Below are 144,179 nucleotides of genomic sequence, written 5' to 3'. Positions count from 1 at the left end.
AACGTTTTACTGAAGTCATGACCCCTGCTCTGCACTCCTCAATATTCTTCGCTGCTTCTTCCAAAATAGTCAATTAATGAAATATAATTTCTTACGCACACAACCAGGTTGATCAACCCTCATCAGACCTTGTACATCCAAATACATGTAAATCCTATCCTCAGGATTCCCTCCAACAGCTTGCCCACCACAAATGTTAAGCTCAGTAGTCTATATTTCCCTGTTTTTTCCTTCCCAGGTTGTTTGATAATGGCATGACGTTAGACTCCCTCATGTCTTCCTTACCTCAACTGTACCTACTGATGATAAAGGTATCTCGGCAGGGGCCTAGCAATCAGTTCCCGAGCTTCCCACAGAGTTGTCGGGTAACCTGATCAGGACCCATGAGGTGCATTTCTTAAAGAGCATGCGGTTCGTGGATGGAACGAACATCCTATGGAAGTGATGAATGTGGGTGAAGTTACAACGTTTAATAGACATTTGATTAAATGCAAGAATTAAGAGAAGGTTTGAAATAAAAGGGGCCAAGTGCAGGCAAGTGGGAATGGTTAAGTTTGGGATTATCGTGAGAATGGACTGTATGGGCCGATAGATGTCTTTTCAAAGACTCTGTATAACTCGATACCACCATGTGTGTTTCTATGCCCAAGTATGTGTCTCCCTATTTGTGTCCGTGTTTATCTGTTTTCGTGTCTATATGTGTCTCTCAGTACCCCTCTGTTCATATCTTACTTTCATTACATGCTATGTGTGTTCCTGCGTTTGTGTGTATATGTATATTTGTATCTCTGCCTCTGCATCTCTGTACAACAGGGACTCTTTCGTGTTGGGGATGAATAATTGAAACGGGTGTCAAAACCTCACTCCAACTCCCTTCCTCTGTCTGTTCCCCTTTTTAGGTTCGATTACTTACAGTGTGGAAACAGGCCCTTCGGCCCAACAAGTCCACACCGCCCCGCCGAAGCGCAACCCACCTATTCCCCTACATTTACCCCGTTACCTAACACTATGGGCAATTTATCATGTCCAATTCACCTGACCTGCACATCACCTGCACATCTTTGGACTGTGGGAGGAAACCGGAGCACCCGGAGGAAACCCACGCAGACACGGGGGGAACGTGCAAACTCCACACTGTCAGTCGCCTGAGGCTGGAACTGAACCCAGGTCTCTGGTGCTGTGAGGCAGCAGTGCTAACCACTGCGCCACTGTGCCGCTTTTGTTTAAAGTGATACAATGCCACACTCTTCTGGTCTGTTTTAGGATTTTTTCAGTCCTTTCTAAAATGTAAGATTATTTGCAAGTGACAGAAAGTGAATTAAAATCATCTCATCTCCTGACAAAACAGTTCACTCAGAGTTGCTGGGATATAATTGCGATGGAAATGTGTACACTGTGTGTCATGAAAACTGCACAAAGACAAATCATTTCTACTTTGCAGAGGGAGCACGTGTTCCACTCTGAGCGCCTCAGTTCACCAACAATCCTCTTGATGCCAACGTAGTCAGCATGTGTGTGCCTATGTCAATATTTGTGTGCATGTCTGTGCATGTGCGCGTGTCTGTGTGGATTTATGTATCTGCGTGTGTGTCTGTGTGTGCGTGTGTGTCTGGGTTTATGGTTGTAGGTGTCTGTGTTGGTCTGTGTGCGTGTGTGTGCGTGTTTGTGGCGTGTGGGTGTCTATGTGCGTTAGTCCGTGTGTATGTGCTTATGTATTTGTGTGTGTCGTGGTCTGTTTGCTTTTGTGTATGTGTCTGTGTATATGTTGGTCTGTTTTGCGTGTAGGTGCCTGTGTGTGCCTCTGTGTGTTTCGGTGGCTCTATGTGTGCAAGTTCGTGTGTGTCGTTGTGTGCGTGCCTGTGCATGTGTGTATGTATCTATGTGTTGGCAGAGCATGAGTGTCTGTGTGTTTGTGTGCGCGGTTTGTGAGTGAATGTGTGTGTATGATTGTGTACGTGTGTTGGTTTGTCAGTGTGTGCGTGCGTGTGTGTGAATGTAAAGAGTGTAGCGGTGGAAAAGCACAGCAGATCAGACAGCATCCGAAATGCAATAAAGTCGACATTTCACACGTAAGCCCTTCGTCAGGAATGAAACCAAGAGGGTAGAGGGATAAATGGGAGGGCGTAGGGTTGGGTGAAAGGCTGCTGGGAAAGCGATAAGTAGATGAAGATGAGGTGATAGTTTTTGCGGAGGTTGGATTAGAAAGTTGGGAAGGATAATGGAAAGACAGGGCGGTGCCAAATGGAGGGTTGAATCTTGGATAAGGTGGGGGTGTGGACGGGAAATGAGGAAACTAGTGAAATCTGTGTCTCTCTGTGTGTGGTGTGTAGGTGTCTCTGTGTGTTTGTCGTTCCGCATCAGTGTGTCATTGGACGTGTATATTACTCTGCGTGTCTCTCTGCGTCTTTGTGTGTGTGTCTGAGCGTGTGCTGTGCTGCGTGTGTGTGCATGTGTGTATATGTGAGTATGTCTGTGTCTGTGTGTGTTAGTGATTTTTTGTGTGTGTCTGTGGTATATCAAAATTGTGTTGATCCCTTTGGCCATAAGCTGATTCCTGACACATATACTGATTATTCCTAATTGTATCTACTAACCCCTCCAGAACATACCTCACTTGTTCATCTCATCTGCTATTACAACCTTGAGCTATGAAATACAGTCTTAATGATGGCAATAATCTGCTGTTGGCACTCCCAGCTTTACACCTGCAGAACCAAATCTGAGACGATACTCCATAACTCGCATCTGAACTCACACCAAAGTCCCGTCATTCCTGCACAGATTCATTTATATTGTAGTTGGGTCGAGCAATGCCTTTGTTTTAATATCTTCAAGGACGTCGTCACCTCTGTCCATGACTCGGTCCTCAGTCTCTCTCTGTTGATTTCCCAAACCCTTGTCAGTTGTTCACATTTAAACTGATTCAACCATGTGTGTTCTCTCTACTGCCACAAACAACAAACACACACACACACATACACACACACAAACACACACACACACACACACACACACACACACACACACACACACACACACACACACACACACACACACACACACACACACACACACACACACACACACACACACACACACACACACACACACACATTGCCTTATCCTGCTGCAATGAAGATGCAGGCATACATTTTTGGGAGCACATCTCCTGTCACTCACTGCATGTATTGCAAATCTTCCCAAGCAAGGCATTTCTCTACTTCGAGTATAGTAGCAATACACTGCCAAGGGTTTGCATTTCTCCCTATGTTTAGCAGGAGGCCCCGGTTAGGGAGTAGCCCGTTATCATGGTCTTCACTGCTGTCCATTCTGGATGTTCCCTTGTCTCCGTTTATCGTGTCTTGGATAGTTCTGCGAGGCATATTCATAATTTGATGTAACAATCCATTTCAACTGATTTGGCAATATCTTTATACAATACTCTCATCCTTGTGATTGGACCCACCATTGTCTCACTTCTTCAGTTACTCCCAGTCCCCTGTCTCCTTATTCATATTTGGATTTTGATTCCCTAGACTATCGAGTGCTGGCATTGTGAAGATCAGAAACATTGGAATGGTGTGTGTGGGGCTATTGCTCGCTTCGCGGTGTGTTCCATGTGGAGCTTCATGTTGGACAAAGGGGTTCCAGCTGCTAGTAACTTGGTCTGTGCCTGTCCATTGAACATCTGTGTCTGGCCCTCTCAGCTGATCATGTGGTCAGTAATACGAGGAATTCCCTGAAGTATGAGTGAAAAGACCCAAGTATCTAACTTGTAGCTGAAGGACATCTGACGAATTTCCATGATGGAAAATGTATTGGAGGTGATGGGGATGGTTTTTCACGCGATTGTGTTGTGAGCTGCCTCAGACACTCAAGGAGATCTGAGGATTTGGTGACCCAAATCTGTATGCAGCATGGGGATGTAGTTCAGCATCTGGATCTGCAACATGTACAACAAATGGAACAGAGGCTGTTGAGAAACTCTGAAACTACGGAGAGAATGTGAGTGGTGAAAGTTATCTGCCGCACTTGTTTATATATAAACTGGATACACACACAATGCCACCGCCCCACTTGCATAAACCTGTACACGCTCGCCCTCTCTGTCCCACACGTACACTCTTCCCTTCTCTCACACGTACTCACACAGGCACCGTCTCTCTTTCTCTACCTCCGAGACACACACGCCCCCTCAGTCTGTCACACGGACATAAAAACTCTCACTACCCCTCACATAGACACTTCCCCTCTCTTACACAGACGCACATACACACACATGCTCCCCAATATTCTCTCTCGCAAACACACACACTCTCTCTCTTACCCTCCCTACAGATGCAGAGATGGAGAGCGGGAAGAAATCGATCCTGTTGCTTTTTTTTATCTCAGGAAACGTTATCCTGTTGTGGTCATTCTTTATGGTCTATTTTGTATGGTACCACCTGTGGTATTTAGGTTATCGGTCTGTGTTTTTACCTCGTCCTGTTGTAGAAGTGGGATTCATGTTGGAGCTTCTGAGCTTTTCGTCCAACACTTGTATCTATATCGTGACTCAGACTAAGTTCAGGGAGCAGGTGAAGGAGGTTAGGGCAATTGAATGTTCTTCCTGCAGTACGTGGGAGGTAAGGGTCACTTCTATTGCCCCTGCTGACTTCATTTGTTGATGCCCAACCAACTCCAGCACATTGTGGGAACTGGAGGGGGTTGCAATTGGATTTTCTTTGGATGACTGAGAAGGCGGAGGCGGTTACTGAGAGGAGTTACAGGAAGATAGTTCCTCCACAGCCACGTGAAGAAGGTAGAGTGTCGACCGACAGGAGTAGGAGAGGGAAATGGCAGCAAGTGCAGGGAAGTCGTGTGGTGGTTCCCGTTAAAAGCAACAATACCGTGTTGGATACTGTTGGGGGTTGAGCTACTTACCAGGGAAAAACAATAGGGTGCAGGTCTCTGGCGCAGAGACTGCTCCTGTTGCTCAGAGGGGAAGAGGAACAGAGTTTTTGTCATTGGGGATTTCATTGTTAGGGGTACAGGTAGGAGGTTTTGTGGGAACAACGGAGACTGACGTTCGGTGTGTTTCCTCCCAGGTGTCAGGGTTTGTGATATCTCTGATCGTGATTTTGTGACACTTGCGGTGGAGGGGGAACAGGCCCAAATCGTGATGCATATTGGCACCGACAAAGAAGGTAGGAAGATAGATGGGTATCTCAGGCAGAAATGCAGGGAGCTAGGGTGGACAATTCGAGCGAGAACAACCGAGATGTTCTCTCTGTTTTGTTGGTCGTCCCATCTGCGGGTGAAGCGAGGAACAGGGAAAGAGCGGAGCTGAACATGTGACTGCAGCAATACTGCAGATTTGTGCACTTTCTGGGGAAGGTGGCTCCTTTAAAACAGGATGGTCTTCAAATGAGCCAGAGAGGTTAGAATACCTTTGTGATGGGGGCGGAATTATAAATGGTCATCGGGGGAGGTATTTTAAACTAATGCAGCAGGAAGGTAGGACTATGAATTTAGTTCCACTGTACAGGAGTTTGAGGGTATAGAAGTCAGGGATAGGATTACGAAGTCGCGATAGCGCACCTGAAATCAGGATTTTGAATTGAGGTAGTTTGGGCTGAGGTTACAAAGAGGGATAATTGAGGGAAAGACAATTATGATGCGATTAGGCAAAACTTAACATGCATAGGATTGGGAAGGAAACTGCAGGGAATGGACACACATGAACTGTGGAGCTTGTTCAAGGAGTTGCTACAGCGGGTCCTTGATAACTAAATACCTATCACCCATGGTTTACTAAAGAAGTTGAAGCTCTTGTCAGGAGGAAGAAGAAGGCTTATGTGAGGACAAGGTGTGAAGCATCAAACAGGTGGCTTGAGAGTTATAGGTTAGCCAGAAATGATCCACAGAGAGTGCTACGAATAGCCAGGAGCGGATATGAGCAGTTGCTACTGGATATGATCAAGGAAAGTTCTGAGGCGTTTGATAGGAATAAAAGGGAAAAAAAGAATGGCGAGAGGAAGATTCGGCGAATCAAATATAGCAGTGGGAGGTGGTGCGTGGAAATTAAGCACTTGGGGGAAGAGCTTAGTGAAGACTTTTTATCAGCATTCACATTGGAAAAGGGCAATGTTAGTGAGAATACGTACATGTAAGGTCCTAGATTAGATGATATTGCGTTTGACAAAGAGGAGGTTTTAGCAATTTTGCAAAATCTGAAAATAGATAAGCCCCCTGGGCAGGATGGGATTTTCGCTCGGATTCTCTGGGGAGCCAGGGAGAAGATTGCAGAGACTTTAGCTTTGATCTTTATGGTTCATTGTCAGCAGGAGGAGTGTCAGAAGTCTGGAGGACAGCAAATGCTGTACCCTTGTTTGAGAAGGGGACTCGGCTTAAACCTGATAATTATAGGTCAGAGAGACTTACTTCAGGTCTGGTATGGTGTTGGAAAATGTTATAAGAGGTAAGATCTGTATCGTCTGGAAAGAAGTAATTTGATTATGGATAGACGACACGGTTTTGAGAAGGTTTGGTCATGCCTCAATAACCTTACTGAGTTCTTCGAGAAGGTGACAGAAAAGGTGAATGATGGCACAGCGGTTGATGTATGCATATTAACTTCTGCCAGGCGATAGTAAGCTTCCACACGGAAGGCTATTGCACAAAATACAGCGTTTCGAGATTGAAGGTGATTTAGCGGTTTTGATCAGAAATTGGCTCGCTGAAGGAAGACAGCGGGGGTGATTGATTGAAAATGCTCATCCTGAAGGTCAGTTTTCAGTGGTGTGCCACAAGGACCTGTTTTTGGCTGTCTTCTATTTGTCAATTTTGTAAAATATGTGGATGTGGGCGTACACGGATGGGTTAGTAAATTTACTGATGACACACAGGTAGGCAGAGTTGTGGAGAATGCCAATGGATGTTACGGGTTATGGAGTCACAGAGTCAAAGAGATGTACAGCATGGAAACAGACCCTTTGGTCCAAACCATCCATGCTGAGCAGATATCCCAATCCAATCTAGTCCCACCTGCCAGCAGCCGGCCCAAATCTCTCCAAACCCTTCATATTCATATACCAATCCAAATGGCTCTTAAATGTTGCGGATGTACCAGCCTCCAACACTTCTTCTGGCAGCTCATTCCATACCCGTACCACCCTCTGTGTGAAAAAATGTTGCCTCTTAGGTCTCTTTTATATCTTTCCCCTCTCACCATAAACCTGCAATTTGCTACTGAATAACGAGTTGTTCTCATAATTCCAATGTGCGTCCTGCCGTTTCACTAAATTAATATATACTCCCCCTTGACGCCTTTGAGTGGAATATCAATTAGCAAGTTACGTGAATGGATTGAATTTTAATAGCCTGGCCATCACTTGCCTTCTTGCCGCACAAACAGATGATGCCTTTACAGCAATTATTTCCAGTATTCCAATCACTTAAATCCAAATGGAGGCAGTTCAAGTATGAGTCATGCACATCATTTCAGCGATGTTCCAACCCAAAGAAACGCAAACATATAAATAGAAAGCAGGAATCATATACACTGCTTCGCCTGAGGCTCGCTGAGGATGCCACGTAGTTGGGTGACGAAAGGTCTGGAAATGAATCTCCCAGCTCAGCAAGTAAACCTACATCCATAGGTTGGGTTCGTGTTGTGTGAAGGTAGTGTCACTGTTCTCGTGATGTGGAATTCCGTGATCATTTTCTGGGCTCATGGTTTCAAATCCCGCCACAAACAACAGGGAAGTACGAGACTTAATCTTTTTCGTGACACATTATTTATCATTGCTGACTGATAGCTCCGTGGATCCGGGATTGCATCTAACCTCAGGCGACGATTTAGAGATTGACTGTTCACCGCCTATCTACGCGGGTTTCAGCCATGTCCTGTGGTTTCCTCATAGAGTCCATGAGTGTACAGCTTAGGTGGGTTGGCCATGTTAAACTGACCTATACAGTCCATGGATGAACAGGCTGAATGGTTAACCAGGGCAAAACGACAATGGATCAGACTGATTCTAATCTAAACAGGTTTACAGAATCTTACTAGATTCAGGCAGTGTTTGAGCAAAATAAAATGTAATCCTGCAATTTCAAATTCACCCCACAAGCTTATGTGTTTACGTGTGAATGTGAGTGTGTGTATATGCGTGAGGGAGGGTTTTACGATTTTCTGTCAGATAGTATGTGTGTATTGTGTGAGTGTGAGTGTAAAGGGGTATAAGTCTGTGAGATTGTGTGTGTGAGTGTGGGAATAATGTGTGATTGCATGAGAGAGGGTCTGCGTGAGTGAATGGGTCTGAACGTGAGTGTGTGTGTCGAAAGCAGTGTGTATGCGTGTGTGTGCGATTGTCTGTATGTGCATCTGCCTGTGTGTGTGCGTATGTGTGTGTATGTATAGTGCAATGGAGTCACCTGTAATGTGAGATGAATCTCTGATCCCGGTTGAGGCCATCCCATGGGGGACTGAACTTGGTTCTCACCCACTGTTCGGCCACTTTTCGTGATTGTCTGTCCCGACGTTTGCCTTGGAGGATGGTCACCCGAAGTTCCGAGTCGAATGTCCCTGACTGCTGAAGTGTTCTCTGAATGAGAGGGAACACTCCTGTCTGATTGTTGTGCAGTGTCCATTCATCCTTTGCCATTGCCTCTGCTTGGTCTCTCCAATGTACCATGCCTCAGGGCATCCTTACATGCAGCGTATGAGATAGACAGCGTTGGCTGAGTCGTATGAGTACCTTTCACGTACATGGTGAGAGGTGCTCCCACTTGTAAAGGTGGTATCCATGTCCACTCTCTGACACGTCTTGCAGCATCTACCACGACAAGGTTGTGTGGTAGTTTCCTGAAAGCCAGGCAGTTTGTTGCGAGCAATGATTTGTTTGAGGTTTGGTGATTGTTTAAAGGCGTGAAGTGAAGGTGTGGGGAAGGTCTTGGCGAGGTAATCATCTTCATTGATAATATGTTTCAGGCTACGAAGAACATGGAGTAGTCTTTCGGCCCCTGGGAAGTACTGGACAATGAAAGATGCCATGTCAGATGCAGCTTGTGACTGCCTCCTGAGGAAGTAATTACGGTTCCTTGCTCATCAGAACTGGCGGTCGATGAGTTGAGCATCGTGCCCTGTTCTTATGAGGGCATCCTTGAGTACTTCCAGGTGCCCATCATGTTCTTTCTCATCTGAACAGATCCTGTGTATGCATAGGACTTGTCCATAGGGGATGCTGTTTTAATATGTTTTGGGTGGAAGCTGGAGAAGTGTAGCATCATAAGGTTGTCCTTGGGTTTGCGGCAGAGTGAGGTTACACCTTCAATGCATTATTGGGACCGACATGACACCAATTGTTAAAGTTGACATGAGAATGTCGCTTCTAAATAGGTTTTGCGATTTACATATGAAATAACTGACCATGTAAAATTCTGTAAAGCCCATTTTTACATTAGAATCAGTCTGACCATTGCGGCACAGACAGTCTCAGAAAGTACATCTCACACCTTCAATGCATTATCTGGGCCGACATGACACCAATTGTTAAAGTTCATTGAGAATGTAATTTTTAGATATTTTACGATTTACATTTGAAAGAACTAAACACAACATGGTCATTTTAAGAGATGAGAGATTTAACAAACAGTTTAAGTTTTCTCAATGTTAACTTTCATTTACATCACACTGTAGACATTTACTATAAACTCTGGGTCTTACAATCTTACATGCCACAACCACCTGACGAAGGAGCAGTGTTCCAAATGCCAGTGATTCCTGTTGGGCTTTAAACCTGGTGTTGTGTGAGATTTAACTTTGCACAGATTAGTCCAACACCGACATCTTCAAATCATGGTAAAAATGGGGTATGTGCGTTAGATGCAATGGTCATCAGTGGCTTGTTGCAGACCAGTTAAGCCAAAAGCCATCTTTCTGTATTGCCTGGATTCTATTATTCTTTCAACATCAGCACTTTTTAGTTCTCCGAGGGGCCATTCTTTCCCCTGACTTGGAAACATCTTGAAGTTCCTTCAATGACGCTCTGTCAAAATCATGGATCTCCCGCCCTAATGGCATTATGGATCATGTTGCAGGACATGGACAGCAGGGTACAATAAAGCAGCTTACCTTCAACTTAACAATTGGGAGCTCGGGAGTGGCAATAAATTCTGTTCTACCGGGCGATGTCTACCTCTCACTAATCTACCCACAAATCGTAATTGCCTTTGTATCTCACCCCTACAGATCCTCTTAGAAAACCAACGATGTCACTTGATGATCCAATTGGAGTGTGCGTTGAGTCAGAGATAGTCACTCTAATCTGCATCGTGTCTGAAGATTTTCATGATATACCATTCGACTTTTACAAAGGAAGCCAAAAAATGACCCATGAGGAAATCGACATAAAGGGCCATGTGGGAAGATTTCAGGTGAATGGCAAAGTTCAAAACGGCCAATTCCAATGTAAGTAGACAGTCAACATCAAAGGAAGACGGTTAGAGTCTAACCTCAGCCGGTCTGTGAGGCTCACTATTACATGTGAGTGAAAGGAAAGAGAGACATTTTGTCCAATTGTCGACTGCAATTCCGCGTGGTGTAACAGATTGGTTGTTTTGTAGTGAGAGTAATCCAAAGGCATGGAATTCTATCTCAGAGATCAACCCCAAACAAGCGCCCATCATTTTTTCAACAGCGCACCTTTTAATCAAGCGTTTGTTTATTTAATGAAAATGAGAAAGAATTTGAACACTGACTGGAAGGCAAGTCACCATTGAACTCCGTTCAGTGTGAATGCACTGAATTACACGCTGAAGGGAAGCGTGATCTCAAGGCTTATCTGGTGAATTACACAACATGTCGTGCCTGGAATGTGATAAATCATAGATTGCCTTCTGTTGGCCTTAATATTGAGTTTATTGTTTGTTTATTAAAACAGTGCATGCCAGTATTTCTGTTACAATTGGGTTTTCACCTCAGCGCTTGAGGGTGTTTTTGGATTTCGAAAATAGGGAGGCGCATTAGATGATGACATCACCATGCAATCATCTGTTTCTCGGTGCATCCCTGCCTGTTTGCAGAATGTGACGCTTTGCCGTCACCTGACTGTTGCTCCCTGCCCTGATATGCAAATACAGTAACGTAAAACCCGCGCATGACCTGAAATAAAGAGCCACATCTAAGCCATTCTGCTGGGAGGTGAATAGTTCTGCTATGGCCAATTTAACCATTTAGTGACTCTTGAAAGATGAGCATACAGAACGCTTTTGGACAAAGCATCACGGATTCCCCTTAAACGTTTTAATTTTATCTAATTAGATTATATTTCTAACAGTGTGGAAACAGGACCAACGAGTCCACACCGACCTGCCAAGCGCAACTCACCCAAACCCATTCCCTACACCTGACACTGCGGGAAATTTAGAATGGCCAATTCACCTAATCTGCACATTTTTGGACTGTGGAAGGAAACCGGAGCAGTCACGGCGAGAATGCGTAAACTCCACACAATCAGTCGCCTGAGGCAGGAATAGAACCGGGGTCTCTGGCACTGTGCTAACCACTGTGTCACCGGGCCGCCCATTTGGGCACAGATTGGCCATGAGCGCCAGACATCTCCCTGGATCAAGCACATGGAGTGTATGTCGTTCAAGAGAAGGCTACTGTTACTTGTTCTGTGGTCAAAGAACTTTTCTCCAGAATATTCGACAGTTACAGAGGAAGCCAAGAGCAGTATTACAGTGAAGAAGTCTAAAGAGCAGCATTTCATTCCCCACTGTGATCAATGCAATGCAGGAAGTGCAGTACAAATGTCAATATAAAGTTCACATCAATGAAAGATGGCTGCAATCACCACACAGCAACTCTCTGACCGTCACAGTTGTAGGTGATTTTACAGGAACAGAGATTGCTGATATACCTTTGCGACACATCTGAATGTTCCCAATACCTATCCATTTCAAATAAACTGTTTATTTTAGAGAAAGTGTCCAAAGTCCTGCTCGTGTCTCTGTGACCATGCGGCACATGGTTCTTTGCGAGTTGGAAAGAGAATAGTGGAAAAGACGAGAGGGATTGAATTTTAGAAATCTCTTCCACCTAGAATTATTTAACAATTGAATGCAAAGGAAACGGAATTCAATCAAGTGAATAGAAAGTGCCGTTGTTCCTGCCCATCGCAGAACAACACATCACCAAGTTTCATTATTCTGCTGTTTTGCCAATTACACTCCATGGGAAAAATGAACACACATTCCAGGGCTGAAGCAGGACAGTCACTGATTACACTTTTCAAAATATCATTTAGACTCAGTACCCAAGTATGTGAAAATATGTGCCCTTTGACAGAGCTTTCCTGTTTCTCTTGCATGGCGATGTTACCACCGTTGTATGGAAATGCCTTCTTCAGACCAGCAATTAGTAAACAGCTTTTGAGTTCCGAATGAGTGTTTATTTTTAATGAGGAAAATGGATCATGAGTGGCTGTGTTCAGAGTTCACACAAAACAAGGAAGGCTTTTACATTTGTTTTTCAGTTTATGATCAGGTTTCAGGCAACTAGCTGTGGACACGAGCAATTAAAGCCCTCTTTCTGCAGTGAGAGTGCGAAGACAGCAAATGACAATAAAATCTGTTTTGCCGAACTGCAACTTAGCCAAGGGTTCATTTATGGGATGCTGCCTATATCAGAACAGTGAACGATTGGTGGTCAAATTGAGCACTGTCTCGATACGCCTTTCAATAGAGTTAAAGCTATGCAATTTTTGAAATTTGACTGTGTTCGAAGACTAAAGTGTGTTTCGGTTAAAGCCTAGTTGTGAACCCGATTGATTCATAACAGAATACAATGCCTTCTACTTGCCTTTATATAAATATAAACGGTCGAATCAGGTTTCACTCTTTGCAATGTTGTGTCGTGTTGGATGCAGGCCTTTTAGGGGTGGAGCCTCTGGTCTTGTCCAGAACAGGAACCCAAGCTGAGAAAGCCAACAGTCAGTGATATAATTTGACCAAGTAAAAATCTGCCACTTGGCACTGAACGAACGTTTTCATCAATCATTTAATGTAGCAGCGATTAACTCACTTCCTCTCACTTAATAACACGTTCCAAACCCTTGCCATTTAAATGAGTCAGTTTGGAGATACATGAGAATATCACCAGCATCAAATTTCCCTGAAAGCCAATCCCTGGTCTGACTTGGTGGTATATCATCTCTTCGATCACAGCCTCTTGGCCAAAGTTTCAACATTCTCAATTGAATGATGTTCTGGCTCTAACTACTGCACATGGGGTCTTGTGGTTCAGGATGACTCAGAGAAAGTGAGGACTGCAGATGATGGTGGTCAGAGTTAAAGTGTGTGGTGCCAGAAAAGCACAGGCGGTCAGGTAGCATCCGAGTGGCAGGAGAATCGACGTTTCAGACAGAATCCCTTCGTCAATAATGAAACAAGAATACTGCTCACCACCAACTTATCAAGCAATGAGGGGATCGTTAACATTGTTCCAGTTAGTGCCACTTACAGTACACTGCAGGGGAAACAAGGAATATAAATGATTGTTTTTTCTTATCATTTATCCCACATTTACAGATGCTCCAACAACACCAGTAACATCACTTGATCAGCCGAGTGGGGTGTATGTGAAAGCAGAGAAGGTCACCATGACTTGCACAGTGACTGCAGATGATCATCAGAAATCATTCGAACACTACAATCACAGCCAGGTAATGAAACATGGTGAAATTGTCGAGAAGGACAATGTAGGAAAATTCTGGACATACGATGAACGATAAAACGGCGAGTACCAATGTAAATATGGAATCAACATCAAAGGAAGATGGTTAGAATCGAAGCCCAGCCAGTCTGTGCGCGTCACTATCGCAGGTGGGTGACAGGGAACAGAGGTTACCTCTTTGTTACGTACACTTTTGGTACTTTCAAAAATTGATGTTGCATTCAGTGTCACGAAATGGTTTGTTTACTTTGAAGTGACCAAACAACAGAGTGGATCGACATCTCAGAACTGACCACCAGACAGAGCCCAGAATTGCTTGGCTGGTCTCCTCCTCACCGAATGTTTGTGTTTTGAATAAAAATAAGTGAGAATCGTACCCAGATGTAAGGCATGCTGAGATTGAACCATTGCTTGTTTCGTAGAGCATGACCCAAACCATCCTGCAAAGTCCATTCAGTGCGAATTCACTATGTTGCACAATGAAGTGGAACATGGTTTGAAGATTCGGATTGTGAGATCATATTTTCCTGACAGGAAAGTGATTAATCCCACATTACCTCCGGTTTCACCCTGATTCTGATTTCAATTGTGTTGTCGTCTGTGACGCATGGTATCACATCATACCAGTTGCAATGAAATTGTAACTTGTTGCTTCCAGGAATGCTTGATTCAGAAGCTGGGAAACCAATTCGTTGGAACTATGCGTAGATAATATGTGATTGTTCTGGTCCAGCATTTAGACCATCAGGCACAGTAGATGAAGCAATGCCATTCAGCCCATCGTGGCGGTGCTGCTATTCAATGAGAATTGGATGATTTGATAAACCTCAAACACGACTATCAAACTTTATCAACATCGCACAGGATTACTTTACTGATGCCAAATCTGACTGTCACAGTCCCTAACATACAACCGATTCAAAATCAACTACCCTCTGGGAGTCAGAATTCTACAGATTCGCAATTATCTTCGACAATAATTTCCTACAAATATCTGCTTTAAACGAGCATCCTTAAGTCTGAGATTTCAATATCAGGAATGATTCTGACACAGAAAAAATAAATCCCTTTCAATTTGATTTTTAAACCTTTAAATGCAAAGAAGACCGAATTCAACCAGGGGAAAATGTTTATTTTCCCACACGTTCCAGAACCATAAAGCGTCATTTTTGGCACTCCATGGAGAAATATAAGCTCACTTCACATAGACAGAAAGTAGTAAAGTTACTGATTACGCAATGTTTAATATGCTTTTAACCCCGTCCTGGAGACTGTGATAAGACTGTACTTGATAAGAGAAAGATGTACCATCCTGTTTCTCAGAGATTGCCCGCAATGAGTTCCCGCTCGCCTTTCAGTGACAATGGAGCACATGGTCTGTTGCTAGGAGGAAACAGAATAGTGGAATTGTGGAAAGGTATAGAAAGTTCCCTTCCACCTGCACTATTTGACCATTGAATACAAAACAGGCCGAAATAAGCCAGGGAGAAAAAAAACAATCAGGGTGTATTTTATCACCTGTTCCATACAGCAAAGTACTTTCAAGTTCCACTTTGCTACAGTTTTGAGAATCAGACTACATGGACAAAGATAAACGTTGATGGCAGTTTGAGGTTAGAGTAGATCAGATTCCCTGCAGTATGGAAACAGGCCCGTCGGCCCAACAGGTCCACACCAACTCTCTGAAGATTAACCCATCCAGACCCATTCCCCTACCCTATCCTTACCCATGACTAATGCATCTAACATTATGGGAAGTGCATGTTCAATTTACCTGACCTGCACATCTTTCGAATGTGGGATGAAACCAGAGCTACCGTGGGAAACCCATACAGACGCGGGGAGAATGTGCAACTCCACACAGATCGGTGCCTGAGGCGGGAAAAGAACACCGGTCCCTGGCGCAGTGAGGCAGCAGTGCTAACCACAGAGTCACTGTGCTGCCAAGTGGGTGGGCTCAGACAGGCTCGTACTGGGAGGAAATAGTGAAATTACTTATTCTGAAAGATGTAGTATCTGTTTGACTCCGTCCTCTAGAACGTGTCAACACTGTGTCCCTTTCCGAGAGAGATGTTCCATTGTGTTTCTCTTGAAATGTCGCGATAGTGATGAAGAAATGTCTCCTTCTGGCATCAAATGGACATTTCTCCCGGGGATGTTCATTTTGAATCACACCAAAGAATGACGAGTGGCCATTTCTGGACGGACACCATCCCATGAAGGCTTTTATTTTCACTTTGTAAGAAGGTTTGAGCCAAGTGGCTTGCTTACGCTAGTAGCTCGACATCCCTGTCTCTCTGCTGTGCAAGTGAAAGGACAGCAGACGAACATGAAACCTGATTTGCTGAGTTGCATTTTACACAAGGGGTGAGTTTATGGGATGCCGCATATATAGGCACAGTTGATGATTAGTTTTTAAATGACATGTTATCTGACCGGGATTTCAATAAAATTAAACAGTGCTAATTCCACATTTGTTTTGTGCTTTGGGTGTGTTGTAAGTATAAAGTATATCTTGATGAAAGCCTGGAGATGAATCTTTCGGATCAAATTTGGAAAACAGCATCTGAGACCTGTCTTCAAATAAATAGAACTGCTGAAGCCAAGGCTACCCCTTTACAATAATTCAATGAGGGTAATAGGGGAGGGTTGGTGAGTTCTGGCCTGGTCCTACATTGGAACTAAATCTAACGAATCTGATGGAAAGGGATCTGTCATGTCTCTTCCAGGTGACTTGAAACGGTCTTTCTTAAAACACGATGAATGCTATAGCCCTTAGATCAAAGCATTTGGGTCACAGACTTATCATTCCCAATGCTGATGTGGGCGTGACTATAGGACATGCGCTCATTAGGTTCAAGAAGAACACTTGTCACCTCCATATCAAGCATCAATTATGGACCATAAACATCTTCCCAGCGAATGATACCTATGGCGACCTGCAGTACAAACAAATAATATGAATAATTGTTCTTTACCATTTATCTCATCACTACAGATCCTCTGAAATCACCAATGACATCACTTAATCAGTCAAGTGGGGTGTATGTGAAAGCAGAGAGGGTCACCATAACCTGTACAGTGACAGCAGATGATCACCCGAAAATCTTCAAATTCTATAAGGACAGCCAAATAATGAAACATAGTGAAATTGACATGAAGGACAATCAACATCAAAGGAAGATCTTTGGAGTCAAAACACAGCCAACCTGTTCGGGTCACAATTGCAGGTGGACGCAAAGGAGTGGAGATTACCTGTTTGTCGACACGGTTGGCATTTACGCACGACCATGCTATATTCAGTTTCACAGAATGGGTTGGTTACTTGGAAATGACAGCAAACTAACAGAGTGGATTTGCCTTTCAGAATGAATCCCAGACTGAGCCAGGAATTGCTTGGCTGGTCATTACCATCCCGAGGGTGTGTGTATTGAATGGAAGTCGTGAGAATTGAATGCAAGTGTCACGTGGACTGAGCTTATCCTATTACTTGTTACGTGAAGCACGGAAGACTGACCCTGCATGGCCCATTTAGTGTGAATTCATGGACTTGCATACTGCAAGAATCAGAAATCAATGACATGAGATGATAGTTGAACAGGTTTGTCTGAAATCGCAAGATTTTGAAGTATTTCCCTTCCTCAGGTGAAATGAAGAAAATCATGCAGGTATGGATTTTATAGGAAGAAATACCAATAGGCAGAGAGATCAAAAGATCATGCCAATGGTGTGACTAGATAGGCTAAATAATAAGTCTCTGCAGTTGATCAAATGTTTCAGACGGTGTGAGTAAAGTGTCAACACGTGAGTACTAAGTGAAGGAACTTAACTGCAATACAATTAATTAAGGCAGAGGTGGTGCGGGAGACCGCTCAAATGGCTGGAATAACATGATAGTTATCAGAGTCACATGCCGACGGTCTAACCAAAGCAGCAAGTAAACCAAAACAGTGCAAACCATTGAAGGTTTAGACATCACAACATGTTACCAAGGTGATGAAGTTAACATGGGACAATAAGGAAGATTTTGCAAAGACAGAACAGTATGATGAAGTTTTCAGGAGCGTGACGTGTACCCAATACCACCGCTGAGGCTGTTTTCCTGCGTATGGAACTTGGTTTCCTTCCTTCTCAGTGATTCTACGTTGTTGTGCATGTCGAAGGCCGCCTTGGAGGACGCTTTCCAGAAGATTGGATGCTGAATGCCCTTGAACATTGAAGTGTTCACCGACTGGGAGAGAACATTCTTACGTGGTCATTGTTGCATGGTATCCAGTTGTCCGTGGTCGTGCCGTTTGTATCGTCTCAACAATATACCATGCCCTATTGTCAGGGTGGGAGAATTTGAGCGGTAAAAGGATGCTGACCTGGCGGGTGCTAATGTTTTTTGGAGATTCTGAGGCAGACTGGTGAGCTCAAAGAAGTTTCTAAATTCATGAGGAGCATGGATTGGTTGAAGAGCCCTGATTCTTTCCTTGGGTTCGTGTTTCCAAATGTAGAGGACATAGGTTTAAGGTCATTTTTTTTTATCATGCAGAGGCTGGTGTACATATAGAAGCAACTGCCAGAGGAACATATTGTATTATTACAACATTCAAAAAAACATCTCTATGGATGTCTGAATAGGAAGGGTTTAGAGGGATATGCTCCAATTGCTGGCACATGGGACTAGGTTAATTTAAGATCCCTTGCCGACATAGACAAGTTGGACTGAAGGGTGCGTTTCCATGCTGTACAGCACTTTGACTCTAACAGCGCCTGAGAGTTCCCTTGATCAATCGACAGGTGTGTGTGCAATTGGAGAGAAAGCCGCTATTACGTGCTTTGCAGTGATACTGTGCTCGTGTTATCGCTCGGTTTAGAGGTGTATGAGAAACTTGTAAGTTGAGTGCAAATGAACCCAAATCTACCAGCTGGAAAGCAGGCTATGTTTATACAATTCCACCCCATGATCGTGACACCTCCATGTTCCATTGTCATAAGCTTTCTGTGGTCAACATATACTTGATGCAATTTTAACATGAACTATTCTTAAAATGTAAAGATGCCGTTATAAATAGCTCTCTTTTAATGACAACCTCAAATATTTAAGTGAAATTCAAAATCTTGTGTCCTCTCACAAATATATGGATAAGAAAGGATGTGAAGGACATGAGCCAAGCGCAGGTAAAATTGGGTTAGCGTGGACAGACATTTAGGTCAGCATGGATCGGTTTGGCAAAACGTCCTATCTCCGTGTTGTTGGATTCTATGACTCTACATATTGAGCATAGAAAGAAACGCGGCATTTTTCCTTCAATTGGAGATTTAAAGAAACCGAATATATCAGTGGATTCTCGTGAAGCAGTTGAAGGCAGCACAATCATCATTAACAGCACTAGCCCTCCGAAGATTTCGGCCACCATATTGTATTTAGAGACAGAAGCGTCGAATTACTCTGATACCCAATCATTTAACGCCAGCAGCAATGCTGGCATTTTAACGGTCACAGGTATTGATCTGGGTGAAGGACGTTACTTGAGTCAGTATATGAAACCGATGTGAAGGGACAAAAGCTAAATGCTTCTATGAGTGATTCTGTACACATAAATGTAAGAGGTGAGTGCGATAAAACTGATCGTGAGTTCATTACATTTCATTGATACATATGTTTCAACTTCAGATTTTACTGATAATTGTAAGTCCCAGTTTAAAATTCGATGCAATGGCTTTCATTCTCCTTTCATCTGAATCGATCTTCCAAGTTGCTGCGACCTCTAGGTAACACAGATCGGACTTTGTAATGTTTCAGGACTAGATTTGTCCCAGAAAAATCGCATGTTTCTATATTAACCTCGAGAAACGTAGAAAATGGGAGCGAGAGTCTTTCATTCCGACCGTTGAACTTGCTCTGCTTTTCAATAAAATCAGGTCTCCTCAGTCCTCTGTTCCCCTTTTGTACCATAACCTTTGATCCTTTCAACCAAAACAATTGTTTGGACTGCTAATGGAAGAATATTCAGTGTAATGACCTCAGCAACTTTGTGTGACAGAGAGTTCTACAGATTCATCGCTCTCTGGGTAAAGACTCGTTCATTCCTAACCCGTATCCTTAGACTGTGATGTCTGGCCTTGAGACTCCCTAGTTATTGCAGGCATCCTAAAAGCGTGTATCCTGTCCAATCGCTTTAGAAAACTAAATTCTGTACGAGCTCCCCATTAATTAGAAACGCCAGTGAACATAACCCAAAGTGTTCCATTGTGTCTTTATATGTCACTCATCGAGTCATCGAGTCTAAGAGCACGGAAACAGATCCTGTGGTACAAATTGTTCATGCTGACTAAGCGTTCCCACAATCCTGCCACCGTTAGAATTATTCTGGTAAACCATCAGTGCCACCATGGATTCAATCACTGTATGCACTGAAATTTCTTTCTCTGATGAAGGGACCAAAATTTCACATAATTCCATAGGCTGGGTCTCAACAAGGTCCTGCATAATTTCCACAAGACATGCTTGCTCCTGTCGTCGAATTGTCTCAATGCGAACCACAGTATACAATTTACACTCTTCACCACTTGCTTCAGAAGTGCGCATTTCTGCTTGAGACACTAGGCATTGATTCGTTCGAGCATGTCCTCTTCATCTACTTTCGTTAAATCCTTTGCAAATTTCTTAATAAGATTTGCACTGGAGTTTCGTGTTTGTTCTACTGTGTGTCTGATTCTTATCCTTGTTCTGATGGGTGTGAGTCTCTGGATGCAAGGTGGGTTAATTCGAGTGTTCTCGCTGTCAGTAGAAATTTCATAGACATAGGAGATTGCAACACAGAAGAAATCCCTACAGCATATAAAATTTGTATCAGTCAAAATCAATCACTTGACACTACAAAACCCACGTTTCTGTACTTATTCTATAGATGCGTATGTCTTGGAATCACAAATGGGCATCTGAATGCTTCTTCACAGTCATGATGTTTTCTGTTTGCCACTGATCATCCTATCTGTCAATCTCTACACCCAGATAGCGGAGATATCATCCGGCTTTTTCTCACAAATAGTTTATTTTAATGTCAATACATATTTACTCGAACAAAGACCAATTTGCCTGTTTTTTCAGTCCGGCCAAAATCGAGATATTAAATCTGTGCAATGTAACATAATCATTCTGGTGTTGGTCAAAGTGGCTTGGTTTCCAAAGCATCACCTTATCGATTCACAATAAAGTTTTACCATTGATTGCAACTGAACAGAACTGATATTTTCGGTCTCGCTGTTGTGCAGAATATGGTCATAATCAGATTGTTGTCATCCAAGAGGGAAGTCTGACATTTGGGCATGAAGTTCTGTGTTCACTTCCCACGGGTTAGAGGTGCGAACCTTACCATGTTTTATCAGGTTGATGCTACAAACAGTTAAATACATGTTCATCGCTGCAGATGGCTTAACGAATTAGCCTTGAATGATGAAAAGAGATAACATCCAAGCATTTATTGATAAAGATACGGTGGACAAGTGAAACTAGGCTGAGTGAGCTTAATGTAGAATGTATTTAAGCATCATCTAGAATATTGAATCCATATCTAGGCATTGCCATTTAAGTAAGATGTAAAAGCTATTGAGCGAATGTAAATGAGGTTCACAAGTATTTTTCCAGTAATGAGCAAGTTGGATCATGTGTGCAGTTTAGAAGTAAATTGAGCTTAAAAACGATTTTGCATATTAATCATTCGACACAATAACGCTTTTTGGCAGTGTAGATAACAGGAAACTCCTTGGTGGGGGGGGGTGGGGGGGGGGGGGATGGGAGAGAAGAGATGCCAAGTCATTCGCAGAAGCCATAATTACAGAAGATAAAATAGTTCAAACCGTGAGTGGTTCGAAGTTGGAATGTGGTTCCCAAGATTAAGGTGGCCTATTTTAGTGGTAAGAAATTTGAATTATCTGATAGAGAAAAGTGTGTTGGGTTGAAGGGAGAACACATCGGCAGTGCCATTTAATAAATGGCTATATCAACGGGGATGCAGAGAGAAATGGGTAGAATGTCTTCTTCTTTATTATAATCATTCCTTGTTGCTGTCTGTAGCTGATGAAAATTATTTGTTGGCCGCTGAATGTTGCAATGGTAGCTGTCAAATATGCGGGCAGCCTGATTTCCTTTGCCATTGAATTCTTGGTCCGTAAACACCTTTATTTAGCTTGAAGACTCCACGATATTCTTTGTATTTTCTGCTGCTATTGAAAGCCTGCTTTCTGTTTCATTTCTGTCCAATCAACACTGAAGGGAGTTATATGAGTCCATCTGGAAGTGTGACTATCAGATCCTATTAAATTGTTAGCAATTCCTCCGAAGGATAACGTCGTGGCTGTCCAACTGATAACAACAACCACATGCTGATAAAATACATCTGTGAAACGAAACTGGTCTGTAAGACTTCCCCTTGTTTTCTATTGTGTATGACTTATTTTCCTCCAGCATCAGCGAGACATCACCAAAAGCAAAAGTGAAGATTTCGTTCTCTATGCGACAGTGAAGGTGTAGAGCACTTGTAAGTCTCTGGGTCTCCTCTGCTGCTCTCGAAAACTGAGCAAGTCCTGAACAAAGTTCATCGATGATAATTCCGACATTGCAGGATTGACCAGTCATTTGGAATTGTATATAACGTGTTAATAATACAATTTGGTAAGCGTTCTGCCATCCACATCCCGAATCCATTGATATGTCAGTTCTCCCAAGGACCATATTCAAAATTATATGGGAGAAGGAACGCACATATTCTCCTTTAAATTTCTGTTCTTCCATTTCATTCTGCCATTCTAGTTCAAATACCGGCCTTTCGTTATCCACATTCCTGGATGAGCTTGCCTCTTTGCGAAAAATAAACACCAGTCATCCTCAAGAACTTCATGCCACCATCCTTGGTTTTTTGAGTGCACGAGTTCCAATTGCTAAAAAGGCTATTCAAAACTTCCCACGACGTGCTATGCTGCAGTACTATTGTTACAGAATCACAGTAAGGATTAAGAGTGACATTTCTGTCATCAAGACTGCTCACACCATCCATTGAGAACATCTCCTGACTTGTACCGTCCTCTATGGTATTCCAGCTCTCCCTTGCTGTCTCCACATAGCCCAGAGACTCTCCATCTGAAACTCGATGCTACTGAACAATCAAGCCAACACTTCAATCAGCGGTAGAGATTTCAAAAGACTCACAATGAACTGAACGATGTAATTTCTCACCATTTCCATCTTCAACGAATGGCTTCTTATGCCAATACAATCTCCGAATCGAGACGCCCAGCCGCTACATCTATGAGAAGCGTTCTCTCAGCAATCACTCAAATAAACACCAACCACCAGTCAAGACTGGAATGTATTTCAACGCTTTTAGAATTGCACTGCCATTACTGTAAGTACCAAAGAGTCAGGGGCTAATTCAGTGTCCCTAATCTCATGAAAGCCCGTTTATCTCCATCCTCCACTTACCGAATTTTGTTCCACTTCCTCTGGTAATGCTGACAATAAATGTGCATCAGTTTAATGGTGATAACTTCCAGAAAATGGATGCATTGATGGCGTTTCCAATCAAATTGGCCTCATAATGTATCATTCTGCAATAGGTGGCTTTCTAGTCATACATCAGAGTACAGCCTCAAAGAGTGATAGATGCTTCCAGAGATGTGGCATGCAAAACAGAACAATGCGAATTGTGGATAAGAACATGCAGTTGTCTGTAGAAGCACCAATCCACATAATTAATGGTGACATCACCGCCACTTCTGGGTTGCTCCAGGGCAAACGTTGACCAATTTGAGAATGTGGCCATTCGTTTCATTATGAGAATGTTCGAAGTTTGTGTTGGTGCTATAAAGTGGGATGGTTTACAACATATTTTTTTCAGGAATGTGAGCTGCATCAATTGATCTAAAATCAGCTGATAATAGCACAAAATATTTAATACAAAATCTCCTCGAGTCCGTTATGAAAATAATACTCAGAAACTGGACATAGAAAATTGCCTTTTTTGTAACTGATGCATCCCCACTAACCCCTTATTTGAATGAAATTCATTCTTTTGTTCATTGCCTTAATTTAACCGGATGCAGGCTAAATATTCGCAGTTGGGTGCTCTTTAACGCCTTGCGTGATGATGCAGTCCCTTTAGCCATGTTATGTACTCCTTTTTTTTTCCAAGATGTGTTCAGGATTTTTTTTTCCTTGTCTGGTTTAGTTTGTGACATGGAGTCAAAAGAAAATGCTGGCGACCTGGAGAAGCAGCTACAGTGAAACGGGGTTCCATGCTTCAACACTTATTACTTGTCTGGACTTTCTCACTGACAACGTTTCTGCCTGTAAACACTTCTGTTCGAAGTTATCTTTTTGCTGAAGGGCGTGTTTATCGGATGTTGCACGAAGGGGAACAACTTCATGATGGTGCGCTAGAGGCGGTTGAGTTACCAGTTTAGATAAATTGTTCTATATTTTGTTCGCTTGTGTTCATGTTTCAACCTTAGTCTGCAAATGAATTTTGTTTTGCTTGAACTTAAATGGTTTGACAAGCTGCGTTACTCCGACTATATCTGGTATACATCTACTTTTGAAAAGAAAAAGTTCGAGGCTACCTTCTTAAAAGGCTTGAGGGTCTCTTGCCTGATCCATAACACTTGGATGTTCTTGTGGTGTAAGGTATATAACAATAAATCGAAACCATGCGACACACATTCCTGTTCCGCTTACTCTCAATGTGTGCCGTGACATCCTTGAACATGTCAGTTCGAAAAGATTTTGACAAGGTCCCAGCAGAGGTGCAGATGGAGAGCGTCAGCTCAGGATCATGTCACAATTAAGGTTAATTATAAGATTGAAAATTAATTGAATTTCTGTTCATTTCTTCGTCTCCTTCGCCAGATCTTCTCCTCTGTGTTTTCAAGTTTTAGGGTACAGTTCTTTAATCTATTTGCAGCTTCGGAGGGAAGTTTAGTTTTACTTTCTGTCACGGAAGCATTTAAGTTTAAAAGTTAAACAAATATATTAAAACATTGCTTTTATACTGTGAGACAACAATTCAATCTCAGATTCCAATAATTTCTTAACAGTTTCCTTAACAAGATAATTATATAAGGGTTGCACACATAGCTGAATGAATGAATACATTGGGAGTGGGCCAAAATCATCACTATCGATTCAACCTAGTGATATTATTCATCTTGCACTTGCCTCTTGCTTGTATAATTTATCAGATAGCAATATACGTATTAAAGATAGGCATGCAATGGAATTAATGGCTGACGTATCTCCAGAAACTGGTACTCAACATTCTAGATTTCTAACAGAAGTGTCATTGGAAATATTGGAGCTCGGCACAGTCTTCGTGAAAATGTATCCAAAGTTCGCAGCAGTTGGAGGGTGGAAATATAACATGAGTATTTGAATATAGCAGAAGAGCAAACCCAAGAAATGGTAACTCGCCACTTTGTCCAGCATGAGTATCTGGGGAAAATAATGTAATAAGACGTGATAACACAACATTAGAAAGTATTAACCGTGTTTAAATAAGCCAGCTTGGACTTTTCATGGGCAAATCCTGATAATTAAACTTAATGGGAATTTTTGTTTTGTTTCAGCATGCAGTAGAGTCGAGTAAATCGGGGAGAACCTATGAATGTGATTTTTTTGAATTTCAGAAGGGATTAACTAGAAGCCTTTTAACAAACGAGTTTGCAAATAAGTCCTTTGTCGGGGTGTAGATTGAATTGTAAATCACCAACAGGAATTTTTTGCGTTGGAATATGGGAGCAATGTGAATATTGTGTCTGTTTAAACTCATGAGTTTGAAACAATGGGAGATGACGGTCATCAATGTCGGACGCAGTTCAGTGGGAGAAGTTCAATTGCAGCACAAACCTACACATTGAATTATGAAATCTAGCGGCCTGAGTTGCGATCTATGGAATCCTAAACGGCACAGTTCAGTTTTCAGAATAATCCTGGAACTGAACAGTTTCGTAAATTTGGAAGAATGGATCAGTCCAACAGAGGCTGTCCATACGCCCTTACAATAACGGAGTCATGATATGGAGTCGATTGCATTGAAACACACTTAAAAGAAACTGAACTTCCATTTCTCAAGGACATGTGCTCTACAATAGATTGACATCCCCTAGCAAACATAGCTCTTCATGAACATAGAACATCAGTTTTTATGGATTTTATATTTTGCATTGCATTTCTGTATAACCAACTGAAATGTAATAATCCATAACTTTGAAGTTCAGATTCAGTTTACAGAAGACTCTCTTCCACTTGAAGTCTGGGCAGAAGCCAACGATGGCCAATAGAATTGCTCAAATGGAGCAACTAGGCAAGAATTCTCCCATAGATCGAGATTAATCAAAGGATCTTTGTGTCTGTGAAAGCTGACAGTGAAAACTAAACGAAATGATCAATAGAGGGAATGAGTCATAGAGCAGAGGTTTATCAAGCCCGTTGTGTCAACGCTGACCGACCAACAATAATCCCATTAGGTCAACAGGCTTCGTTGTGACAGTATTTCAATTATTTCTGTATTGTGACATTTCCTGTATCTACTATCCTCCCACACAGTGAATTCCAGATATTTAACACTGACTGGCTGAAAAATATATTCTGAAAATCCACACCAATTATCCTGCCATTCGCATTGAAATCATGATGAATTTTTATTCACCTTTCAAATAAGAGGTGCAACTGCAACTTACCTAATCTATCCACAGCCTTCATAATGTTACTGGTTACTCCTCCGGGGTCGCAACTGTAAAGAAATCAACCCTACCCGAACCAATCATTCTTCATAGAGCAAATGCTGCAGCCAGACGAGACAACATCGTTCCAATCTCGTTTGCACCCAATCCACTGCAATCCCATCCCTTACACAGGGCAGAGACAAGACTGCACACAAGCTCTGTCTGTAGCCCAGACAATTATCAGCCGCATGACGCTCCTGATCTTAAAGTCTACACTACCACTGAAAATGTCAAGTAGACCATCTTCCATCTGAAACACTCAATTAAATGTGGATCTGTGGACGAGCGCCCCAAACATCTCTGCTCAAGCGACTGTCAAACACAATATTCTTTTGGTCCATCACAATCTCCTCGTTCTTTAGAACACAAGTCATAGAACAATACAGCGCAGAACAGGCCCTTCGGCCTTCAATGTTGCGCTGATCTGTGAACTATTCTCAGCTCGTCCCTCTCCACTATTCCAAAGTCATCCATGTGCTTATCTAAGGATCGTTTAAATCTTCCGAATGTGGCTAAGTTGACAGCATTAGCACGTGGTGCATTCCACGCCCTTACCATTCTCTGCGTAAAGAGTTGTCTCTGACGTCTAAATTAAATCTGTCACCTCTCAATTTGCAGTTATGCCCCCTCGTACACGCTGATGTCATTATCCTAGGAAAAAGACTTTCACTGTCTACCCTATCTAAACCTCTGATCATCTTGTATGTCTTCATCAAATCCCCTCTTAGCCTTCTTCATGCCAATGAGAACTGGTTCAAGTCTCTCCGCCTTTCCTCAGAAGACCTTCTCTGCAGACCAGGCAACATCCCGGTAAATCTCCTCTGCACCTTTTCCAATGCTTCCACATCCTTCCCGACTTATGGGGACCAGAACTGTGCACAATATTTAGAGTTTGGCCGCACCAGCGTTTTGTGTAGTTGCAGCACGATATTGCGGCTCCAGAACTCAATCCCTCTCCGAATGAATCCCAACACACCATATTCCTTCTTAACAGCACTATCCACTTGGACGGTAATTTTAAATGATACAGCCATTCCTAATACACTGATAGTCAATCTAGGCATTTCCGTGCATTCCTCCATTCTCTTACTTTCAACGCTATGTGATATTAATTGTAGCATTACATTGCAAATTCAGATACACAGCAAATGTGTTCCCATTTGTGTGGACTGCTGATGCAATTTCTTTATTAACCACAGGATGGACGTCATGCACCACACCTTTCAGTTTCAGACAAACATTGATATTTATAATCCAGATTCCCTTCTCTCTTCTGTAATGAAAGCACAATCTCCAAGTCAGGAATCCAACTCAGTTGTCAGAAGTGAGTTTTAATTGCTTTCATTGTTTGAGAGTCAATTCTGCTTAGTTTTAAAGACGTTTCTAAATTTCAGTCGGGTTCATTGTTCCTTTTTTGTTTAGGTCCCCATTATACACGTTCCGTTTCTCAATTAGTGTCGTAGGTTTTAATTATTGACCAGGCACTTGTCATTTCATCGTCATGAGAGAGATTGGGTGTGCATAATTGAAATCAGTCAAGGTAGTCAGATTAGATTCCCTCTGAGTGAAACATGCTGACTTTTCCTGATTAATACCTGCCTGTCTAGTTGCCGACTCATTCTGCCTTGCACGTTCGTGGTCATCAATATAATTCACAATGAAAGGATAATTTTCAATGCAACAGGCATCATAGTGTCTTAACTCTGAGAGATCCTTTCCAACTAATGGCAGTTTGTAAGTTGGATTCGCTTTTTGGTCCTCTCACTCTATGTACCATCACACTTCAGATAGATATCTATATTCCTTTCCAGGTCCCTTAATTACTTAATTAACAAAGACTGTGGCAATGAAGCATAATAATCTCCATTTCTGTACCAAACTTGTATTTTTTCCTTCTCTTCCATGGTTCAATGTTTTAACTTCTTTCCGCATTTATAAAACATCTCGTCATGTACCAGGATTCCTGGGACTCACAATCTTCAGTAATGTTTTCATGTGCTATTGCTTAATTACAGAAATGGAATAAACAATGACAAAAAAGATGGAAGATACATGACTATAAACTGATTGAAAATAGGATAAACAGAGATACATAACGTCTTTCAAGAGTTGTTATTAAGCATAGAGATTTTGCGTCATGGAGTCATATGGCACGGAAACAAATCCTTTGGCCAATCTTTCAGGTCGAAGATGATTTCCATGCTAGAGTACTCTCATTTAGCTGTGTTTGGCCCATATCTCTCCAAACATTTCCTATTTATGTAGCTTTCCAGACGTATTTTAAAATGGTTTAAATGCACTTGGTAGTTAATTTCAAATGAAAACTACGCTGTGTGTGAAAAAAAAGAGAAGACACTCATGTTCCTTTTAAGTATCTCTCCTCTCATCTTCAAATTATTACTCCGAGTTTTGAACTGTCCTACCCCTAAGGAAAAATGCCCTTTCTGTTCAAATTACCTATGATCCTCTTGGTTTTATACAGTTCTGTAAGATTTCTAACCTCAACCCTCTGCGTTCCAGAAAAACAAAAGACCCAGCCTATCGACATTCTCCTTATAATTCAAAAACTCTACTCTCGGCAATATGCTTATAAACCTTTCCTGCTTTAAAGCAAAATGAGTCGTTGGTCTTAGGCCTTGTTTAGGATTCTGAAAATCTTCCCTTAAAACACTGAATTTCTAATGAGGAAACAGTAAGTAATTGATGCAGAAACAGAGGTACACTGAAAATAAACGATTTCTACACTGTCAAGGAAATTGCACTGAGCTGAATACGTTCAAAATATGAATAATCAGCCAACAGTCAGTGAGGAGTTGTTGTATGGGCTGCAATAGACTGCATCGTTAGAACACCAAAATAATTTGTTTCTTTTAAGATTAACTTGCAACGTTTATTGACGATTTTTGATTGTTGTTGATTTGCTTACTGTAGGCAGACAGTGAGACAATTTATCAATGAGTCCAACACGTAGTTACACTCATACTCATGAGGAATCTCCTAATGTCTAAATCTCGCATGTTTCTGAGAAATTTATTGAGCCTGAAATGTTAAACACAGTTTCTCATTCTACTGGCGATTTGTAGTTTATAAGGATTTCCAGCTTACAAAATTTTATTATTCAATAAATAAGTACCAACGCCAGACCATGAATAACCTCAGCACACGTTTTTTTTTCAAAACTGTACAATAAAATGACGTTCACAATCTTCACTTAACAGGTTGATGTTTAACATAATGTTAAATGTGACATGAGGTTCATCAGTTACTCTTTGATGGGCAATCATTACGCTGTTCTCAAGTAGCATTAATTGTGGAAATCATTTGAATTTTGGCATTTTGTAGTCATCATGAGCATAGCAAAGATTTGTTTTGTGGTAACATGTGTGAGAATTGATGATTTCGTGAGACAGAAATGTAATGCCTTCTAACGCGCATAACTGATTCAAGTTATACAGTTAAATAGTGGCCGTGGTGAATCATACAGCACAGAGACATTGAAGTTTTCGTCAACTGGTGGGAGATTCCAGAATTACATGGAGTTTAACGTTTGCTATCCGCTTGGAAGTTAGTCGTTATGATTTGTAACTCACCAATTTGTATTGAAAATCATTCAATTCGAAAACATTCTGAAAAAATTAGCGCTTTACAGATCCAGAAGAAAACGGAGTCCTGTTCTGTGTTTTACATAACTCTGACTGCATGAGGGCAAGTGATCCATGACACATTGGAAACTGCGTTTGATGCCTGCAGCTGTCTGTATAATAAAAAGTCAATATTCCTTCACTTCCAACCTCTGTAGTAAGAAAAGAAAATAGTTACTATGGAGACCATTGAAGGAAGTGGTCGGTTGCCACAGGTGTCTTTATGGGATTTATGTCAATACAGCTGCAAATGATTATCTGTCACTAAGATGTGGCAAAACTTTCATTAGCTGACACTTACCATCATTTTCGTTTTTCGCTCAGGATTAACCACGCATTCTGACTACTTGGTCGCACGATGGCACAAAAATGTCTAATTCTCCCAGTCTCAGCAGCCTTGAAGATTGATCTCTAACAACATTTCCTTACAGTTTCTGCTAAGCATGTTCTGTTTTCATTCAGTGCAACACCCCGCTTTGATATCATATTGCTGAATTTATAATAGGATGCCACCACAGGTAGCCACATGTTCAATGATGAGGAAATTCACTCCAGTTTAGTAATCACCATATGTTGTTTGCAGTAAAAACAATGATCGAGTGAAACATCTGTTGAAGGCATGCTGTGGCATCAAATGTGTAAACAAACGAAATAATTTCACAGTTCTGAATCCTGGCAACTCGTATTTATATGGGACAACATGCTCAATTATGTTCTCAGTTATCTTTAACATTCCTACTTCCAGATACTCTTCCCGAGATTCAATAAAAACGTAAGGTCATTCTGCACTGTTCAAGAACTCAAAGATGGCAAAAAACATGGTACTTCGTCTGGAACTGTGTTCAGGTTCAAGTTTCAGTACTATGTGAAAATTCTGTTTGTAATCAATTTGCCAATGGATTTGCATTTATCTTTGCAAAGTATCCCGGAATAGCTGCATCACGTAATACAATCTCTTTTGATCATTATTAGAATCGCTACAATGTGGAAACAAGCTATTCAGCCCAACCAATCTACACTGACACGCCAAAGAGAATCACACCCCGGCCCATTTCCTGTCCATCCACGTTTCCCCTGACTAACACAGATAACCTACAAATCACTAATTGCTGTGGGTAATTTGATATGCCCAGTCAACATAACTTTCACATCTTTGAACTGTGGGAGGAAATAAGAACATCTGGCAGCACTCCAAAGAGTCATAGGCAAACATGCAAACACCATTCAGACAGACGCCTGAGGTTATTATCGATTCCCGTTGCTGTGAGGCAGCAGTGCTAACCACTGAGCGACCGTGCCATCCCACATTGGTTTAGTGTAATCCAAGCGAAGGAAAAAGAGGCACAATGTTACGATGTTGTTGCGTGTGTGGGCAGTCAATGGGATGAGGAAAATAAAACAAAGATCAATGATACACGTGAGATCTCGCAAAAGTTTATGGAGACTAAAACTATGCCCAGAGCTCCAAGTGTGGTGTGTCCAAAGGGTAGCAAGTACAAAATAGGCTGACACGAGGCTCAGTGGTTAGCACTGCTGGCCTCACAGTGCCAGGGACTCTGGTTCGATTCGAATCTTCTCGTTACTGTCTGTGTGGAGTTTGCATATTCTCCCTAAGTCTGTGTGGGATTCTCCCACAATCCAAAAATATTCAGGCGAGGTGAATTGGTTGTACTAAATTGCCCATAGTGTTAAGTGCATGAGTCAGGGGTAAGTATATGGAAGGGGAATTGGGCTGGGTGGGTTCGTATTCGGAGGATCGGTGTGGACCTGTTGGGCCAAGTGGCCTGATTCCTCCCACAGAAAATCTAACCTAATCGGATAATTGTGGGCGTCTTGCTGAATATGGTTTAGCTGAGAAATATTGGTATCATAACTGAGTGCAGTTCTCACCGAACTTCAAGAGATATGACGACTATAAAACGGTGCATAGTGTTCGAAGTGAAGTCTGTCCAGGGATAACGATGTAATGTCTGTATGATTATCTCAGAGTATGTCCGAAGCGAAAAATGTTAACATCAAAACTAAGCGCTGTGCTCCAAGTAACATTACTGCTGAGAGACACAGAGTCCATAAGTGCGGAGAATGTTCTAAGAGGTAGTCTCACCAAGAGACACTGAGACAATAACATTACACAGTGTCTCAGGTGATGCCAAACCAATGATCAAAGTATATGTTAAATAACTTCACCACTTTTTAACTCTGCTGACCTGACATAAAATGCCCAACTGCAGAAATATTATGCATACCTTGAGAATTAGATGCGGAATTAACTTTTATTCTTTCATCTCCTCAAATGAGAAAAGTCAAAACTTTACCTACGCCTCTTCAGGTAGAAAAACACTGCGGTTGAGCACTTTTAGTGACTGTTCTTGGAAAAATGGAGAAGTAGAAAAATTCCAGCAATGAAGATATAAGAATAAATTCTGAAATAAAGTGCAGACAACCTGCCTTCAAACGCAGTCCATGCAGAATTCTAATTTTCATTCCGCTCTTAGTCTTGATCCAAACCATGTCTGACTTCATCTCTGGATTCACAAGATCGGAGAATTGTATAATCCCTTATTGACCAGTCGATCAAAAATCAAGCTAAGGAGCCTTGATGTAACATAAATATTAAGCCAACACAAACTCCAGGGAAAGCGAATTCCCACTTGAATGAATTCCCAACTTGTGAATTTCTTCTCATCCCATTTATCCTCTGGTCACAGCAGATTTTTAAATTGGTGATATGGCTAACGGTGAAGTTTCAGACTGGGTCAGGTTCAGCGGTAGGAATCAGTCAGGCAGATTTCTTTCGTCAACAACAAATAGCAGGCTAATTCCTGAAGTGCGCTTCAATGACAAATGTACAAAGCTTGATGGCAACAAATTTGGACAGTAAAAACACCCAACGAGTATCCAACTGATCCACTGTCCTCAAATTGCTGTATAACATTATAAGACATTTAAAACCCATAATATAAGCCTTTCACCCTGGGAGTAACTGAAGTGAAACATTTCCGAGCAGCTTCGAATGTAACGATATCCTTCATCAGATAAGGAAACCAAACACACTTCACACAAAGTTCTCCGTATGTGTTCTCAGTCAGACTGGTACAGCTGCAGCAACACGTCCTTCACTCAGGGTTGTTTAAAAGTACAGCCAGCAGGCACGTTTTACACCTTTTTCCTTTTATATATTGACTTCATTTTATTACCGTGATGAGAAGATGTATTTTCTTTATTCAGAGTATTGTGAGATTTTGTTTGAAACTCTCTTCTCAGGGAGCATTGGAGGCAGAGTTATTGAATATTTCGGAGACCCAGACAGGAAGACTCAGGAATAACAACGAGTCAAGGATTATGAGGGAGTGGGCAAGAATGTGCAGAGTGGGTTACAAATGTTGACAGTGATACAAAATGAGACTGCATTTCACCAGAACATCAAGGAATACAATGTAAGATGAAATGATAATGTTAAAATGCTGAAAGTGACGGGATGATGTTACTCTTGTCCCAGTGAACCATAGAGCTGCTTTGTCATGAGAGAACCATCAATTACAGTGGTTGAACCTGAGGGTCACCACTCCTCCGGTGAGGAGGTGAGGTTGAGAAACCGGGCCCTTCATAGTAACCTCTGTCAGTGTGGGGTTTTGAACGTGCCCTATTGGCCTTCCTCTGCATCAGAAATCAACCGTCCTGCCAACTGAATGGGCGACTATGCCACTGCTATGGACAGAAATACTCAAAGACAAATGGGAATATAAAGTTGGAAAAGAAGGAAGAAGCTACGAGTCAGACAATGTTCATGATACCGGCTGACGACAAAAGAATAAAGTTCTATCCAAGAAATCACATCTTATAATGAGACAAATGTTTCGATGCAGTCTTTGGCTGAACACAGTATGGGAAGGCAAGTAATACAACCAGAATTACGGACAGTAATGAGATATTGATAACCATGAGATAAGCAGATAAGTTTGATTGGTCTGTGTAAAGTGTGGTTATGCTTATGTAACATATAAATGTGATGCAATCAATTGGTTGGAGATTATGGTCTCGTGGGAAATATCTAGTCTGTTCAAACTTTGAGTTTAACACGGATCTCTCTGGCCACAAGGCTCCATTCAGTCTGGCAGAATTCAACAAACAGTGTGCTGTTCCAAGATAAATCTAAATAGGATTCAACGCCTCCTTGTGCTCTCGTGTGTTCAATACCCAGAATGCACACAGTTGAATGTCCAAATTTCAGTTATCCCTCGCTGTCATCATTGTCTGACTGCACACAGCAGAGTGGGAAAATATCTACCTGAAACATAGTAGGCATTTTAGTCCTGCAGATATTGTGTTTCTGTGCAAATTACACGGTATTTGTACTGCTCAGTGTCGAAGTATCCGTCATCAGATAGCGTAGACATTGCAGTATTGTTAACAATACATAACTTGCACACTGCTGTGCGTCCAAACATTAATTGTCCTTCATTGTAGGTATTGCAGTCCTTACATATTTCACAGGCAGAACAATGCTGATGTTCCAAGTATCAGTCATCCCTCACTGAGATATTGCAAGATTTTCAATATTGAATTGCTGTCGACAATACATATCCTGTACACTAATGACTGCGATGACTCCACAACAACGCATTGTTGTCCAAACGACGCAGGTTATACACTGCTGCCTGTCCAAAAAGCAGTGATCATACATCTTAGATATTGTGTAACCATGTGCAGAAGACTGAGTGCACAATGATAAGTTTCTCAATGTCCTTCGGGGAAGGAAACCAGGCACATGGGATTGTAAACTCACTGCAATGTGCTTGTCATTTTAAAGTCCCACTGAATAATTTGTGATGTACAATACATTTTGATCAGCCACATCGACTGAATGAACAAGAAGAACATTTAAGTTACACTTTAAGATTATCAGTTCTGGAACGATGGCCGGATGTTAGCCCTCTTTATTTGATTATACTTTGCCGAGTAACTGCAGAGAGCTCCCGCTCATTTTCACCAGGTTAATCATGATTCATTTCTGTCTCCCCACTAACAAATCTCCTTAATCTGAGTAGATGATTCACTAATGAGCGAAATGATACTTTCTCATACACATCACAGAATCGTTCCTTGCTTTAGCAATTATTAACAGCAATGTAGTTTATGTTATCCTATAAAGAGTTCCCATTCTCCAGGTAGTTCACAGTGCCGAAAGAAGAAATCAGGAGCTGAAATTGGCCTGTCGCAAAGATATTACTATAGTTGTTATGGGGGATTTCAACATGCAGCTGGACTGGGAGAATCAAGATGGTATTGGACCTTAAGAAAGACACTTTGTGGATTGCCTCAGAGGTGGATCCTTAGAACAGCTGGTGCTGGAGCCGACCAGGGAGAAGGCAATTCTGGGTCTGGTATTGTGCAACGAACCAGAATTGATCAGGGACCTCGAAGTGAAGGAGCCCTTGGGAAGGAGTGACCATAATACAATAAGCTTCAATCTGCAATTCGATAGATTCGGGGTCAGTTCCTGCGGATTGGAGGGTGGCTAATGTTGCACCACTTTTTTTGAAATGTGGGCGAGAGAATGCAGGAAATTATAGACCAGTTAGTCTGACCTCAGTGGTGGGAAAGATGCTGGAGTCTATTATAAAGCAGGAAATTACGACGCATCTGGATAGTAGTAACAGGATAGGTCAGAGTCAGCATGGATTTATGAAGGGGAAATCATGCTTGACTAATCTTCTGCAATTTTTTGAGAATGTAACTCTGAAGATGGACGAGGGAGATCCAGTAGATGTAGTGTTCCTGGACTTTCAGAAAGCTTTTGAGAAAGTCCCACATATGAGCTTAGTGAGCAACGTTAGGGCGCATGGTATTGGGGGCAAAGTACTAACTTGGATTGAAATTTGTTTGGTTGATAGGAAACAAAGAGTAGTGATAAACGGCTCCATTTCAGAATGGCAGGCAGTGACCAGTGGGGTACCACAGGGATCAGTGCTGGAACCACAGCTTTTTACAATATATGTTAATGATATAGAAGATGGTATTAGTAATAACATTAGCAAATTTGCTGGTTAGCAGGGTGAAATGTGAGGAGGATGTTAGGAGATTTCAGGGTGACCTGGACAGGTTAGGTGAGTGGTCAGATGCATATCAGTTGCAATTTAATGTGCATAAATGTATGGTTATCCACTTTGGTGGCAAGAACAGGAAGGCAGATTACTACCTAAATGGAATCAATTTAGGTAAAGGGGCAGTACAGAACACCAGTCAATGAAGGTAAGCATGCAGGTACAGCAGGTAGTGAAGAAGGCTAAGAGCATGCTGGTCTTCCTAACAAGAGGGATTAAGTATAGAAGCGAAGAGGTTCTTCTGCAGCTGTACAGGGCCCTGGTGAGACCACACCTGCAGTACTTTGTGCAGTTCTGGTCTACAAATTTGAGGAAAAACATTCTGGCTATTGAGGCAGCGTAAGTTCACGAGGTCAATTCCGGGAATGGTGGGACTAGCTTACGCTGAAAGACTGGAGCAACTGGGCTTGTATACCCTTGAGTTTAGAAGACAGAGAGGGGATCTGATTGAGACATATAAAATTATTAAAGGATTGGACACTCTGGAGGCAGGAAACATGTTTCCGCTGATGAGTGAGAGCCGAACCAGAGGACACCGTTTAAAAATACGTGATAGACCATTTAGGACAGAGATGAGGTGAAACCTCTTCACCCAGAGAGTCGTGGCTGCGTGGAATGCTCTTCCCCAGAGGGCAGTGGAGGACCAGTCTCTGGCTTCATTTAAGAAAGAGTTGGATAGATCTCTCAAGGATAGTGGAATCCAGGGTTATGGAAATAAGGCAGGAACAGGATACTGATTAAGGATGATCAGCCATTTTCATATTGAACGGTGGTGCAGGCTCGAAGGGCAGAATGGCCTACTCCTGCACTTATTGTCTATTGTCTAATTAATCTCTGGGATGTCTTTCCTTCTCACACCCCGCTTCCACCTGACAACATCTCTGTCCTGTTGGCTACTACTGAGTTGTTTTCCAGCCTTCTGCTCACTTTGACTCTCAAGACTCGACCGTAAAACTTTTCAATCGTTACAAATGTTCATAAATGAATGCAAAAACTAGAATCCTCACGAACGTCCAGCACTGTAAATCCTCGAACTGACGTTTACCGACTGAAAGCAATAAAGAGTGAAAGAAAGAAAGAGAAGGAAAGATAGAAAGGAAGAAAACAAGAAAGAAAGAAAAAAAGAAGGAAAGGATGGAAGAAAGAAAGGAAGGAATGAAAGAGAGGAATCAAAACGGAAAGAAGGAAAGAGAGAAACAAGGGAAGAGTGAGACAGAGAAAGATAAAAACAAACAAAGTAAGAGAAAGAAACAAACAAAGGGAGAGAAAGAAAGAAAGAAAGAAAGAAAGCAAGAAAGAAAGAAAGAAAGAAAGAAAGAAAGAAAGAAAGAAAGAAAGAAAGAAAGAAAGAAAGTAAGAAAGAAGGAAGGAAGGAAAGAAATAAAGAAAGAAAAACAGACAGAAGGAAATAAAGAAAGGAAAAAACGAAAGAAAGAATGAAAAAAACAGACAAACAATGAAACGAAAAATGAAATTTTCCTGTTGAGTTCTGTCAACAGCTCTCACATTGTGGCGGAGAAATGTGCGGGTATCTGCACACGTCACTGTATTGTACAGTATAAATGGATGAAGATTACCGCAATACCTTAAGTATCCTCACTACCCGAATAGAACGTGAACAAACATGGAAGAAGTGTACCGACTTCCCTCTAACTTTAGATCAGTTTGTCAATGCTATTAAAGAACAGTCTACTACTGTAGCACACCTGCAGTGTGGAGACAAGCCAATCAGCCGAGCGAGGTCTCTCCATAGCTTCTAAGAACTACCTTGAGGACACAGAGATGATGTGCAAACTCCACACAGATATGCACCAAGGGTGGAACTGAATGCAGCAACGCCATCCCTGGAGGACAGCAGGACCAATGTGACTGCGGTTGTTTCATGCTCCAGGTGGACTGGGTTATCGGAGTGAGCCACTTGAGGTGATTGCCTGAATTGATGTTGCATTCAAAAACCAAACATTGGATGTTTGTACGGTGATGTAGGGAGTCCAGCAGAGCATGGGATTCCACCTTTCTGGACTCAGGACGGACAGAGAGAAAGGAACTCTTAGATTTTGAGTCATCATGTTGTATGTCACTCGTTTAAAGTTTTTGGCATTGCAGGTTCAGGTGGTCACAGAGGGAGACACACACGCACAAAAACACACCCACACGCACAAACGCTCACACACACACAAAACCAGTCACAGGCACGCATGTACACACACCGAAAACACACGCATACTCTCCTCCTTCTCAATCTACATTGCAATCGGGATATGAGAAAGGGTATGGGCACTGTTGGAATATCAATGCCAGCTTTGATCATTTGGCTCACACTCTGCCTGACGCATTGAGGGGAAGCAAAGGTAAAAGCACACTATGGTCAGTCGCTCACGGGAGAGAAGAAGTATGAAATATTATCGAGAGAAAGAGTTAGCTTCCAATGCAATCATGATTGTCATTTTGTCATTCTCTCCCATGTCTTTCCTTAACTCCTGTTTGTCTTCGTTTGACGTTCCCTTTTTCCAACTTCATGTCGTTATCTGTTCGTCTCTGCATTTCTCTTTTTCTCTCGGACTCTGTCTCTCTTTCTTGTTCAATATCGGTGTCGTTCTGACGCTGCCTTGCTCTGCGACCCTTTCTATCTTTCTCTCTCTGTAACGTTCTCACATACATCCCCGCTCCACTCCTACTCCCCATCCTGCTTTATTTCAATCTCTCGCTTCCATTTCTTTCTCTCCAGATACCACAATCAGGGCAGGCAAGAACAAGGTAGGACTAAAAAATTAAACTGCACTTATTTCAATGCAAGGGGCCTAACAGTGAAGGCAGATAAACTCAGGGCATGATTAACAACATGGGACTGGGATATCATAGCAATTACAGAAACTTGGATCAGGGATGGGCAGGACTGGCAGCTTAATGTTCCAGGATACAAATGCTACAGGAATGATAGAAAGAGAGGCAAGAGAGGAGGAGGGGAGTGGTATTTTTGATAAGGGTTAGCATTGCAGCTGTGCTGAGGGAGGATGTTCCCGGAAATACATCGGGGGAAGTTATTTGGGTAGAACTGAGAAATAAGAAAGGGATGATCACCTTATTGGGATTTTATTGCAGACCCCGTAATCGTCAGAGGGAAATTGAGAAACAATCTTGTGAGGAGATCTCAGCTATCTGAAAGAAAAATAGGGTAGTTATGGTAGGGGATTTTAATTTCCAAACTTCGACTGGGACTGCAGGAGAGGTAAAGGTTTAGATGGAGAGGAATTTCTTAAGTGTGTACATGACAATTTTCTTTACAGTATGTCGATGGACCTACTAGAGAAGTTGCAAAACCTGACCTACCCTTGGAAAATAAGGCAGGGCAGATGACTGAGGTGTCAGTGGGGGAGCACTTTGGGGTGAAACTTTATCAGTTAACTCCACGATAATGCCTCTGTTTTTATTACAACTACAACATGTCCGATATTTAAGTTCAAGGTCTGTAACATTGGCCTAGAATGAAACGGTCTCATATTCTTGCGTTTTAGACCATTCTAAGAATGTAAAGGGATTGTGATCGTTGTACACAATCGGCTCCGACCATGATTCGTGACATAAACATTAAAATGTTGTCAACCTAGTAGGAAACTCAATAGTTCATTTTCGGTCATACAGCGTTTCCTCTGGTGGACTTTGAGTTTATTCAAAAAGCAACTCATCAACATCTTCCTACAACAGTACAGTCCCCACTCGTATGTGACAAGCATCAATGGCAACCTTCAAGATTTTCGTAATGTTTGGGGTAGCTTAAGTATTTGCGGTAGTTAATATGTTTTTTAAATGGTCAAATGACTTCTGGCCTGGTTCTGTCCACCGAAATGTTGTGCTTGTCTTCCGCAAATGGGTTAACGCTGTCACTCTACTGCTGAAGATTGGAACAAATCTCCAATATTATCCTTTTAGTTCTCAGAATCAAAGCACCTCTTTCTTCGAGGTTCGTCTGAGAAATTCCTCGATGGCCTTCACCGTTGCATTTCATGAGGTCAATCTTCAGTGAAAGACATTTTTGTCCCAGGAACGTCTCCTCTGCTTTCGAGATTTCAAATTGTTTAAGGTTATTACAAGTTTTGCATCTCGGAGTTGTTCAAAGAGCTTTACTAACCATACCATGTGATCTTTCCAGGACTTACTAATGATCAATACATCGTCCAAATAGACTTCACAGTTTGTTAACCAAGCCACAAATCTGATCCCGAGTCTTTGGAATGTGGCAGGTGCATTTTCTTTCATTTCATTGACGGAGCCCAATTGGGGTTGCAAACACAAAAATCTCTTTCGCCATGTCTGATAAAGGTATCTGCCAGTAAACACGCACTAATTCCAACTTGGTGTTGTAACTAGCTCATCAAACTTTCTCGATACAGTCCTCCAATGTCGGTATTTGATATAAGCCTGATTTTGTAACTGTGCTTATGTTCCGATAATCCACACAAAACTGTTGAGTCACGTCAGGTTTGGGAACGAAGACGATCGGCGAACTCCACTCGCTCTGGCTTGATTTGCTGATGTCCTCGTTGAGAATGGCTTTCACCTCCTTCTGGACGTGTTTGGATTTGAATGGATTAAGACGATGGGAGGTTGATTTATCAGAATTGCATTCCCTAGGTTCACTTCATGTACAGTAGCATTATTCCTCCCTATCTGATTCCTGCACATGTCGTCATAATGCAGGAATAAATCTTACAACTGTGTTGTTTGCTCCTGAGTCAGATAGTTCATTAACCTATCCCAATCCTCAAAGACTTCTTCATTTTTAATACATTCTGACCCACATTAAAAGCCACAACATCTGAATTTGATTCCTTTCTCTGCCAGGCAGTAACTAATATCTGTTTCTCCAGTTCTTTCTGTCGACTGTTATGCGGTTTCAACATGTTCCCACGACCTACTGAGACAGGTTTTTTTTTCTAACTTGCATCTTTACTGGCTAGTTCGCTTGACACAACGTTTTCTCAATTTGAAAGGAACCACTACATCTGGCTTTGAACGGGTCTGCTATCAGTGTAACAATACTAACACGTCATCTGCATTAGAAAACATCCGACTCGCAGAGTTTTTTTTACATGCCGCCCGCTTCTTTGTATAATATGCCCTTTTAAGGCGCTGTTTAGCGAAGTCACTTACTAGATTTAATCTTTCCCTCAGCTCCAATACACAATCTATGTGTGAGATCTCCGACTTTGATCCTGTCAGTTTCTCTTTAATTGATTACAAAGCGCCTCTCAGTTCATGCCCGAATATGAATTCTAATGGAGTGAATTGTGTAGATTCGTTTGGTGTACCTCTAATGCAAAAAATGCGAGTGGGATGCCTTTATCTCAATAAATCAGGTAATTGTGGCAGTGGTCTTCAAGGTCTGATGCCAATTTTCTACAGGTCCCTGGGATTCAGGATGATACACGCTGGATTGAAAGTGCTGTATACCTAAGCTATCCATAACCTCCTTAAACAGCCTAGCAGTAAACTGTGACCCTTGACTGACTGAATATTTCTGGATAGCCCATACTGAATGATGTAAGCTGACAACTCCTCCACCACCATTTTGGCCTTGACACTCCATAATGGAATTTTCTCTGGAAATCTCCTATGACACATTCATTACGATTATAGAGACAGGGAGGTGCTGTAGTCGCTGGAGGGTTTCTCTGGGATAGGGAGGAATGTAACAGCTGGCAGGAATAACAGGCATAGCGAGGGGTGTAATAGCAGGAGGATGTCACAGTCATAGAGAGGGGTTGCAGCTGCTGAAGCGGGTCACCGAGATATGAATGGGCGTAACAGTTGGAGGTGGCCACAGACATCAGGAGGGCGTGTAAATGCTGGAGAGTGTCACACATACAGGGAAGGGTTCAGAGGTTGGAGGGGCTAACAGAGGGAGGGAATGGTATAATGCTAGCGGGGGCACCAGAGATAGGGGAGTATTCAGGCAAAAGGGGCTCACAGAGAATGTGAAGTTTGTTGGATCTGGAGGAGGTTACACAGAAAAGGAGGGGTATAGTGCAGGAGGAGTTCACAGAGATAGCAAGGGGTCTAGGGGCAGGAGGTGGTTACAGCCCTGTTTAGGAGCTGAAGGAGATTACAGATGTGGGGGTGTGGTAGCTGGAGCATGTTACAGATGTAGGGAGGCATGTGGTAACTGTTGGATGTTGCAGAGATCGGGCGAGGTGTAGGAGCTGGTGGAGTTTACAGAGATAGGAAGTTTTAGTAGCTGGAGGCGATTATGGAGATAGGGAGAGGGTTGCCTAGGCTGGAGGTAGTCACAGATGTAGGGAGGGGCACAGTTGCTTGAGGGTTGAAAGAGATTGGGAGGTGTTAAAAGTTTGGCGGTCTCAGAGCAATGGAGGCGTGTAGGAGCTGCAGGAGGTTAGAGTGTTAGGGAGGAGATGCAGCAACTGGTGATATTTACTGAGATATGGAAGGATGTAGTAGCTGTAGAGGTCACATTAATAGAGAACGGAGTATGGGCTGGAGGAGATTACATAGATAGGCAGGGGTGTAATGCAGGAGGAAGTCACAGAGATAGGAATGGATGTAGGGGTTGGAGGAGGTTACAGTGACCGGGAGGGTTTCATGGAACGGTGGACATCACAAAGATAGGGCCAGATATCGGGGCTGGATGAGGTTACAGAAATAGGGATTAATGTAGTAGGTGGAGGCGGTTAGCGAAATCGGGAGGGAGTCGGGGCAGCATGAGGTTACGGAGATAGGGAGGCCGTTTTGGTTGTAGGGGGCCACAGAGATAGGATGTGTGTAACATCTTGAGGAGGTCACAGAGGTGAGGAAGGGTATAACAGCTGGAACGTGTCACAGACACCGGGAGGCGGTGCAGACGCTAAAGAAAGATGGCGAGACAGGGAGAGGTGTAACAGCTGAAGTGGGTAACAGAGATAGGGAGCGTTGTACCAACAGAAGGGTTCGCAGACATTGGGAGTGGTTTCAGATGCTGGAGGGGTCACAGGGATAGGGAGGGGTGTAATAGCTAAAGGGGGTCAGGGGAAGAGAGGGAGAGTTGAAGGGGTTTACAGAGATAGTGGGGGGTGTACCAGCAGGAGGGTTCATGGACATTTGGAGGGGTTGCAGAGGTTGGAGTGGTCACAGAGACAGGGTGGGGTTTAACAGGTAAAGGGGGTCAAAGGGAGAGAGGGAGAGTTGTAGGAGCTGGAGGAGGTCACATGGATAAGGAGGGAGTGTAATGCGAGAGGATGCCACATAGATACGGAGGGGTGTAGGGACTGGAGGGTTCACCGAGATAGGGAGGAGGTCTAATACCTAGAGGGGCCACGAGAGAGGGATTGGTGTTGTACAGAAGGACGTCACAGAGGTAACGAATGTTGTAACGTCCATATGAGTTCAGAGAGATAGAATGAACTGTATTGCTGGAGAATATTTCAGAGATAAGGAGGGGTGTAGGAACTGGAGAAAGTTACAGTGATGGAGAAAGGTGTAAGTGCTGCAGGAGGTTGCATTGAAAGGGAGGTGTGTAGGATTTGAAGATGTCACATAGATAGGAGAGTTCTATAAGCCCGAGGACGTTACAGTGATCAGGAGGGGTTTCAAGGCTGGAGAATATTACAGGGAAAGGAAACGTGCAGTGCCTGGGGGAGGTCACAGAGTTAGCAAGGTTCGTCGTGCCTGGAGGGGGTTCCAGAGTTAATGAGGGATGTTGTAGCAAGAGGAGTTTACAAAGAGAGAGAGAGGGATGTCGGGCTGGAGGATGTTACGGCGATAGAAAAGGGTGTAGGGTCTGGAGGAAGTTAGAATGATAGGCAATGGTATGACGTCTTGAAGAGATCACAGAGAATGGGAGTAGTAGCCATTCTGCCTGAATTTACAGCCGCAAATATGATGAAGATTGTGGAGATACGATGGGTCACTGAGAAAAAGGCTGGATGTAGCAGCCGGAGGATGTGAAAGGGATACATACAGAAATTATATGGAGAGTTTAACGGTATTACATCATAAAGTATTGAGGTAAAATGTAGAAATCTGTGGAATCGACAAGGTAGTTGGACTAACTGAAGGAATAAGAGGTCGTAGGGTCAAATCAGAAGAGACACGGTGTCAGTATCGTATAGGACAGGAGAGGCACATCTATTGACAACGACAACAATAAAAAAGCCCTGTGGAACCTGCAAACTGCTCCTTTGTAACGTTTGGGGGCTCGGGCCAGAATTGGCGAAGCTGCCCGACAAACTATTTAAGCAACAAATGACACAATGAAACCTCATGGTGTCAGATCAAAACGGATATGCAAATCTTTTTGTGACTGCCCTCTCTCAGCCTCAAGGTGTCAAATCAAACACTGACAAGGAAACCTCCTGCTGACTCTCCTCCCTCAGCCTCATGGTGTCCAAAAAAATTCACACGGAAAAATCCTGCTGACTACCGTCCCTCGGCTGATGGATCAGTATCCCTCTACATTGTACAATAATTTCAGAAGCACTGAGAGAGTAGCAAAGGAGGATAATGTTTACTGTGAGGGCCATTTCAAAACTGGCACCAAGAGGGTTTCAGCATTGTCAATCGAGCAGTTCCAGTCAAAAATGACACAACTGCTGGACTTGGTCTGCATTGGTTGGGGAGGGAACGACGAAGAGGGAGAAACATACTTGACCTCATACTCACCAATCTACAGACACATTGATCGATGTCCAAATTGGTAACAGTGACTACTGCATATAGCATATGTGGAGTCAATGTCTCACTTTTACGTTGCGAGCACCCTCTGTGTGTATGTGAAATCATCATCGTGCGACTCGACGTGACAGATTTTGAGTTGATCTAGTAACTCCCCACGCGGCTGTGTGATGTGATCTGGGTCATTACCAACAGAGGTAGAATTGTACTCCAGCACAATTTTCACTAACACAGTCTGGCATCTGCTCCACATTACCCTGACCATCAAGCCAGTTGATAAACTATTGTTCAATGAAGAAATAGGTGTCCATGTTCATAGATGCCTGAAAGATGCCACTGCACGTAACGACTGGTAGTGTTGTTAAGAAGGCATACGGTTCGTTAGCTTTTCCTGGTCGACGGATTGAGATTCGGAGCCATGACACCATGCTGCAGTTGCGCAAAACTCTGGTGCGGCCGCACATGGAGTATTGTGTGCAGTTCTGCTCACCGCCTTATAGAAATGATGTGGAAGCTTTAGAAAAGGTTCAGCGGAGATTTACTAGGATGTTGCCAGGTATGGACAGGACGTCTAACAAGGAAAAGTTGAGGGTCTTAAAGGCTTTTTTTCATTAGAGCGAAGAAATGTGTGAGGTGGCTTAATTGAGTTTGAAGAAAAATCAGCATGAAACATGGTGGACAGCGGCAGCATTTTTCCTTGGATGGTGATGACTAGCACGAAGGGACATAACTGCATTGAGGAGTGCTAGATATCGGACAGATGTCAGAGGTAGTTTATTTATTCAGGGAGTGGTAGAGACATGGAACACACTGCTTGCAACAGAAGGAGACTCGACAAAGTTTAAGACACTTAAATGTTCATCAGATAAATATTTGAATGAAAATGGAGTCCTGTCGGATAGATGGGCTTCAGATTGTTTCCACAAGTCAGCGCGACATCGAGGGTGGAAGGGTCTGTAATGTTCTATGTTCTAATATTGAGGCGCTACCAAGAGTAGCACTAGGCACACCTACAAGTGGGATGAAGTTACCAAAACAGCGCCACTTCTTCAACAAAAAGCATAAGCTGCAAGTGACGGGCCACAACCAACACATCCGACCCCATCTCTGCCATCCTATCACATGAGGTCTGGTTGAACGGTGTCTGGAAAAACAAACAATTCAGTGTAGGAAACGGCTGCACAAACATAGTTATTCTCGATGATGGAACAGCCCAACACGACAATAGAAATGATAAGGTTGAAACATTCACAACAATGTTCAGACAGAAGTGTCGATGGGATGATCTTTTTTTGAGTATAATCCAGATAGCAGTCTTCAACTATTTCGAATCACTGTGTGCTTTCGACAATTGACTGGAACGATTGGATCATGGAAAGGCCGTGTGCTGTGATAACATTCCATTCAATCTGTTCCTGCTGGGCTACAGCACTGGCCTCTATCAAAAAATGTGGGAAGGTATCCATGTGTGTCCTGTACACACACTGACAAAACATCAGACAATCAATCACTGCTCCATTGCTCTAATTCCTAACATTAATAAAGTGAGGAAAAGCGCCATCTACAGTGGGATCAAGCAGCACTTCCTCAGCACCAACATGCTCACTGAAGCTCAATTTGGGTTCTATCAGGGTCACTCATCCCCTGACCTCATTGAAGCCTTCGTTTAAAGTTGGGCAACATTTTTTTTAAAGCTGAAATCGGGAGGTGAGACGAGAGTGACGACACTTAACATTATCATACCCGTATTTGACCAAGGATTAACAGTAAAACTGAAGCAAATGGGAGTTAGGGAAATCTCTGCATTGGTTGAAGTTATACCTGGTGCAACGTAAGATGGTTGCGCTTGCGGGAGAGCAGCCATGTCAGATCCAGGTCAGCTCTGCAGCGGTTCCCCAGGGGAGGTGTTTCTGGGTAGGTCTGAAGATGTGAAATGGAAAGGTAAAGCACTATGCTCCTGCGGGATTATAGGATTGCTCGCCAGTCAGACAGAGACGCCTGGTTGTAGTTTAACTGGACAGTCATCCTGTCTCAAGCAAGGAAGAGGTTGAGTAGAACAGTCTTTTCCAGTCACCTCAGTCAGTGCAGGAATGCAAAACTGTTGGCATTAGTCTCCATTATAAAATAGCCGTCCCATTGATTGAGATAAGCATGTCGTCACTCATCTCCTGAGGGGAGATATGTTAATATTAATCTGTTCAGACAAGCAGTTACAAACCTCGGAAGCTCCTAGCTCAGACGGAGGGACAATATTAATGTGTCATAAGACTGTTCTCTCCCCTTGGCTCAACAATCTTCAGCTGCTTCATAAATTACCATCCTTCCACCGTACAATCACAACTGCGGGTGTTCGCCAATGATATGACCATGTTCATCGCCATTCGTGGTGGCTCAGGTATGCAAAATATGCAGCCCTGTGGGTAAAATTGACAAGTAACATTTGCATTACATCTCTTCAAGATAACGATCACTTGTAACAATACAGAATTGGACATATATCCTGCAACATTCAATTCCATCACCATCATCGACTACTCATATCACAGGGATTGCCGTTAACCAGAACTGGACTGACAATATCAATTAATTACCCATTCTTGTGAAGGGCTTATGCTAAAACGTCGACTCTCCTGTATCTCGGATACTCCCTGAACTGCTGAGTCACACATTTACAGCTATTGGCTGGAAGAATATGTCAAGAGGTATGATTCCTGCAAAAATAATATTTCTCATGTTTCCCTAAAGCTTGTCCGATATCTGTAAGACGCAATTTGAATGTGTGTACGATGAAATAACCCCCTTTAATTGTGTGAGTGCATTTTACCCATCATCCACTGACAATCACTCGTATCAATGTCTGCCATCGACATGGTTCTCTGCAAAAAATTTACAAGGCTCAGAACAATGTCCCTCTGAATTCTTGACCTTCAAGAAGGACAATGAAAGCAGATGTATGTTCACGTTCCATTCAAAGCAACACGCTATCTTAGTTTAGAAATATATTGCTTTTCCTTCAGTGTCACTGTTTCAAATTCCCTCGCTAATGGCATTGTAAGCCTGTTGACAGTGCTTGAACTGCGCTGTTCAATGCAGCAGCTCACCCCCACCTTCACAAGGGTTATTAGGGATAGGTGGCACGGTGGCACAATGGGTAGAACGCCGACCACACAGCTTCAAGGACCTAGGCTTCGATCCCCAACCTGGGCGACTGCCTGAGTGGAGTTTGTAGATTCGCTACGTGTCTGTGTCAGTTTTAATCAGCTTCCTCTCACAATCCAAAGGTGTGCAGGTCAGATAAATTGGCTATGCGAAATTCCCCATCGTGTTAGATGCATTATTCTCGGGTAAGTGTCGGTAAATGGATCTGGCTGATTTGCTCTGTGGAGGATCAGTGTGGACTTGATGGGCGAAATAGCCTGTTTCCAAATTGTGGGGCATCTGATCATATTCCATGAATAGATTCGAATGAAAAATATTGTCCAATCATGCCCATTCCTGGACAAGGAGTGTTGGGATTTGTGAGCGCTAGCTGGTTGCATCCATTCTATACCTTGCTTTATGCAAACAACGTAAGGGATCTGCAGTTTGAAACAATATGGCCTATATTCATGGTATCACACAGACACGGACATTCACTCCCTCCCTTCACCACCGACACTCAGCAGCAGATGTGAGCACCATGACACTCCTCAGACAACACTGCCCACACTCATTACCACTGCCATCTGGTAGAGCAAAGGGCAGTATTTCGGGACTCGTGATCGTAATTCATTTGATTTCTACATAAGTACTGAGGAGAAAGTGAGGTCTGCAGATGCTGGAGATCAAAGTTGAAACTTTATTGCTGGAACAGCACAGCAGGTCAGGCAGCATCCAGGGAACAGGAGATTCGACGTTTCGGGCACAGAAGAAGGGCCTGTGCCCGAAACGTCGAATCTCCTGTTCCCTGGATGCTGCCTGACCTGCTGTGCTGTTCCAGCAATAAAGTTTCAACTTCTACATAAGTACTGTAAAGCATAAAGCTAGACTAAGAGTTGGTGGTTTAATATCACACAGTCGAACTTTGATAATCTGAGAAGAGATATCATTGAAGTGAACAGAAACAATAACTAGAAGATAAATTAGAATCAGTGGATTGGCAGGCATTCAGAGGAGAGATTAAAGTGGTTCCAAGAAAATGCATACTCACAAAGTAAAAATCATCAGGCTGCTAAATCTAGAGCTCTTTTGAAATCTAAAAAACGCACAGACAGAACAGTAAAGCTTACACCAGACAGTAGGAAAGCAACTTACACAAAGCCGAGAGGAGTATGCAATGTAAAGGCATGAAATCTAAATCGAAATTACAAAGCAAGCAGTCAGCATGAAATGATTCTGGCAAGGAATGACAAGCGACCTTTATCAGATTTATTTCCGAAACAGCGAACGAAAGGTAAAATAAAGAGTATAAATGGCAAGAAATAGAAACCACATGCAGCTGAAGAAGGTTTGTATATGGTTCTGAGTTTCAGCTAAAGCTAAAACGGACCTCAACAATAAGCGCTATTCTGATGAATCTGAAGAATTTTCTGAGATGCCCATCAGACTAATTTAAATGTTACTGCATTTAGGAATATGAGATCTAGGCATAGAGATAGCGGCTAAGAATGGCAAGATTTGGGAATCTTTGCTGATAAGAGACATTGCGAGCACAGGCAAAAAGAAAAATGAGGCATATGTAGGAATGTGAATTCAAGACAGTCAGAGACCTCTAAAAATATAACACACAGGAAAAATGGAAAGAAAAAGTTGGGAGGGCTAAAAAGGAAATGACTTTGCTCAACAGGATGAAGGGAAATCCCAAACCAGTTTATTGGGATTAAGATATTAGCCAGTGGAAAGAGTAGGCCCACTCAAGGACAATGGGGAGAATTTATTGAGGAGCTGGCGAAAGTGGTGTGAAGTCCTTCAGGAATACTTTGTATTGGTACTCACAAAGGAGAAGGACGTCGTGGCTGGTGAGTCGAGAGAAGGATCTGTTGATAATCCATGTCATTTCTTTATTAAAAAATGGAGGATGTGCTGTGCGCTTGAAAAGCGTTAATATCGACAAGTCTCAAGGATATAATGGGATCAGTCCCAGAATACTGAGAGAAGCGAGGGTGTAAATTGATGGGGAGTTACAAGTGGAGTTCCGAAGGGAACAGTTCTGGATCCTCTGCTGTTTTTTTAATGTTTATTAATGACTTGGAAGAGGGAGTTGAAGAGTGGGTCAGTAAATTTGCAGATGATAGGAAGATTGGTGGAGTTGTGCATAGTGAGGAGGGCTATTGTCGATTGCAAAGGGAATTAGATATGATGCAGAGCTGGGCTGAGGAGTGGCAGATGAAGTTCAACCCTGTCAAGTGTGCGGTTGTCCATTTTGGAAGGACAAATAAGAATGCAGAATACAGGGTTAACGGTGGGGTTCTTAGCAAGGAGGAGGAGCAGAGGGATGTTGGGGTCTATGTTCATAGCTCTTTGAAAGCTATCCTTCAGGTGGACAGAGCTTGTAAGAAGGCCTATGGTGTGTCAGCGTTCATTAACAGAGGGATTGAATTCAAGAGTCGTGAAGTGATGTTGCAGCTGTACAGGACCTTGTTAAGGACACATTTGGAGTACTGTGTGCAGATCTGTCACCTCATTTTAGCAAAGATGTGGAAGCTTTGGAGAGGGTGCAGAGGAGATTTACCAGGATGTTACCTGGAATGGAGAATAAGTTGTAAGAGGATAGGTTGAGAGTGCTAGGCCTTTTCTCAATGGAACGGCGAAGGATTGGGTGACTTGATAGAGGTTTATAAGATGATCAGGGGAATAGAAAGAGTAGATAGTCAGAGACATTTTCCCCCGGGTACAACAGAATGTTACAAGGGGACATAAATTTAAGGTGAAGGGTTGAAGGTATGGGGGGATGTCAGGGGTAGGTTCTTTACCCAGATAGTGCTGGGGGCATGGAAGGCGCTGCCTGTGGGAGTGGCAAAGTCAGAATCATCGGTGGCCTTTAAGTGACAATTGGATAGATACATGGATAGGTGCTTAACCTAGGACAAATATTCGGCACAGCATCGTGGGCCGAAGGGCCTGTTCTGTGCTGTATTGTTCTATGTTGTATGATCATTGATCTTTTCTTGCAATTAAGGCTGTACTTCCTCTTTAAAAATATATAAATAATGTGTAATTTTCGAATGTAATTTCGCCATTTCTTCACGGAACACAGAAGATTTTAACCTCTTTCTTTCTGGACAAATCAGCGCCAGGCTGTCTTAAGTTATTAAACTGTTATCCGTGCTTTAAACAGACCCTACTCCGAGTGATCCTTTTGACCTATCCCGAGACCGAGGAGACTCGGCAAGGCGGTCTAGATCTTCGCATGTACTTGAGTAAAGTCCATTCTGAATGTTTTTCTATTATTCAAATGTATTTCAAATGTTGTAACTGGGCTCACATCCATCATTTACTCAGGAATTTCATTTCACACACGAACTACTCACAGTGTAAAACACTTATCCCAGTGTCATTTTAAATCTTCCTCCTCTCACCTTAAACATAATTTTGCAATCCCTCCTCCAACGTAAAAGGCATCTGTAGTTTTCATGATTTTAGAAACCTCCTTAGGTTTCCCCTCAACCTCCTTCACTCCAATGTAGAAAGTCCCAGCCTTGTTAGCCTCTTCTTTTAACTCTAAACTTCTATTTCTAACACCATTCTATGAAATTTTTGCTTTACTGTCTCTTGCTTAATAATACCTTGAACATTACAGGACAGGGCACTACTATAGATGATGCCTCAGTGGAACACACGAGATCTGATCCAGAAGAAATATCCAAGTTTATATTTCCAAAGACCTCCAGCACTTCCATTTTTGTAAAATTAACTCTATTCACACAATACCAATATTTTCGCAAGTTCTCCACTCTCTATTTTGTTCTCACAGTAATATCTTAATTGTGACAGTCATTTACTATCTCTCCCACCTCCTGCATTTCAAAATAAAAGGTGACTTCTTCCACTTGAAACCGGCCCTACTTGTTGTCTTGCTCTTAATATGCGTTTAGATATGTTTGGATGGTCCTAACAACTATTTGCCAAGGCTACCTCATATATCGTCGTTGGCTGTATGACCGCATTGTTCAGAATGCTACTGCACACTTTGTCCTGTTCACTAGATTCATTCGAATGCAGTTTTTTTAATATCTAATGATTCTAGTTTATTCTTACATGAGAAGCCTGTCACTCCTGTGATCAATCTTATTCTCATAGAAACCCTAAAACGTCGGATCAGGCCATTCGTTCAACAAGTCCACACTGAACCTCGGAAGGGCATTGCAAAAATTCATCACTCTACCCTGTAACTCTGTGTTTTATATGGTTCAACCACCTAACGTAGCCATTCATAGACGCTATGGATCCTTTAGCATGTTAAATCCACATAGCACGCACACCTTTGGGCTGTGGGGGGAAACCCAAGCAGAACTAGGCAAAATGTGCAATAATCCCACAGAGAGTCATCAGAGGCTGTAATTGAACCTAAGTGCTTGAGGGTGTGAGATAGCAGTGTTAACCACTGAGCAGCCGATTGTAACCCTCCGATGGATTACTCCAACCCATTTTTCGTTAGACACGTTGCTCAAATAACTCAAATATTCCAATTGTAGTTAAACTCTTATAGTGTCAGCAGGACATCTCAACTGTTGTTTCCTGGATCTCTTGAAATAATGGCCAACGTTGTGTTTGCCTTCCTAACCACCAACTGTACCAGTTTGTTTGCCCGAATAGAATCCTAAACACGATCTCCGAAGACCATTTGCACTCACATTTCTAAAGCCTTTCCTTCTTCAAAAATAGTCTGTGTCTCTATTCTTCCGACCAAACTGTATGAGCTCACACTTTCCTCATAGTATTCCTCAGGTCACTTCTTTTTCCAGCATATTCGAGTCATTGTTCAGTCTTCCCGCTTTCTCAGAACGACCAGTCCCTCCATCTGTCAATGTATGATCTGCAAACGTAACAATAACACCGTCTAATTCCTTTGAACAATCTTTCATGCATAACGTGAATAGTCGTGGTACCAACACTGACGCCTGCTGAACTCTACTTGTCTTGGCCTACCATTCTAGAAAACACCCCTTTATCCAGCTCTCTCTCCTCAGCCAGTCATCCAAACCTCAATCCATGCCAGTACCTTACTCATAACATGATGGCTCTCATTTAACAGCTTTCCATGCTGCACCTTTCCAAATTCCGTCTGTTAATCCAAAAAGATGATATCCACCGGCTCTCCTTTGTCTAACTTGCTCATAATCACCTCAAAGAATTCAAACATATTTGACTAATATTATGTCCCCTTATCGAAGCTGTGCTGACACTTCAAATACTCGGTAATCACATCCTCGCAATGATCTGCCACATTCCGTTTCAGAAAAGCTCATTTATTTAACTTTTTTAAGTTATGAAAGCTTTGATTTCAGTCCTCAATGTGAGGAACAGCAAATTTCAAACCCTGCTGAGATATATGAACTCTTTGCTTTCTGAGCAGGTCAATCAGTGAATGGATTCCTTCCTTCCACGGAGCAAATTTAAGGCCTGTACCCCAGTCGGAGATCTCTGCTGTCTCAGCAGTTCGAAAACTGTTTTTTCTCACATGGAGCAGGTGAATGCTTTCTCTGCAGTGTCAACTTGCTGGTATACTGAGAGTTGCGATGACCACCCGAATCGAGTCCCACAATGAAATCATCTGAGACTTCTCTCAGCATGCGAATATGTTGATGATGAAACAGTTCCCACGATCTTTTGCATTGATTCCCCCTGTCTGAGCATTTACAAGACCTCTCCTCAGTGTGAATACGTTGATGACAATTCACTATCCAGGAACTTATGCAGCACATCATGCAGTCTGCGCAATATAAAATATATCTCTACAGTGTGAACTTGCTGCGTTCTCAACAGGTTGGATGAGCAAGCGAATGACGTCCCCCGAGTAGAAACACTATCACTCTCACTGCCCAGCACACTATCCTAACACCACTCTGCCTCCTTCATACACTCCCATGCGCACACCTTTCTTCCACAAACCGTTACACTTACCTGTATGCACATTTCCACACCATCATGCGGAGTCCCCTACACAGTCCTCCAATGGCATTCTCACCATCGCGCACATTCCCCTAACATCATACTCACTCACACATAGACATCCTCCTATGGCAGACACTTCCCAGCACACTGCCTAACCGTGACACAAAAGTTCATTGCTATGCTTGATCTGCCACACACTGCTTCACCGTTAAGCTTCCTTCCTGTTAACTTTCCCACAGTCGTGCACACAGCCACACGCAGCCACCCTCTCAACACACCATGCACACTCTCCTGCTCACTCTCTGTCACGCTCACTCCGTCGCACTCACAGTCACTCTCACACTCACTACCTTCACACACACGCAAGATCCTGTTGTAATCTTATGTAACACTCCTCACTGTCCACCGCACCTCCAAAATTCACATTGCCCCATGCGCACCACAAGAATCATGCTGACTCCCTACTTACATCCCGACTGTCACACTCACTGCCCTGTTCACTTCCCCACAATCACACCAGCTCCCCCATTCACTGTCCACAAAATTCACACTCGCCTGCTTACCCAGACAGATTACACACACACACACTCTCACACAGACTCACACAATCCAGTTGACTCCACCGTGCAGGAGACAGCGATCAGGCTCAGTCCCCTGCACATTCCCTCAGACTTCGGCGCAGAAGCCTGCACCCTCTCCAACTCTCAAGCTCACCCTGCCGCACAACACTGCACGGGCATGCGCAGTACCCGCACACTCAACGCCATCATGGCCAAGGGCCGTATCACATACCCAGTGTTCCACTCACTCTCCGGAGTCTCCCACAGAATTGCACTCAATTTACAACAGACTACCATACTGTCGGGCTCACACACCTGCACACAATTGCACACACTTCGCCACCAAGCCGCTTACTCGCCCGCTCACTCCCGCAATGTGGCACTCACTCACCCAAAAAAACCCACATGGTTACGCTCACTCTTCCTCACAGTCCACCATTGTCCAACTCAGTGTGCTGTGCATTCCCCCACTGTCACGTTCGCCTCCTTACACACTGCTATGCACATTCCCCCAGGCTCACTATCCCCCACACCCCTCTCAGACTCTCCCACTGTCCGGCACGCACCCCGAACACATCCTAACATCTAACCTCACTCAATTGCACACTTCTTCGCCAAAATGCTCACTTATTGCACACTCCAACACAGTCACACTCACTCCTCGGCGCATGTCCCCACCAATACGTTCTCATCCTCCCACACATCTGCCTACCGTTATTCTCACTACACACATTCTGTCCCAGAGCACGCTCTGTGCCCCGCACACTTGCCTCACCATCACTCTCAAACTACAATCACAACACAGCAAACATCCCCCAAACTCACGCTCATCGCCCGCACACGACCTTGTTCACTCTCCCACATAATGCTTAACGCACCACATACTCTACTGCTATCCCACGCCATCTCCTGCGCACTCCTTAATTTTCAAACACTCTCCCTCATACACAACGCATCACCATGCTCACTCTCACACACAATCCAACACCACAGTGATCGTTGTCCTGCGCTATCCCCACCATCATGCTCACACACTCGCACACACCACCACCGTCACATTTACCATCGTGGGTACTAACTCCATTGTATTGCTCAATCCCCCTCACAACTCACTACTATTTCACGGACTCTGTCACACATTTCACCAGCTTCACTCTCATTCCCTCCCACGCTAATCTGCACATTCCTTCCATCTCCCTCTCTCCCACACAAGCTCTTCAGTGCACTCTATGACTCTATGACTATGACAGTCCCTCACATACTCCCCCACCATCATGTTTTCCAACCACACACTCTCACATCAACACATTCTATTTCCACACGTAATCCGTCCTCATGCTCACTTCCTCATACATTCGGAAGCCATTAATATTAATCGAGTCACTCTCATTCAACATCACGTTCAAACCTCAGCACACTCCACCACCGCCACAATAATGCCATCTGCACATGCCTGCACCTTCATTGCCATCACATGCATACACCCACACTGTTTTACTCAATACCCCGCACACTCCTACATCATCGCTTTCACTCGCCCGCACATTACTTCACCGTCATAGTCACTCCCCCGCACATTCCCACACCGCCCATTTCACTTGCCCGCATACTCACACTATCACACTCACTCATCCGCACTCAATCCCACGGTCACGTTCACTTGCCGAGACACTCCCCGTGATTGCACTCAGTCCGCAACTTTCTACATTACCCATGCACAGTGTGCTTATCTCTCATCAACCATCGCAGACACTCTGCTGCCTACTTTACCACCATTATGCACACTCCACAAAGAGACTTAGACACCAGGTTCATATCCCCGCTCATTCATCCATAATCGTGCACGCTCATAACTCATTCCACGACGAGCTCACTGACTTCACGCCCACACCCCTATGTCATGCTCACTCCACCGCACAGTTGCCCACCGTCACATTCTCTCCTCTGCCCTCACCGCCAGCATCCCGCTCACTGTACCGCACACTCTCCCACCACCGTTATGCTCTCGCTCCTACACAAACGTTTACCAACAACCTCAATGCCCCGCACACCCTTCCGCTTTAATGCACAGTCCGCACACACTCCCACAAATTTTTGCTCATTGACCCTCATAATCAGCCACCATGGTGTACCCTACTGTGCATACAACGGCACACAATCACCCATCGTCACTGGCACTCTCCCAGACACTCTCAAAGTGACACACTCAATCCCACCATCACACTTACTCCTCATTTACTTCACCACAGTCACGCTCACCCCGCCGCACATTCCCTCACCGTCATGACCCCCACAACTTGCACACTGTCACACTAACTCCACTACACACTCCCCCACCACGAGTCACTACGCTGCACATTACCCAATTGTCAAAGGCGCTCCCACGCCATTGTGCCCACGCCCTCACACACACACACCGCATCCATTTGTATTTGTTGTCATTATTATCACCTGGAAAAAGACAATGATTTGTCGTATCGCATTCTGGGATACCAGATACGAGAACAAATGAGGTTAAGGTACATAAGGAGGTGGTCTTAGCGATTCATGAAAGTGTGAAAGTTGATAAGTCCCCTGGGCCAGATGGGATTTACCTAGAATTCTCTGGGAACCGAGGTCGGGTTGTGCGGGGAGGGGCGGTGATTGTGGAGCGGTTGGGTTTGTTCTTTTAGTCGTCCTTGTCTTCAGGAATAGTGCCAGAAGACTGGAGGTTCGCAAATGGTGATCATTTGTTCAAGAAGGAGAGTAGAGACAATGCTGGTAATTGTAGACCAGTGGGCATTTTTTTCGGTTCTGGGTAATGCGTCGGAAAAGGTTAAAAAATATAGGATTAAAATCCTCGGGAAGGAATAAGAATGATTAATGACAGGGAACACTGTTTTGTCAAAGTTAGTTTCTGCTTCAAAAACCTTATTCAGATCTTTGAGAAGGTGAGCAAACAGTTGGATGAGGGTAAAGCGGTTGTCGTGATGCATATGGATTTCAGGAAAGTGTTTGATAAGGTTCCCCACTGTATGCTATTGCGCAGAATTCGGAGTTATCAGATTCAGGGCGACTCGGCCGTGAAAATCAGATATTGGTTCGCTGACAGAAGATAGAGAACGGCGGTTGATCGGAAATGTTCATCCTGGGGTTAGTTACGAGTGGATCTGTGTTGGGTTCACTGCTGTTTGTCTTTTTTATACTTTGCCTGGAAGAGGGCGGAGAAAGATGAGTGAGTAAAATTGTGGATGACAATGAGGTTGCAAAGTTATGGATAGTGCTGAAGGCTGTTTTAAGTCAGAGGGGGACATAGATAAAGTGCAGAGGTGGGCTGAGAGGTGGTAATTACGAAAAGTGTGAAATAGTTCACTTTGTCAGGAGTTACAAGAATGCAGAACACAAAGCTAAAAGTAAGATTCCTGGTAGTGTAGACGAGCAGAGATCTCGGTATCCATGTACATAGATTCCTGCAACTTTCAACCACGGTTGATAACTTTATTGAGAAGCCACAAGGTGTGTTAGCTTTTATTAGGAGAGGGATTGAGTTTCAGAGAATGAAGTCATGCAGAGTTATGGATAACAGCTGTACAAAACTCTGGTGCAGCTGCAGTTGTAGCATTGTGGAAAGTTCTTGTCAACGCATTATGGAAATGATGTGGAAGCTTTGGAAAGTATTCAGAGTACATTTACTGGGATATTGCCTGCTAAGGAGGGAAGGTCAGATGTGGAAGGCATGAGGGACTTGAGGCTGTTTTCGGTCGGGTAAAGAAAGTTGAGAGGTGACTTAAGTGAGACATGGAAGATAATGCAAATGTTAAGTATGATGGGCAGTGAGAGCCTTTTTGCTCCGATGGTGATAGCTTGCACGAGGGTACATTGCTTTAAACTGAGGGGTGATTGATAAAGCACAGATCTCAGAGGTCGTTCCTTAATTTGGAGAATATTCGGGGCGAGAAACAGCCTGCCTGCAACAGTAGTAGAGTCGCCAAATTTAAGGACACTTAAATGCCCATTGGATAAACATATGGATTAACATGGAGTAGTGTCGTTTTATAGATTTCAGATTAGTTTCCCATTTCGAGCAACCAAATAATCTGTCCTCTCCTGTGTTGTTCTATGGTCTCTCACACTCACTGCCACACAGTAACATCCCATCAAACGTAATCCCCTGTACACTCTCAAACCTAAAGTCTCAAACCCCTGCATACTCCCTCACTGTCACACGTATTCGCCCAAACATTATGACACCACCACACTCACTACCCTGCACTCTTTACCAGCATCACGTTCATTCCCCTGCACACTCTCATCCGGTTTTTTCACTTCCTTGCGCACACTCCACTGTCACATTCTCTCCCACATTCAATCCCCTGCAGATTCCACTGCCATCACATTGACTCCGCAGTACACTCACGTCACATCAGGCTCACCCTCCTGCGTAACTTTAACACCATCATGCACAGTCGCCATACATTCCCCCACAGTCACTGCCACTCAAACGCACACTCTGCCACCATCACACTCACTTTCTCTGCATTCTCCCCCACTTTCGTACTACACACTACACCACAATCATGCTCACTCTTCCACACATGCCTCCACCTGCACCCTCAAATCACCCATTGTGATGGTTCTCAGCCATTGTGAAGCTCATGATCCTGCACATTTCCTCGCTGTCACTGTCGCTCTCACTCCAGTGAATACTGCCCAAGTATCACGTTCATTCACCCAGAGAAATCCACACCCTCATGCTCAGTCCCTCACATACTCCCTCTCTGTCACACACAGTCTCACACACAGTACACCACCATCGCAATCACTCTACCTGCATATCCCCCACTATCACTTTCACTCACCCCCGTTCATCCGAATGTCGCGCTTCCTCCACTGCACACTCTGCTAATGTCAGAGTCTCTCCTGCGCACAATTCTACATGGTCATGCACACTTGTTATACACTCCACCACCCTCATCCTCATTCCCCCGCACATTCCCCGATTGTAATGTCACTCTCGCTGCACACGAAGCTACCGACACACTTTTGCCGTGCACAGGACGACACGGTTTCGCTCACTCCCCAGCACGGACGCCCTACTTCATGCTAACTAACCTGTACACTCTCCCACCATCACACTCACTTCCCCACACACTTGCATACCAACAATCCCACTCACCAACAAACACCCTTAACGTCATGCTGACTCCCCTAAATATTACCACATCATCATTCTTACTCCCCACACTTTCATTCACCGTCAAGTTCACTCACGCACACACTCTCCCACTGTTTTGATCATTTTACTGAACACTTACCCATAGTCACACTCACTCCCCCGCAAACTACCCCACAGTCTCACTCACTTCTGTGCATGCTGTCTCTCCATCACTTTCAATCCCCCACCCACGCTTGAGCTTCACACTCACTGTCTCAGCACACTACCCACCATCAATCTCACTCCATCACTGACTCCCTTACCACCATGCTTACTGCTTAGCGTATTCTGCCACCGTCATGCTCACTCCCTCGCTCACTACCCCATGAACATGCACACTCCCTCGGTTTCTCCATGACCATCACACACATTCCCCTGCTCCCTCTCCCAAAGTCATTGTTACGGCTCTGCTCACTTCCACTTGATCATGCATACCCCCACTAACTTCCCCACCATCATGCACAATCCCCGGCAAACTCACCGACCTTCAGGCATGCTACTGTGCTCAATCTCCCCAGTACACTCGTTCTCTCATTCACATCCATACCGTCAATATAAATATTCCTCATACTCTTCCACGATTACACTCATTCACTCATTATCACGCACACTCCCCTTCCCTGCACATCTGTTCCATCACACTCAGTCTCTGGCTCACGGCCCTAACATCATCCTGACTCCCTCACATAATTTTGCGCAATCAGGTTCACTCCTCTGCACACTTTCACACTGTTTTGCATAGATCCCATTTTTTTCACGCGCCACTACCGCCACTACCAATTGCCCACACATTTCACCATCGATATGCTGACTCACCATAACACTATCCCTCCATCACGCTCACTGTTCTCACATTCCCGCACCGTCACACTCACTCTCCGTGGATACTCCACTCCCAGATATTCAGAACCGCACTCACACCCACCATCAAACTCATTGTCCTCCACTTACCCCACTGTCAAGCTCATGCTGCTGCACCCGTCGCTCCCATCTCGTTCACCCTCCGTGCACACAACCACCCATCAGGCTTAATCCCCTGCTTACTTGCACACCGTCATGTCCACTCGTTGTTCACTCCACCAGTGTCACTCTCATTACATGCAGACTCCACGATCATCGCACTCACTCTCCCTGCAAACTAACCCACTGTCACACTCAGTCCCCTCACACTACTCCACTGTCACACTCACTTCTTCACACAGCTCCCCACTGTCGAACACACTCCCCGGCACAAGACCCCACCATCGCTCACACTCCACAGAACACACCTGAACCACATGTGCACTCCCTCACACACTTCCATACCATCAAACGCACTCCTTTGTACAATCTCACATCGTCATTCGCACTCGCCCATACTCTACTCCAGCGTCAGGTACACTCCTCTGCACACTCCTGCACCGTCATGTTCACATCTCAGCACACTCGGTCATCATCACGCTCACTGGCCCAAACAATCCAACACCATCTCAGTCACTCACACGCAGACACTTCTACCATCTTAATGTCAGAACTGTACTTTGCACTCCTCTGTGCATTCCCAGATCGTCATAATCATTTCCCGCACAGACACCTACCTTTATGCTCACTCCCCTGCACATTCGCTCAATGTCACGGTCCCACACCCCCACTGTCACACTAACTAACCAGCACCCGACATCCACTGCCACGCCCACACTCCTACACATTCACCTACCCTCACACCAACACTCACTGTACACTACATCATCAACACTCTCATTCAGCTGCAGACTACCCTCTGTTCCGTAACTCCAGTGCACACTCCCTCAGCATCATGCGAGCTGCTCTGCACTCTCCCCCACTGTCGTACTCAGTTCTACCCTCAAAGTTCCCACATTCAGACATACTTCGCCAGTCAATACTCCACCATCATGCTCATTGCTCTGCACACTCTCACAGGGTCACGCTCACTCCCTCGCTCACCACCCCTTAATCAAGCGTATACCACCGCTCACTTACCCACCGTTATGCTCACTGATCTGCATACTCACGTTCAGCACACTTTTGGACTTTCTCCCACACCGTCACACTCATTCCCTGGCACATCCACACCATTATGCAAATACACCCATTCAATCTCCCATCATCATGCTGACTCCACTCAACTCTCCAACAATGTTACACTGACTTCCCTGCTCATTTCCCTTCGATCACATCCACTCCACTCTCACTTCCCACCACCACGCTGACTCTCCCACAGACTACTGCACCGTCAGTCTCTCTCCCGGGGCACTACTCCACCCTCAGGCTCACTTCTCCACAAACTCTGTCACTTTGTGCACACTCCCCTTCCGCCATACACACTCAGCCTCACACTTCTCCAGCGTCACTCTCACCTCCACATCTACTACTCCACCGTCACACACACCATCCCACTCACTGCCCCTCTGTCAAGATCACTTTCGCCCACACTCACTAACCTGAGCACTGGCCTGTAAATCCCTCCTCAGCGAAACCTCTAGAAATGGCCTCCGTCCCCATCCGCACACAATCCCCTGTTGTTCCAATCCCACTGTTACATCCTGGCCACAGCGTGGTGCCATTCGTACATTTGCATCTGAGGAACGTTCAATGTTCTCACACCCTCTGTGTCCTCTGTGAACGCATTGGACCCAATCCGCAGCTTTTTACCGAAGCAACGGACTGATACTCCACAACACTCTCTCTGTTACTCTGTCAACGACCAATAATGCACAGCACCACCAAACCCTGTCTCTGTTTCCTTACAACGGAAGATGAGAGAGGATTCGAAGAAGGTAGGTTTAGAAAGAGGGATATTAAGAGATAGAGAGTGCAAGACCGAGAGAGACTGTGAACGAGAATGGCGAATGGGCAGAAAAACAGAGTGTGTTAATGGAAATAGCAGAGAGAAATATATATATAGAGGGACAGTGTGAGCGCTGGAAGGAGATATGGATAGAAACCGACAAAGCGAATGAGTTGAATTCTGCCGAAGGCAAGATCGAACTGAGTGACCCAGAGGTGAATGTACAGATGGAGTGACTTAAATTAATCACCTGAGATCAGCTCCGTTACTCTTACATTCCCTGAGGTCCAGGACTTGGTGCTGAGTTAGTCTCTCTCCAGCTCAGTTTCTTCAACACAAACAGAAATAACAATATAGCTCACTCTGCTGCTTGGAATTTCTTAATAAACACGTTTATTGTTTACAATTTGAAATGAACCATGCAGATATTGGGATGCTTCTTTGCTTACTGGCCCCTGAATTGTGAGAAGCTTTGAAATGTGTCCCTATAATTCCCTGTGGGATAAGATTTGACAAAACAGCACGATCCTCAATCGGTTATCACAGTGACAGGTTTTTTTTTGTTGTTGAAACAATGAACGGAATCGAGAAAGACCTTAAGGTATTGATTTTTGAGGGAATGCAATTGATTTTTGAATTTGGGCAAAGGGATATTTCAACACATTCTTCAGCTGATTTCTGAACTTTTTCTGGGTTACAGCATAAATCACGATGTTTGTGCAGCAACCGAGGAGCTGCAGTATGAAGCCCAATTCCGTCATTAAGCGATGTAGAAAAATAGCATTAAACCCAATAAGATGCATCCGGTACCATATAGAATACACCATTAACGTTGACCATAACAGGATGAAATTTGCCGAGATCACAAACAGTAAAATGACAGATTTTTGTCGATTTCTCATTTCTGTGTCACACTGAGCTTTCACATTGTTGTGAGCCCGGAGTCTCATGCGGGCTCTGCTGGTCACCAAAATGTGTCTGACGGTGAAAACATTGAGCATCAATATCAGGAGAAATGGGAGAGCCGGTGTTAGAATGTGGTGTAGGAACTCGATTGCAATCCAGACTCTGGAGTAACAAACATTTTTTTTTTACATCACAAAACCAGGGGAAGTTCTCCAGCCAATACTTAGCTGTGAACATGAAGTACCAGAAAATGTTCTTTTAACTGCTCAACACTGTCACTGTTCCAAGGACCGCAGCCGCCGTTTCCTTACTGCAATATTTAGTTTTCAGCTTCTGGCAACAAATCGCGAAAAATCGATCAAAACTGAAACTGACAGTGAACCAAACAGAACAGTCAATGGCTGCATAAAGCAGGACAGCGTGGATATTACACACGGGGATGTAATCCATGAAATAAAACTGTTCGTAATAAACAACAGGAATGTGTCTTAATATCAAGTCGAGGATAATGACAAGTAGATCTGCCACTGCCATGGCACCCAGGTACTGTCTGACATATGGAGACAATCCACAATCTTTAGAAAGAAGGACGTAGATCGTCACTATGTTAACTGTGAGAATGGAAAACACACAAATTATATATCAGCCTGGAGCCAAATTATCCGTTTTTTTTGAGGACCCAGTGACACTTTCGAATGTGTCATTGCTTTTATAGACTTGGTCAACTAATTGGAGCTGAAATTACAAATTGAAAGGTCTGACTTAATGACAAAAGTATGTCATAAAACGCAAGAAAACCTCCCTCACCAAGCAGACGGAGACACAATAACAAATGCTTTCTCGAACATTCCCACACACTCATTCACCCGAGAGTTCAAGTACAGAGGGTGAAAACTTTGCAGTCCTGAAGGTTTCTCAGCCAGTTTTTAAAGGACAAGCGCAGTTTGGAAATTTCTGTCTTTCGGTCTAAATTGTGATGGATGCTCTGTCATGCAGAAATGTCAACCTTGGGAAAATGTATTCACTTCATTAAATGCCCGAACTGGACCTGCTTCTCCTTGCAAAAGGATATCGCCCCTCGGGATTGTATCTTTGGTTGAAATCACTGACGTTCAGCCGTTCATAAATACGGTCAGTGAAATAATATTCCTGGCAATGTCAGTCATAGGATGATTTATACAATGTTAGTGATAGAATTTTCCAGACAATGTCAATTATAGAATGCTCCGGGAAAATTATTTTTGGATTGTTTCAGAAAGTGTCGGTTGTAGAATGTTCTGAAGAATGTCGGTACCACAATTTTCTGGTGTATGTCAGTTGTAGAATACTCCGGCGAAGAGAGACTAGATTAGAGTGGTGCTGGAAAAACACAGTGGGCAGGCAGCATCCGAGGAGCAGTAAAATCGACATTTCTGGCAAAAATCCCTTCATCAGTAATAGAGGCAGGGTGCATGCAGAGTGGAGAAATAAATGGGGGGTATGGGAGTGGGGAGAAAGTTGCATGGAGTACAGTAGGTGAGTGGGGGTCGAGATGGAGGCGTTAGGTCAGAGAGGAGGGAGGGGGAAAGGTAGCAAAACTTACAATGGAAAAATGGGGATGGGGATGAATGTGATACTTCGGAGAGAATGGTGGAGTGGATAGGTGGGAAGGAAGATAGGCAAGTAGGACAGGTCATGAGGGCGGTGCTGAGTTGGATGGTTGAAGGGGGGTGAGGTGGGAGAAGGGGAAATGAGGAAACTGGTGAAATCAACATCGATGCCCTGGGGTTGAAGTGTCCCAAGGTGGAAGATGAGGCGTTCTTCCTCCAGGCTTTGGGTAGTGAGGGAGCGTCGGTGGAGCAGGCCCAGGAACTGCATGTCCTCAGCAGAGTGGATGGGGCAAGTGAAATGTTGGGCCAGAGGGAGGTGGGGTTGATTGGTGCGGGTGTCCCGGAGATGTTCCCTACAGCTCTCTGCTAGGAGGCGTCCAGTCTCTCTAATGTAGAGGAGACCACTTTGGGAGCAACGGGTGCAAAAATTGATATTGGTGGATGTGTTTTTAAAACTTGATAGATGTGGAAGGTTGTTTTGCGACCTTGGATGGAGGGGAGGGAGGATAGTGGGCGCAGGTTATGCAATTCCTGCGGCGGCAGGAGAGGGTGCCAGGAAGGGGAGGGTGGGTTGTTTTGCGGGCGCGGACCTGACCAGTTAGTGACGGAGGGAATGCTCTTTGTGGAAAGTGGAAATAAATATATCCCGGGTGTTGGGCTCCATTTGGAAGTGACAAAATGTCTTTGGATGATGTTGTTTATGCGAATGTTGTTAGGCTGGAAGGTGAGCACCGGGTGGCGGAAGGTGCGTTCTGTCCTTGATACGGTTGGAGGGATGGGGTTTGAGGGGGGTCGTGCGGGATGTTGACTCAATTGGTACATTGTTGCAATACTAATACAGCGTAGACAATAACTGGATCATTTCATGAAAGATCCTTTTTTTAACCATCCAACAGATGCCCTCTCTTATTCCGACATCTCCCCCACCTCCTTTGACTTTTTGTATAACACTCAAAAATATGAAATGCTTCAGATGTTCAATTTCCAATGTCAGTCATCCTTTAGTCAGTTCTCTCTAATGCCATTAAATCATATGAATTTCCCCTCAAAATATGCAGTGAACTCCTTGATCTATTTTAAGGATATCATACACATTTTGATTGAAGACCATTCGTTCAACTGTTTAACCAAATATTCCTTGCTTCATTGTTGCCTTTATTCCTCATAATGACCAGTCACGAAAAAAGTTGAAGCTCTCATACTCAAAGAATTAAAACTGATGGGAAATGTTTCATGAAGTACCATCACCTTCCCTGAGTATATCCTGTCCAACCGATAGGACAGACCACCTCTGGCTACATGGTGGTATGCATTCAGGTTCTGAATTACTTTGGAATTGCCGAACATTGATTCCAAAACTAGAGAAATCTCATGGTAACAGTTCTAGGGAATCTCCTGATGGTGGACATCCACTGTCCTCCACACCAGTTGTTTTGCAACAAGTAAGTCCCTGTCAATGCTGAAAATAAATGAAGAAGGGCTAGGATGGCAATGACACCGAGCGTACTCTGGGTGTAGGACTTTAATGTTGATCACCAAGAGTGTCTATAAAAGCAAACCACTGACAGAGCAGGGAGAGGACTGATACACACAGCAGTCAGACTGTGGGAATTGATGGATGAACAAACATTCTCGCCAAACTACCTGTCACAGATGGATCTGCCCCAAACAATATCTGTAGTAGGAGCCAGCACATAGTCCTCGTGTTGTGAATTTCTCAGTTTAAAATTGAAGATACCGCCCAATCTGTTGTCTGGCATTAACTCCTGTGAAGTTGGATATACTTCCAAAGGAGCGAGCAAATGGAAACTGGGCATCCAGCAACTGCAAAATCAATGTCCTTGCCTCCATCGTAAAGTCAGTGCTGGGCTGTTCTCTGATGGTTCAAAAACGTTCAGCACCATTCACACCTCCACCGACACTGAAGCAGACCATTCAGCCCATCAAGAGTTCCAAACAGCAAAAGAATGACGACATTCAGCCATTCGAAGCTGTTACTCAGCTATTGGAGCAGAGCGTTTAATCTCTCATGCCTGTCACATAGGAAGTGTTAAGAAATGTTTAGACTTTCAAATCTGAACATAGGTGGACTGGTTACAGAATCGGAAGACTCAATAAAATTGATAAATTAGTCTCTGAGTTTAACAGACATTAACAACTGCAGTGACACAGTAATCAGTGATGAGTTCACAACTATTTGCAAACATTCCCAATGGTTTAATAAATGGAAGAAATTAATTCTCATTAAATTAATCAGTGATGCTCATATAGTCAGGAAACGAAGTTGTCACAGGACGCGGAGAGTCTGTAATACGATAAGCAATAGGGATTTGGCAGGTGGCACATAACATAGTTCATTGAGAACCTGTGAATGTTTCAGGAAAAAATAAAAAATTGAATATGATAATCAACGGAAAAATTACAGAACGTCACAATACAGAGTCCACTGGAAGGTTCACTCTGACCCGTTGAGACATCGGAACTGTTGCTCCATCTGCCTGATGATCACTTACGTGATGTTCCCACTGGCATAATTGCACTCAGTGCACACGGGATATTTCATTTGATTGGTTGGTGTTGGCGAAATGTGAGGGGCAGTGTGTACTGGACCGTTTGTCAAAGCCTTTACCCGAGATGCCATTCTTCATTTCGTCGAGGAGACCCGGAGACGATGGGACATGGGTATTCACCAACATGATGTACTGTGCATGGTCACACTGTAACGTCAATGGAGTGAGACGAAGTTCCAATCATAAGAATGAGAAAATTATGTGAAGACATTTCCGTCGTGAACAGTTTTATTGTGTCACATTATCCATTCACCGCACGAAACCAACTCAAATACCATAACTCCAAAGGAGATATCCATTCGGTTCTGCTCTGTCCAATCAAGCAACCGGCCCAGAGGGGAACACTGTGTAGACTACACCATTGCAATGATCTATAAACCCGGACGAGATATTTGTCCAGAACAAGATCTGGGCAGACCGCAGTTGTAGAATATGTTTCTATAGCTTTCTGAGTGAAGCACTCACCATCAGAATCTTTAGAGATAGCTAACATTCAGTTGAACATGCCGCACCCTGTGTTTGAGGGAAAGGACATGGAATTACGTTAAAAAGCAGAGAGAAAATAATAAAAAAGAGAGAGATAGGGAACAGAGAGAAGGAAAATTGTAGGGAAAGAGAGAGAAGAAAGGGCGGACGAGGCGGGTTGTACTTCAGAAAGTGGCGTGAAGAAAGAAGACCAAAAATTCACTTTCTAAATCAGTGAGAACTCACGTGGAAGTGCAGAGAATTGAAAAGGCAAGCTTAGCAGCTGGAATGGCTGACATTTATGAATGGGTTCATAAAGAAAGGTTGGATTTCAAACTAAAGTTCTTTCCATCAGCGATAGAAATTCGGGAAAAGGAAAGCGAAAGATAATTCTTGGTGAAGATCAAAAGGATAATCGACCACAGGGTAATAGGGAATCACTTGAAGTGGAAAGTAAAGTTTAAAAGAAAACCTCCAGCGTTTTCACTGCAGAAAAGTAGGCCAAGTGAAGTCACAAAGTTGGTGGGTTAGGAAAATACCGGGAAGACAGATGTAGGAATAAAAATTAAGAATAAGCGAATGAATTTGTTTGGAGTGGCAGCGCAAAATTACAATGAAGATTAAAAAGGTACACCAGAATGCACAAGCTGGTCAAAGGTTTTTAAAGAGGAGGTACCACATCTTCTTAAATCATTTACTGTGAATGAAAAGTTTATTCGCATATGCCAGGAGCAGCAGTTTAAGAGGTTACAATATTAAGATTTGCAGTTTGCTCTCAATCTGTAATGTTGAAAGAAATCGAGATATGTACTTCTGAAGGACTATTTCCAGAAAAGTTCTGAGTAACGAGAATTCAAGGTGAGACAAAAAAAAATTAATTAAGTAAAGTTCGGTTAAAATGTCGCGCAAAGAGTGGTAAATTCGCAGAAGCGCAGAGACCACTAGAAACAACGAAACACAGTGATCAGCGAAACAACACATGAATCAACGTAATTCAGTCCATTTTAATTTGTTTTTTGGCATCAAGTGAGAAGATCGCAAAAAAATGATTGAGGAGAAATTGGTAAGTCAGAATTCACAGAACACCTATTTGGACCATGCATAAAATGTTTGGTCACAACCAAATAAAGTAGGGAGATCGCTAGACAGCATTTGAATGTATCGCAGCATACAATGGAACAGGAAGCAGACAGGAAAGCAAAAACTGGAGTTTCTGCTACCGTGAAAAAAGTGTTTATGGTATTCCCAATGTTAGGTGAAACTTTACAATTAAGGTTTAGTGGAGATTAGCGAGTCGAAAGCAAAAATGTAGTGAAATGAACTCCAGACAGAAAGGAATTTCACAAAGTGTGTCATGCGAATATGTTCAAGAGGTGTTTTGAAGGGGAAGGAAAGCAAAAGGAGACTATGCTCTTGGTTTCAACACAGAGGGGAAAACCAAGTCCAGAAGATTCTAAATCAGACGTACCTCAATTTAAATTGGACAATGAGGAAGTTTTAAAAACAGGGTTAAATTATTCAGTTACCTTCCAGAGGTAAATGGAAATGACCCGAAAGTGTTATTACTATCACATGGGGAGATATGGGGAAATAACATGGGAAGTACTAGCCGAATTATGTTTGATTCTGGAAGTAAGGACGGCGGATGTTGGAGACAAGAGTCGAAGAGTGTGATGCGGTAAACGCACAGTCAATTAGGCATCATCCGAGGAGCATAAGAATCAATGTTTCGCAAAGATAAAATCTCCATCAGGATTGGTTAAACGAGAATAGGAAGATAGTTTACAAATATATTAATGGCAAACAAAAACTTGTTTTTGAATTCAGCCTCGTAAAAACGGGTGTCACGGTGACTCAGTGGTCAGCATTGCATTCTAACAGCACCAGAAACCCGGTTTCAATTCCAGCCTCGAGAGACTGTTTGTGTTGAGTTTGCACATTCTCTCCATGTCCATGTAGGTGTGCTGCGGTTTCCTCCCAAAGTGCAAAGATTTGCAGGTCAGGCGAACTGACCATGCGAAATTATCCTAGAGTGTAAGGTGCGTGAGTCAGAGGGAAATGGGTCTGGGTGGATAATTCTTAGGAGGGTCAGTGTGAACTTGTTGGGCCGAAAGCCCTTTTTCCACATTGTAGGCAATCATTAAAACAAAAATCAAACAGTCATATATGTAAGGAAACACTGCAGAATAACCTTCACTTTCAGACTAATTGTCACATGTACTCACTCAAAGGTTACATTTTGCAACACATCACACAACAAAAGGTATGAAGGTACCTGCCCTCCCCATAGAACAGTATCGTTTCACAAAATAGAAGAAATGTCTAAGTCTAAAACACGGCTGTCCTTCCATTAAAAGTGTAAAAATAAAGAAACACGATTTAACTACGAGTTCTCAAGTGCCTGGTCATGCTGGGTTCACAATACTCCCAATGACTCGGAATCCCTGGGTCCGCTGTCTTACAGGTTGCTCACTTTCCATAGTGAAATCCTACACGAGTACTTACTGTGAATAAAAACATGGAAGCTCTGGAACTCGGGGAAATAAGTACACGTCGTGATGTTATGCAATGAGACCACATGATGGAAGAGGAATTCTGGAGGTCTTTAATATGTTAACCAGAGATAAATATCCAGGGATTGTACAAGTTTGTCCCGGGTCATTGTGGGAAGCTAGGGAAACATGTTGGACTCCATAGTTGAGATATTTGCATCGTTCATCGGAGTTCTGGAGAAGAGTCACGGGATCCAAAACGTTAACTATCATTTCTCTGCACAGATGCTGTCAGACCTGCTGAAATTTACCAGCAATCTCTGTTTTTGTTTTTGCAATGTCTGCAGTTATTTCAGTTTTACATTTGTATCATCGACAGCCACGGTTGAGGTGCTGGAAGTATGGCCGACAGCTCATGTGGTGACATTATTTTTAAACATGCAGAAAGGAAAATCGAGGGAACTAGTGAACAGTGAGTCTGTTGACAGGGTGAGTAACTGTTGGGCGTAAATTCTGAGAGAGAGGTCTTACATGCATTCAAAAAGTCAAGAACTGATTAATGATAGTCAGCATAACTTGGTGTGTGAGGGAAACGTCTCTCATAAACTTGACATAACTTTTCCAAGTCGTGGCAAAGCAGATAGATGAAGGTACAGCAGCATACGTTGTCGACATGCACATCAGCGAGACCAAATATGGTTCTGCACGGGAGACATTTTAAAGGGAATCAGCGAAAGCTAGCCAATTAGATACACAATTCGCTTAACAGCATGGCAGTGGTTCTTTGTTTCAACTGGAGGCCTGTGAGCAGCTGCGTGCCACAAGGATCGCTGAAAGATCCACAGTTGTTTGTCATTTTCTGAATAGGCTGGATGAGAAGATAGGAAGCAGGGGTACTACGTTTTTCGACGACTCATAATTGGCGATATATTGGAGTGTGAAGAATGTTATCTCAGCCGACAATGTCATCTCATTCAACTGGGCCGGTGCGCCGAACAATGGAGGATGGTGTATCGTACAGTTAAATGTCATTTGCTGCATTTTTGTTTTGAAAAAGTAGGGCAGGATTTACACAATTAACAATCGAGCCCTGGGAGTGCTGCTAATCAGACAGAACAAGGGTGCAGTTGCAGAGTTCCTTGAAATGTAATCGCAAATTGACAAGGATGGTATGAAATTATTAGGCATGCTACACTCATTGGTCAGAGCACTGAGAATAGGAGTTGCGATGCCAAGTTATGAATGTACAACGGTTAGTACAATTCTTGTCGCCCTGCGATACAAAAGAACATTATAAACGGGAAATGGTAAGACATATTTAAATTGATGTGACGGAGACAGGATGATTTGAGACACAGTGATAGGATGTGCAGCGTCGGACTTTTTCTCGTTTGCATTGGAAAATATGGGGTAATCTTCTAGAGGTTTATAAGATCATGCCAGACATAGATAGGAAGAACAGCAAAGGTTTTTACCCCAGGGGCAAGATCTCCAAAAGACGATGGCAGAAGATTATTTTGTCAGCGAAGAGATTTAAACGAGATCTAAGTGGAAGCTTTTTCTCACAGAGAATAGTATGTCCATGCAACGAGCTAAGAGACAATGTGGTAGAGGCAAGTAAAATTACAACATTTTAAAGACAGTGAGATGTAAATAAATAAATGGGAAAGTTTCAGAGGGATAAGTGCCAAATGAAGCTAAATCGGACTAGTTACGTTGAGGAAAACTGGTGAGCATGGACGATTTAGGTTGAAGGGTCTGTTCATATATTGCACTACGTTAAGAGTCTATGACCTTGCAACTCATCTCTCACCACTAATTCTTCATTACACTCAAGTCAGTGACGAGTGTGGGTGAACATGCTCGGGTGAGAATCATGTGTACCTAAAACAGACGATTATCAGCCAGAAAACGGTCGGACTTGACTCCTTGCATTCCAAACAGCAGAACTAGAATGAGGTAGAGAGTAAGAAATGATCCCCACAATAACAGATCAGATCTAAGCTTTGCAGTCATACCACATTGTGGGTGGCACGGTGGTACAGAGGTTAGCACTGGTTAGCAGTGGTTAGCACTGCTGCCTCACAGCGCCAGTGACCTGGGTTCAATTCCCGCCTCAGGCGACTGTCTGTGTGGAGTTTGAGCATTCTCCCCATGTCTGCGTGGGTTTCCTCCAGGTACTCTGGTTTCTTCCCACAATCCAAAAATGTGCAGGTTAGGTGAATGGGCTATGCTAAATTGCCCATAGTGTTAGGTGAAGGGGTAACTGTAAGAGACTGGACCTGGGTAGGTTGTGCTTCAGCGGATCGGTGTGGACTTGTTGGGCTGAAGGGCCTATTTCCACACTGTATGTTATCTAATCTAATTTTTAAAAATCAGTCACAAATGGTGATAGAAAATTAAATAGCTCACTGGAGGAGAACGTTCCACGAATATCCCCATCCCAAGTAAAGGAACAGCTGTGCATTCCTAATATATGACAAGGTTGTCGTATCTGTGTCAACTTCAGCCCGACATGTTGAGTCTATGATCTACCTCAACGTCATCAAGATGACCAGAGATTCAAATGTGCGAGTCGTTAATCAATGCGATCCGCTGCACATAACGTGGAAAAGCAGCTGAACACAGAAGATATAATCAAGGTCTTGACACTATTCCAGCCAAAAGGAATGAAGACTTGTGTTACATCATAAATGAAGTCACTGTGGAAGCTGTTTCATTCCAGCTCGAACTCTGACGTCTACCCAGCAATTCGGAAAATTACTTAACTTTGCCCAGAGCCCAAGAAGAGGATAATTACATTCTGCCCAACTGCCATCCCCATCTGCCCCATCATGATCATCAAATATGTTGGATTTCTTTTTGACACGGCTCAAATAGTCCAACCCTGGCAAATTCCTTTTAAGTTTTTTCTGAATCATTTCAGGTTTCGGAACATCCGTCTGATAGGAAGCAGAATGGAGTTACACTCATAGTTCGAAAAGTGGCCTAACCAATGGTCTGCACAGCCACAATATGAACTTCAACTCCTGTACTCAACAGTCTGACAAATAGAAGAATGCATACCAAATGCCTTCTTCACGACCATATATTTGTGCGACTCCACTTTCGAGAAACTATGATCCTGCATTGCAACGTCTCTTTGATCAGCAACAATCGTCAGGAGGCCTTACATTTAATTGTATAAACCCTGGTCTGATTTTCCTTCCAAATGAAGCACATCACATTCAAGTGAATTAAACTCCAGTCTTCACAACATTGGCTCATCTGATCAATATCCCGTTGTACTCTGAAGTAATCTTCTTCGCTGCCCACGACGCCTCCAATTTTGTTGTCATCTTACTAAGTATACCTCCTTTGTTCACATGCAAATCATATTTATAAATTACAAATAACTTATTGGGCAGAGCATCGAACTGTGTGGGACACCACTTTTCACAGACCTCCAGTCTGAAAAGCAATCTTGTACCAACACGCTCTGTTTTCCACGTTCGATAAAGTTTTGTCGTCAAATGGCCAGATCTCCCTGCTCTGGATGTAGGTTTGCTCACTGAGCTGGAAGGGTCGTTTTCAGGCGCTTCATCACCATACTACGTAATTTTTCAGCGATCCTCAGGATTGAAGCACTGCTGCTATAGATTGCTTTCTAATTATGTGTCTGGGAATCCTTTTTTGGTTATGTCATTTGATGTGGTGTCATTAATTAATACGGTGATGTTATTGCTTGTTCTTTGCCTCAGGAATGCTAAATGAAATCCAAGTGAACCTGTATGTTGATAGAGTTCCAGATGGAATGCTTCGAGGAATACTCGTGCGTATCTCTGGCTTACCCTAGGATGGGTGTGTTGTCACAGTCGAAGTATTGTCCTTCCTCATCTGTATCTAAGTACACCAGTGAAAGTGACTCATGCATTTTTGTGCCTAGTTGTTTTTTATATGACCTGGTGGCCATTTTTCTTCATATTTGTCCAATGTAATGTTTGTACACCTCGTGCAACATATTTGTAAAGTGATGTAAGTTTTCCTTGATGCTTGTATAGGGGCTTTCATGTTCATTAGCTGCTCTGTTATTGTGTTGGTATGTGTTCGGGCTTTTATGATGCGAAGGGTCGGAGTACACTGGCAGTAATTTCCGTGATATCTTAGATGTAGTGGAAAGTGGCTCGGCTGTCTGGAAGTGTTTGGTCTGATGATTTGGGCTTGTTGCTGAGAAACCAGCGGTCCATTAGCATTGGGTACCCATTATTTTTAATACACTGTATAGTTGATTAATTCTGCTCTTTGAAGTTTTTCTGCGCTGCAGTGTGTGATGGCTCGTTGAAGTAATGTTGTAATCCAGATTCGATTGTGAACATTGGGATGATTGCTTCAGGAGTTCAATATTTGTTTCGTATGTTTTGCTTTCCTGTAGATGCTGGGTTGAAGTTCCACATTGGCTGTTCGCTCTACTGCAACACCTGGAAAAGTCAATTTATTTTTGTTTTCCTCCCCTTTCGTGAATTTTACGCCAGTTAGCATAATATTGATGGTCTTGAAAGTTTCCTCTAATTTGATTCGTTTAGTGATGACAAAGTAGTAATCCACGAAGTGGACACAAATTTTGGGTTGGTTGGACGGCAGAACCGTCTGTTCGAGTCTCTGCATTACTTCCTCTGAGAGAATACCTAACATTGGAGATCCCATGGGTATTATGTTGGTTTGTCTGTAGGTTTTTCTTTGTTTGAAGATGAAGTGGGTGTTAAGGGATGGATTAAATAGCTTGAAGATATTGTCCTTGCTGAGGAAGTTGTGGAGTTTGGTGTATATGTCATTAGTTCTTCTATTGGTGTAGTCACTGTTTCAATGTCCACATTGATGTTGATAGATGTGAACAGAGCTGTTACGTCAAAGGACTTTGTCAAAGAGAAATCAATGCCCTCCAACAGAGGTCCGCCCATGAGCAGCTGTACTTCATGTACGAATGACGAACGAAACAGTTGCTACCTAAATGTCTTAAGTAGCATCTTATTATCCATCTTAGTAAGAGGGTAAAATACAGATATCCTTGTACACCCTCGTACCAAACGAATGGCAGAGTAAAATTGCCACAGAATGCTTCAGTAAATGATTAATGAGGCCCACAGCAGACTCTATGAATACAACAGGGAAGTTTTCCACCAAAAACCTTCACATACTAATGTAAAGGACCATGAATGGAGAGACAGAATAGAACATGCTATCGACATTAGAAAACGACAAACACAAAAAAAAACCCAGAAAACTAGATCTGCAGAAAAACAAACTTACACTATAGAAAATGAAAATGTTGGCGAGCAAGATACAGAGATACTTGCATCTTGAATAGAAGAGATTGAGATTCACAGGGAAGAGTTATTAGAAATACTGCAGAATATGAAAATAGATAAGTCACCTGGGCCGAATGGGATCTATCCGAGGATCCTCTGGGAAGCAAGGGAAGAGTTTGCAGATCCTTTGCATTGATCTTCAAATCATCATTGTGTACAGGAATAGTGCCTGAGGACTGGAGGACAGCAAATGTGGTTCCCTTGTTCAAAAAGGGTAGTAGAGACAACCCTGGTAATTACAGACCAGTGGGTCTCACTTCAGTTGTTGGTAAAGTGTTGGAAAAGGTTAAAAGAAATAGGATTTATAACCATATAGAAAATAACAATCTGATCAGGGACAGTCACCACGGCTTTGTGAAGGGTAGGTCGTACCTAACGATCCTTGTTGACTTTTTTGCAAAGTGACCAAACAGATAGATGAGAGTAAACTGGTAAATGTGGTGTATATGGATTTCAGCAAGGCGTTCGATAAAGTTCCCCACAGTAGGATATTATACAAAATGCAGAGGAATGGGATTGTGGGAGACATAGCAGTTTGGATCAGTAATTGGCTTGCTGAAAGAAAACAGAGGGTTGTAGATGATGGCACATGTTCATCTTGGTGTCCAGTTACTAGGGGCGTACCGCAAGGGTCAGTGATGAGTCCACTGCTGTTCGTCACTTTTATAAATGACCTGGTTGAGGGCTTAGAAGAGTGGGTTAGCAAATTTGCGGACGACACTAAGGTCGGTGGAGTTGTGGATAGTGACAAAGGATGTAGTAGGTTGCAGAGAGACATAGATAGGATGCAGAGCTGGGCTGAGAGGTGGCAAATTTTGTTTCATGTGGACAAGTGCGAGGTAATACACTTTGGACGGAGTAATCTGGATGCAATGTACTGGGCTAATGCTAAGATTCTTGGGAGTGCAGATGAGCAGAGAGATCTCGGTGTCCATGTACACAGATCGCTGAAAGTTGCCATCACATTGACAGGGTTGTTAAGAAGGCATACAGTGTTTTGTCCTTTATTAATTGTGGGATTGAGTTCCGGAACCAGGAGGTTATTCTGCAGCTGTACAAAGCTCTGGAAAGGCCACACGTGCAGTATTGTGCACAGTTCTGGTCACTGCATTATAAGAAGGATGTGGAAGCTTTGGAAAGGGTGCAGAGGAGGTTTATCAGGAGGTTGCCTGGTATGGAAGGAATGTCTTACGAGGAACGTCTGAGGGTCTTGAGGCTGTTCTCGTTCGAGGGAAGAAGGTTGAGAGGTGATTTAATAGAGACATGCAAGATAATCAGAGGGTTAGATAGGGTAGACAGCAAAAGCCTTTTTCCAAGTATGGGTAAAGGCAAACACAAAGGGACACAACTTTAAAGTGAGGGGAAATAGGTAGAAGACAGATGTCAGAGGTCGTTTCTTTACTCAGAGAGTAGTAAGGGTATGGAATGCTTTGCCTGCAACGGCAGGAGATTCTCTAAGTGTAAGGGCATTTAAGTCGTCATTGGACAGGCATATGGACGGACGTGGAATAGCGTAGGTGGGATGGGTTTCAGATTAGTATGACAGGGCGGCGAAACATTGAAGGCCAAATGGCCCTGCACTGCAGTGTATTGATCTATGTTCTATGTTCTAAAGTAACATCACAGACAACACAGATGCATGGATTTTAAGAATAAACTTATCTTACCAATCCTGAATAGACACTGAAAAGCCGTCTTCGTGAGAGGATTAAGATGTGGACAAGAACGATTACTCAACAGCTTGAGAAACCACATTGAAAAACAGCCAAATCACAGAATATACCCAGCAAACCATCGGAGAGACAGTCACTCCAACATTAAGCAGGAAAAGAAAGGAAACACACTCAATACACAAGAAAAGAGCGCACGGGAAAAATGACAATAAAGATCAACTCATTATTAATCTATCTGCAGAAAAAAGACGCTTGACGGTCATTTTAAATCAATGGTCCTACATTGACAAAGCGAGCACACTACTTGACGATCACAAAACTTAACAACACGCGCTGATAGACTCGACCACATGACTAGAGAACTGATTCACAGCCCTATTTAAAAACTTGCAAAAAAATGAAACCAGACCGATCCAACACACCACGCATCTACGGATTACACAAAATACACAAACCAGGAGACTTCTGAGACCCATAGTCTCGCTACATGGAACACCAACTTGCAGGTTGGCCAAAGAGCTGCACCAACGTCTAGAAGACTCTCGCCATTCCATCCATTCCACCCAAAACTTCCTGAAGACTGTCAAAGATAACAAGATAGAAAAGGATGAAAAATTGTCTACTTTGAATTAACCGCCCTGTTCACATCTGTCAACGTCAACCTGGACAAGGAAAGACCAACGGAGTGCAAATGAACACAGTACACCATTTTCTCAGCAACACTGTTTTCTATTTCATACACAGAAACACCCCAATCTCTTTGTGCTGCAATTTTCTTTGATTTCCTCCACATTAAAGAATAGCTTGACTTATGGCTGTCAGTGCCAGAGTACATAACCTCATGCTTAGTTTTTAGAATAAACTCCATCGGTGTATTATTTGCCCAGTCGCAGAGCTGATCTACATCCAATTTGAGTTTCCTCACATCCTTATTGCAGCAGCACTTCCCCTATATATTTGAGTCATCAGCAAACTTAGATATTTATCGCACAGAGACCCCAGCATCATCACATGTTGATAACTGATGCCATGTCAATGATATTTGTGGTAACACAGGAAATACATAATTTTATCCTGATAAGGACCTTTTACTCCGGACTCTCAGACGTATTTGTGTTAAGTAATCCTCATTCCATGCTCATATATAATCCGTCATACTGGGGGCTCCTGTCTTGTGTGGGGACCTTTATTTTGTGGTACTTGTGGATAGTCTCTTGAAACCCCAATGAACTGTCTGCAAGGATTTCGGGTAAAATGTTGCATGATTCTACCGGGCTATCATCATCTCCCTTTCTCAAAACCATGTTGATGTAGCTTAACGCTTGTCGAAATGCCCTGGAATTCCTTAATTAAAAAAAAACAGTTTCTCCCATAATTACCTCTTTTCTGTCTCACTCTCTTGGAGAAGGCATTTGCGATGTTGAAGATTCTTCAGTTTCGTTGGAATACTCATGCAATCTGGCCTATTATGGAACATTTCACGCAATGCTCAGTTTGTCTGTAAACACTTCTTTTAAAAACTGTTAACTTGTCTACACTTAGTTTCACCGTTTTATCAAAATCCTAGTTCCTGTGTGAGGGACCGTTTGAGCATTTGCCTCCCATTACCGTCTTGCTTATATCATTGAAACACACATAATTTCCCCCGTGAATAACAATGTTACGTACTGGTATAAATTCTCCACTTTTTTTCCCCTTTAACGAATTACCGAGTCACATACTCCAGGTGTCCCTTATATATGTTCCTGAATTTCTCGCATCCAAGGGACACATGTTAATCTTGAACGACAATAAACATCGCAAATCTGTCCTACACTGGTTCTCACCAATTTGTGATCGAGGAGAATACTTGAAAGCCTTTGTGAAGTATGGGTAGTTCATCATCTTATCGAGCCCTTCTTTTCATTTATTGTTGAGTGCTATGACATGTTTGCTTAAGAGTCTGCCGCTCTGCACCCACTGACATTCACCTGGATATATTTTCGCATCCCACACAAGATACAAAGCTGTAATTTCGAGGTCTGATTATTTTAAATCATTTGCATGCGGCTGAACAACAAATCATCTGAGATGTAGTTCAAGATTAATGTGTGACACTTGGACGCGGAAAAATCAGCAAAGTATACAAGGGACACCGGGAGTATGTGATTAACGAATTCGTTAAAGAAAAAAAAGTGGAGAATATAAACCGATGCTTATCATCTGACAAAATTCTTCCAGTTCCTGTCTCTCTGTCATTTCCGTTTGATGATTCCATATTTCAGTAGGAAGCCTCCCGCATGACTTCCTTTTCTGTCAATGACAAATTCCCCCAACTCTCATGGACAGGGCCATCAGCTGTTCCTGTCCGATATTCTGTGCTTGAGCCCTCACTCCTTCAACTCCAGCCCACAACCATGAGAGAGATCCCCTTGTCCTCACATCCGACTGCACGAGAATCAACATTCACAGAATCATTCGACACCACTCCAACTCCACCTGCAGGACAGCAGCATGAAACACATCTCCCCCTTCCATCTACTGTCGGGAATTCACAGGGGCCATTCCCTCTGTGGACACCCTCCATCGTGGCGAAAGAGAGGACGGCAGATGTTGGAGGTTAGAGTCGGGCAAAAGGTCCTCATCACGAATGAGGCTGTGTGCCCCAAGGGTGGAGAGATAAAACGTCGATTTCCCTGCTTCCCAAATGCGGCCTGGCCGGCTGGACCTTTCTAGCACTACACTTCTGACCCCTTTCACCACCCCAAACACTTTCCTACACTCCAATGGCACTTTTCATGCAATTGCAAAAGATGCAACGTTTTCGTTTTCACCGTATCACTGTATTCTCCAAGGCCCCAAATACACCTTCTAGATCAAGTAGTATTTCACTTGTACTCTTTCAATCCAGTCCAATGTAATTGCTGCGCACAATGCAGTCTCCTTTACTTTTACGATGTCAAAAAATAAGACTGCTGAAGGACCAAAAACCAGCTGTCTGTAAGAATCAGCCTGGCCTTCTCATTGCTTCACACTTCACTAATCTACCTTGCTCTCATGCTGACATTTCGGGCCTAAGCTGCTGCTGATTTTCAATGAAGCACAATCCAAGCTCCAGTAAGACCTCACTTTAGATTCTGGTACGTTCTCGCCTGTCAGAGTAAATATTCAAACCAAAGCATCTCAGCTTGATTCGCATTATGACTATTGTCCATTTGTCAAACAATCTCCCACTTGGTTTCCCTTGGAAATTGTGTGGTTGAGTCTTGCTTATTTCATTCAAAAGACAGCACGTCCTTACCCCATTCGTTCACATCCTAATTTACATTAATCTAACATCTCTGTCTCGTTCACCATAACTAAAGTCCCATTGCGTTGTGGCAATGCTCCTACACGTGCTGTGTTTCCAGTCATCTAAACCCCCACCTATGTGAAGATATTGAAAAGCCAAATTTCCAATCCTTTTCAGTTGTGAAGAAGTGTGACACTGGATGTGAAATATTCAGTGTGTTTCGCTGGCTGCACAGATGCTGCCAGACTTGCTGAGTTTCTCCAGACAACAAGAGGCACAGCTCACCTTTTAAATTAAAAAAAAATACTATGGGTATTCGAAATGAAAATACAGATAGCTGGAGAAAACAAAAGCGAAAATGAATAGTCTCTGGAACTTAAAAACATAGTCTGCTTTGACTCCACAGATGCGGTCAAACTTGCTTCCGTTCTCCAACAATTGCTTCTGTTGCACAAGTTTTAAAGGCGTGCGTCAGAGCTCCTGAAACACCCTGTCCGACATCGAGTGTCATACAATGTGAAGTGAGCGATGACGCAAGATGCACAAATTCATTGATACTGAAACGACACAAGTCTGGTATTACTGACATCACAGAGCTCGTAATCACAGACAAGGGGAGAAACAGAGATAAATGCATTCACATTAAACACAGAAGATGGGCCTCCTGGAAGGTAAATAATTCAGTAAATATATGGCGAGTCCCTAACAGAATGAGAATATCAAAACAACCCCATCAGAAACCAGAGTGGTTCACTGAGCTCACACTGTGCTGTGCGTCTGGAGTCACATATCGGCCAGAACAAGGAAGAAAGGGTAGTTTACATTCCTAATGGGCATTAATGAAGCAGATGGATTTTTGATATTGTGAGCATTTGTTGCAGTATTTACTCAAGATTCCAAATATTTGTTGGATTCGAATTTCACTACCTTCTCTGCCAAGATATGAACCCAGGTATCCAGGGCCACACGTCAGTGCCTTAATTTACAGCCTACCAGTAGCACGACTCGCCAATTGCTTATCCGTGCAAAGAACTGAAAAGCCTAGCACATCAGTTTGTAAGACAATGTTGCAGTGTTGAAACCATTTACAGCCAGATGTATTGTGTGGATGATGCCGACAAAATCACAGTTGGCAGTTTTCGATTAGATTCTCTGACATGGCGTCAGCAAAAGCGGTACAGGAGATATGGCAAAGGCAATGGGCCCTGACAACATTCCTGCAACAGAACTGAAGACCTGTGCTATAAAACAAGCTGTCTCATTCCAGCTCCATTTTTGACATGGACCTGGCATTGTGAAAAAAGGTCAACCATTTCCAGTACACTCAGAGTAGAATAATTACAATCTGAATCGTTGCCACGTCCTCAGTCTCATCACGATAGTCAAATTGGTGGGAGTTCTTTTGATCGAATTATCAAGCAGCACAGAAAGTACCAGTTCAGCGTGTGTCCAATAGTCTTCCATTGTGGTTCTGTTCGCCCAACTGGGAATTTGTGATGCAGACATTTCGTCCCCTGTCTAGGTGACATCCTCAGTGCTTGGGAGCCTCCTGTGAAGCGCTCCTGTGATGTTTCCTCAGGCATTTATAGTGATAAAAATTCCGGAGAAAACATCACAGAAGCGCTTCACAGGAGGCTGCCAAGCACTGAGGATGTCACCTAGACAGGGGACGAAACGTCTGCGACACAAATTCCCAGATCGGCGAACAGAACCACAACAACGAGCACCCGAGCTACAAATCTTCTCCCAAACTTCGAATAGTTTTCCATGTGGAGATGGTGCTTTTGTGGAAATGTCACTGGACTACACAAGGCTAAAACTCTGGATGTTGGTAGAAGTTAAAAACAATTAATAAAACATCGAGACCTGGGATCTGGTATCGGTAAGCGTAACTTTGAAGCCAATGTCGATTGTAAGCACCAAAGCCCATCCCCAGTGTGATGTCAGGATGTAGTACTAAATTGTTTTCCTGGTCTTGTCTGAAAGTGACTCCAGACACACAAACATGTAATAAACTCTTCAATGGTCTCTGATACAGGTGAGCAAGGTACTCAATTGTATCAAACTGCTCCGAGGTCGAAAATGATTAAACCTGTTAAAACACACAGCACCATCTTCTGTATCAGAAGAGGGAACGTAAAAAACCTGCATGTTGATCCTGCAGAGCTTTCCTTCCGAACATCTGAGCGTTTGTGACAACACGTGCAGAGCTATCCAACAGACTGCACAGAAACAGAGGACAAGGGATAGGCCATTGAAGACATTGAACAAATACCATTCTAGTTCATGGCCGAAATTGTCTTCAATGCATTTTGCTCACACATTGTACGCATCGTTTAACTTGATCTTCTCACACAGGGGAGTTATCAATTATTGACCATTCGAAGCATTTAAAGTAGGAACTGCAGGTTATCCTTTCAGTACATGATTTTTCTATCCCGTTCAGTCTAACGAAGCCTGACAAATTATTTCCACACCACACACCTGCAATTTCGCAATCCCTTTCGGGTCTCGAATCCCTAGTTATATTCAGTGCCTTGGTTTCACAGCCTAATGTGGAAGATAATTTATCAGGTTTACCAGCGTCTGAATACTGACCTTTACTCTCAACACAATGCAGAGTGGCTTGCCTGTACCGAATATTGTGTTTCATTGTCTGAGACATTCCAGCCAGGGAAATTACCATCCCTGCTTCCAATCTGTCTCACCCTGTCAGCATGTTACATGTTTCACTGGGATCCCCTCTCACATTATTCGAAAACCCATGTCATACAAGTCCATTCGAACAAACCCTGATGTCACAACAAACCTATCATCTCAAAGATCAGTCTGGTCATCTTTCTCTGACCTCCCTCAATGTCAAGTTTTCCCTTTATTAGGTAAGGAGTCCAATGCTGCACAATGCTGCACATTGCTTGAGATGTGGTCTCACCACCGCCGTGTACAGCTGCACGAAGACATCCTTACTCACGAACTCAAATCCCCCTTATAATGAACGTGAACACACCATAAACGTTCCGACTGGCATTCTGTTCCTGCAATATTGCTTTCAGTGACTTCTGTACAAGGAATTCCAGATCATTTTCAGTGTTACGGCTGCCCACTTTTTGGTCGATGTATCCTGGTCAGCAAATGCCTTTTAAATTGGTAGACTGCCGTTCTCTATTTTCCACCAAAGTGCCCAAAGTCACAGCTATCCACATTGCACTTCATCTTCCACGTGTTTGCCAGTTAACTCCACTTGTTTAATCGCCTTGAAGTTCCTTTAAATTCTCCTCACCAACTCACAATCCAAATTCATATCGTGCCGTCAGCAGATTTGGGAATATTGCATTTGATTCCCTCAACCAAATGTTTGTGATGTTTCAGGAATAGCTAGGGGCCAGGTACCAATCCCTGTCATATCACATGTGCCTTCACCGCCAAAAAAAACAATATTTTATTCCTCCTCACTGATTCCTGCCAGCCGTACAATTCTACAACTATGTCGAAATATTAACCACAATCATCAACAGATGTTACATTGTACAATAGGCTTCGGCCTATTCAAATGCCATTCTGAAAATCCAAATGTATTTCATTCTTTGCTTCTCCGTGGTGTACCTACCAGTCAGTCTCTCAGATATGATTCCCATTTTGTAAAACTGCTTTAACTTGTCTATACCTATTAGTTTCATTCTATCCCCTCCCTCTCACCAGGATTGGTTTCCCTAGTATTGCAGAGAACGTATTTGTTTTCTTTTGTTTTGCATCTTCTTTGAAGACAGGACTGAAACAGCTGCTCCATAGTTCTGCCATTTCCCCGTTCTCCATTCTCCAATCTCTGATTTCAGTCTGAAAAGAAGCTGCACTTATTTTCTCTTGACTTTCCCATTGGCAGCCCCATCTTATAACAGTTCTTCATGCACTGTTTAGCCACGCATCATTTCCTGTCTTAAGATTCTCAAGGATTACCAGAGGAACCTTATCAAATGCCTTGCTGAAATGAATGAGTCTCATGGTAGACTCATTTATAAAGTCAGAATGTATGGAATGCAGGGAGATTTGGCTATCTGGATTCAGAATAGGTTGGGTGACAGTTGACAGAGTGGTTGTAGATGGAAATTATTCTGCCTGAAGGTCAGTGACGAGTGGGCTCTGACAGGGCTCTATTATTGGGCCTCTGCTCTTTGTAGTTTTTGTAAATGACTTAGATGAGGAGGCTGAGTGGTGGGTTATTAAATTTGCAGATAACACAAAGTTTGGAGGTGTCGTTGATAGCGTTGAGGGCTTTTCCAGGCTAGAGCCCGACATTTACAGGATGCAGACCTGGGCTGAGAAATGGTAGATGGATTCACCCTGGATAAATACGAAGTGATGATTTTGGAAGGTCGAACACGAATGTTGAATTTTGGATTAAAGGCAGAATTCTTGGCAGTGTGAAGGAACAGAGGGATTTGGATATGAATGTACATAGTTCTCTCACAGTTGGCATCAAAGTGAATAGGGTTGTTTAGAAAGCACATGGTGTTTTGGCTTTCATTAAAAGGGGAATCAAGTTTACGATCCACGCAGTTTTGCTACAGCTCTACAAGTCTCTGGTGAGACCACACATGGAGTATTGTGTCCAGCACTGTTCACCCTACTATAGGAAAGAAAGATACAGACATTGGAGAGGCTGCAAAGAAGGTTTGTCAGCATGCTGCCTGGACAGGATGACTTGTCTTATGAAGAGAGGGTGAATAAGCTCGGATTTTTCTCCCTGGAGAGAAAGAGGAAGAGAGGAGACCTGATCGAGGGAGACAAGATAATGAAAGGAATAGATCGTCAATAGTCAGATACCTTTCCCCGGGGCAGGATTGACTGCTACAAGGATTCATTGTTTTAAGATATTAGGAGAAAGGTATAGAGGAGACGTAAGAGGGAGATTCTTTACGCAGAGAGTTGTGAATGCATGGAATGCATTGCCTAGGGCGGTCGTGGATTTAGAATCATAAAGGACATTTCAGCGACTGCTGGACATGCGCGTGGATATCAGTGAATTGAGGGGTGCATAGATTAAATTATTATATTTTGCATTTGGATTAAATCTCGGCACAGCATCGTGGGCCTTAGGGCCTGTTCTGTGCTGTACGTTTCTATGGTATACGTTCTCCATGTTCGACGATTTACCTCCCAAATCGGACAATCACAGAGCCATATATCATCAGAAATAAAGCACAGTCTATATTACTCCCACTTTCCGACACGTAGCCCGTAGCTGTGAATGTTGTTTTACTTCAAGTGCCCGTGCAAGTGCTTTTTTAACAATTCTGAGGTTACCGTGGCAATGCTTCTCTCAGGAAATACATTCCAGCTCGCAACACCATTTGTTGGAAAAACAACCTTCAAAAGCTCTCTTAAACAGAAAACGCTTCACTTCTAAAACGCAGCTCGGATATATCCAGTCTCTCTATGCCCCTTGTAATCTTATCAATCTGAAGCACGTCCCCCTCAGGCTACTCTGCTCTAAAGCCAACAATCCGAGCTTCTCCAGCCTCTCTTCATGGGTGATATGCTGCATCTCAGGGAACATGCCTGTTCATCCCTTCTGCACCCCCTCCCATGCATTTTCATTCTTCTTGAGGTATGGCGCCCAAAACAGCACACAGCATTCAACCTGTGGGGAAATAAAATTCTGTTTAGCTCTTACTCTCTGTGCTTCAATGAATAAATGCTATACTCACAGTCCTGTGAGCCTTCTCAGGTGAATTATTATCCTGTTCAGTCACAATCAGGGATCTGTGGTAAAGCACACGCTGGGCTTTCAATGGTGCCGCCCATCTTTGGGGATTCTCCTGTCTGGTTCCGATTCCCAAAGTGCATCTCCTCATATTCATAGGGTTACATTCCATTAACCTGCCCACCCTGACCTATCCATCCATATCTTTCAGTAACAGAAGACAGTCCTCTTCACTGCCAACCACATGGGAATTTTTTATATTAAGCTCAAACTTTCATGTCTCACTCAACCCATCCCCGTCCACCCTCCAATTTATATCATTGATGATTACTGTGAATAATAAGCGACACAACACTTATCCCTGTCTCCTGCTACTAAGAAGATTTTGTATGTAACTTGTCTTGAAACTCTATGGGGCTTTATCAAAGGTATTGCTGAGAACACATATAAACGAACACCTCCAAAAAAATACAATAACATTTATGAGGCATGACGTCCATCAGATGACGTCATGCTGATTATTCCTGATTCTGCATTGCCGATCCGAATGGAGAACATTGTTCTCCTTTTCTGTTTTCTCCAGTAGTTTCCCTAACACTGGTCTGATATTCATTGGTCTATACTTCCCTGTTCTATCTCCACCACCCTTCATCTAAAGGGTGTTTTCGATTCCTCTGGCACATCCCCTGTGACCAGATTCTAATTAAACGTTTGAGCATAGAACATTGACCATTGAACAGTAGAGCACAGAACAGGCATTTCAGCCCTCCATGTTTTGACGACCTTAGATCTTTCTCTCAGATTAAAAGGAGCCAGCCACCCTTCATTTTACTATCTTCCATGAAACTATCCAGTACTCGTTTAAAGTTTTCTCATGTATCTGACTCTCCTAATACTGTGGTCAGTGCATTCCACGAGCACAAAACTCACTGTGCAGGAAACGACATCAGGCATCTCCCCAAAACCATCCTCCAAAAACAAAAATATGCCCCAATATGATCGCCATTTACACCACGGGCAAAAGTCTCAGGCTATTCACTCCATCTATACCTGTGCTGTAGCTCTATCAAATCACTTCTCATCCTTCTGATTTTTCCTTGAGTAAAGCCCTAGCTCCCTGAACATATCTTTTGAAGACATGTCTTCCAGTCCAGGCAGCATCCTGGTAAGTGTCATGGCCTTTCCTTTCTTGTATCCCGCAGCAGCATGGGATAAAACTCACCAGGTCCTGGGGATTTGCTTAATTTTACACTCGGCAAAAGCAATCATTCCTGCTCGCATTTTATGTAAATGTGTTTAAGAGCTTCACAGTCAATCTTCTCGAATTCTTGACATGCAACATCCTTCTCCATAACAAACCAGGTGTGAAGCTTTCATGTAACAATGTAACAATTTTTACGAGCTTCACACACAGATTGCCTGCTTGGTTTCTCATGGACTGTAATTGTTCCCTGGTAATATTTTTCAAGTTGCTGCAATTGTGAAAAATCCTGGGATTCCGCCGAACTTCGCCTGCTTGCACTTTTTCATGTTCCGGAGTTAGTCAGTCCCCGCTGGTGTGAATTTTCACCTCTCATTCGTTGAAACTCCAGTGAACACAGACAGAGAATCATCGGACAATCTTCCAATCTGCAGCATGAAACTGGAGAATACCCATTCAGTATATGTGATCAGTATATACTTGCTTATATCAGAAAATCATAACTGCACACAATGCTACAGCTAACCTCTCACCAACACTCTGTGAAACTGGCGCAGGATCTTTTTATTTCTCGTGGAAACAAAGTACTGCAGATATTGGAATCTGTACTGAAAAGAAAACAATTGCCGGAGAGCTCATCAGGGCAGGCAGCATAATTGGAGAGACAGCAAGCTGACGTTGAGTCGAGATGACTCTTCATCATCTATCTCGTGATGCCCATTAAATGAAGAAAATCTGAATTTTACAAACTCTGTTTGCATAGGTTCCTCTCAATATCATTTGCTTTAAAATTTTTCTAAGAACTCACTGTGTGAACTCCCGAAAATGTCCCCCGTGCATTCAACTATTCCACATCCACAAGTTCTTATTTGTTGATGTCTACAAGAGATATCTTCAAACAAGAACTATGACTTCCCTTTCATTAACAGTCAATCATTCCCTTGAAGTTTGCTTTCATTTTCTCGGTGAAAGTGAGGACTGCAGATGCTTGAGAGTCAGAGCCGAAAAGTGTGACATTGGAACAGCACAGCTGGCCAGGCAGTAACGGAGGAGGAGGCGAGTCGAAGTTTCAGGCAGAGGGCCTTCATCAGGAATATGGGATGGAAGCAGAACGAGGCTGACAGGCCATCTTTACCTGCCACCGCGTCCATCTTCTGTCCCACCTGCCTTCTCAATCAGTCACTGTCGCTTCCCACTGTATCTACCCATCTGCTTCCTAGCGACCTTAGCCCAGCTTCATCCCCACACCCTATTTTTCACAGCCTCTGGACATCGCACCGCCCACATTCCAGATGAAGTAATTATGGCCGAAACGTCGTCCCTCCTGCAACTTGGATGCTGCATGACCTCCCTTACCTTTCCAGTGCCTTACACTTCTACGAGCACTGAGTGTCCAATATTGCATTTTTAAGTAATAGATTCCAACACATTCCCTCATGTCGATGACAAGATAACTAATCTGTAGTTCTCGACTCAACAATTCCTCCCCTTTTTAATCCATTAGAATGCGATGATATCCTTACAGTTTTAATTTGGAAAAATGCATGATCTTCTAGGCATTCAAGAAGTCGATTTCTGCTTGCTCTGATATTCCGGTATCAAGTGTATTTTGTCCATCAGACTTATCAATACTCAATAAAGTTTTGTTTCCAATTACTACCTCGTCACTGGCATAAATGATTGAGTTTTAGTTACACAGGTTCCTGGGTCATACGTTATTCATGGGAGATTTTCTAGATCTTCCTCCATGAATACAGATACAATTAACTGTTTACTTTTTCCGTCATTTTTGTGTTCATTTAAAAACATTACCCTGTCCGCACATTCACTGTTCCACATATGATCTTGCTTTTATTTTCCTTTCAAGAATTGTTAGAAGCTTTACGCCAGTCTTTATGCTTCTTGTTATTCTGCATCATTGTTTTCTTTGATTTCCTTCTCAGTTTCTTGACCCTTCTTTGTTGTATCCCAAATTCGCTGACTCAACTATACATGGAATTTTTCTGAGCCACTTCATTAGATCTAATAAAATGTTAAACTTTTATTGTTAACCATCTTTCCGTTGCCTTTCTCTTTTGCTATTTGCACCCTGAGGGGATGTTCGCACACTTCATACTCTGGAGTGATTTCTGCAAGTAACAGTCATTGCCTGTCTTTTTGAAACTTATTTCGTGTTCATTTTCAGTTTATTTGAAGCATCACCTTCTTCATTCTTTCCTGGCTTCCGTGACTTAGGCACTTCCAATTGAAAAAAAAACAATCAGTTTTGTGTTCAGACGTTGGGCCCTTGAACACAGAAACAGGGGAATATATTACGGGGAAGAAAGAAGAATTGAATTGGTACTTCAGAACTGTGTTCACTGGAGAACACACAAGCAATTTCCCTGAGGTAACAATTGCTGAAGGACCTGAAGTTAAGGGAATTTATATTTGCCAGGAATTGGTGTTGGAGAGACTGTTAGGTCTGAAGGTTGATACGTCCCCGGGGCCTGGTGGTCTACATCCCAGGGTACTGAAGGAGGTGGCGCGAGAAATCGCGGATGCGTTGTTGATTATTTTCCAGAGTTCGATAGATTTGGGATCAGTTTTTGCGGATTGGAGGGTGGCTAATGTCGTACCACTTTCTAAGAAAGGCGGGAGAGAGAAAAAACGAAATTATAGACCAGTTCGTCTGACCTCAGTGATGGGAAAGATGCTGGAGTCTATCATAAAGAATGAAAATACGACACACCTGGATAGTAGCAACCGGATAGGTCAGAGTCAGCATGGATTTATGAAGGGGAAATCATGCTTGATTAATCTTCTGGAATTTCTTGAAGATGTAACTCTGAAGATGGTCGAGGGAGATCCAGAAGATGTAGTGTACTTGGACTTTCAAAAAGCTTTTGATAAAGTCCCACGTAGTAGGTTAGTGAGCAAAATTAGGGCGCATGGTATTAGGGGCAAATTACTAACTTGGATTGAAAGTTTGTTGGCTGACAGGAAACAAACAGTAGTGATAAACGGTTCCATTTAGAAATGGCAGGCAGTGACCAGTGGGGTACCACAGGGATCAGTGCTGGGACCGCAGCTTTTTACAATATATATTAATGATATTGAAGATGGTATTAGTAATAACATTAGCAAATTTGCTGATAATACTAAGCTGGGTGGCAGGGTGAAATGTGAGGAGGATATTAGGAGATTAGACGGTGACCTGGACAGTTTAGGTGAATATTCAGCTGCAGTTTAGTGTGAATGGTTATCCACTTTGGTGGCAAGAACAGGAAGGCAGATTATTACAGTACAAAGAGATCTGGGTGTTCTTGTACACCAGTCAATGAAGGTGAGCATGCAGGTACAGCAGGTAATGAAGAAGGTGAATAGAATGCTGGCCTTCATAACAAGATGAATTGAATATAGAAGCAAAGAGGTGAGTCAGCAGCTGTATAGGCCCTGGTGACACCACACCTGGAGTATTTTGTGCAGTTCTGGTCTCCAAAATTGAGGAAAGACATTCTGGCTATTGAGGGAGTGCAGCGTAGGTTCACAAGGTCAATTCCTGGAATGGCGGGACTACCTTGCGCTGAAAGACTGGAGCGACTGGGCTTGCATACAATTGAGTTGAGAAGACTGAGAGGGCATCAGATTGAGACATATAAGATTATTAAAGGATGGACACTCTGGAGGCAGGAAAAATGTTTCCGCTGATGTGTGAGTGCCGAACCAGAGGACACAGCATAAAACTACGGGGTAGACCATTTAGGGCAGAGATGAGGAGAAACTTCTTCAACCAGAGAGTGGTAGTTGTGTGGAATGCTCTGCCTCAGAGGGCAGTGGAGGCCCAGTCTCTGGATTCATTTAAGAAAGAATTGGACAGAGCTCTCAAGGATAGTGGAATCAATGGTTATGGAGATAAAGCAGGAACAGGATAATGATTAAGGATGATCAGCTATGATCATATTGAATGGTGGTGCACGGTCGAAGGTGCAGAATGGCCTACTCCTGCTACTATTGTCTATTGTCTATTGTTATGCCAAATTCACTATTCCCAATATCTCCTTTACAGCAAGGTTTTCAATTCGCTCTTTTGATCATACAATACCAATTCCAAAACAGCCTGATCTGAAACTTGGTGCTCAACATCATGTTAAAAGAAACCATTTCACCAATGCTCGTGATATCCATTTCTCCGCGCATTAGCATTCCCTTGGTTTAATGCAGGTTTGACGCAGATTGAATTACTTCGTGATTTCTGCAGTGCCCAGAATCTGTTAGAATTAATTTCCTATTTATAAAATGCCCAACATTCGTATTGCAGTTTTTGCTTTACTATATAACTTTGCTCCATGTTTGCGTCTTCATGCTGATCCTAATCTCCACTTCAGCAGATTCAGTGGAATCTGAGTGACGTGGGCTCTGGGAGATTAATAGTAGATTCATGCAAGTTGTTTGGCAAGGTTGGTCTCAGCATTGATATCATGTTGCAACATCTCATCTCTTCTTCTCAAGTGCCATTGTGACATTTTTTACCTGATCGCCTGTTACTCTGGTGGAGTGGGGGAGGACAATGATCTTTCAACAACAGTGTCTGTTCCCCCAAACAGCTGAGATTGCTGTTAACTATGAGAACCTTTCAGCAGGCTGGCAAAGTGTTACTGCTACTGTACATGATCGTAATGAGTCACTATTAGAACAGTTTGTACATATTTAACAGCCTCACTCATGAGAGTTCATAAGCATTAACTCAGAGGTTATTCTGAAAGTACTATATTCATCATAGAATCACTACAGTTTGGAAGGAGGCTATTTGACCCATCTACTTCACACTAATCCTCCACAGCACGCTTACACCCTACACAATCTCTGTCATTCTGCATTTTGCATAGTTAATGAACCCAGTCTGCACGTCCCCGATGTTTTAGATAATTGATCTTGGCCAATCCACATAGACTGGTCATCTTGGGACTGTGGGAGAAAACTGGAAAACCTTGCAGAAACCCATGCAGACAAGACCGGAATATGCAAACTCCACACAGACAGTGATGCCTGACTGGAATTGAACTCAGGTCTCTGACATTGCGAGGCATCAGAGCTAACCAACAAGCTACCCTGTGTGGACGAAGGAACTCTCGTGCACATCGAAGCATTAGCAAAGCCTTGTTTCTGCCCAGTGTCGGAAAGGTAACTTTCCAAGATGAAGTGAATGTGATATTTTCATATACTGACGCTTCTGTGCTGTCACACAACATATGTCGATTTACACGAAACAGGTTATTATTCTTGCGTTCAACTTGAACAGAACGCACCCGTAAGAAGATGCAACTTAACACCTTAACACGTATAAGTGGTAGCAATACGATATAAACCCACACTTACTTTGATACCAAAGCCTAAATCCAACACCTTAGCCAACTCAGCCACACGACCAAATTGAACTGAATCCATGAGCGAAATTTGCTACCTGCTCCTGAGGGTATTGCCGCATCTCTCGCAGCGCAGGGAAGTGATAAATCCAGTGAGCCATCAATTGAACTTGACACAAAATTCTCTGTCTGGGATCAAGCCCAGGTAACAGGAATGGGAACACTGTTTCATTGGCGACCTTTAAGCGGCATTTGGATAGGTACATGGATGGGTACTTAATCTAGGTTAGAAGTTCGGCACAACATCGTGGGCCGAAGGGCCTGTTCTGTGCTGTATTGTTCTATGTTCTATGTTCTATGTTTCCTTTAAACACGGGAATCACGTTCAGTCAATGTCTGTCTCGTTCTACATCACCAAGTGGAATCAACACCCAAATGGAACAGCAAGATGGGGTTGAGAGAAGTTTAAGCAAGAACTGGTTCATGTGAGGTGTCGGCACCTCGAAGGTTTAAACCCCGGATATCTGTGTTTAACGAGATGGCACTTTAACCAACTAAGGCACACGTCATATTAACGGATGAGAGAGAGAGATGGGCAGGTTGATGCAACACCTATTAAAACTTACAAGGATAACAAGATTTGTTTTAAAGCTCACCAATAGAAGGCAATTACACGACAAATTGAGGAGGTGAATTCAGATATCGGGCGTGGAACATTGGAACAGCAAGAGAAACGTCTTCAAACCTGTTGTAGCAGATAAGGAGGACGCTATTCAATTCCTGTATCCTCATATGCTGTTTCAGATAGAAGACAATTAGTCCATCGATACAATACCATAGGACCCATAATAGACCATGCAGCACCTGTATCGTGTTACACAACAGAAGAATGAGACTATTTAGCCATCTCAATGATGAAAAACTATAATTGGAAGAAGCCACAAAGTGAGGGGAAATTGTCAGTTTAGAGCAAGGCTATTTCGCCCATTGAGTGTGTTGCACAAGAACAGCAGAAAGACGTGAAGCTTGTTGAGTTTTTTTCACGTAAACATAAGGAGGTAATTCAATCGCATTTCTGTTGAATTGGACCAGGAGCAAAACAGTCACTTTCTGAAACTCATTTCAGCGATGTAGGAGGAGACTGTTCAGGATCTCGAGCCTGTTCTCGACGTTTTTGAGAAGTCACTTGAGCCTCTTGAAACGTTGCACCACAGCAGGAAGATTCTGCAAATCCCCAAACGTCTATACAACAACACGAGGAGAACGTTCAGATCTTGAGCGGCTTGGTCAGGAAAAGGAGCAGGACATTCAGAGTATCGGGACTACAATGTCTGAAACACCCGGAGTACATTCAGCAAATGAAGTAAACCAGGACAAAAATGAATCCATTCAGCCAGTCCTGCCTGTACCCAGCAATCGGAGCAGATCTTTGAGCGTTTGCGTCTGTTATACAGGAAATGAATTGGGAACGTAAAGGTTATAGAAATATAAGCACTTAGAATAACCAGCTCCACAAGGGGATATAAAGTAGAGAGCAAACTATTGAAATTGAAGCTGTTGTTGAAACCTGTTATTAAAAGATTAATAATAGGGGATTGTCAAAGTCCAAGTAAAGTCCATTACAGTCAATATGATTTTAAGAAGGATAAGTCGAGTATGAATTGTTTGCCAAGATTATATATAAATGTGTCAAACAAAGTGGAGAAAAAGCATCTTACAGATATATTGTAATTGGACATCTAGATGGCATTGGCAGAAGGTGCCCCACGAATTATGGCCATGCAATACAAGCACCCGCTGGCTTAAAAAAAAATTGATTGGACAGATGATTGTCTAACCAATGAACGCCGTGCTATGGAGGTAACAGTGTTGGATTGGCTGGGACAAGGTAAAAAAAATCACGCTACACTAGGTTATAGTCCAAAGGGATTCTTTTTAAAAACACTAGCCTTTCGAGCGCTGCAGCTTCGTCAGGTGTTAGTGAAAATGAAGACCAGAGAGAGATAATTTAAGAGGAAAAGATCAAAAGGTCATGCAACTTATGCACATAGATTCAATCCATGTAAGATGGCTCTAACATCTTTAGTCAGTGAGAATGGAGGTGAAGGGCTTGATACAGCAGTATTCAAATTTCAGACTTTATGTCAAATCACTGCCTGGAGATAACTTAAGGCATTATCGATGTAAAGGAGGGGACCCTTCTGGTCAGGTAATGTATTTTAGGCGTGTGGAGGTTTTGAGTCTGTCTGTGTTTTCAACTGGTGCCAGACCCGTTTTATTTCCAAAGTAGGACTTCATAAAATGTCACATTATCTGATGTCCGTATATTTTATGGTCTTAAACAAAATATAATCTATCTGCAAATACAAATCTGCAAATATATATTCACACCAAATATTTGAATATATGGGCTTGTGTGCGTGTCTGAGAGAGTATAAGTGTGAGCTTGTGAAAGAGGGAGAGTGAGAGTGTGTCTATTTAAGACACAGACAGATACAGCAGAGCCCTCTCCCCACACGCTCTCACTCCATTGTTTCAGAACTTCGCCTCTCTGCGCCTCTGCTTCACTTGTTCATATTGCCAACCCAGATAGTGTAAGTACGGTCCACATACGCCGTCCAGAATTGAGTTACAAAATGCTCAGTTCCTCGTGATCGTCTGAGGCAAATTATAGCACAACCTCGAACAAACCATGCCCAGCACCTCCATTAACGTTTCAATAGCAAAACTTAGTCAGAAGCCTCTCAGCTTCAAGTTAGATGCCTTGTCCTGTACAATAATACTTGGGGTCATCCCCGTTACTGACTGCACGATCAGCTGGGAGGGACCAACAAAGGCGTTCAGAGGACTGGCACAGAACAAGTTTCAAAGATGTGACTCAGATACCATGACCAGGGAAAAATACAGAGGGACAGGGAGACTCACGAAAAGATAGAAACAAACATTCATTAACTGAGAACATGTTGTGGAAATATAACGGAAAGAAAGGCAGAATTGTTATGCTTTGGACGGGTTAATTCAAAAGAATGAGAACATTGAAAAAAGGCTTTGCCAGGTCAACTGATATGGCACGTCACATCACATTCTGAAACTGCCTCACAGAACCAGCCCAGGCAGTAGAAACTGAGACAAGGTAACAGACAAGCACAGAGAGCTGTGCAGACGGTGCTCGTGCATTGGTCAGTAAACCAAGCCTGTGTCCAACATTGGAAGTATTTCAAACCTGTGTCAGTGTATTGCTGTGATCCGTGAACTAGATATCTGATGAACAAGTGAAGGTTTGCAGCCCACACTGCCAATGATAGTAATTGGGGTTCCCGCAAATTTAAGTCTGTATCTATACGTACCAGCTCAAGGAAAGGTTTTTATGTGTGCATGCATCTGTATCTGAGGCGGTGGTAGATGTGGAAGTCATTGTGGGACAAATTACACCCATGGAGGAAATCCACTTTAATATTTTAATCCTTTTATTCCTCACATACCTATAGAAAGCTTTAGGGTTCTCTTTTATACTATTTGCCAAAGACTGCTCGTGTCCTCTCTTTGCTCTTCTTGACTCTCTCTTTAAATCCTTTCTAGCTGATCTGTAACTCTCCATCGCCCCATCTGTACCATCTTGTCTCATCAACACATAAGCTTCCTTCTTCCACTAAACAAGAGATGCAATTCTGTCGTAAACCACGGTTCCTTTACCTTATCACTTCCTCCCTGCCTGACAGGGACATACATATCAAGGACACGCAATATCTGTTCCTTAAAGCGGCTCCACATTTCGAATGGCTGCATCCCCTGCATTTTGCTACCCCATTCTATGCATCCTCATTCTTGCCTAATCGCATTATAATTGCCCTTGCCCCATCGATAAATCTTGACCCGTGGCATAGTTGATGTAATATCATAGATGAGGAACAAATAACTATTTATGAAGTTTGAACTTCACTTTTGTCATTTTGTAATTTACATCTCTAAAAACTCCTCTACAACGACTGCATTTTGACAATCGTGCGTCCTTATATTTCTTAAAATAAAGAAAGCACCTCAAGTGAGTGTGTTCCTTCTCCATTTTAAAACTGACCCATTCAATTGATATTGTCTGCCCACAATTGTCACATCTGAGATATTCTGCATTCTGAGCTGAATGAAGCATAAATTCGCTACAGTGTCGACACAAGCATTTACCTCAACAATTCCACATGGACTCTCTGAAGAGCATCACACTCAGACTCACATGCAATCTTACCTTGTCCCTACACTTCCCTGGGCTAACCGACATGTTTCTGGACACTATTAGTAATAACATGGCCAGGCCACGTAATCAATAAGTTTTGTAACTGCGGAAGAAAACAAGGGAGAAAGCCCACACAGACATGTGGAGAACAAAAAAAAACTCCACACAAGACAATCGTGCAAGGCTGGACTTGAAGCCGGGCCCTGGTTCTGTGATGAAGCAGTGCTAATCACTGAGTCATTGCGACACCCCAATGCTACGTGATACAGATAAAAACTGATTGCTCCAAAATATAAGCACAGTAACCGTCTTCCCACACTCCCTCGAAGTTTCAATCATGTCGTCGATGTCAAGTCGAGATTATGACTTCAGTGTAATCAAAAGGACGACCAGTTTTCGAATCAGTACGGTAAATGCATATAGATATATTTTGATTTGAAACTATGCCAATAAACGTAGAGAATTTGACACATCTTTTGTTCACACATCTAGACTTGTTGACCTTCAAATATATATTTTCAAAACAGCCATGTCTTTCCCGACAATTTGGACTCCACATGTTTCCAAAATATCCGGCCGATATGAAAGGTAGTGGACTTGTTTCTACAGTTTCGTTCTTCTCATTCTTTCACACACAGACATATATTTCCAACTCTCCACACCTCTGGTAGATCTTCATATTGATGTCGTATGGACTGATTATCGACAGTTACTCTGATCCTTCCATCATTTCTTCCATAATTAATCCGAATAAGTCATAAAATGAGTGTTGCAGGAGAGACAGTGAGAGAGAGAGAACCTGCACAGTTAATGCCTTTGCTGTTAGAATTCATGTATCGCTGGACATCTGAGTGCATCTGGGAAAATTAACAAACAAGTGAAATTCACAACTGATCTTGGAAGAACTATTGGGCGATGGTCACAGCACAGAATGAGATAAGTGTGTCGTCCAGAGAAACTGCAGTGGTGAGTGGAGTGGGGTCTTTCTTGATTTTATGCTTTTGGAGGTATATCTCTTGACTAAACTTAAAATGTAAGCCGTAACTATTTATTTAACCTGCGGCAGTGTTTGCAGAGGAATAAGATGGTGTTATCTTCTGGGTCTGTGGATTGTGAAGGAGCAGAAATAGCCTTTATTAGAGTGATATGTACTTCTTATCAGATGTGGGAGTTTAAAGACATTTTAAGCGTTAGTGTAGATTATATCTGCCATAAATGCTGTAGGTGGCGAATTTTATCAGATAGAATGGATCGGTTGGAGAGAGAATTAGAAACAATGCGGAATTGGCTCGAGCAACAGTATGTGACGAATGACAGTTATAGGAAGGAGGAAAGTCTCAGATACAGTCACGTCGGTGGGTTAACTCCAGGAAAGGGAAGAGAAGTGAGCAGCTAGTGCAGGAGTCTTTTCTGGATATACCAATTTCAAACAGGTGTGCTGTTTTGAAAAATGTAGGAGGTGATGATTCTCAGGGGAACGTAACACGAACGGCCAGCTTTCTGGAGATGAGACTGGCTCTTATGCAACGAGGGGCACGTTGGGTTCCAAGCGATCAATTGTGTCAGGGGATTTTCAACTGTGAGGTGCAGAAAGACCCTTATGTGGCCAGCAGCGAAAAAGCAGAATGGTGTGTTGCTTCCCTGGCGCCAGGACCAAGGATGTCTCAGAGAGGGTGCAGAATGTTCTCACGGGGGAGAGGGGCAGCAAGAGGTCATTGTCCACATTGAAACCAACGATATAGGACGGGAAAATCTGAGATTCGGAAGGGAGATTTCAGAGAGTTTGACAGAAATTTAAAAAGCCGGCCCTCGAGAGTATTAATATCTGAATTACTCCCGGTGCTAGAGCTAGTGAGGGCAGGAATAGGTGGATAAAGCAGATGAATGCATGGCTGAGGAGCTGGTGTATGGGAGAAGGATTCCCATTTTTGGATCATTGGAATCTCTTTTGGTATAGGAGAGACCTGAACAAGAAGGACGGATTGCGCCAAAATTGTAAGGGGACTAATATACTGGCAGGGAATTTGGCTAGAGTGCTCGTGAGGATTTAAACTCGTACGGTTGGGGTTTGGGTGGTGGTGGGACCAAGGACAATAGTGAAGAAAGAGGTCAATCTGAGACTGGGACAGCTAAGAACAGAAGCGAGTGCAACAGTCAGGGCAGGTCGGGACAATGTAGGACTAATAAATTAAACTGCATTTATTTCGATGCAAGGGGCCTAACAGGGAAAGCAGATGAATCCAGGGCATGGTTAGGAACATTGAACTGGGATATCACAGCAATTTCAGAAACATGGCTCAGGGATTGGCTGGACTGGCAGCTTACCTTTCCAGGATACAAATGCTACTAAAGGGAGGAACTAAAGGGAGCATAGGCGGGGGAGTGGCAGTTTTGATAAGGGACAGCATTACAGCTGTGCTGAGGGAGGATATTCCCAGTAATACATCCCGGGAAGGTATTTGGGTGGAACTGAGAAATAAGGAATGGATGATAACCTTATTGAAATCGTGTTGTCGTCCCCCTAATAGTCAGAGGGAAATTGCGAACCAAATATGTAAGGAGATCTCAGCTGTCTGAAATAATATTACGGTGGTTATGGTCGGGGATTTGAACTTTCCAAACATAGACTGGGACTGCCATCGTGTTAAGGGGTTAGATGGATAGGAAGGTTTTTTAAGTGTGTATAAGAAACTTTTCTGATTCAGTATGCGGATATACCTACAAGAGAAGATGCAAAACGTGACCTACTCTTGGGAAATAAGGCAGGGCAGTTCACTGAGGTGTCAGTGGGGGGGCACTTTTGAGCCAGTGGCCATAATTCAATTAGATTTAAAATAATGACGGAAAAGGATAGACCAGATCTATAAGTCGAAGGTCTAAATTGGAGAAAGGCCAATATTGATGGTATTAGGGAAGAACGTTCAAATGTTTATTGGGGCAAATGTTCGCAGGTAAAGGGACAGCTGCGACAAATGGGAAGGCTTCAGATATGAGATAACGAGAATCAAGAGAAAGTATCGTCCTGTTAGTGTGAGAGGAAAGTCCTGTAGATATAGGGAATGCTGCGTGACTAATGAAATTGAGGGTTTGATTAAGAAACTGAAGGAAGCATTTATAAGGTATAGACTGGATAGATCTAATGAATACTTAGAAGATTGTAAAGACGGAAATCAGGAGGCCAAAAAGGAGACATGAGACACGCTTGGCAAATAGAATTAACGAGAATCCAAAGAGTTTTAACAAATAACTTAAGGACAAAAGGGTGAAAATAGGGCCACTCAGAGATCAGCAAGGCGACCTTCGTGTGGAGCCGCAAAAATGGGGGAGACACTAAATGAGTATTTTGCATCCGTGTTTACTGTGGAGAAGGGTATGGGATATATAGGCAGGAGGGAAATAGATGATGACATCTTGAAAAATGTCCCCATTACAGAGGAGGAAGTGATGGATATCTTGAAACGCATAAATGTGGATAAATCCCCAGGAACTGATCAGGTGTACCCAAGAGCACTGTGGGAAGCTAGAGAAGTGATTACTAGGCCTGTTGCTGAGATATCTTATATTATCAATAGTCACAGACGAGGCGCCGGAAGACTGGAGTTTGGCTAACGTGGTGCCACGTGGTGCCATTTGAACGTGGTTTAAGAAGGGCGGTAAGAGCAAGCCAGGGAACTACAGACCAGTGAGCCTGACGTCGGTGGTGGGTAAGTTGTTGGAGGGAATCCTGAGGGACAGAATTTACATGTATTTGGAAATGCAAGGACTGGTTAGGGATAGTCAACATGGATTTGTGCGTGGGAAATCATGTCTCAAAAACTTGATTGTGTTTTTTGAGGAAGTAACAAAGAGGATTGATGAGGGCAGAGCAGTAGATGCGATCGATATGGACTTCATTAAGGCATTTGTCAAGGCTTTCCATGGGAGACAGATGAGCAAGGTGAGATAGAGTCATAGAGATGTACAGCTGGTTCAAACGTTGAAGACAGACGTTGGTGTTGGAGGGTTGTTTTTCAGACTGGTAGCCTGTGACCACTGGAGTGCCAAAAGGATCGGCACTGGGTCCTCTACATGTTGTCAAGTACATAAATGATTTGGATGCGACCATAAGACAGTTAGTAAGTTTGCGGATGACCCCAAAATTGGAGTTGCAATAGACAGCGAAGAAGGTTACCTCAGATTACAACAGGATCTTGACCATTTGTGCCAATGGGCTGAGAAGTGGCAGATCGAGTTAAATTTAGATAAATGCGAGGTGCTGCATTTTCGGAAAACAAACTTAGCAGGACTTATACAGGTAATGGTAAGGTCCTAGGGAGTGTTGCTGAACAAAGAGACCTTGGGGTGCAGGTTCATAGTTAGTTGAAAGTAGAGTCGCAGATGGATAGGATAGTGAAGAAAACGTTTGTATGCTTCCCTTTTCCTTTATTAGTCAGAGTACTGAGTACAGGATTTGGGAGTTCATGTTGCAACTGTACAGGACATTCGTTTGGCCACTGTTGGAATATTGCATGCAATTCTTGTCTCCTTCCTATCGGAAAGATGTTGTGAAACTTGAAAGGGTTCAGAACATAGTTACAAGGATGTTGCTAGGTTTCGAGGATTTGAGCTGGAGTGAGAGGCTGAATAGGTTGGGGCTGTTTTCACGGGAGTGTCGGAGGCTGAGGGATGACCTTATATAGGTTTCCAAAATTATGACATATGGGAAACTGAGCTTTTATGATCGCTGTAAAGAAAAGTCAAGGACATCATTTCCATTTTAAAGAAGCAGCATTGTCACAATAGAAAGGGTTTGGATGGAAAACGGTGAACTGAAAGTGTTTGTACATTGACGGGAGTCCAAATTGTCTCATGAGAGGAATTCCATCCTCTATTAATCAGAGATGCCAATGCCTTTGAATTCCCAAAGTAACAGCGGGACCATCATTTGCGACACGATAAGGAATCATCAGCTGCACATTGAGGGGCAGGCAGACCAGAATCTGACAGCAACAGACTGGAATTTTAAAGCAATGGATCGAAGTTTGTGTTTGGGTCTTTACAATATTTCTCAAAGTTGGCCATCGTTAGCAATGTGGATAAGGTTTACACTTTGGGTGATGCAAACTGGCTATTATCCATCCTCATAATTGTTAATATTCCTGGCAAGTTACTCCTTCTGACTATTAATTCAATTAATGTTTTAACTACATGAATTGCCTAGTTATTAAAACTCTGAAAACATGCGAACAATTGTCATCATTTCGGTCTGCAAATCCCATAACATGTGAAACAACTCCATTGTTTCAAGAGGAACTAGACTGTTCAAACGTGATAAGCGTTATTGCTGTCAACCTATTTAATTTCTGTCGCCATGGAGTAGCCTGCACAATTCGTTTCAGTAAATGCTCTTAATTAGAACAAGTTTCAACCTTGGTCTCAGTCTTGCTGCTGACAAAATCTTCTTTTCTATCTTTGTTGAGTCTAGACACTTCTCATGAAACTTCCACTTACGAGCAAATTCACTGGAGACTTCAACTCGTCGGACAATGTTTTCAGCTGTTTGCGGTAGTTTTGCTTTCCTTGTAATCCAGATCACAAGGCTAATGCCAGGGCAATGGACCCAAAATCGCCATGTAGCGGCTAGTTAGATTTTATATGGCTTATATAGAAATGTACACACACAGACATACACACAGTCACACATGTATATATCTATGCGTGCGTACATATACATTTCAACAGTCTATTACTTTGCAGTATTTACTTCACAATGCAGTTTTCTTTAAATTCCATTCAGAAAAGGCCCGCCTTGTTTAGTCTGACCAATATTGGAATACAGAAACAAACAAATACCACTCTTTACTGTTACATGTCCTGCATTTTGGTCGAACCAGCCACTCATTTGGTTGAATTTGAAATTTCTTAAAAGAAAAAGGTTGGCCTGCTGGTGTTGTGAATAACATTTTATGAAAGAAAACTAAAAAGATGCATGCATACCTTCCTCTGGCATTAACATCCTACCACAAAACACGTCTACATCCGTATGCATTGAAATATCTGTCTAAGTTGTCTTTTGTTTATCTCTGTGCATCCCGCCCCTGAACCTGGTGCCTTCACAGGCAACCGTTGTCAGACATTCGAGTTGCTGGTCTGCAGAAAATGGTGCGAGCTACACTGTCAACCACTTCATTGGAAACATGAACTGTACATTTTGCAGGCTGAGAGGAGCAAATGGCCATGTTTCTTTGGAACAGAAAATAAACATAAGAGCGGGACTATAGAGCAAGGGAAGTTTCTAAAAATTACCAAGATGGCATCAAGTGCAAGAGCAGCAGTTGATGCCCTTTTCTCATTGGAAATTTAGGGGAGACACTATGCATGCTTTCCTGAATTGTTGTAGAGATTTTACATCAATTCAATTGTGATCTAGATATAAACTGACAAATTGAGCAAACAATGCAACAGTGATAATCTTTCTGTTAAAACTGAGGGAGAGGAAATGTCGAGACCGAAGTATTCTAACTTTTCCTAGTAAACGTTGCCAAATTATAGATAATCCAGGAGTCCATTTTGACACAACCGTCCTCCAAAAAAGAGGTCCTTTAAAAGGTGTGCCAAGCAGTTCAACAAACTTGGAGTCACACACTACGGTGTGGATATTGATGTCCATTGCCATAAAGTTCACTGTTTCGTTGATATTCCATGCACGACAATTTCCAAGGCAGATGTGGAAATACCCCAGTACAATGTTCAATAACGTTTCTAAATGCTGGAGGTCATGATGCCTTGGAGTGTTGAAAATATGTTTTTATCTTCATCAAGGTCTGTCGAAAATCTTCTAGTTACATTGTGAAGTAATACATTTATTTTCTTATCTTATAATTTGGTTCATAGGAAGTGAGAGATGATTTCTGGGCCAGAATTCATCTTTAGACCCGAGTTGCCTCAGGAAAGAAGGTGTTTGCTGCGATCATGATCCTTTCCCCTTGTCCTTCAGAATGGATGTGTCTGTCAGTTTAGACCCTGCTTTCACAGGACGCTTGGTGATATTTTTTCCAGTGCCCTTTGTAAATGGAACATGTGAGGAACTCGTGAAGTTAGCATTAACGAAAAGAAGGCAGTTGAGATGGAATTTGTGTCAGCACACACATAGCGACTCGACAATTTGCCCCATGAGTTCTGGCATTCTTTTGCATTTATAATTAAACTTTAGAATTTATTGTCACGTGTCCTGCAGTACAGAAGTATGGGAGTGCTTTGAAAAATGGTGTAGTCTCACAAGACAAGGCATCGCGTTAGGTAAAGGTACCTTGGTACAAAAAGCTTAGGTGCAAAGCAGTCATTGAAATAGAATTAAAACATCAAACAAAAGGTAGAATAATGAAGTAACAAGGTAAAAGTTAACACTAAACTCTTTGTTACTTTAAACATAGAAACTGAAAGAAGGGGTTGAATGGTCAACAAATTTTAGTGAGTTATTTTTAATTCAAAAAATTATGTCTCCTTAGTTTCGCTTATATATTCCTGTTTTCTACCTTCAAGAATACTTTATTTCCCTCCTCAGCAAGATCCTCATCACAAACAAATAAATAATCCTTCTATATCGGTCCCTGAAATTTACAAGAAGATAATCATAGACCAGATGAGTGGAATACGATATGACAAATAGAAAATTATGCCTGTAAACGTGAACGTATTCACGAGGAATTATATAGAATTTATGAAAGGTCACAGAGACGTAAAATGCAGTCAGATCGGAGTATTGTACTGCAAGAATCGTCAACCATTCTGTACAGATATAGCAAGTAATAAGGAAATTATTTTAATGTTCTTATAAGCAGAATTGATTATAGATTTAGAGCCTATAGCTTTAGTATCCAGGGCTCCGGCGATTTAGAGAGCTCAGTTGGCAGGATGTCCGATTTGCTGTACAGAATGGTGCCAATTGCGTGGTTTGAATTTCCACACCAGCTTAGGAAATTTATGTGTTGACTTCATTGAAACACATCGGTTTCAAGATTATCTTACCAAAGGACAGAAATTGATGATCAAAGTAGCATGTCTATATTAGCGCCCTTTCACTGGCGAAGTACCGGAGAGACAATTTCTGGGGCAGATATTATTTTCGAACGACGTGGGTGACGTAAGCGATTGTACTCACTCCATATTTGCAAATAGAAGAAAAATGAATCACGAAAGCAAGTAATCAGGATTTTACACGAAGTCAATGATGGGATGAAATGTCATTGGACAGTATGTTGGCTAATGAAAAATTTTGTGGGAATAAAAACAGAATATCTCAATGCTGTTCAATCGAGAAAATACATCAGAAACAGCTGCACCAAATAGTTTGGGATACTTGAGTTTGAATGACAAAAATATTGCTTCGACGTTCCTTCGGTATTTGGGGATGCAAAAGCAGTGTTGGTCATTACTTCAAAGCAGGTGGTGCACAGGTAGCATATCAAAAGTATACCAGACTCTATCTGACCCCAATTGCAGCATTCGAACAGTTTTGGTCATCCTTTTATTCGAAACATGTCCTCGTGATTAAAAATGCACTGGAGGCATCCCAGAGAAGATTCAGAAAATTTCTCCCGGGAATGGATGTGCTTCATCAAAAATCGAATTTGATTAGTTTGGGCACGGATTCACAGACGTTTGTAAAGTGGAGAAAAGACCTTGATGAGGAAAATAAATATAAGATGATTTTTGGGCTTAACAGAATAATTTTCAAAAGATTATTTCCCTTTGCGGGTGATTCTGTGACCGGAGAAAATATCTTCACATTGAAAGGTCTCCATTTGTGACATAGACATCGAAGACTTCTTTTTTTCAGAGAGCAGTGACTGAAAGATTTCCAAGCTGTGTCCGTAATTAGATTCAGGGGAGATCGTTGACAGATGTTCAAGTACTAAAGGAAGGAAGGACTATGAGAACAAGATTAAGAGGTGTATTTGAGAATACAGTAATTAATATACCCAACACTGAAGTGGCAATTGCCGTTCAGTTCCCTGAGGTGGAGTCCTATCTTTGCTTCTACAGGCGGCTAAGAGATAAGGCTCGGGATTGGGATTAGGCAGGTGGTACCCGTGGGAGCTGGTATGTACAGGATGGATCGAATGTGTTTTTTATTTATTATAAAATTCTCTGATCGTATTCGCATATCAGCCACCATGTTATTGAAAGGTGGAGAGCCGACATGGTGGTCTGAATGGATTCCTCTGGATTACCTTGTGTTAATGTCTTTCTCTGATTCTTTTGGACCTTGATGGGGTAAAACTGGAGAGACTGCTTCCATTTCCGAATGAATCCAGGGATCGAAGTCATTGTTTAAGAATTAGGAGTCGCCATTGAAAACACAGATTGCTTTCTTTTTTTAATGTCAGTGATGTTTTCGAACTCTGTGCCTTAAAAGATAGTGGGGGACATATCGTTTCAAAGTTTTAAGTCACTGGCCGATGGGTCGTCATTAGGTTTGGGAGTGAAAGCTTATCAATAACAGACAGGAATGCGGATTGAACGTCACAGTCAGGTTTGTTATGTTATTATTAAATCGGGTGGAGGCTGAAGAGACTGAATGACTTTCTGTAGTTTTGGTGCTGGCGTTTGTCTATACTGAAACAAAAGATTCTAAACTGCCATAAAACTGTAAGAAAATGAAGAAAAATGAAAATTTTCCTCTCTGAAATAAAAAAAAGTGAACGATACATGAAATAAAATTTAGTTGGACTCATCACACGATGCAAAATCATTTTCGTGGACGCAGTGTTAAGACAGTGAGAAATTTATAAACTTCAATCAATTTACCTCTCTCTCTTCTACACTCCCATCCAAACAAGGTGCACTTTCCGCATAAAATAGCTCATTTAGGCCTCACATGAATTGAGTGCATTAGCATGTACTCAATTAACAGAGTTATTGAGCAAAACTGCACCCGCGATCTCACTGATGTCCTACAATTCTATTCCATACTACCTTTACTCTCATGTATAAAACACTGACCATACAGAGTCAGTGAGGGATATGGGCTTTTTTTTTTCCTGCTGTTTGGTTACATTAACAATTATTGCGGTGGAAATCATATCATTATCAAAATGGTTCGGTCCTTATCCCAACCGTCAAATACATGATTTAACTAATGATACTATGTGTAAATGTAAATTCATTCTTCTTTCTGCTTCTTCATGGGATGCATGCTACATCGGAGCTTTACAATCTTGTCGATGCGTACTGTGATTTTGATCTGTCTCCCAGTCGATTACCAAGCATGGACCAGCGTTTCTGCAGCACTCGGTCTTCTACTTTTTGCAGATACGAGTTTCTGATCAACTTGTGATTGATTAGCACTAACACGTAATTCGACCCGCATTACATCCCCAACCTCTGTCGATTCCTCAGCTTCTCGCGACTGGAACATGCATGCATGTCTGTTGGATGATTGCAGACTCAGTTATCCATTACTTGTCTCAACGAAATTCCAACCAACACCTTCCAAAAACTTTTAGTCATTTACAAATCTGTTGCCTGGACTCTGTTCACCTATCACTTCTGCCCTAACTGACATACACTGGTTTCCATGGTGCTACGACTTCCGTATTAATATTCCCTGTCTTTATAGAGCCCATCTAAAACGTCACTGCAACAATGAGTCACATACACACATCTTTTTCACACTTACTCTGAATTAAACATTTTTTTGGAGTGAAAGTCCTTTTACTTTATTTCTCTGCCTGACCATGAATTTGGACTCTGCCGAGTTTGTGGTGCAAGCATTACGAATTTCAGAGCCAATTAAATGGTGTACCTTGTGTTGCATTCACTTCCCGTTGCAAGCAAAGGAGCTCTCTGTTGAACTCGGCATTTGCGTCACTTTGATATTCGTCTTTGCAAGTTGGTCTGCTTCTGTTATTTCATCGTTTGCTTATCACTTTCAGTTAATTATGCGTTCACCAAATAAGGAAGCACCTTCATCGCTGCCAACTCGTACCGCTCAGATTAGATGTTTGGCAAGATGTAGAACCTAAGCCGAAACTAAAGTTCGTTTGAATTACTTATTGATTAAACTAAGCCGGGAAAACAAACGAAGGGGGAAATTCAGTTGTGTAAAGCAGCATATATGTGAAGAAACATTATATAACATTTCGGTAATAAAAGATAAACAGAACTCACTGAGTCGACAGATCAACCATGATTAATGGATGAGGTGAATGAGTCAAGAATTTAAAAAATTTCCAACGTTTCATAACTGGTGGAAGGTCAGAGAACTGGAATTAGTTACAGGATCCAACAGTCAATGGCTGGAAACACCATCATTTGAGGAAAATTGATGAAGAAAGCAAATTGTTAAGAAGTAGAAACTAAAACAGCAAGAGGTTCTCCACTTATATCAAGAAGAAAACAGAAGCTAAACTTTGTATAGGACACATGGAAAGTGTGACTCGTAAATTGCAAATGCTAAAGTGGAAATAGTAGATAATTCAAAACAATGTTTTTTGCAATATTATCACAAATGTATTGTTTCTGTTAAACGGAGGAAAGATATTTTTATTAATTTGCAAAACATTGGTGTCACGGGGTTACCATCATTTATTGCCCAACCCAGGTGCCCTTGGGAAGTTGGTGGTGAGCTGTATTCTACCTGCTATGAGTTGACACAAACGAGATTATGGTACGAATTCTAGGATTTTAACCTAGCGACAATGAAGTCAGGGAGACAGGCATCCAATTTAACATGGTAACTGGCATGGTGGGGATCTTGCAGGTATTGGTGGTCTCATGTATATCCCATTTTCATTCTAGATGGAAGCATTAGGGGGTTTGGAAGGTATTGTTTGACGATATTTGATGGACTCTTGCAGTGACCTCTTACATTTGTTGCACAATATTACTACTGCGCATTAATGTTAGAATGAGTGAATCCTTGTGGATGTATTGTCAATCAAGCCAGCAGTTTTGTCCTGCACGGTTTGACGCTTCTTAATTGTTTTTGGAAAGACACACATCCAGCCAAGTTGTGTGGTTTATCCTACGCTCCTGCCTTGTGCATTTTAGCTTGGTTTTTTGGGTCGTGGCGCAGAAGTGAGGTGAGGAAATGCAATACTCTCCACAGTATTCTACCGTCTGACCTGTTCCGATCGCCGCTATGTTTATGTGCAGTGTCCACTGAGTTCCTGTTCAATGATAAATCTTCGGATGTTTATAGTGGAGATTCAGGAATGGTAAGGCCATAGCATGCCAAGGGGCGGTGTATAGATTAGTCTTACGAATGACGGTCAAAGTTAGCATTTCTGTGGCGCAAATTCCAGTTGCCACTTGTTAACAAAAACCTGGATATTGTCTTCATCTGATTCCATTTGAACATGGGGATCTTATGGCATTTGATCATGGTCTTGTCATATGTTGACAGGGAGAGTATATTCGAAATAAAATGAAAGCACAGACAGACTAACAGACTATTCCCTGAGAGATTATGGCTTGTTTCTAGAGCTTGTAATGAAGTTATGACATAGATATTTCTGGCATTCGCGGAAATACTCTGCAATTGATTCGAGTCCAAGATGATGCTATTTCATTTTTAATAATGTCCCAAATGTGATACCGCTAGTACAGGAATGACGGAGACAGAAATCAGGAACATACAAGCCAGTTACTCTTGCATTGAACGTTTGGAAACTGCCAAAGCCCATTATTATGGAATAAAAAAGCTTGACATTTAAAAATGCATAAAGAAATCAAACAGCGTCAGCGTCGTTTTGTGAAAAAAAAATGTCTTTGTCAAATGCATTGATTTATTTAAAGATATGACAAGTGGATAGAATTAAAAGAGATCAGTTCGTCAGCGAATTTGGATCTGATGAAGGCATTTAGTAAGGCATACAGATAAACATTTATTGCATATTTTCTTATCTGTTGGCAATGCGTTTTCTTGGATTGAAGGTATGTTAAGACACAGATAAGGGACAGATGATTAATTGTTTTAAAGCAGATTTGAAACACATAATATGTGGTATATCTTTGGTAGAAAAAGAGATGTTTCCAAGTTTGATGATGCTGAAAAGGTAGGTGGGATGCAAGTTGTTATATGGGTAAAAGGAATTTGAAAATTGAAATAGGTAGGTTCGCTGAGTACACGAACAATTTCCAAAAAGAGCTTATTTGCGAAAGTACGAGGTGATGCACTTTGTTTGGAAGGGTTAAAAACCGACTTATTAAATGGGGAGTTAATTGTAAAGCAGAGTGCTGCACCGGGAGTTCAACGGAGGGGAAAGCACAAGACATTTAATTGATTCCTAGGATGAAGCAGATGACTGTCAAGGACAATTAAACACGATAACAATTCATTCTTCGTTATTGAAGGGGATAGGTGTTGATGTCACTGAAACATACCAGCTCCGGAGGGAGTATAAATGGTAAACACTGAAGGGTTTCAACGCGAAGCACAATATTGAACTTGGGCGATTTATTTATAGAATCGGGACATTCACTTGAAACTGGAATTCAAAGGATTCTCTTCTGTAAGAGAGTAGTGAGCGCCTGGAATTCTCTAACACATGGAGTTCAGGGTGCGAGACATTTGAAACGGCGCAAAAGACGTAGATTGTTTTTTAACTATCAGGGAACCAATGACTGCGCAAAATAGGTATTAATGAGGATTTGAATGTTGAAGTAGATCATGTTGAATCGTGCAGCAGAGACTGAATTGCATCCTCCTGCTCCTTTTCATTATTTTCTTATTCTGACATCGGACATTCAGTGGTTGTCTTCCTGTCGGTTACGTTGTAAAATGTTGCATTCAGGGTGATAGTGTATGTTACGTTTAGCCTAGGAATTTCCGGATGCTACGTGCACAAGAAATCTTGGTTTGCTGTATGACCAACAAATGAAGTAGAAGTTGCAGACGGAGGAAGCTCTATAAAGCAGGTTGTTTGAGCTGTTCGTTAGGCAACCCATGTTTCCCAAGCACAGTTTCTCAGTCTATAGGTCATGGCACATTACAGTCTTCAGAGGTTCGAAAATTCTATCTCCTCTTTCGATGCACAGGTTCCATATATGATATGGTCTCCCATTGCATCAGTGAAGCAGATTCGAAGGGCTGAATAACACAGGGGCATATATAATGAGGAGCAGGATGTAGTGTCGTTTACAATTTGTCTAATTCCATTCAATCCTTTCGACAATGGGTGATCCGTTTGTGATCTCAGCCATACTGTTCTGTCTATCCTTGTTATCCACGATTTGTGCACTGGTCAAACATTTAACTGAGCCTCAAAATAATTTAACGACGCAGAATATGTGAATGTGTGTCCCATGGAATTCTAAATTCCAATGTCCATTACGAAATATTATTCAAAACTGTCTGACTGAATTTAAGGTATAATTACTCTTTCCTTGTCGATACACATCCACTGTTAACAACAAAAGATCTTTCGTTTATAATACTCTGTAACCTGGCCACACACATGCACTGAAACTGTTTGAAAACTGTTTGAAAATCACAAGCCAAGCAGCGTCTGTGCAGAGAAAAACGAGTGAGCGTTTCATTTCCAGAGAGCAGTCCTGAGAACAGAATCGTGTTACTGCCAATTATATGACGGCGTCACGTTCAATGTGATGAACAAGTCAGCCAGGTTTGTGTATTCTGTAGAAAGTAACTGTTTTTTTTAAAGTCAGCTTCCTCAACGCAGGTGCAAAGACATCTGATGAACATTTTTGAATATGCAAGTGTACTGATGTATATGCAACTTTATAAACTACTGATACATATGCACACATTGACACGACACATTCAGCCACTCTGATATAGACACATTCACTTCATACATATATTCAAACACATATTGAGACAGACACACACGCACATAGACGCATTGACACAGATATACATCCATGTGAATACAGACACGCACAAATACATTGACGCATTTGACATAGAAACAGACAAACACAGATACACGATGTAAACAGGCAGCCTGAAACAGACACACACACAGAGGTACAGAAGAAAACACAGACCTGTCAGTGTGAGAACAGAAATGAATTGCACGCAGTGATTACTTGAAGAACTTGGTCGAAGTAAGAAACAAAGTACTGACAAAACGAAAAGTGATAGGTTGTCAGGAATGTCGTTACAAAGTACTCAATTTTAGGCAAGATCTTAACAGCTGGAGGTACATTGTCGTACAGGTGCATTCGGATCATTTCCCCTTTGCTACATACAGCAAGGAGCTTTCAATTAAAGATATATAGGACACATTAGAGAGTTCCAAAAATGTGGCAGGTTTTCAACTCCACGAGTTTGCTGTGAAGAGTAACAAAGAAAGGAAGAGGGAGCAGTCGCCTGTTGTTTCTCTGCGCGGTTGCATTTTTTCTCTCTCTCTCAGTTGAAACATACAATTGTGTTATTTGGTCCCAAATTCGATCAAGTGAATGTTCTTCAGTCTGTGTCACGCTATCTCAGCTCCTTCCTTCATGCTAATGCAACTTAATTGCTGTTATTCACAGTGCTCTTTCTTTTGAATCAAGAAAATTCCCCTTTTTCAGATTGAAGTTAAGCATCATTTATGCATCATTTATACGTTAACGTCCTCGTGCTGTCTGTGGTAAAATGAAAACATGTTATTCTCAATCAAGCTGAAAAAATCCTCCACATTTTGTTTAATGTTTCAAGAATATTATCTTTTAATCTGAGGTATAACTTGCTAATCTTTCAATGCAGAAGCTCATCATTCCAGGAACGAGTAGAAAGACACATCTTTGAGAAGCTTCAAAAGTAATTACACTTTTTGTAAATGAGGAGATCTTACCTGTAAACCGTCTCAGCACTGTCCTTAATGAAATCAGGGGGAAAAAATCCCTATGTTTGAATTCAATATCTTTTCAATGAAATAGTATCATTCTGTTTGCGTTTCTGGTCACTTTCTGCGTCTGCATTCCAATTTTACGATCCATTTATCGGAAACAACTCGCTTTGTGTCACTGGATGCTACAAATTATATTCTACAAATTGCGTAGTGTACTCTTGTTGTATATCCTCTGTAAAATGGGCGTCTTTGCATAACTCACATTGTAGTGTTTTTGCTCAATATTTTATCATTTACTTGTGTTAGCGAGTTGAACTCTAACCTATTCATTTCTCTCATCCAAATGATTGAGACAGACGATAAGTAATTGATGATCCATTTTTGCAAGCCATCCAACAGTTCTATCTTACCATCACAATCTAAAAGTGTATCTATGTTTTGTATTTTGCTGGTTGCTAAAAAAGGCTGTGTCTATCTATGTAGAAGCTGAGAAGATTTGAATGACATCCTCCGTTTTTGTGTAACTGTTTGGAGGGTCTGAACCATCTCCTGCTCTCTCATTCTAAAAGTCCAACTGCTCGAATGATATTTTCATTTGCCTCTGCAACAGCCTCAAGAGGTTGACTGAGAAAATATCAAAGTATTGGTAGCGGTCGTTGGTGATTCGGCCCCTCGAGCCTTGCCATAATTGGAAATATCTTGATTGACCAAATTGTGGCCGAACAACCATCCCCTGTCTGTGCCCAGTAATAGGTCCATCGAAGATCTATCAAACACACCCTTAATATCTACAGTAACCTTCACTGCTCCGTGAAGTAGAGAAGGCCGACAAATGACACAGTCGTTTCATAAAGATAAATACTGATAAGAATAAAGAAAAATACTGATTTTAAAATTGACTGGGAGTACACGTAGTTTTTCATGAATGGAGTCTGTCTCCATATCACTTCATTTTTTTTTAATGACACGAGGTAAATATCTGTTGACCTTGCATCTCCTCCAACCTTTCCAATAAAACGGTTGACGGTCTCAACCAAATATCGAACATTACTCAGTCTTCGCTGATCTCTGTGGAAGACATTTCCTTATACCTTCTTCACTCATCAACATGTAAAGAAACATCTTCTCAGCACCCACCCTGTCAAGTTCTCTCGAGGTCTGTAATATCTCAGTAACACCCGAATTCCAAGCGTTATAGCCCAAACTGACAGACATTTTCACATAGGATGCTACCTTCTTTCAAGGACTGATGGAGTGAAATATTTCAGGACTGCATCCAGTACGATTATCTCATATCTTAGTTGATGAGTCAGGAGATTCCAAAGGAAACCCTTGATGCATTAAGTAGAACTATGTTCAGCTGCAGCATCACTTCTTTCCCTCAAAGTTGATTCCTCAGAATAAAGACCAACAATGTGACCACACATACGACACACTTTTTTTTTTCTTAAGGAAAATGTTCACAGTTTATTATTGCGATGAATAGATCAACTTTAATTTTCTTGAACTTTAAGTCTTTTTAAAACTGTTGCCTAGCGAGCGCTGACGGCAAACTCACGCATACACATGAACAACAACTAGGTCAAGGGGTATAGTTGAGTGGGTGGGAATAGGGAGGTCGGGGTGCAATCAGGTCACCATTGAAAGGTAGTGCAGGTTTGAAGGAGTTTCGTCTTATCCCTCTGCTACTTTTTGTTAAAAACGACCTTGTTCCTCCTCATGTACAGAACATTTGAGATGAGGGGCGTGGAACGCTGGTGGAGAGCGTCGTGTGTTGATGGGGTTTGTGGTGAATTGAGTGAGATTGGCCTTAACTTGATACTCATTTCTTGACACATTCTCCAGACTATCATCACAGAGTCTTTTGATTGATAAGAAGTCACATCGAAAGATAATACATTTTATTCCAATGAGAAGGAGGCATTGTATTAAAGTTCACTCAGACAGGTAATGGGGTGAAAATGGAATCTCTATTTATTTCATTAATTCAGTCTCGAGTGAACTATCACAGCTTCGTCCAAATGACTGAACTTTACACCCTCCTGCTGGCTTCAAATGATGGAGACAATCTTTCAGATCAACAGCGATTTGAGCCTCGCTGTTTGGACCTGTGCCTGCTCTCAACTGATTAAGTGCATTTGAATTATGCAGAGTTTATCTGGTCTTGTGTGTGCGTGTTTGTGTGTTTGGGAGGGTGATTTTTTCTGATATCTTGTGCTTTTTTTAAAAAAGTGATCATTTTATGTGTTATTTCAGGTCCAGTAATTTGATGCATTCAGAAATCTTAGTCGGTCATCAATCAAATTTGTAATTTGTCCCTCAAACTAATGCTTTTTTTGGTCTTCCTTCTTCACAGTTAACATTGTAATGATTTTCGTCTTGCTTAGTTAAAAATGTGGATTGTCTCCATATGTCAGTCGTTCCCTGTCAGCTCTGGCATCAGTGGATCTCGTGGTTGTTACCTTCGATGTGGTATTGAGGCACATTCCAATTGTTTATGAAGAATAATTTTATTCCCTCTTTTATACCCGTGACTGTAATATCTCTGCCATTCTGCTACCATTCTGGTTGACGTCGGTCCTTTCTGAATGTCATCTGACATTCTTCCCTGGCTTCATCAACAAGTGATTCCAGACCCACACAAATATGAATGAGCGACCTTCAGGGAATTTGTGGCGTTTCATATATGCCGATCCAGTCAGTGACACACACACACACATTACGACTGAATGAATAAAAAACATATTCAATTTGCTACCTCTGCAAACACCTCCAGTGTACTAGCTTCATGACATCGTTCAGGCCATTGCCATTCTTTGTAATATATGCACCACTTTCAGCCTCTTCAACTCTCTCTGATCTTGTTATGACATTATATCTAGACAATGTTTACTCTTGCCATTACACTCCTCTTGATAGGATATCCCTTGCAAACACTTTAATACCTATTTCCATATTTCGGTAACGTTATTTTCTGGTAATAAAACAGACTGTCTGTTTGGATTAGATTACTTACAGTGTGGAAACAGGCCCTTCGGCCCAACAAGTCAACACCGATCCACCGAAGCGCAACCCACCCATTACCCTACATTTACCCCTTTAACTAACACTATGGGCAATTTAGCATGGCCAATTCACCTGACCTGCACAGCTTTAGAGTGTGGGAGGAAACCGGAGCACCCGGAGGAAACCCACGCAGACACGGGGAGAATGTGCAAACTCCACACAGTCAGTCGTCTGAGTCGGGAATTGAACGCGGGTCTCTGGCGCTGTGATGCAGCAGTGCGAACCACTGTGCCACCGTGCCGCCCATCTGGAGACAATCCACATTTTTAAATAAGCAATTGTTACTTTTTGCCCAGAGGTCTTCTGAGCCTCTCTGAAGAGAATCTGAACCTGTATGTCCGAGGTGAGGGCTAGGTGTAAATTTCTTGGTGAAGTTTCCTGTTGCAGTAGAATCCTTTTGATCAATGATTAACTCTGTTCCTTCAAATGTCTTCCACTGTTAACTAGCAGACACATATTTCATTCCGTTTATTTCTGCTTACATTGATCAGTTCTCCATCCCACCTCTTAAAATTGGTTTTCTTTCTGCTTCCCAATACAATTTGTCCTTTCTGTAATCAGTTTGAAACTTCAAAATCCGTTTGAATTTCACTTTTTCACTATCTTGCGGATGTGGACGATATGTCAGTGTGACATCACTCATTCACTCAGCTTCAACACACAAGGGCCGATCTGAGATGGTTGCAACCACAGCCAGTTGTGCAATGTGTTATTCAAAGAAGCACTGAAACACATTCTTTGAACTCCTCTTCGAATACCGCTCTTGCCAGTGTGATTGTCCTCGATCACTTGAAGATTGAAGTGTTGTACAATGACCACAATGCCTTTGTTAAAAATTCCAATGTACTGTTGTAAGGTGGCCGAAAGAAACCGTTCTCCCATTTGTATTTTTGATATATTTTACCCTGAATTTGCATTCAGACTATTTCTAGTCAATGGTCCGAGGCCAATGTTTGCTCTGCAATGGCTGTGTTATCCATTACTGTCAGGGTTACCCATCCTGCTTTCGCATTCTACCCGATTCCCCGCAGGTCTGTGTACAATAAATATTTATGTTTCAAATTTTATTCACCCTGGACCCATGTCTGTGTCGTTTCTAACTTTCAGAGACAAATGTCACTCTGTCCTGTTGCAGACACTTAATTAATGTCAAAAACTAATGTTATAATTTGCACTTTTTGCAATTTACTGTCACAAACTGATTCGCTGATATACAGTTTTCGTGAAACTCTGTCCTTTCCCGTTCTTGTCTGCTTCTCTTCAGCCACATCCCAATGCTTTTGCGAGACTTCATGTTTTCTGTTTGGATTTGTAAAGTTCAATTTTCCTGAACCCGTCCCGAAATCTTCGTTTGCGTTCAAAGACCTCTCCATAATTATTGACATGATTGGCCAGGACACTGGTTCCAGCATGGTTCTAGTCAGTTTTAATTCACTCGTGAGATGTGGGTGTTTCTAGTTGGCCAGCATCTAGTGCCCATCTGAGCTGCCCTTGAACTGAATGGCTTGCCCGGCATTTTAGTCGACAGTTGAGGGTGAACTACATTGCTGTCGATCTGGAGACTTATGGGCATGTGAGTTGCCTGTAATAGTTTTACTTCCTTCAAGGATATTACTTAGGCAGATGGGTATCACTGAAGGTAGCACAAGTGTCGGGATAAACAACCTAGTGAGAATAACAATCGGCCATCGCCTCTCCCACGCGTAGCTCTCTCAACCCAGAGTACTGATAGAAACGCACCATCTTTCAAACCCTTTCCTCCTGACCATTGTTTGATCTTCATACCTTCCTGCACTCTGGTGATATTACCCACTTGATCTCCTCGTGGTATCTCTCACTGTGGAATTCTAACTGCTGCCGATGACTGCACCTTTGTAGCTACTCCAGATCCAGAGCTGATAGAAATTTGGAGAGATGAGGCAGCACAGGCCAGGTTTAAAGACACATTTTCCAAATTTCGGTGGGGCTCGGTGTCATTGTACTTGTATAACTCTTACTGCATCAGCCTAGTTTGTGCATGTTTAATTCTCTGTCTCCAGCAAGGTACTCATGAATTTCCGGACTCAGCATAATACATAAATACTGTGCCGTTCATCACCTCATTGAAGATATTTTATCAGCCTCAGAGACCAAAGGCAGGGAAATGTCGAAATTTCCATAAATCCGGCAGCGAGGTCAGATCAATCACAATGAACAAAACTGAAAGCTTTGAAAGGACTTGAAGCATCGGCCCACAAGACATGGCACAGATACAGTGCTGAAGGGTGAACACACATTATAAACGTCCCAGGCTGAAACACCACCCTTTTGCAAGAGGACTGCTGTCAGTTTTGTAATAATGAGCCTTCCTAAAACAGCATACGAAGCTCACAGTCATCAATCCAGGCATGCGCTGCTGTCTTATTGAGGATCATAACAACATAGGTGAAAGCATGTTCCCCTTCAGAAGGTGGTATTGGAAACATTGGTCTTTCTGTTCTCTATTCCCTCCAAAACTCTCTCTATTCATGACATTGTATCATACAACAAGGAAACATATCTTTCATTCCGTCTCATCTGCGCCAGTGTCTTGAATGCTTCTAAATCCCAGAACAGTTCCTATCACTGCAACTTTCTCCTACCCACAAACTCATCGCATATTTGAAACCTTCTCCAATGCTAGTTGTACCCCCATCTCTATAAAATGTTCCATTCTCGATAACATGCACAATGTCAATAACCTTGTCCTTCAGTCTGGACTATAATCCCAAATTCTGCAATATTCCCAATATGTAGAGCCCATTGTGTCTCTGTAACACCCAACCCATAATAATATCCCCATATGTGCCCCTTCCAGAAGTCCCTGTAGAACATGTGATCGCTCTGACAATCGCTATAGCGCTCCTGCTTCCTGTCCGACATAACTACACGACCTCTTTAACCATCTCCCATTCCTACCGAACTATCTATCTGTATAACCTCCTCGAGTCCCTTTTCCACCTCCAACACTCCACATCTCTGTTTGATTATACATGCCGACAGCTCACCAAGCACCTCAAACGTTCTCTCTTTATGAAAATCTGCAACTCTCCCTCTGCCTCTGAACGTATCCCACTGTCCAAAACGAACCCAAAATCCTCCAAATCTCCCTATCTCTGTAAACTCCATCAGCTCCAATATCCCTCCTTATTTGTGTTGCCTCTTCCAGTTCTGAAATTTGTCTCAAAATGTGAAGATGCGGTAATCTTTCCTACCTGTGTTATCCGTTCAGATCCCTGAGATAATCGAGATCTGTAGAACCCACTCCAATGCTTGTGACGTTCCCAATCCAGTTTCTACAATCTCACTATCTATATATCATCCCCCCCAGTGCTGTCACTAATCCTGTCACATGAGCTCCTCCAGTATCCTCATCCTACCTCCATAACGTTCTCCAGCTTTTATGCACGATTTTTGTACATGTCACCCGCCACTAAATCCCGCCCGACCACAGGAATCTCCTCCAGTTTGTACAATGCTCCTTATCTATGTAAGTGTCTACAGCCCGAATTGCTGTTGCTCTGCCTGTAGCTCTGTCAGTCTCGCGTCTTCCACTCTATGCAGTTTCCAAAACCTAATCATCCGATATCAGCAAACGTGTTCGTTCACTATGGCCTCCATATCTCTGACAGTTTGTCAATTATTTGCAACTATTTTAATCTCCGTAAATTGCTTCATTCCATAAAATATGCCAGGTCTGCGTAAACTACGATCGTCTGAGACCAAGGGGCCTCACTGTCGTGTTTATAAGCTGCTGTACTTAATACTCTCACCAACAAAGGAAAGCATACCAATGCCTTCTTCCCTATGCCATCGGAGTGCGCCTCCACTTTCAAGGAGCTATGAACCTGTACTCCAAGGTCTCTTTGTTCAGCAACACTCCCTAGCACCGTAGCATTAAGTGTATAAGCCCTGCTAAGATTTACTTTCCTAAAATGCAGGACCTCGCATTTATCTGAATTAAACTCCATCTGCGACTTCTCAGTCCATTGGCCCATCTGGTTCAGATCCTGTTGTAATCTGAGGTAACCCTCTTCCCTGTCCACTACACCTAAAATGTTGGTGTCATCTGCACACTTACTAACTGTACCTCTTCTGCTCGCATCCAAATCATTTCTGTAAATGACAAAATGTAGAGGGCTCAGCACTGATCCTTGTGGCAGTCCACTGGTCTCAGGCCTCCAGTCTGAAAAACAATTCTCCAACACCCCCCTCTGTCTTCTACCTTTAAGCCAGCTCTGTATCTAAATGGCTACTTCTCCCTGTATCCCATGAGGTCTAACCTTGCTAATCAGACTCCCATGGGAAACCTTGGCGAACGCCTTACTGAAGTCCATATAGATCACATCTCCTGCACTGCCCTCATCCAACTTCTTTGTTACTTCTTGAAAAAACTCAGTCAAGTTTGAGAGACATGATTTAACACGCACAAAGCCATGTTGACTATCCCGAATCAGTCCTTGCCTTTCCAAATACATGGACATCCTGTCCCTCAGGATTCACTCCAACGACTTGCCCACCACTGAGGTCAGGCTCACCGTTGTACATTTCCCTGGCTTGTCTTTACCTCCCCACTTAAACAGTGGCACCACGTTAGCCAATCTCCAGACTTCCAGCACCTCACTTGTGACTATCGATGATACAAATATCTCAGAAAGAGGCCCAGCAATCACTTCTCTAGCTTCCCATAGAGTTCCCGGGTACACCTGCTCAGGTCCTGGAGATATATCCACGTTTAACCGTTGAAGACATCCATCACTTCCTTCTCTGTGATCTGGACATTTTGCAAGATTTCACCGTCTATTTCCCTACATTCTATATCTTCCACATCCTTTTCCACAGTAAATACTGATGCAAAATATTCATTTAGTATCGCCCCCATTTTCTGTGGTTCCACACAAAGGCCGCCTGCTGATCTTTGAGGGACTCTATTCTCTCCCTAGTTACCCTACTGTTCTTAATAAATTTGTAAAAAAAGTCTTTGGATTCTCCTTAATTCTATTTGCCAAAGCAGTCTCATGTCCCCAATACATGATACTTCTCTGATTCTGATGTATCTTCTCGTTATTGTTTCCTGGTCACTTGAATGAAAACTCTTCTCAGTTTAATAAGATGAGATTGGGCCAGGCTAAGACCCAGCTCGTAGTCTAGCTTTGTCCCTTATAATACATATGTTTGGATCAAATGTATGATGATTAATATTCCCCAAATACTGTCCTTTTTTTTCTTCCACATGGCAGGTGTAATGAGTGTGAATGGTGCCTCTGAGGAGTACCATTGTTCTCATCCCTCTCGGCGTTGGAAGGATGGAGTTATTGGGGATGGGAGCCATTCAAGTGCGCTGCCTTTTCTTTAATCATGTCAAACTGTTTGAACATTGTTGGAGTTACGTTCATTCAGACAAGTACACATTATTCCAACATATTCCTGACTTGAACCTCGGAGATAGTGGACAGGCTTTAGCAAACCAGGAGAGAGGTATTAGCTACGGGATTCCCAACTTCCAATCTGATGTTCTCACCGTATCAACGATATGATCTTTGATAGACCTGATAATGTTAGTGCCAATGAATTCAGCTATGGTACTATCTTTGAATGTTGAATAGCGATGACATTCTCTGACATTTGTGTGGCACAGATGTTGCTTGTCACTTGTCAGCCCAAACCAGGCTGTTGTCCGGGTCTTTCTGCATTTGGAATGATGTTTTGATTTGACGAGTTTAAAACTATGCACTCATGAGCAAACCTCATTACATCTGTAAATGTGAATTGGAGAACGTAGAGACACCTGGTTTTCCAAAGTACCTGCTGACTTTGTTCTTCTAAGTGGCAGTTGGTTTCGAAGGTGCTGTATAATGAGCCTTGGTGCATTAAATCTTGTAGATGTTATGCACTGCTATGTCTAAGCATTAATGTTCAAGGGGATGATGGGTCAGGGAAATGAAAACAATTAAATGGTCTGCTTTTGTCCTGGGTTATTCCTGGGATGTAAACCATCACAGGCTTTTGGAAGATAACAGGTGAGTTACGCAGAATTCCTGGCTTCTGACCTGCTCGTGAAGATAATGTTATTTAAATGGCGAGTCCAGGGCAATTTCTCGTCAATGATAAGATCAAGAATGCTGACAAACATCGTGTTCGGGACTCAGTTACAGTAATGCTATTGAAAATCAAAGAAAGATGTAATGATTCATTATTGTCATAGTTGTCGAAATTGTGCTTACTAAACCTGGATGTTTTCCATGTCTTGCTGCATTTGAACATTGTCTCTTTGAGGAATGGTATAATCAGTGAACATTCCTACGTCTGACCTTTTGATGGAGAGAAGGTTATTGCAGCAGCTGAAAATGGTTCAGCTCCGGAATCTCTCTTCCCTGAGGGATGGTTGCAGAACTGTCTTGGAATTCCCATTACTGCCAATGGCCACATCTTTTTGTTGTTGTTGTTCTTGGTAATTCCAACCACGAGAGTGCTTCCCCCAGATTCCGATTAACTGTGATTTTACTTGGTCTTGTATTGTCAACTATTGTTTGATGGTGCTTTTTTGTTCAGAGTAATTACTCTCGCTGCCACTTTGAAATTCCATTCCTCTAAGCTAAGCTTGCAATCGGGTCAGGATCTGAGTAAGCCTGACCTGACACGAATTAATGACACTGATCAGGTTATTGCTGATTGATCACATTATTGCTGGCACCTTCCTTCACGTTTACAGAGTAGACTGTAAACTGATGTGTCAGTGACTATCTGCGATGCAATGCATGTGCCCTGCTTTTTATTTGCAAGGCATACTTGGGCAATTTCTCACATTGTTGGAGATGCCAGTCTTCTTGCAGGAATAGAACAGCTTGGCTAGAGATGTGGCAACCTGGAAACTGACACAGCTTCCAGTGTATCCTGCCATTTTTTGATATCGTGTGGAGTGAATCGAATTGTCGCTGGGGTCTGTAATGCCAGGGCCTACTGAAGGAGGCCGAAATGGGTCATCTGCTCAGCCCTTCTGGCTGAAGATTGTTACAAATGCAGCAGCTTTATTTTTACCTGATGTGCCACGCTCCCACATAACTGGGGATTTCGTTGTTGGAGGTTATCCTGCACCTCCAATTCTCATTTTATAGTGTCCGTTATGTTTATGACCACATGTGACTGGACCACAGAGATAGATCTGAACTATTAATTGTAGGAACAGGGAGCACTGTCCATATTCTGCAACAGAGCTGTCCAGCAGCCACAAGATCCAGCATCAATTCTGACCACTATATTGACTATATACCATTGAACTGATCCCTCTGCCTGGCCGTGTCATGTCAATGGGGCAGAAACTACGAGAGAGAGTGGCGACATTGGCAGGCAAATAATCCTGTCCACTGATCCAGCTTTACAGACAATGGTTGACTATGCTTGATGAGTATCTGAGAAATATATGGCTGGTCAAATCACATCATTTACATTCTGTACAATTATGAGTTAATATCACTTTATTCCTTGTCATAAGCCCTTCTTCAGGACCATTTCCTGAAGAAGGGCTTATGACCGAAACGTCGATTCTCCTGCTCCCTTGATGCTGCCTCATCTGCTGCGATTTTCCAGCAACACATTTTTAATATTTTAAAATAAACCAAACAGCTCACTGCTGCACAATTCAGTGCCTGTCATAAGCAGTTGGTTCGTATTCAGATCGGTGAACACACCACCCTGTCGTCAGCAAAGCTGTGGAAAATGACTTTGAAAGAAAAACTGAACTGCTACTGGGCCTCACCATACGTCCAAAACACTGGCTACCTCCCAAATTTGTCCAGACGGTTTCCAAACTGGAACTGGTCAGGTATTCACACAATTAATCTCAATAGACCAGTTAGAAACATACCTGAGCAACAGAGAAATGTGTGTGTTAGACTGGCCAATGGAAAAAAAAACAGGGTTTGGTGCTAGCCCTAACGTCGTTCAAAAATAAAAAAAACTTGACAACAAACATACACAGCAAATTTATCTCTTCTGTTATGCCACCTAAACTCTGTAATTCTGCACCTTCCACCCGATCCTGAATAATCGTGTTATAAATGTGATGGACTCCTGCAGCATACGGCGCCATACATTGCATCCCTCATAAATAATATCCAGTATATGTCAGCTCCACAACATCGGTATCCAAACAGAATTGTGCAGCTCCATCATGCCAGCCCAACGTCCTTACATGCAACTCAGAAAATAAATTTCCGTGTAAAGGTTTTCAGCATTGTTCTGACCATGAACAGCAAAGCCGTTTTTTGATCATACCCACTTTTTGATTTTCCATTAAGCACAAAACCACCATTTTTGAGTTCATTTTTGTGACGACAATATGACGAAAACAGCGCACAACTTTGAAATGACGAGTCTCATTATCGAACGAAAAACCAAATTATTTCCAAGTGCAAGAACTCAGAAAATATACAGTTATTTCTCCCTTCTACTAATATTGCAGTAATATTCACACAATTATTCTCATGGCACCAGTATTACAGAGTGTCTGGGCATTCGCCAGTCAGTCATGAGTACATTTCAATTGCTTCTGTCGATCCTGCACCTTGGTAATGTGGTATGTGAATGTCAGTGTCTATGCGATACTAGGTGTGTAAGCTATGCTTCTGACATACTGACCGATTGTTTCAAACAGCATATCCCATCAACTGTTCACGACAAACAAGATACTGACGGGACCCAGTGAGCCTGCGCTCACAAACACAAAGCCCGCTTCCCAGTGTCCAGTATTGGACATGTGCAAACAAAATTGTTCACTGTAATGTATTAATGGAACGTGATTGGGCCAGCATTTATTGTCCATCCCTTGTCGGTCTTGAGAAGGAGTAGGTGGAGTTTCCACATTTAACTGCTGCACTCCATGTGCTGTGTGTAGACTTACAATGCGTTTGAATTGGAAGAGTGACACTGAAGGACCAGCAAAATATTTACAAAAGAGGACATTGTGTGGCTTGGAACGAACTTAAACATGTATCAATGTCCTTATCCATCTAGATGAGCATAGCTGCAGAGGGACGTTCTTAGGAGCCTTGATAAATTTCAGCGGAGTACTGTATAAATGGCAGACATTGCTGCTACTGAGTGTCAGTGGATGAGGAGTGAAGCTGCACTCAGCCAGGCTAATGGTGAGTATTTCATCGCACACGCATTCAACTTGTGTCTTCTGGATGGTGGGCAGACTTTCCGAAATCAGGAAGTGAGTTATTTGTGCAGGGTCCCCAGCCCTTGACATATTATGGTAGCCAATGAAGTAGAATTGATTGAAAAGTGTGGCGCTGGAAAAGCACAGCAGGGCGGGCAGCATTTGAGACGTAGAAAAGTCGACGCTTCAGACATAAGCACTGCATAGGAACGGGTAATGAACATATTTGTTCAGTCCACTTCTGTGTAATGGCAATCCTCATGATATTTGTATTTGGGAGTTCGCTGATGGTGATGACATTTCATGAAAAAGGATGTGATTCAATTTTGTATTGTTAGAGATTATCATTTTCTGGCACTTGCGTAACAGACGTGTTACTTGACCCTTTTAAGGACACGTCTGCAGATTTTGCATATCTGAGCAATGCGAACATTGTCAAAACATGAACATTGTCCAATCACTGGCGAACACGCCCACTTGTGGCTTTAAGGTGGAGAGACAGTCTTTAATAAAGCAACTGATGATTGTTGGGCCCATGACAGAGTTCACTCTTACAATTCAACAATAGTTCCCTTCCTCGAAGCTAGTAAACATGCTTCAAATTCCACCTGCTCCAGAGTTGTGTAATAACATATCTGAACCGATTAATATTAAAATATTTACCATAAGGGACTGAATGAGGACTTGCTTAGCTCAATCAGTGGGGCAGCCACTTTGGAATGCAGATTAATGTGGATTAAAAACCTGCACTGTCTGAGGTGACTGCAATGGACTTTTCTACTCAGCCTCTCCATTACTTGAGGTATGATGACTGTCCAGGTAAACTACCATCAGTCCTCTTTGTGTAACGAGAAAGCAACGCTGTCATCCCGTTGTTCTCTCATTAGGCAGAGACAACTGGTGGCAGCTTACTTGGACATTCTGATCTACAGGCTTACCCAGAAAAAGTTCCCCTGGGGAACTTCTGAGGATCTGTCGTGGAGCTGATAATCTGCTCTCACCAACCCTAATCTTCTTCGTTTGTAACAGATATGACTTCAAACAGTGCAGAGGTTTTCCTGATTCCCATTCCTCCATGTTTTGCCATTAATCCTTGATGCCACACTTGGTCATAGGCAGATGATATTGAGTGCAGTCATTCTCACCTCATCCCAAGAAGGAGTTTTTTTTTCTATTTTTGTTGAGCTGTCTTGAAACGAAGGCTTCAATGATGTCACGGGATGAATGGTTCCAGCAGAGTGCAAACTGCACTTCAGCGTGGATATTTTTGCTGAGGAGGTGCTGCTTGATACCACTGCAGATTACTCCTTTCCACAATTTGTTCGCCATTAAGTCATTGTGGAATTCTTTTTTCAACATGTCCAACTATCGTCTGAATCATTCCCTACCATCAGCACCTACTTCCATCTCTGCCTCAGTATTCGACAATATGGTCATAATTTTCATCAGCTACTGCAATCCCATCTATCACTGTCAATTCGCCCTGCATTTGCATCCCTTTGAACATCTCCCTTGTGCTACTCTCTGACTTGTCTCTAAATGTTTAGCCCACCCAACGCTTGAACAAACGTCCCTATCTTTTTCACCACGTCCAAGTTGTACAGCTGTGCTTTTCTCTCTAACGTGCTCCCGGCCCTCCCCTCCTGACAACTGCCAGTTGCTCCAGCCCTTAAACCCCTTCTTATCTCTGTCATTTTCTCTTACTCCTACACCCCTGCATGTCCCTCAAAACTTCTTCAGGCCCTAAACCATCTATCTCTGAAAACTCTTCCAGACCTTACACACATCCATATCTCTGTAACTCCAGACCGTACTTCCCTCTCTATCTAAACTCCAGCTCTCCAGCCCTCCTTATCCCTCTCACCACCTCCAGACCCTACAACTTTCCTAACTTTGAAAGCTCCTCTAGCCCCTACAGCTCATTCGCTGTATATGATTTCCTTGAGCCACTTTATCCCCCTTGTCTCTTTATCTCCGCCAACCCCGATGCCCCTGTGTATCTCTCTGAACTAATTCTAATTCTCTAAACCTCCAGCTCCGACACACTTGCCTATCTATGCAACGTGCGACCACATCACCATTTCGATCTCTCTAACCTCCTCCAGACGCAACAATCCACCCATGTCCCTATGAACTCCTCCAGTACCAACACGACTCCGTATTTCTCTCGTCGAAAGTGAGGACTGCAGATGCTGGAAATTAGAGCTGAAAATGTGTTCCTGGAAATGCGCAGCAAGTCAGGCAGCATCCATGGACCAGGAGAATCGACGTTTCGGGCATGAGCCATTCCTGAAGAAGGGCTCATGCCGGAAACGTCAATTCTCCTGCTCGTTGGATGCTGCCTGACCTGCTGCGCTTTTCCAGCAACACATTTTCAGCTCCGGATTTCTATAACCCACTCCAGCCTCTACAACTGTGCCTACGTAAACTCCACCAGCCTCTTCACCTGTCCCGTCTCTGTACCCTCCTCTAGCCACTACATACCTTATTGTCTTTGTACCTTCCTCCAACCCCTGCACCCTTCCCTATATCTCTGATCTCTAGCCACTTAAACCCTTCCTATATCTTCAACCTCCACGAGCCCATTTACCCCTTCCCATCTCTAACCTCTCGAAATCTTACAACCCTCTCTAACTTTGTAACATCTTGCAACCACTGCACCCCCTCTATCTCTCGGACCTCCTCCAGCGCCTGCACTCCTCCTTATCTCTCTAACTTCCTCCAGCTCCCTCATTCTTTCCTTTGTCTGTAACCTCTTCCAGCCCCTAAATCCCACCTTATCTCTCTCTCCTCGTCCACCCCCGGGCCACACCTTATCTCATTTACACCCCCGAACCCCAGCAACCTTTCCTATCTATGTAACCTCCAGCAGCTACACTTCATTCTAATCCTTTGAATGAAAGAAACAATCTCAGTCGATTGCTCTAGCACACGCAGGCTTTACTATCTCTGATGCACCCTCCACCCAAAAGCAACTACTGCCTCCAGTAGGTTTCATCCCTGCTTGTCTCTTTAAAATTCTCTAGCATCTGTACTGCTCCTAAATTCATTCATCAGGCCTTTCACCCCCCGTTCCTCTCGCAATAAACATCTCTAGCCTTTACTCCAGGTTGTATCTCCTCCAACCGCCACAACCATCCCTATCATTGGAACATCCCTAAGCCTCTATCCCCGTTCTTATTTCTGTAACTTCATCCAGCCACTAATCACCTCATCATCACTATAACCTACTCCAGCCCCTGCACAACTCACTACAGATATTATCTCCCCCAGACTCAATACACCTCTCTGTGTTTGTAAGCTCCTCCAGACCCATACCGTGCCTATCTTGAAAACCTCAAGACCCATGCACCCGTTTCTATTTCTCTGACTTCTTCCAGCCCCTTCATCCTTCCTTGTGTCTGTAACCTTCACCAGTCTCGACACCTCATCCAATCCCTCTGATCTCCTCCAGCCCTTACAACACTCCCTGACCCTCTAAACTCCAGCCCGAAACTGCTCCCTATCACTCTTACCTCTTTCAGAACCCACACTCCTTCTGAACTTTCTAGCATACTCCAGCCTCTGCACCCCACCCCAATTCTCCAAGCCCCAGTTCCTACACCCCTCTGTGACATTCTCCAGGCACAACACTCCTCCTGATCACTTTAACTTCCTTCGTTCCCCGTATCCATGCTCTTCTCTCTAACCTCATCTACCCCTATAACCTTCCCTACCTCTGTAGCTTCCTCCAGCATCTACACCTCTCACTATCTCCATAAACTCCAGCCCGAATACCAGTCCTTATCTCTCAAAACTCGTCCAGTCTCTGCCACCATCCCACTCTCTGCAAACTTCTGCAATCCGTTCAACACTCCTGTCTCTGCAAACCTCGATATCCCCCGCAACCCTCCCTATCCTTGTAACATTCTGCAATTAGAATCTTGTAAACCTTCCTATCTCTGTGACATCCTTCAGCCGCTTCACAACTCCTAATATGTTTAACCACCTGCAGGCCCTCTACCCCTCCCTTACTTTCTGACCTCCTACAACCAAAACACCTTCCTTAACTCTATAATCTCCAGCAGCCTTTACACCCCAGCCAATCTCTGTAATCTCCTCCACTACCTACAAAACCTCCTTATCCTTGCACCCTCCTCCAACACCAACAATTTTCTATATTTCAGTAAGCTCCTTTTGCCCATACACACTTTCCTGTCTCTGTAACCTGTACATAATTATATCCATACCATACTCCATACCCTGTAATCCTCCCGTTCTCTGAAACCATCTCCGGGCCCGACACAAATACCAATCTCTGTTATCTCCCTCAAACTCGTCCAATCTCCCTACAACTCTGTAAATTCACCCAGTCCTGCTCACTTTCTTTGGGCGGTAACCTCCTCCAGCTTCTATATATCTGTAAACTCCACCAGCCACTGTACACCTTTCCCAGCCCCTACTCTCTTCCTTATCTCGTTATCACCCTCTGTTGTCGCATTCCCATCCCATCATCTTTTATATGTTGCCATCAATACTCGGCTGTAACACCCTGCAGCCTCCACACATCTTTTTATCTCTGTCCCCTTCACCATGCCTAACCATCTTTCCTATCCCTGCAACCACCTCCAGCCCCTCCATACCTCCCTACCCCTGTCAGTTACTCCAGATCTGCAAACCTCTCTAAAACTCAACACTTCTGCGGCCCCTATTTTACCCCCAATCCAGTCCTCCAGTCACTGCACCCTCCCTATCTTTGGACCCTGCTGTTTCCCATCGACATCTCGCTACCTCTGTCATCTCTACCAGGAACAACACGCCTCCCTATTTTAGTAAGCTCGTCCAGCCACTATACACATCCCTATCTCTGTAACCTTCCCATCCTCTGCAATTTCCTTATCTCTGTAACCTCCATGCCCCCTCTCAACTCCATATCTCTGTAAACCCCAGACACGCCTCCCACTCCGCCCATCTCCTCCAGCCTCTCCCTATCTTTGTAACTCCTCCCCTACAGCCGTCCCTATCTCTGTAACCCCTTACAAAGCACCTCCCGTCATCTCTAAAATCCCTCTTTCCAGACAACCCCCCATCTTTGTACACTCCTCCACCCTAACAACTTTCTGTTTTTCTGTATCCGGCTTAAGCCCTGAGACACTTTCCTATCTTAGTAAACTCTACACACCTCCATATCTCCAGTCTGGACATATTCATTATCGCTGTACCATACTCCAGACCCAGCTTCTTCCATAATACTGTAATGCCATCAAGCAGCGACACATCACACTATAGCTGTAATCTCCCACCGACTCCACCACCCTCCGTACAACACTGTTTATCTCTATAAAGGTTTCCAGCCCTATGCACCTCCCTATGTCTATAACCTCCTCTCGACGCCTCCCTATCTCTGCCACCTACTCCAGCCAATAAAAGCCTCCATTTGTTTTGTGAGCTCCACCACGCCCTCCATACCTCCCTATCTCTGTAAACTCTTCCAGCACCTGCGAACCTCCAACTCTTTGCATTTGTCTCCAGCCCCACCAACTCTCCCCATCCGATATTTTATGCTCTGCTCCGAAATAAAGAACTGCTGCCGACCATTTGAAAAAGAATTGGTGGAAACATATTTCTCTATCAATTGACTTATGCTCTTTGTTTTATTTATTTCTGCGCAAGCCTCTGAGGTCCATGCAGGGCAGTGAGTTCTGAAACAGCGAGAAAATACGGGGAATAGTATTGGCACGCCGACCAGTGTACATAAAACCACCAAGTGGGTACCTGCAACATTGAAAATTTCTGGATCTCCTTGTATCCCCGTCACTGAAAGCAATATTGCAGGAACAGAAAGCAGTTAGCAAGATAAATGGTGTGTTGACCTTCATTTCTAGGGAATTTCAGTACAGGAGTAAGTATATCTGAATGCATCTGTAACTTGGTGCGACCTCATCTCGAACAATGTGCAGTACTGGGTGCAGTTTGTGGTCTCCTTATCGAGCAAAGGTCACATCCGATTCTGAGGAAATGGAGAGACGGATGGCCAGACCCATCTCTGCGATGACAGGCTTGTTGTGGGAGAAGGTTTTGGGTCGACAGAGCCTGTATTACATGAGGTTTAGGGAAATAAGTAGAGATCTCAGTGAAATATGTAAAGGCTAGACAGGGTGGGACAGATTGGAAGAATGGATGATATTTTCCCTGGCTGAGGCATCTGAAACAAACTTCCACAGGAGTCGGTACAGATAGTCCACACTGTATTGACATGAGCATTTATGTCTCCACTGAGAGATTGCTGAACCTGGTGAATTCTCTCCAATATTCAGCTGTTGAAAACAAGGCACTCGATATAAACAAATATTTCTAAACACTAAAAGGATGATATGAGAGCAGAAGTAATTTACGGAGATAAAGTATCAATCTTCATTATATTGAATCGGAGAATATCGATGGACTGAATGGAGATTGACGTTAATATTTTCTAATTTTCCGATTGTTAATCACGTCAAGGAAAATGCACATTGTTTGGGAGAATTGCATTGAGGAAATGTTCGACCATGAACTAGAATGGGGGAGGCTCAATTAGTTGAATAGCCTACTCCTTTATCGATATTTCTGTGCAGTCTGTAAATGTTGTCATAAGCTCTCAGATGTTGGGAAGGAGTTTTTTGCAGGATCGACAGGATTGTGTTTCCAATTCTCTTTTCCGATTCCGAGGCTGGTGCCGGGTGTTCTGCCCGTCTTTATCATTTAATATAAGAGCATTTTAATGTAATTGTTTGAGTGGATTGGAAGTTTCAGGTACCATTGAAGAGTCACTTTTGGGCTGAACAGGAAAGCACTCGAGATTTGCCTTCTGAATGTGCATTGTGGAAGCCAAGTTTTGTTGACAATCGACAGTGGCTTCAACGTCACTATGACTGACACAAGATTTTACATATCAATATTGTATTGATTGTTTCTATCTTACACCAGTTTCCAGAGACCTGGCCCGGTCTGGATTCAGTGTCATTTCCACAGAAGTACCATCTCCACATGGGGATCTATCGGAAACCACACTGGGGATGTTATTTCTGGGCTGCTTAACAGCTCTGTCAGAAAGAACTCCCACTGAGTGGACTATCATAACGGGACTGAATGTGCGACAATTATTTAGATTGTAATTACTCTCCTTGTAGAGGACGTGACATAATTCAATGATGTTCCACGTTGCCAGGTTTGTGTCAGAGCTGGAGTTGGAATGAAACAGCTTCCCAGTGACACAGCTTGTTGTGCATCACAAGTTTTCAGTCCTTTTGCAGGAAAGTTGTCAGGGCCTACTGGCTTTGTCATTTCTACTGTGGGAGTTGCTTATTAGTACTTCACCATTTATGACTCGATGTACCAGGATTGTTGAGATTCGATCTGATTCATAGTCCTTGGGGTCGTTTCACCCGTTCTGCCAGTAGTTATTTCTGCTGTTTCGAATGTAAGCAGCCGGGTGCGGTGGCTTTAATGGGTTGTCGTAAGTTTTACTTGCACGTGGTTCTGACCCAGACATGTTCACACACACTCATCAGTGAGCCATCAATCGGCTTAAAGTTAATATCAGACTGAGGAATAATCCCTGGAAAAAAGTGGCAGGACCTCGTCAGAACCATATCAATATCAGGAATGCGAGAGTCAAGAAATTTTGAAGAGCTTAATTAGTGATATATTAAGGGCAATGAAGAATTGTTCATGAAAGAGGATTTATATATTCGTAGATCCTCATAGTCTTACAATATGCCAGTCAGCCCAATTCGTCCCTGCTCACCAGCTCTTCGAAACTGAATTAGCCCGAATTTCCCTGCGTTGGTCCATTATCTTTTACATGTTGTCATTAATACTCGCCTGTACCACGTCCTCTGACAACTTGTTACATATATAACATGCACTGTGAGAAAGGTTTGCCGGATAGATGCATTTTAAATCTCTCCTCCGCTCACCTTAAACCTATGCCCACTGGTTTTGGACATCTCAATCTTTTGGAAAGGAAGTGGTCTACTGACAGTATCGTGTCCCTCAAAATATAAAAAAACATCCATAATGTCACCCCGCAGTCTCCTACGCTTCTGGGAAAGGAAGACCAAGCATATCTGTATCGCTCAAAACCTCTAGTCCCAATAACATCATTTGAAATATATTTGTACACATCCAAGTTCAGTAGTATCCTTCGTATACCAGGGTGATGTGGATTAAACACAGCAAGGCAAATGTGGCCTCAGTATTGCCATCTACAGCCGTACCATGAGATGCCACCTCCTGTTTTCCACATTCTTGCTGTTGATGGCAAGTGTGTCAAAATACTTCTTCACCACCCTGTCTACCTGTGATAACAATTGCAAGGAGCTACGTCGCTGCACCTCTAGGTTCCCCTGTTCATTAACACACCTCAGGCCTCTCGACCTACGTTTGTAAATCCTGCACTGATTTCTCTTATAAAATGGAACACCACACATTTATTTGCATTAAACTCGATGTGCCTCAACTCACTGTTCTAAATGATCAACATCTCACTGCAATCTTAGATAACCTTCTTCACTGTTCATTATCTCACCAATCCGTGTGTCACTCACAAACTTACTCGCAAAGCTTTCCTATATTTTCATCCAAATTATTTGTGAAAATAACGGACAACAGTGGACACAGGACAGCTCCTTCTGAAATACCGCTGGGCACAAGCCTCCAGTCTGATCAACAAACCTCTGCCACCAACCTCTCTGTCCTCTTGTCAGGGCAATGTCGTATTCAATTGTTTCACTATCTCTTATCCCATGTGATCTACCATATTGTACCCGTCGAAGGCCTTGCTGAAGTCCATGTCATCAACCTAAAATATTCGGCCTTCATCTATTTTCATAGTCATCTCGTCAAAATACAGTCAGGTTTGGAAGACATGATTTCCTACGAAATTCCATCCTGATTACCTCTAATCTCTTCCTTCACTTAGGATTCCCCAGCGCCATTGTCGTTAGGAGCCTCAACAAGAATCCAACTCATCTCTGGCAGTTCCACGCTCACCCCTCTCTTCCCTCCCGCAATAGCGATAGGGTTTCCCTTATCCCTATCTATCATCCTCCCAGTATCCACATCCAGAAGACCATTAGTCACCATTTCCCACACCATCCACGGAGATGCTACCACGACACAATATTCCCCTTCCCTCCCTTGTCCACCTGAGAACTCTGGTCCACTTTTCCTTTAATCCCAACAGAACACCCCCACCACACAGTCACTCAACGCTTTCCCCTGCAACCTCTGCAGGTGTACGGCCACGCCATTTCCCTCTTTCTTTTCAGTATTCAAGGGCCCAAACATAAATTCCAGTGAAGCAGCACCTTACCTACACTTGCCGTAATCCAGTTTACTGCATTCGCTGCTCACCATGTAATCTCCTCTGCATTGGAGAAATGAAGCATAAACTAGTGACTGCTTTGCAGAACATCTGCGTTCCTCCCGCAAGAAATACCCTGAGCTTCTAACTTCCTGCCATCTAAACACACCACCCTGTTCACAGGTCAACATTTCTGTCACAGACTTGCTGCACTGTTCCATCAAAGCTCAGTGCATGCTGGAAAAACAACATCCCATGTTCCACTTGTGGAACCTGCAGCCCTCCAGGCTCAATATCGAATCCAGTAATTTTGTGCCCTAATTGTCCTAGCTCTATGCCCCATCCACCAGTCCTTGTTTTCACATAGCCTGCCATAACATACAACTTCTTGTTCGGCATTAACTGTCTCCATGAAAGACTAATCACGCTCCCAGCGAGATCACTATCCATTCATTTGTTTCCTGAACTATTCTTTCTCTGTTTTGGAGGCACTATCTCCATCTATCGTTTACTAATTATCCTGTCCCCACTATCCTCGGATCTGCATAAAAGAAAACGACATTTTCTGAACAACCATCCATTCTGCACATGGGTCCTCGGACCCAAAACGTTAACTCTGACTTCTCCTCACATATTCTGCCAAACCTGCTAAGCTTTTCCAGCGACTTATGTTTTATTTTTTGTTATCTTGGAATAGTACTTGCCTTTCCAAATACATATAGATTATGTATCTCAGAATCAATTTCACTTTCGCATCACCAAAATCAGACTCACCAGTCTGTAATTCCCTGGCATACGTTGGGGCCATGTTTTAAACAAAAACTGTTTGAACTTTAGACATCTTCCAGTCATGTGGCACCTCTCCCTTGTTTGCCACTGATACAAATATCTCTGCTGGGACATCACATTTTTTCCCTAGATTCCCACGATGTCCTGGTATACAGTTAATCAGATCTCGGGTTTTTAGTCTTGATCTTGAATTCTAAGGCACCTGGCACTTTCTCTTCTGTAATTCGACCTCTTTTCAAAGCATCACAGTTTAATCATTTGTGTTCCCTAAGTTCCATTACCATCCACATAACAAATACTGAACGCATAATATTCGTGTAGCATCTCACCCATCTCTCAGCAATGGACGGTAAAGCAGTGGAGTGGAAGAGGTTGAATCCTTGCGAGGAGTGTGAACTGACCATGGCCGGGCGCAAATAGACTGTGTTGTTGAACTTTTAACGATACTTTTGTTTTTTTTTTCTACTTTTATAAGAAGGATTGTAACACTTTGCAGTTTGACTTTGTTTTCTTTATTTTCTGCTTTGTATCAAGGTTCTGTCGCTCGGTATCTTTGTTTCTAAGATGGCGTCATAAGAAGTGAGTTGTAAACTTTTCAATTTACACATGTGAGGACATGTGAAGATTCCTGAAGAAGGGCCTGTGCCCGAAACGTCGAATCTCCTGTTCCCTGGATGCTGCCTGACCTGCTGTGCTGTTTCAGCAATAAAGTTTCAACATGTGAAGATAAACCTGGTAAACTAAATAACCCGACACTTCATCTGTGTATTCTCACATATATGTCTCTTTGATTTTGAAGGAGCCCTATCGTCTACCTAATTAATCTTTTGTCATTCATATTTTCTGTAGAAGCTCTGTGAATTCTCTTTAATTGCCTCTGTCAAAACTATCTCATGTCGTCTTTTTGCCCTCCTGATTTTCCTCATAGGTATAATCTGACACCATCTGTACTCCTCAAGAAATTCACTGATCTTAGCTTTCTATACCTGACGTATGCCTCCTCTCATCTTGATCGGAGCCTCAACATCTCCAGTCAAACAGTGGCTCTTCCTCCAGCCAGCTTTGTCTTTCACATGAACAGGAACATGCTGTCTCTGAACTCTCGCTAACTTGCTTTTGCAAGCTTTCGACTTGCCAGCCATCTGTTTGCCTGCAAGCAGTCTCCTCAGATCAACTTCTGAAATTTAGTCATGAAACCTACAAAATTGACCTTATAGCAACACAAAAAGCTATCTTATGGGTTAGCCTATAATTGTTCTTAACTTTTTTAAAAGTAAAGTAATTATGGTCACTGTTCCCAATGTTCACGATAGGACACCTTGCTCAGTTCACAGCCTTAATTCCCGAAACCATATACATTTGAGGCCCAGATCAGACCAGCCAGGATCGAATTGAAGGGCAAGATAGGCTTGATGGGATGAATAGAGAAAGTGAGGACTGCAGATGCTGGAGATGAGCGCTGCAAAATGTGTTGCTGGAAAAGCGCAGCAGGTAAGGCACCATCCAAGCTCGGGCATGATTGGAACACTACGTCTTAGCTCTTCGTTTTATATCATTGGAATATTCTGAGGTGTTATTTTACTGAAATTTCTTTGAGGAAGCTTTGCATTCAGAGAGTCCAAAGAATTTTGTGAGCCATCTCTAGATGAGATATGGGGCCTATATGTACAATGAAATTGGGCTGCATCATGGTCAATAGATGAAGCACAAGTTACAGAGAGGGGAACCTCTGTAAAGAGAAACGAGATCCGCTTTGCTCGTATTGTCTTCAAAGAATTCAAAAGACTTGTTAAGCATTACCTCACCTTCATAAACACATGCCACAACTGCCAAATGTGAAAATTTCCAACGCGATGCCTTGCTTTTTTCTTCCCGGGTAATAGACTCAAACATCTTCCCCATTAAAGAGTTTGAGCAATAATTTCCCATCTTTTGTCCTCCTTTCCTTTAAAATAGTGGCGTCAAATTCGGTGTTTTCCACTCCGCTGGGTGTTGTCCATCCTGAGCACCATTAATATGCCCAACAGTACCTCGTCGTAATAAAGATATTTTCCATGTCCTCACCTACATTTGTCTCTGTCAATTACTACCGCATTCTCCACTGTGAAAACTGATGCAAAATTATTGTTGAAAGCCTCGACCATTTCATCACATCCCATAAATAAATGCGCCTTCTCAGCCTCGAAAGGACCAACGTTGAGCCAAGTCTATGTCGTTTAATTTAATTATCGAAAGGTTTGCTATCTGTCATAATGTTCTGTGATTTTTTTTCTCATGATCCTTATTGCGCTTATTGTGGCTTTCCCGAACGTCTAGTTTCTTGCTGCTCTTGGTCACTTTGTATACCTGATTTTGTCAATTTGATTGCCTCCCTTATTTTCTGATACTCCAAAGGCATTTTATCTCTGTTCTTACAATCCTTCCTTTTCATTCTGTTATACTTTTGCTGCCCACTTCGGAGAATTAGTCTGAAAGTTCTCCATTGCTCGCCATCCGTCTCACCATAAAATTGTTGTTTTCTGTCTACGTTAGCCAAGTCCCACGTCATCCCATTGCGGTCTGCCTTGTTTCAGCACAGGACCCTGTTAATGGATTTTATCTTCACACTTTCCATCTGTGTTCTAAATTCAACCACATTGCCATCACTCTTTCCACAGGGATCCATTATTATGATGTCATTAATTATTTCTGTCTCATTACACAGGACGAGATCTGGGATAGCTTGCTCCCTCATCAGTCGCATTACGTACTGTGCTAGAAAACCTTCGCTGATACACTTAAAACTCTCCACCTCCAGGCTACCTTGACGAGCTGGCTCGACCAATTCACATGTAGATTAAAATACGCCATTATGATTGCTCTACCATTTTCACAGGCATTTGTAATTTGTTTGTTTATTGCCTGCACTAATGTGACGTTATTATTTGGTCTACAGACTATGCCTACCAGTGTCCTTTTTCTTCTTAGAATTTCTAATTTCCCCCAATTGGATTAGAGTTTATTCTCCATGGAACCTAGATTATCTCTCAGCAGCGCCCTGATGTCGCCTTTGCATTTCAGAGCTACACCAGCTCCATAACCTTCCTGTCTATCCATCCGAATAGACTGATTCCCCATGAAATTTGACTCCCAGTTGTGACCATCCTGTTACCACGTCTTTGCAATGGCTACTAAATCATATTCAATCGTGATGATTTGTACTGATAACTAATCGACCTTGATACGAATGCTCCGAGAATTCAAATAAATGCCCTTACGCTAGTTCTCTTTCCCTCATGATTTTCTACATCTCCAAGAATATCTCATGAGTTATCATTCCTTTATACTTATTTCATCGTCTGTTTTGAACTTTAATCCTCCTGCGCACATGCTAACCTGCTGCTTACGTTTTTATTTATCACTGTACTTCCTGTCGTTTTCCCTTTCACTTTCACCGACTCACGAGTTTGAAGTCGTAGTGACCACCATATTTATTCTTTTCACCTGAAACCTGTCCCATATAGGTTCAGGTGGAGATCTTCAATTGGTACAGATCCTCCAGTTCCAGCACTAATGCCAATACCCCATCATATGGAACCCTAGTTTCAGATCGGACTCGCTCAGCCACTTGTTTACTTCCCAATTTTTATTATCCCAAAAGCAATTTCCATGTGTCTCGTGCAGTAATCTGGCAAGTATAACCCTCGTGAACCAGTTTCTTAATGTCATTCCTAGTGATTGATAATCCCCAAACAAGTCCTCTATCCTGGCCTTGACTATGTTGTTAGTCCCAGTGTAGAGCAGAACAACCGGATGCCCCCCCCCCCCCAACCCCCTCCGGCTGCAATAGCCTTTCAAACAGATCAGAGATGTCCTGCACGCGGGAACAGGACAGACACGACACCATGTGGGATTCTGGATCACGCTTGCAAAGGATACTATCTATGCTCTAATAGTCGAATCCGGTAAAACAATCAATTGTCTTTTTTCTTCGTCTTTTGAATGGCCTTCTGGTCATGGTCAGCTGGCACATCCTCTGCGAAGCCATTTTACTCATCCACAGAGCGGCATCTCTTACCTGTTGGATGAGCTCAAAAGCTGACCCTCCTCCGTTTCTAAACTCACGGTGGTCATACCTGCCTCACATTCTATCACACCCTGTTGTCGCTGATCAATAATTGAATTTGGATTACTTAATCTACCAGATGTGACTGCCGCCTGAAACCAAGCGCAGGGCTAACTCTCCCCCTCCTGAATTTGCTGCAATGTTTGAAGCTCAGATTCCAGGTAATCAACACTGAGTGGGACTTCATCCAGCAACCAACACTTCCTGCAGATGTGGTCACTGCCGTTCACAATGGGACTACCCATCTCCCACATCGTACAACTACAGCGCATCACCTGCCCAGACATCTCTTCTGCGCTAATTAGTTGTCAGTGCCGGTTCCCTCAGTGCCGGCTCCCTCAGCGCTGAACCTCCGACAGCGCCTGCTCCCTCAGCACTGACCCTCTGACAGCGCCTGCTCTCTTGGCGCCGACCCTCCGACAGCGCCTGCTCCCTCAGCGCTGACCCTCCGACAGCGCCCGCTCCCTCAGCTACGCTTTGTTACAAACAATCAAGTAATAGGTAAATGAAAAAAGGACAATAAAGAGAAAGTTTCAGCAATCAAGCGATAAAAAAGGAATAGAGAACCCTAAACGTTATCAGCAGACCACGCTCTTCTTGATTTGAGGTTAAGGGTGGATCGGAGACACTACACGTGTACTGTCTCAGGTTCAGCAGCTGCCCAAATATTGCAATTCATTTACTTGCCTGCAAACCCCTGGTCTTCGCTCTCGCCAACCCAACTTCCAAATTAAAACGAAACCCTGTTCACTGCACAGCTTGTCTTACTGAACAGACAACTTGTCTGCATTTTTAGGACAAGACGCTCGTGTGGTCTGCGTATCTCCCCAAGCTCACTGTATCGTCCGGGTTTATAAATCGTCCCGACTCAGGCGACTGACTGTGTGGAGTTTGCACATTCTCCCCGTGTCTGCGTGGGTTTCCTCCGGGTGCTCCGGTTTCCTCCCACAGTCCAAAGATGTGCAGGTCAGGTGAATTGGCCATACTAAATTGCCCGTAGTGTTGGGTAAGGGGTAAACGTAGGGGTGTGGGTGGGTTGCGCTTCGGCGGGGCGGTGTGGACTTGTTGGGCCGAAGGGCCTGTTTCCACACTGTAAGTAATCTAAGTAATCTAATCTAATCTAAATCAATGCACCAGTGTGGTCTGGATGGATTGCCTGGTCTGCACAGTGCTCCACGCCTAGCAGATATCACATCCGGGTTTACACGTGTCTATGCTGGATCTGTGAGGCGGACGAGTATCTGACATAACTCGAGAAATAACTGTCACTCCTCCAGCTTGCCACATGCCGCTGACAAACTCCGTGATGGTGCAACATGTCGTCTAATAAGTGAGTATCAAATTAAAATGTGGTACCTATCTCACTTGTTATGGACCAAGCAAACCTGCTCAAAACACATGAAGAAGATAGCCTCAACCAGCCATTTTCTTATTTTAAAGGTAAATGCGAGTTGCTGCGTTTCAGATACAATTCACTTGGTCTTAATATTCGACACTAACCAAAACACTATTTATTCAAACACTGTCGACAAAACATAATAAAAACAAGACTAACCTGGAATAAATTAAATCGATTGAAAATACTTATCAGAGTAATAGCTTTTATTGGAACACCACATATTGTCATAGAGTCACAGAGATGTACACCAGGGAAAAATACCCTTTCGTCCAACCCGTCCCCACTGATTAGATATCGCAATCCAATTTAGATCCACCTGCCAGCACCGAGCCCATATCTCTCCAAACCCTTCCTATTCATATAACTATCCAAATGCCTTTTTATCTATTGCAATTTTACAGACTCTACCACTTCCTCTGGCATCTCATTCCATTCATGTAGCACGCTCTGTGTGAAGAAGTTGCCCCTGAGGTGTCTTTTATATCTTTCCCCTCACACCCTTAACCTGGGCCGTTTACATCTGGACTCCCCGAAAGCAGAGAAAAGATTTTGATATTTATCATAACCATGCCCCTCATAATTTTGTAAACCACTATAAGGTTACCCCTCAGCCTACGACACTGCAGGGAACACAGCCCCAGCATGTGCAGCCTCTCGTTATAGTTCAAATCTTCCAACCCTGGCAACATCCTTGTAAATCTTTTCTGAACCCTTTCACGTTTCACAACATCTTTCCAATCGGACGAAGACCAGAATTGCAAGCAATATTCCAACAATTTCCAAACAAATGACCGGTAGTAACGCAACATGACTTCCAACCTCCTATATTCAATACTCTGACCAATAACGAAAAGCATACCAAACGCCTTCCTCACTACCATATCGATCTGAGACTCCACTTTCAAGGAGCTATTAATCTGCATTCCAAGGTCTCTTTGTTCATCAACGTTGCCGATGACCTTGCCATTAAGTGTATAAGACATGCTAACACTTGCTTTCCCGAAATGTGGAACATCGCATTTTTCTGAATTAAACTCCACTTGCCACTTCTCAGCCCAGTGGTCCATCTGATCAAGATCCTTTTGTCATCTGAGTTAACCTTCTTCGCTGTCCATCACACCTCCAATTTTGGTGCCATCTGCAAACTTACTAACCATACTCTCATGCTCACATCCAAATCATTTATGTAAATGCCAAAAGGTAGAGGACCCAGCAACGATCCTTGTGGCATTCCACTGGTTATCGGTCTCCAGTCTGAAAAGCAATCCTCCATCACAACCCTCTGTCCTGTACCTTTGAGCCAGTTCTGTATCCAAATGACTAGTTATCTATTTATTCCCCAGGATCTAACCTTGTTAACCGATCTCCCATGGGGAACCTTGTCGGACACCTTACTGAAGTCCTTATCGATCACATATACCACTCTGTCCTCATCAATCCTCTTTGTTAGGTCTTCAAAAAACTCCATCACGTTTGTGGGGCATGGGTTCCCACGCACAGAGCCAGGTTAACAATCCCTACCCAATCCTTGCCTTTCGAAATACATGTACATCCTGCTCCTCAGGATTCCCTCCAACAACTTGCCTACCAGCGACGTCAGGCTCACTGGTCTATATTTCCCTGGCTTGTCCTTACAACTCTTCTTAAACATTGGCACCACATTAGCCAAGCTCCAGTCTTTCGGCTCCTCACATGTGACTATTGATGATATAAAGTTCTCAGCAATACACCCAGAAATCATTTACCTAGCTTTCCATAGAGTACTTGGGTACACCCGATCACCTTCTGAGAATTTATCCATCTTTATGAGTTTCAAGACATCCAGCACTTGGTCCTGTGTAATATGTACATTTTTCAGGGTATCATCATATATTTCCCTACATTCTATATCTTCCATATCTTTTTCCACAGTAAATACCAATGCAACATACTCGTTTAGTATATCCCCATTTTCTGCAACACCACACAAAGGCCGCCTTGCTGATCTTTGAGGGGCCTTATTGTATCACTAGTTATCCTTTTGTCCTTAATGTGTTTGTAAAGTCCGTTGAATTCTAATTAATTCTATTTGACAGAACTATCCAATGTCCCGTTTTTGACATCCTGATCTCGTTCTTAAGTATACTCCGACTATCTTTGTCCTCACCTAAGGATTCGTTCGATCTACCCTGTCTATACCTGACATATGCTTCCTAATTTTTCTTCAACAAACTCTCAAGTTATTTAGTCATCCAGCATTCCCTATACCCACCAATGCCTTCTTTCGCCATAACAGGAACATACTTCCTCTGGATTCTCGCTATCTCATTTCTGAAGACTTCCCATTTTCCAGCCGTCCCTTTACCTGTGAACATCTGCCCTCAATCCGCTTTTGAAAGTTCTTGCCAAATCCGTCTAAATTGCCCTGTTTCCAAATTAGAACTTCAACTTTTAGCTCTGGTCTGTCCTTTTCCATCTGCATTTTAACCCTAATAGAATTATGGTTGCTGACCAGGAAGTGCTCCCCCACTTACACTTCAGCCACTGCCCTGACTTATTTTCCAATAGTAGGTCACGTTTTGCGCCATCTATAGTAAGTGCATCCACATACTGAATCCGAAACTTTTCTTGTACAGTCTGAAGAAATTCCCCTCCATCTTCACCCTTATCACTATTGCAGTCCCAGTCGATGTTTTGAAAGCCAAAACCCCCGTCTAGAACTCCCCTATTATTATAAAAGATAACTGAGATCTCCTTAAACATTTGTTTCTCAATTTCCCTCTGACTATTAGGGGTTCTGTAATACAATCCTAATAAGGTAATCATTCCTTTAGTATTTCTCAGTTCCATCCAAAGAACTTCCCTGGATGTATATCCTAGATTATCCTCCATAAGTACAACTGTAATGCTATCCCTTATCAAAAAAATGCTACTCACCCTCCTCTATTGCCTCCCTGACTGTCTTTCCTGTAACATTTGTGTCCTGGAACATTAAGCTGCCAGTCCTGCCCATCCCTGACCCATGTGTCTGTCATTGCTATGATATCAAAATCCCCTGTTCCCAACCATGCTCTGAGTTCATCTACCTTCCCTGTTCGGCCTCTTGCATTGAAAGACATGCAGATTAATTTATTAGCTCAATCTTGTCCCTGCCTAACCTGACTGTTTGTCTCGCTTCTGTTCTCAACTGTACCAGTCTCAGATTGATCTCTTTCGTCACTGTCTCCCTGGGTCCCTCCAATCC

Source organism: Chiloscyllium plagiosum, unplaced genomic scaffold (genome assembly GCF_037043375.1).
Source record: "Chiloscyllium plagiosum isolate Xiang-an unplaced genomic scaffold, Cpla_swu_hap1 HiC_scaffold_18, whole genome shotgun sequence".
Taxonomy (NCBI): Eukaryota; Metazoa; Chordata; class Chondrichthyes; order Orectolobiformes; family Hemiscylliidae; genus Chiloscyllium; species Chiloscyllium plagiosum.
The sequence above is the reverse complement of the archived record's forward strand: the minus strand, read 5'-3'. Positions refer to the sequence as shown.